The sequence below is a fragment of the Lepus europaeus genome, chromosome 5 (assembly GCF_033115175.1).
Source record: "Lepus europaeus isolate LE1 chromosome 5, mLepTim1.pri, whole genome shotgun sequence".
NCBI lineage: Eukaryota > Metazoa > Chordata > Mammalia > Lagomorpha > Leporidae > Lepus > Lepus europaeus.
In genome coordinates, this window is record NC_084831.1 from 85069347 (window position 1) to 85213525 (window position 144179).

Below are 144179 nucleotides of genomic sequence, written 5' to 3' on the forward strand. Positions count from 1 at the left end.
TTCTGTGTGCAGCACTTTCTTAAGCATCTTCTGCAGGGCTGGATGTGTGGTGTCAAATTTCTTCAGTTTCTGTTTGTCATGGAAGTTCTTTATTTCACCTTCATTCATAAATAAGGACTTTGCAGGGTATAGTATTCTGGGTTGACAGTTTTTTTCTCTTAAAACTTGAACTGTATCTCACCATTCTCTCCTAGACTGTAGGGTTTCTGATGAGAAGACTTCTGTGAGTCTAACTGGAGATCCTCCAAAAGTAATCTGGCATTTCTCTCCTGCACATTTTAGAACCTTTATATTTGACTGTGGAGAGTTTGATTACAATGTGTCATGGTGAAGATCTTTTCTGGTCATGTCTATTAGGAGTTCTATGTGCTTCTTGTACTTGGTTAACCCTTTCTTCCTCTAAACTGGGAATATCATCTTTTATTATTTCATTAAAAAGACCTTCTAATCCCTTCTCTTTTTCCACGCCTTCAGGAACTCCTAGAATCTGTATGTTGGGTCATTTGCTAGTATTCTCTAGATTCCCAAAAGTGTTATTTAGTTTTCTAATTTCCTCTTGTGTTTAGTCTGACTGTATAAGTTTCTGTGCTTTGACTTCTAAGTCAGATATTCTTTCTTCTGCTTCACCAATTCTGTTGTTGAGTTTCCACTGTACTTTTTATTTGTTCTATTGAATATTTCCATTTTGATTTTTCTTGAAGATCTCAATTTTGTGGGAAAAATTTTCTTTCATGTCATGTGTGGATTTCATCAGTTCATGCATTTGCTTCTGATTTCTTCTAAGTAACCCTATGTTCAATTTTTTGAATTCCATTTCTAGCATTTCTTCAATCTCATCATCGTCACAATTTAGTGTTGAGGTGTTGTGTTCTTTTTGGGGTGTCATGTTGTCTTCCTTGTTCTTGTTTCTTGGATTGGTGTATTTGTTATTTGCCATCTGTGGGGATACTCATTGGTTTCTTTGATTTTTCACTGTGGTTGCCTTTATCTTTGGGCCATATCTGGATTAGTGAAGTGTCTGCTTTCAGGGAATACCTAGAGGATGTGGTGGGAGTGGCCAGGGAGCTCTGTTCAGTGCTCCAGGGTGAAGGCATGTCTGAGGTGACACACCCAGGTTGTTGTAGTCAATCTTTATTTTTTTAATTAGAGGGTAGGTTTCTTGTCTGTTGGCATAGACTCAGCTGAGCCCCTCTCTTTGAAAGAGACCAGTGCCTGGGCACTAGCCCCAGTGAGTGTATTATTCATTTGCTCTGCCACGAGGAACACACAAAGGATCTGTGCAGTCCTCAGTATGAGCTCAGATTCCCCAGCAATGTCTCTTGCCAGGTAGCCCTGAGCATGTGGAGCCTCCCACATTGACTGCCCAATGTCCTAGCCACACCCTGAATCCTCCCATGCAGCCTCAGTGTTTTCACAGTCCCAGCACACAAGGCTCCAACAGTCACGAGCACCCAGCTCCCTGTCCATTCTCCCCACCATACTCAGGAATCTGCGCTTGGCTGGTTGCTGGATGAGGACATGAGCTGGTGCAGCTATTATCTATGTCCAAAATGCCACCTGTTCTCTGTCAGCTTATTACAGGACATTGCAGGATGATTGGGAAGAGAAAAAACATGCCCCCCCCTTTGCTTTTTTCTCCTCTAGTTTGGCAGGTACACTCTCCCCCATGAGACTCCAAGTGGATTCCCTCTAGGCTCTTCCTGCACCTTTTTCACCAGTGGCTTTGGCTGCTGCAGTCTGCTCTCACTTTGCTCTCCAGTGCTGGTGCAGAGGCTCTTGGCTGGTGGGGTCCTAAGTTGTGCACATCTTCACCCTCCACAAAGGTCCACTGTGTTCCTCCAATTTACATAGTTTCCTCTGCTGTTTTCTCCATTACTCTTCTCTGAGACTGAACTCTTTCCACTTTTTTTTTTAAACAATCTTCTCCTAGACTTGAGCAGTAAGCTCCCTTCCTACTCCGCCATCTTAATCTAATCTCAGAAGTAGTTTTAATTAAGGTATATACTTTTTTTTTAAAAAAAGATTTATTTATTTGAAAGGTGGAGTTATAGAGAGGCAGAGGCAAAGAGAGAGAGAGACCTTCCATTCACTGGTTCATTCCCTAAATGTTCGCATGGCTGGAGCTTTCCCAGTCTGAAGCCAGGAGCCAGGAGCTTCTTCTGGGTCTCCCATTGTGGGTACAGGGGCTCAGGGACTTGGGCCTTCTTCTATTGCTTTCCCAGGCCATAGCAGAGAGCTGGATCAGAAGTGGAGCAGCTGGGTCTTGAACTGGTGCCCGTATGGGATGCAGCACTTCAGATGGCGGCTTTACCCACTATCACAGTGCCAGTCCCGGTATATACTTCTTTAAAGATATAATGTTGTTGCATATCTAATAGACAATGATTTAGTGTAAATGTAACTTTTTTACACACTGGTAAACAAAAAAAATTTCTTGATTTATTGCAATATTTGCTTTATTACAATAGTCTGAAACTAAACCTGCAATATCTCTGAGGTATGGTTGTACTTTATTATATCTTAAGTAAGTTCCATGAGACTAGGAACAGTATTTACATCCTTTGCAGTACCAAATACAATACTTTTTACTTAGCAGATCTCAATAATTCATCTTGAATCAAATTTCTATTTTTTTAGTGTCCAAGTCTATGTATGCAAGATGAGCAGATTACAATGCATCAATTCTTCACTTTAATGATGTTTAAGAACATTAAAGTTGTAGTGTGATTAATTCAGATGCAGAAGCATACTAATTTAAAAAGGATTAAAATTATGTAACTTGTTGTCTTTACTTTTCAGCACAGAGACAATGCCTCTTAGTTCTGTTCTAAGCTTTTTATGTAAGTTTAATATATATGATACCTCGGGGCCGGCGCTGTGGTGCAGTGGGTTAAAGCCCTGGCCTGCAGCACCGGCATCCCATTTTGGCACCAGTTTGAGTCCTGGCTGCTCTACTTCCAATCCAGCTCTCTGCAACGGTCTGGGAAAGCAGTACAAGATGGCCTAAGTCCTTGGGCCCCAACACCCACGTGGTAGACCTGGAAGAAGCTCCTGGCCCTTGGCTTCAGATCAGCTCAGCACTGGCCATTGCAGTCATTTGGGGAGTGAACCAGCAGATGTAAGACCTCTCTCTCTCTCTGGCTCTACTTCTCTCTGTAACTCTGTCTTTCAAATAAATAAAAATAAATCTTTAAAATATATATATGATATCTCATAAATTTTTACTTATAGTAACAGTCATCTCATTTTGAAGTTTCTCTTCTCTCATTCTAAGTGTTTTACACTTAAAGAAAAATATTTTCTAAAATTTCTCGAGTGGGCTTCAACTTCATATAGGATCTATATGGTAAATAAATTAGAAATAAGCATTGCTTGGAATGTCTAATTATTTCCTATCAATAAGTAAATCTGAAATATAAATCACTGGAAATAATAAAAAAAGCTATAGTAAAGGTTAACAAAATTTTAGGATTCACAACATTGAATGACAAGCTAAATGATTATAATCCATACTGATGAATGTTCCATTTATTGTTGTTCAAATTTAAATAACAGTAGGTTCAAACAGCCATTGGATTCTTAAAGATCAAAGACAGTAAATAATATAACAAAAAACAATAACAATATTAGTGAATAATCCACGTAATGGATTCACTGACAACATTATTTTGCCTTCAGAGAATCCTTTCTTTTTGTTCGGAAAATATAAAACATGAAATTTTAAATTAATTCATCAAAATCCAATCAATATCAAATTAATTACCAAGCAATTATTTCTAAGAGCAACTTAGTTATCAGGTTATTGAAACAAAGCCACTGTAAAAGTACTTTTCAAGGTGTTGTAACATAATGGGAAAAGAAATCAGTTTGTATATTTTATTGCTAAAGTCAACAAAACTGATCAAATTCAAGTGAAAACCATCTGAAAAATTATAAGCTACTTTTCAAAAATAAAAAGTATGTTTTGTGATTAGTTGTCTTTATACTTCATCTTAATATAAGTAGTATTTTGTTTTTTGGTTTGTTCTAAAAAATACCATCAAATATTCCCAGAAGAGTCTTAATTTCATCAGCTTCATCATCAGGATGATTACTAGTAAAAAGAAAAAGCAAATGTAAAATCATTATTTTTGAACCATAATTTATTTTAAAATATGTATTTTTTGTCTGCTTTTCAAATAATAATAATAATAGTAATAGTAATAATAATAGGCATTTGGTTCAGTAGTTAGGATATTTTTTGGACATCCACATCCTATATCAGAGTGCCTGGATTAGAGTCCTGGCTCTGCTTCTGACCCAGCTTCCTGCTCATGTGTACCCTAGGAGGCAGCAAATGATTGCACAAGTACTTGGGTCCTTGTCACCCACAAGGGAGACCCAGATTGAGTTTCAGGCTCTTGGTTTCAGCCAGACCCAGCCCTAGCTATTGAGGGCATTTGGGGAGTGAACTTGCAGATGGGAAATCTCTATCCCTGTCTTTCAAATAAAATAAATTATATTTTTAAAAAGGCCTGTTCCATATGATTAAAACACACACTACATAGTATAATACCAAATACACTTGAAGATTTCTAGGAATTTAATGTATCAAATAAACGTCAATATTTATAACCTTATAGTAAATCTGGGGGGGTGGAAATTAGACTTTGTAAACTGTAAAAGGTAGGGATCAAGTGATCAAGTCTCTTTTACATATTTCTTTAAGCATATTGGAAAGTAATGTCATTTAAAAAAATTGTGACCAGGTCTGTAATCTTTGACTCTTCAAGGAGAGAGAAACTGCTACAGTTTCCCTTTCTAAAATGGCCAGTAGTTGGGACATCAATTAGATTTAATGAGTTTTTCATTTAACCTGCTGAATTGTGAAATAGTCCATTGACTTAAATACAACTTGAACTTTTGCAAATTTGCTGATGTCATTTATATTTTTCAAATGACTTTATACTTTATATAATCAATATACTATATTAAAATCAGTAAAAATAAGTTTATCAAAATATAAAATTTTATAATGAATTAATAGCATCAGTCTTTTTTTTTTTTTTTCAAAAAATTGAAATAGATGATGTTGTGAAACGTCTTAAGGAGCTCAGCTCACCAGGGGTCTAAAATTCCCATACCTTTAGTAAATAAAATTATTAGGCTTTGTTTTTTAAAATGAACCAAGGGAAAAGGAATGCTGAATCTATTTGTAAAAAGTTTTATTGGTATAACCTTGAGATGTCTTTAAAGAGTTGTTACCTGAAATCAATTTCCTTTTTACATTCATCATTTCTAAAAAAGAACTCCACATTCTTAAAATTTGAAGAATTTGATTTTGGAGAGGAATTAATAAAGCATAGCTTCTGAATCTCTGGTGACAGTCTTTGTTGTTTTCTTTCTTGTAAATGAACCTATATTTTGATGTAAAAAATAGCAATCATTGAAAGCTTAAGTATTCAGGAAAAATTTGGATGAAAAACAATGAAGTACTTCTGCTTACAAAACTTCCATTTCCAGCTTGTTGAGGTAATTGTGCCATCGAGGATGCACCAAACTTGGACAAAGCAGAATTTGATAAATAAATATCTGCCTTCTCATGTGATGAAACAAAACTAAAAATGAAAATTAATTATTTGTTAAAAGCAGCAAACAAGAAAAGCATGCCATTCTAATTTGCATCAGTAGTGATTCTTTGGAGAATATGATCAAAGTGAACTAAATTTATCTAAAAAAATGATGCAGTTTCTTGTACACATGTAAAACTTAGTATATTTCCTTTTCTTTAGACCAACCACAGTTTATATATTCTAAATTAGATAATACTACTATTTTAAAAGACTACATAAAGAATCATTTAACAATTTTAAAATTGAGTCATGCTTGTTACCTAGAAGTCTCTAAATCTTTTTTTTAATTCGACTTGCTTAATTTTTAATCTCCTTTCCCTCTTCTGTTCTTACCATAGACATCTCTAATTATCTTCTAACTGTATACTAGAATTCACCTTTAACCTTTTTTATTAAATTCATTCAAGAAAACATAAATATAATCTCAACACCGTATACCAGATACTGTGCTAGGAACTGGGTATAAAGTGACAAATCCTCAGGGAATTACCATCTACTACAGGAACAGACAACAAATAATAATATATACATAATTATAGATTCTTTTTTAAAAAGATTTATTTATTTGAAAGTCAGAATTACAGAGAGAAGGAGAGGCAGAGAGAGAGAGAGAGAGAGAGGTCTTCCATCCTCTGGTTCACTCCTCAATTGGCTGCAATGGCTGGAGCTGTGTTTATCCGAAGCCAGGAGCCAGGAGCTTCTTCTGAGTATCCCATGCGGGTGCAGGGGCCCCAGGACTTGGGCCATCTTCTACTGCTTTCCCAGGTCCTAGCAGAGAGCTGGGTTGGAAGTGGAGCAGCTGGGATCAAACTGCCACCCATATGGGATGCCGGCACTGCAGGAGGCAGCTTTACCCACTACACCACAGCACCAGCCCCAATTACAGATTCTGAAGTTATATGAAAGCAATGAACTAAGTAGTATCACGGTAATAACAGTGTGGAGGCATGTAGGCATTTTAAAAAGATGGTCATCAATGCATTTCTGAGGGGGTGACAATATAAGAAGACTCTTGAAGGTTAAAGTATCACGGCCATGTAATGAGCAATGAGCAGCAGGATGAGTTAGAGGAGAATCACAGACACTGATGGAATTGGAACTTTTTGTCTCTCATTAAAATACATATATGGAAGGAATTAAAATAAAGGAGTATAAAAGGAAAAGCAAGGTTCCTTTCCACCCCAGGCCCTTGCATCCCTCAAGCCTTCTTTCAGTGGCTTCTGTTAGAATCTTTTTTTTTTTTTTCTAAAAAACATATTTATCTTTTGTTGGTAACTTCCAAACTCTTCCAAAATTATTTGTAGTTTTTAAAATATGTGGTGCACAAAAACAATCTGTGCTTTTTTATCTTCCTTTTTGTGATTATCTGTCGTTTCTGTATACCCACAGCTTTATTCCACTTTGATGCTTATCTGTTTATTCTGTGTAACTCAGAATTAGAACCAATGCATGAAAATGATAAAAAGACAATTTTAAGGCCAATATTTTTTAATTAAATGATCTGAGAGATCCAACCAGGGAACAAGTGTTTTTGAAGTGAATGAGCTCCTGTCATTGGAGCCATCTTAGTTGACATGGCATGACTATTGCCAATAATGTTGAATAAGTCTTCAAGAATTCAGTGGTTGGGAGATGAAATGACACTTAAATTAAATCACCTTAGCTCTGAAATTCTTTGAAATCTATCATTCTGTGAAGCTGATGCTAATGATCAATAAAATGACTAAATAATAGCAAAAAATTCCAAAAGAGCATGAACAGTATTTTTTTAAAAGCAGAGAATCAAATAATCCTTAACTAGAAAACTGGACCCTGGGGGCAAGTGTTGTAGCACAACAGGTAAAGCTGCAGCCTGTGACACTGGCATCGCACATGGGGGCCAGCTTGAGTCCCAGCTGCTCTACTTCTGATCCAGCTCCCTGCTGATGCACCTAGAAAAGCAGTGGAAGATAGTTCAAGTGTTTGGGGCCCTTCATTCACATGGGAGACCCAGAAGAAGCTCCTGGCTTTGGCCTGGCCCAGCCCTGGCTGTCATGGCCATCTGGAGAGAGAACCAGCAGACAGAAGATCTCTCTGTCTCTCCCTGTTTCTCTGTAATTCTGACTTTCAAATAAATAATCTTTTTTATTTTTTTAAAAGAAAATTGGAGCCTGACTGGGAAAGTTTTGACTTTGAAAATAAAGTTTTCTCTTTATTTCTTATCAAGTCCAGAATTTCCAAATGCACTTTCCATTTCTACAAAGATACTTTACATTGAACATTTCTAAAATGGTCTTTCCCTTTCCAAATCACCTATGTTTCTTATATTCTCAGATAACATCTCTATCTACCCAGTTGCCACTTATTCTTCCCTCTATCTTAATTATCAAATCATATCTACTGAAAAACTGAATCTGCTTTAAACCCAACCTCTTTGTTTCCACAACCTCTGTTAGTCCCACCCTCTACAATTAACTCCATGTGCTGCTGCTAGAATGATTTTTTTTTCAGCTAAATTGTTTTCCTATCCTGAAATATGATGGATAATTCCTCACTATCTACCATAGACGTAAAAAAATGAGAGACCTCCTAAGGGTACATCTGGCCTACAGAATTATTTTTGTTATTTTCACAGGAGTGCTGAGAGTGTATCGCTTTTTAAAATTGTTAAAATTTAAAAATATGAGATGTCACATAAAATTTCAGAATCTTAGCTTTTCTTAGAAAAAATCAGAATACCTGACAACAATGTACTCACATTTTCTGCATAAAAAAAATTGGCTGGAGCCAAGCAGTGGTTGCTCCCTTTAGAAGAGACACTTTACAATTGGTCTTGACCCATCAAATTCTGAAGGCATCTGAGTTTGTGACCCGTGGCATACTGAATAGAGTAAGGTATCTATGCATGACATTCAACCTTAAGCCATGACCACACATCACACTTTGCTGATCCTTGACCACTGGAAATCTTTTCAAACCTTATTCCTTTACATATAATTCTTTATACCTGGAATGCCTATGTATTGCTTTTCTACTTGTCAAACTCCTATTCAGGAAGTGGGCACTGTGCTAAAGTGGGTTGAAAAGCTGCTTGGGTTACCCACATTCAATATAAGAGTGCCTGATTCGAGTCCTGGTGACTCTATTTTCAATCCAACTTCCTGCAAATGTGTATCCCAGGAGGCAGCAGATGATGGCTGAAGTCCCTGAGTATCTTCCACCAATGAGCGAGACCCAGATTGAATTCCAGGCTTTGGTTTTGGCCTGGACAAGTCCTTGCAGATGGAAGATTTCTCTCACTCACTGCTTTTCAAATGAATAAAAAATGAACAGTAAAAAATTTTAAAACTCTGCAATCTTCAAGGCTTGTGAAAAAGAAAGATTCCTGGGCTCCAGAGACCATGATTCTTTCTTTTTTTTTTTTTTTAAGATTTATTTATTTATTTGAAAGGCAGAGTAGCAGAGAGTGAGAGCAAGAGATCTTCCCATCAGTTGGTTCACTCCCCAATGGCCACAACAACCAAGGCTGTGCCAGGTGCCTGGAGCTTCTTCCCAGTCTCACATGTGGGTACAGGGGCCCAAGTACTTGGGCCATCCTCCAGTGCTTTCCCAGGAGCATTAGCAGAGAGCTGAATCAGAGGTGGAGCAGCCAGGACTTGAACTGGTGCCCATACGGGATGCTGGCACTGCAGATGGTGGCTTTACCCGCTACGCCACAGTGCTGGCTATTGAGACCATAATTCTTTAATGTAGAATTCAGAATGTACATTTTTTTAAAAAGGATTTTATTTATTTTGCCATTTTTTATTTTAATTAGTTTTTAACAGAAGCAAATGGTTTATAGATTCAGTTCTAAGAACATAATGATTTTGCCTTCCTCCCTCCCCCCTTCTCCCTCCCACCCTCCTTTCATATTCCTTTCTGAATTTTAGTTTTTGAGATAACATCTTTTAAATTTACACAATGTACAGTTTTAATATGCACCCAAGCATGGTTTTGGTGCAGGAGTTTGACAACAACCTCTAAGAAACATCCCTCTAGGGCTGGATTTGTGGCATAATGCCCATCTCCAATTATGTGTCTAGAGGATATAAAGTTCCAAATATTACAAACCAAAGTTTCAAAACTTGCCTGTTTGATATTTCTCTTTGGAATTTGCTCTTTGACTCCTGTAGAGGTAGCTCACTTCCTCTGATACTTGAACTCAAAGTGCTTCCAAATCCTATGTAAAGAGACAACATTTTGAAATAAAATGCCAGGAAACAGCTGAAGGAAGCTTTCACAAGTTCTACAAGGCAGGAAGGAATAATTCTTCTCAATAATCAAATTTAATTTGTATAGAGAAACAAAGGCAAAAAGTTATAGGATAAAAACTATAAAACATATAAGCAAGCCTATTAATCACTATGCTGAAAGGTCCTCAAACTATCATTTATATATTTATTTTAATTCATGTAAAAGATTAAGTCAAAATTGGTTCAATATTTTCAGTGGTCTTCATGTAATTATTTAAAATGCTATATACCTGGTGAAAAATGATATTTATTGAGACTAATTTTCTCAATGACAAAGCTATTCCCTTATAAGTTTAGGCCACTTTAAAAGATTGGTACACAGTATAATACAAAATGACAATAATTTTTTTTTAAGATTTTATTTATTTATTTGAGAGGTAGAGTTATAGACAGAGAGAGGCAGAGACACAGAGGTCTTCCATTTGCTGGCTCACTCCCTAGCTGGCTGCAACGCCGTAGCTGGACTGGTCCAAAGCCAGGAGCCAGGAGCCTCTCCTGGGTCTCCCGTATTGGTGCAGGGGCCCAAGTGCTTGGGCCACTTGTATTGCTTTCTCAGGCCACAGCAGAGAGCTGGGTCAGAAGAGGAACATCTTAGATTACAACTGGTGCCCGTATGGGATGCTGGCACTGCAGGTGGAGGATTAACTTACTACATCATAGCGCTGGTCCCAACACTTGAGATAGGGATCAGTAGTTGTCTAGTGATATAGGAAACTGTGCCTACTAACTCCAAATTATGGAGATTTTCCTGGCCTATTTTGTAAGGTGGTCAAATCCTGATCTTTTAGAGAAAAGTACTGGCTCTTGTGGCAGGCATCTGGCACAGTGGCTAACATGCCACTTGGAATGCCCATATCACATATCAAGGTACCTGGGTTTGAGTCCCAGCTCCACTCCCAATCCTTGCCTCCTGATAATGTGCACCCTGGGAGGTAGTAAGTGATAGCTCAATCACTTGGGTCCCTATCACCCATGTGAGTTCCAGGCTCCTGCCTTCATTTTAGCCCAGGCCAGCCCTGGCTGTTGCTGACTTTAGAGGAGTGTACCAATTGATGGGTAATCTCGCTTTATCTCTGTCTCTTTGCCTTTCTATATAATATATAAAGTTTTTTTTTTTTAAATCACTGTTTAGGTAATTATTGGACCCCTAAAACAATAAAATTTTAACTTCTAACTGCTTCCCATAGAAAGATTATTTTTTAAAAAGATGATTTATTTATTTGAAAGACAGAGTTAGAAAGAGAGGGAGACACAGAGAGAAATTTTCCACCCACTGGTTCACTCCCCAAATGGCTGCAATGGCCAGAGCTGGAACAGGCCAAAGCCAGGATTCAGAAGCTTCATCTGGTTTTCCCACATGGGTAGCAGAAGCCCAAACATTTGCGCATCCTCTGCTGCTTTCCCCAGGCTACTAGCTGGGAGCTAGATCAGAAGTGTAGCAGCTGAGACATAAACTGGTGCCTGTTTGGGATACTGGCATTTCAGGTGGCAGTTTTACTTGCTATGCTGTTATGCCAGCCCCAGTGAGATTTTTTTTTAAATAGCACATTGTGGGGTATGTTAAGAGACAACTATATTTATGGGAATAAGAGCCTATATTGAGAAGGCTTAGGGACTGATTTCCTTTTATTAGCTCTTATGGGGGAGAGTTTCTTTATTTGCTATCTTGTCATATACTATCCAAGATTTCCATTTCTCTGCTTAAGTGAAATACAGTAAATTTGCCTTTAACTCAAAACCCCATTCTCATTATTTTTAGGTTTTTATGACTTAAATTTCTAACATAGGAGAAATGAACCCTTTTTATTATGTATACCTGAAAAGACATTTTGACCAAAAATGTTACTTCTTTGCAAGCAGATGAATTTTTTTTTGACAGGCAGAGTGGACAGTGAGAGAGACAGAGAGAAAGGTCTTCCTTTGCCGTTGGTTCACCCCCCAATGGCCGCTGCAGCTGGCGCACTGTGGCCGGTGCATTGCGCTGATCCGAAGCCAGGAGCCAGGTGTTTCTCCTGGTCTCCCATGCGGGTGCAGGGCCCAAGCACTTGGGCCATCCTCCACTGCACTCCTGGGCCACAGCAGAGAGCTGGCCTGGAAGAGGAGCAACCAGGACAGAATCCGGTGCCCTGACTGGGACTAGAACTGGTGTGCCGGCGACGCAGGTGGAGGATTAGCCTAGTGAGCCGTGGCGCCGCCCTGCAGATGAATATTTTTAAAAAATGGAATACTTTTGTATGATCTTAAAAATGAAGAGTAAGAGGGGCCAAGGTTGTGGTGGAGACTAGAATGGAGTTCCTGCCTCCTGCCTCTTGGCTTTGACCTGGCCCAGCCTTGGCTGTTTTGGCATTTGGAGTGACTCAGCAGATGGAAGATTCATTCTCTCTCTCTCTCTCTCTCTCTCTCTCTCTCTCTCCCTGTTATTCTGAGTTTCAAATAAATAAATAAACAAATAAATAAATCCTTTAAAAAACAAAAAGAATTACAAGTAGGATAGTCTCTTTTATGGGGGAAAATTCAATCATCAATCAAAAATTGAGTAGAATTTTTGATAAGAAAGAAAAGCAACAGACTACAAAAACTTCCTTTGCTATATCATTATCATGGAATCTTGACCTCTGTTCTGAAGGGAAGAAACACTCTTTGTGGAAGGGTCATAATTTCAGTTTTGCTAAAAATTATAAATATTTAAGATTTATTTATTTATTTATTTGAAAATCAGAGTTACAGAGAATGCGGGAAACACACACACACACACAGAGAGAGAGAGAGAGAGAGAGAGAATGAATCTTCCATCTATAGTTTCACTCCTCAAGTGGCTGAAATGGCCAGGACTGGGCCAGGCTGAAACCAGGAGCCAGGAGCTTCAACCAGGTTTCTCACGTGAGTGGGGCTTTTCCTAGACCATTAGCAGGGGTCAGGACTGGAAGTGGAACACCTGGTATATCGTCCATATGGGATGCCAGTGTTGAAGGCAGTGGCTTTACCTGCTATGTTACAATGCTGGCCCCTTAAAATTAAAATCTCAAGAAACTAAATTTAATTAAGCAAGCACACACACAAAGGCAAGGAAAATTAGTGCCAGAATCCAAAATGAAAAATATTTGAAGAATTTCTAATGGAAGTTATTTCATGCTAAAATATAATTTTACCTGATGTCTTTGTCTTCTCATCATCTGAAAAGTTAGTAACTTCTATTAAATTTTCATCATCGAAATCATCCCAAACTTCATTTTCCAATTCCAAGTTCACATTCAAAACTTCCGAAAATGTAGAGTTGCTTTTATCTGCATCTGTCAAATTTTGGTTTCCAGACATGCTAAGATTTCTGTTGACCAGCATTGTTTGAAGAGCTCTCTCATTCCATCTAGAAAAATCTATTATGTATATATATAAAAGAGTATAGGTACTTTTTAAACTACAAGCATCATTTTATACTGACACAGCAAACAAATCTTTCAACTACTAAACAGTGTTCTTCCATAGTAATTTTCAAAAGCATTGTATCAACATTGTTGAGTATTGTGTTCAGCCAATTCTATTCTGTACTACATATACTGATAGTCACACTAAATTTAATTTTCAATAGATTCTTTCTTACACAATTAAATTTTCCTCTTGATTCCTATTTTAGAATAACTCCACTCCAAGATTGGATTGTGACAGCTTCTAAAATGGTCTTCCTTCTCCAGTTCATCTTCTGGAAAGTTAATTTTGAAAATGTTTGAACATACTGTCTAAAGCTTATCTGTATCTTTCTTCTGCTAGAAGATACTTGGTGTTACTTATTTTTTTTTAATATTTATTCATTTATTTGAGAGACAGACTTACAGATAGATGGTTAGACAGAGAGGTCTTCCATCCACTGGTTCACTCCCCAGGTAGTTACAACAGTCAATGCTGGGCCTATCCAAAGTCAGGAGTCAGGAGCCAGGAGCCTCTTCTGGGTCTCCCGTATGAGTGCAGGGGCCTAAGCACTTGGGCCACCTTCTACTGCTTTCCCAGGCCATTAGCAAGCAGGGAGTTGGATCAGCCCATATGGGATACCAGTGCTGCAGGCAGAGGCTTAACCTACTATGCCACAGCTCTGGCCCCTTCTTATTGTTTATAGTCAGAATTTAGAGCAGACTACCTGGGTGAAAATTCTACCTCCGTCATTTATTAGTTGTATATTCTTAAGTAATTCAAACTGCCTGATTCTAAATTTCTTCTCTGCAAAATGGGCATAATAATAGTACCTACTTCAAAACATTGTTATGGGGACAAAATGACTTGACTTGTACAGTTTTGCATAGTAGTATACTAACAAATGTTTAATAACTCTCTCTCTACATGCAAGTATTTTTTACTGAAATTTACTGACATAAAGAATTAATTTTACAAATAATATATATATATATAGCATGCTTAATTGTAAATTACATTTAACTAACTGATTTTCATTGAGTTTACCACTCTTATCTATAGTCAACCTCTGGTTGCAATTAATAAATAAGTTTAGTTTTTATATAAATATTGGTTGACATTTTTATTGACTTTAACAAGATGAAATTCACTTTAAGGGACATTCTTAAGTTCCTTAGAATTAGCAGTTTTCAAACACTAGAAGAATTTTTCCTCAATTTTCTGTGTTATTCACAATGTAATGGCTAAAGACACAGCACACTGTTGAATTTAACCTCTACTATTAACATGTTATTCATCATGGTTTTAAATCTAAACAGTGGCCGGCGCCATGGCTCAACAGGCTAATCCTCCGCCTAGCGGCGCTGGTACACCAGGTTCTAATCCCGGTCGGGGCACCGGATTCTGTCCCAGTTGCCCCTCTTCCAGTCCAGCTCTCTGCTATGGCCCGGGAGTGCAGTGGAGGATGGCCCAAGTGCTTGGGCCCTGCACCCCATGGGAGACCAGGTAAGTACCTGGCTCCTGCCTTCAGATCAGCGCAGTGCGCCGGCCACGGCAGCCATTGGAGGGTGAACCAACGGCAAAGGAAGACCTTTCTCTCTGTCTCTCTCTCTCTCACTGTCCACTCTGCCTGTCAAAAATAAAAAAAAAAATTTTAAAAAAATCTAAATAGTAAATCAATTCCTGATTGGTAGTATTTACTGATTTCCATGGTAAAAATACACTCTAATTAATTTCAAGCTACTAACGTGACATCACTGAATAAGAACTTGGGAATAAATGCACAGAACCATCCCTTTAATTCTCAAATAGCAGTATTTCCACCAAATTTATAAATAATCTCAGGAACACAGAAAACAAGTTAGATGTAATAGAATAATTAGAAAGTTATGGGATTTGAGTATTTCTTTTGGTTTGTTTTTAACATAATTTATTTAACTGAAAATTTGTATAATTGAAATTTTAGTAATAGCTGAGTTTCCTGAAAACTTAGCAATAAACTCTCGTAAGCCAGTGCAGGCTTGCTTTAGTACACCACAGTTTCCTTCACTGCAAATAAAATCCTCTTCTTTATCTGTCCAACTCCTACCTTATCTTTCAACCATGCCTACAACTGTAGTTCACACAGTTCTACTCTTGTACATTGTTAGGCACACACACACACACACACACATACACACAATATGATATGTACTAAAAATGGAAGCAGTTCAAAGTGCAAAGGGAACACAGAGGAAAGAGGACCTAAATCTGCATATAGAGTCAGATAGACTCTTGTAAGGTGATAATACATGCAGAAACAGTAGTAGAAATTGGAGGATGGTAGATCTGTGGTTGTAGAGCAGAATAAGGAGACATTCCATGAAGGGAGAATAGCATGTAAAAGACACAGCAGAATGAGAGACTGGGAACTGCAAATTTTTAGGATTTATGAAGCACAAAGTAGAGGAAAAAGACAAGACACACTGAGACTACACAGACACCTAAGTGACAAATCACATTGATACTTTTTTGCCATGTTAACAGGATTTTTTTCTTCTTATGGTCAAAAGGCAACTAGAAGACATTTTATCAACAGGTTTAAATGATCAGGTACACCTGTTAGATCCCTTGGAATAGGTACAGATTGAAAGATAATGAGACTGGAAGCAGAGAGAAAATAAAAAAGTTATTACAATAAATGAGAGACTAAATAAATGTCTAAGCTAGAATATCAATAGGAAGGTACAGAGGAAAGAATGTCTGTGAGAGATGTACTGGACAAAATAACTAAGATTTGGGAATTATTTGTGGAGTGAGATATTTAGAATAATCAGCTTTAGTAGCTTAGAAGAGGATACATTCACCTAGCTAAGGAAAAAAAGAAGGAGCAGAGTGACTTTAGGAAGATGGAAAGAAAGAGTTCAGTTGCTAACCTGTTGATTTTTGGGTGGATAGGTCCAGGAAAGTGATTATATGACTTGAAGTTAGAAAGAAAGACCTAGACAAGAAATACAAACCTAGAAATCATAAAAATATAGTCAACGACTTAAAGCATAGGCTTGACTTATATTTTCTAGGAAATGCTTTTGAAGTGAGAACAATCAAGAAGCAAGAAGTGGAAGCAAAAGTGGAAGAAAGAAGAGGAAGAAAAGGAAGAATCCTTTTGCAGCATCAACAGAAAGAAAATTCCAAGCAGCCTAAGAAGAAGCAAAAGAATCAACAGAATGGTTTAACTGAAGCCAAAGGAGATATTTCCAAAAGGAAGAAATACCAGAAGTATCAAATACCTCAGAAGTAAAAAAAAAATAAAAGTTGAGGGGCCACCGCTGTGGCACAGTGGGTCAACGCCCAGGCCTGAAGCGCTGGCATCCCATATGGCCACAAGTTCTAGTCCCAACTGCTCCTCTTCCAATCCAGCTCTGTGTTATGGCCTGGGAAAGCAGTAGAAGATGGCCCAAGTGCTTGGGCCCCTGCACCCACGTGGGAGATCTGGAAGAAGCTCCTGGCTCCTGGCACAGCTCCAGCCATTGCAGCCAACTGGGGAGTGAACCATCGGACGGAAGACCTCTCTCTCTCTCTCTGCCTCTCTTCTCTCTGTGTAACTCCGACTTTCAAATGAATAAATAAATCTTTAAAAAAAAAGTTGAAATAGTTCACTGAGTTCAATATTTAGAAGTTCACTAAATGAGCAAAAGCAGTTTTTAAGGGGTGATGGAGAAAGAAGCCAAACTTTAATTAAGGAAGACTGATTAAGATGTAAAAAAGTGATGTACCAAATACAAATTGCTTTCAAGAATTTTTGTTTGTTGAAACAGCAAAAGTGAGAGTGTGAAGAGACTTGAGGATTCTGGTTTATTTTTTCATCTGACATTCTTTCCTTTCTCTTAGTGAGAACAGCCCTCTTTTCCTTTGGGGAAACTGCCTCCACCATGCCATTTGATCCTAGTGAGGCCATAATTCATTATACTCTGGAGTCACATCACCCAGTTCTCAGGCTACTAGGCTTGATGAAAGATAATCACATGACTTAAATGAAGCCAGTTAGAATGAACTCCAGCCTACCAAAACTAACAGGGAAGATGAGTTTTTCCTACGGAGGCTGCTAAACCGGGAAGATAAGTTAGAAGGGACTTGACATGAAGAAAGCCTGTTTAACTAAGTCAGTCAGCAACAGGCACTGCTAGAAGATTCAGAGAAAGCCAAAGGCATATTGAGCTCAGTAGAGTGCCTGGATCTACCCAGATGCATGTCTTGACTTTTAGTTTGCATGAACAGTTACCTTTTTCATGCTTAAGTCACTTTGAGTAGAATTTCTACTACTTCTACACTATTTGATTATAAGTGTATAATCAAAAAGGCCCCAGCTAGCTAGATGGGGACATAGAGCTAAAGAAGGAAGACCTGAGCTTATTTATATGCTATCAAGAAAGAAACAACTGAGAGGACAGAATGAAATATAGGAAACAGGACAAGGCTAACTCGTCTCCTAAAGTTCAAGAGAAGGCAGAATTGGATAGGATTAAGAATATAGTGGAAGAGACAAACTTCAAACAGAAGAAAAGGCAACTTCTTCTTTCAAGACAAATAAAGGGCTATGGATGGGTTCAGAGACAGAGAAGTATATGGTTGGTATGTGAGAGAAGGTAAAAAATTGAAAGAGTTCATATATTATTGGTTTGATTTTCAGTTCTCCACTGATAACTAAAAGTCAATTCTGTTTTATAAAAATGGCACTGGACTAGGAATCAAGAGATATGGAAACTATTTCTGGTCCTGCTATTAACTAGATATGTGATTCTGGGCAAGTCACTTAATCTATCAGTCTTGACTTCTTTCACTATAAAATGAGAAATTGCACAAAAGTCCCTTTCAATTTAAATATATATATTTATTTATATATATATATATAATTTTGACATTTTTCTTCTTCTTTTTTCAAAATTAGAATACAGATGATAAAAAAATGCCAATGTTTTCTTAAGACACTCTCAAAAGCAGCTTTTGAATGAATTTAAAGTATGTTTTGCCAACAATGACTAATGCTTGGAAAAAATAATAAATATACTCAATTACTACTATTAATAATACTAGATAAAATTTTAAGACCTTTACAATTTATTTAATCCTAAAATCTCAAAATATAGCCAGATAAGGGAACTAAGAAAAGTAGTTAAATATACTATGAAATGTTCTACTAAATGGCAGAGCGAGGACTTGGACACAGACAGATAATTTTCAGATCCTGTGAGCTTAACTACCATTCTATATGGTTCCATTTAAAAAAAAAAAAAAGTGGCCCACTCAGTAAAATAGAATACTATTATTATTGGAGAGTTAAAGTACCCATATGGTATCTTTCTGTATCAAAATATAAGTCGTATTTTGGATAGTGGATTAGAAAGAAATAAAAGGATGGGGATGGCACTGTGGCTCAGTGGGTTAACACCCTGGCCTGAAGTGCTGGCATCCCATATGGACACAGGTTCGAGACCTGACTGCCCCACTTCCAATCCAGCTCTCTGCTAGGACCTGGGAAAGCAGTAGAAGATGGCCCAAGTGCTTGGGCCCCTATACCCACGTGGGAAACCTGGAAGAAGCTCCAGGCTCTTGGCTTTGGATCAGTGCAGCTCCAGCCATTGCAGCCAATTGGGGAGTGAACCATCGGATGGAAGACCCCCCCCACCCCGCCTCTCCTCTCTCTATGTAACTGTGCCTTTCAAATAAATAAATATTTTAAAAAAGAGAAATAAATAAAAGGAAAATTATGTAAATATCCATACACTATAAAAAGTAAGCAAATGGAAAGATAAACTGTTACAAAGAAGGGCAGGGAATAGAGCAGTAGTATAAGGAGAGAATAAGAAGTGGAAGGCAGATAAAAATAAAAGGTTTTACAATTTTATAACACATATCCATATTTTAATGACATTCAGGCTTTGAACAAATTGGATAAATTCTCAAATTGTTTAGGTGAGATTAGGAGGTTTTCATTAATCTCATATGGGGCCCAATGGCTGCCATGGTGTCATAAGAGGTGGTAGCTACTCCAGCCCTTGCCCTCTTTAGATTGTAAATTATGACTAAATGAAGATAAATGACAGCAAGAAGAAAAGAGTGGCAATAGAAGAAGCCAATGGCAAACACAGAAAATTACTTTCAGAAAATCCTAAGCTTACTATTTCATTTGCATTTATGTAGAGCCATTTGAGCAGACAGCTCACTGGCCAGGATTATTTCTCACACATTAAAAAAGACTGGCTATTAATAGCATGATTCAGGGAATTATGCTACTAATGACAGGATCTAGAGTAATGAATGACCAGGCACAGTGTTAAAGAATTAATAGTCTCATGTGACAGGTACAAACAAAAAAGCAAATCAAGATTGCATACCAGCTATACCCCCAAACCTACATTACAGTCTCATTATAGAAATCTTAACAATCATAGGTTTAAGCATTGGAGAGATACTAAAGGTCACCAATTTCAATCCCTTCACTTTGAAGGTAAGACTAAGGTCCAAAGAAGCCGAATAATTTGCTGAAGGTCACACAGCTATTTTGTACAATTATACTAATTCTATAAATAATTTAAAATTATTCTAAGGACATATGTAAGTAATAATTCAGCATTTTTACACTCTGTTAGACCAAGGATTCCTTATTTTTCTTAGTTTTTTCTCATATTATCTTTCATTAAAATAGCTAACACTATATAGAATTTTTTTTATTTTTAAATTTTATTTAAATTATACAAGTGTCATGTATTTCATATATACAGATTTAGGAACATAGTGAAACTTGTCCCTATCCCACTGTAAAATCTGTAAAACAATACCATCTGAAGTAACAAAATCAAGAGTTTGAAACTGGTTCACTAATCCTAGAGAAAAATGTTGTTAATCAAAATAATTTCAGATGTTGGTTTTTCAAAAACCTTATCTGTCAATCTGAAATAATGATAAGTCATATTCCCTCTCAAGTCAATAGCAATGATAATTTACCTTTGTCTTGATATTCTGATGGTTCCTGCTGAACTTTTCCACAGATTTTATGCTGATCCCATTGTTCCATTAGAGGCAATTCAGGTACATTTGAATATTCCAACCTTTATAAAGATAAATAAAATTATAAACATGTTAAAAGGAAATAAGAAAACAAATTTGGCTTATTCATATAAATTTTCAGAAATGTGGCTTATCTGCTCAATACTTCCATGAGAAACTGTACCAAGCTTGGGAAGTGACCAATACTCAGTCTCCTTACATGCTCCCAGTAGATATCTGCTATCTGTGTACAGTCTTTAAAAATCCATTGCTAACGTTTTTAATTAGATAACAAAAGCTGAGATCTCTAGAAGTTATTCTAGTATCAGGTATTCTGAGTGCTTAGTTCCCATTCTGTAATGGTTGTTACAAAATATTAGATGTCCTCTCTGCCTATAGAATGCCCTTGTCAGGATGGGAAATTATTCATATATTGTAGTCTTCTAGGCATCATGATACAGGAAAGGAATGCTCAGTTACCATCTAGGACCTTCTGCTTACTAATACGGAATATGAGCTTCAGCTTTCTCATCTATAAAGTGAGATAAAAATACTTTATTTTATGAGCTAGTTGTCAACAAAGTTGTGATTTTTAAATTATACCGCATTTTATAAATCTGAGGTTTTTTGTTTTTTTTTTGTTTGTTTGTTTTGTTTTGTTTTTATTTTGACAGGCAGAGTGGACAGTGCGAGAGAGAGAGAGACAGAGAGAAAGGTCTTCCTTTGCTGTTGGTTCACCCTTCAATGGCCGCTGCGGCTGGCGCACTGCGCTGATCCGAAGCCAGGAGCCAGGTGCTTCTCCTGGTCTCCCATGGGATGCAGGGCCCAAGCACTTGGGCCATCCTCCACTGCACTCCCGGGCCATAGCAGAGAGCTGGCCTGGAAGAGGGGCAACTGGGACAGAATCCGGTGCCCCGACTGAGACTAGAACCAGGTGTGCCGGCGCCGCAGGCGGAGGATTAGCCTAGTGAGCCGTGGCGCCGGCCTGAGGTGTTTTTTAATATAGAATGAGCATCTTAATAGAAAGGTCAGACTTTGTACGCTAACAAGATTTCCCTTTTTAAAGTATAGTAAATATACTCCTGTCACTTAGCTTAGAAAGAAGAGAGAACCTAAGGGAGTTGCATACAAGATAGGTTTCCTAGGAAAAAGATGATTTGATGAAGGCTACCTGTAGATGATTCAATGAATGTTAATGTATTCTATAACTGTACAGTTTTAAATAAATCTTAGGTATGAAAGATCATGAAATTCTAGTATCATTGCTTTATTACAGAACTAAATAATTACTGTGATTTTCTGCGTATAAATAATGACGTTTCCCTGAAAAGCAGGTATCTGATAGAACAAAGACTTCAAGATGAATATTTTATCTTAGACATTAACATTATATTTGTACCTTGATATACTGGGTAGGGAAGGTTTTGGAGTAAAACCAAACTTTGTAAGGCCCATGCTTTGAGGTTTATTCATCTGAATCTATTAATGAAAAAAAATACAAGTTCAACTATCAATTTCATATGAAGACCAAACATACCAAGAACAAAATCCTTGCTAGTTTACAAAATTCAGAAATCAATGAATTAGGAGAAACTGAGGGTAGTTCTCCAATCAATCTCTTTCTTAAATGTTGGCATTCTTCATAGTTCTTTACTAGGCCTTCTTTTTACATTCTATATGCTCTCAATGAAAAATCTGTGTACTCCCAGGACTTCTCTTCATGTGAATGACTCTCAAATCTGTATTTCTAGCTCAGCTGTCTCTACTGATTTTCACAGTTCTATCCAACTATCTGCAGGACATCTTTATGTAGACATTTGCAGGTCTCTAAACTCAGAATTTATGGAACTGAATTTATCCTAAGTCTGCTTCCCCAAATTTTCTTTTTCTCTAGAGTTACTACCCTAGTAAAGTCCAACTTTTCTTCCCATTCCTCAAGCCAGAAAGCTGGGCATCAATTTGACTACGCCTTTAATTTCACTCCTCACAATCAATGAGGGACCAAGGTAGTTGAGTCTACCCTGAAAAATATTTTAAACCCAGCCACTTCTTTCCATTGCTACTGACTCTTCTACTCTAGGCCATCATTTTGCTCAGATTATTGCAAAAAAATCACCTAATGAGTCCCTGTGTTTCTATTCTATCAACCCCTAATCCCTTCTCTACACCACAGCCAGTGTGAACTTTATAAAATACAATTCTGATCATTCACTGATTAAAGCCCTTCAGTGACTTCCCAATACTTTCAGGATAAAGTATAAATCCCTGAAATAGCAAAGGGGTCTGCATGATCTAGCTCCTACTTACCTCTTCAGCTTCATCTGTCTATGCTTTTCTACTTATTTTTTTTTAACTTTTATTTAATGAATATAAATTTCCAGTGTACAGCTTATGGATTACAATGGCTTCCCCCTCCCATAACTTCCCTCCCACCCGCAACCCTCCCCTATCCCGCTCCCTCTACCCTTCCATTTGCATCAAGATTCATTTTCAATTCTCTTTATATACAGAAGATCAATTTAGTATAAAGATTTCAACAGTTTGCACCCACATAGAAACACAAAGTGAAACATACTGTTTGAGTACTAGTTATAGCATTAAATCAAAATGTACAGCACATTAAGGACAGAGATCCCACATGAGGAGCAAGTGCACAGTGACTCCTGTTGTTGACCCAACAAATTGACACTCTAGTTTATGGCGCCAGTAATCACCCTAGGCTGTCGTCATGAGTTGCCAAGGCTATGGAAGCCTTCCAAGTTTGCCGACTCTGATCATATTTAGACAAGGTCATAAAAGACAGAGTGAGGATAGTAACCAATGATCCTAAGAGTGGCATTTACCAGGTTTGAACAATTATACAGCATTAGGTGGGGAAGAGGACCATCAGTACACACAGGTTGGGAGTAGAGCCATTGGTGGTAGAGTAGAGGTTATGAATACAAAGGAATGAGGCCCAAGTGCACTAGACAGGGTCTAGAACAAAGGACAGAGTCATTATTAGAGGAGCTAAGCAAGGTGCTGTCTAAGCTACAATTAAGTTTTCTGATTGAGAGGCAAATAGAACCTGATAGAAGGGGCTTGATAATAATCTGGTGGGCTTTAGGCCTTGTAAGTTAAGAGGCCCAGACCTATCTATCTCTTCACATGGGGTACATCCTAAGGGAGGTGTGAACCTCCTAGAGGAAGGCACTCTGTTGACTTTCATTACTTGGCTGGCCTGGGAGGAGAGCTGGTCAGGTAAAGGCAGGGGGCATCTCTAACAAGAAATTTACAGTTCTGCCTGCAATGTTGCTGACCCTACTTGACCATCCCCTCAGCTGCGGTGGTCACTTTGGAAGTTGGGCTGAGTGAAGGGCTTTTCAGCTTAGAGCCAATAAGATCTGTGGCTCTGACCTGGGCATCCTTCGACTCCAGGGCAGGTCCATTTCCAGTGATCCAACTCTTGGCAGAGCTGCCAGGGCTCTTCACAAGCTGACTTCTGCTGAAGCCCATGCTTACCACATTGAAAGCCACTGCAGTGGACTGGCCTGTTGGGTCTCCTTGAGGCAGATCACTGTACAGATCAGCCATTAATAGGCCTGCCACCCATTGCTTCTGATGCCTAGCTTTCTTTTCCTCCTGGTTTGTGTTAAAGCAGACCAGAGGATGCAAGTCAAGGGAGTGCCCGTGTCCCATCTCTAATCTTCGGTGGCCTGAACTACAAGTCTATAGTCACAGGCACATTCTGTAGTAGTTTTTCTAAGGTAGACAATGCCCATGAGGAAAATTATATTCTCACTTTAAAACTTTCTTTCCCTTTGGTCTGCTTTTCTACTTATAATTGAACTCAAAACATAATGTATTATTTCAGTTCCTTTAAAGATCTTTATCTGTCTCCTGCCCCAGAAACTCTGCATATTGTTTGTGTCTGGAATATTTTTCTATCTTTTCCCATCACCATTTTGATACTCTACCCTTCCATATTTGACTTATTGTGCAGTTCTCAATTCTCAGTTAGGAATCCTTCCTTAGCCCACCAAATTTGAATTGGAGTACACTTTCTATCTGAACGCAAGTATCTTATATTTCTGTCACAGACTCATATATCACACTATATTGAAAAGGCCTGTTTACTTTTTTGTATTCTTAATTCAGTTATTTATTCTATGAGGATTAGAAATAAAACTCTTACTCATCACTGTATTTTAGCACCCTGACATATTCTTGGTGCTCACTGAATATGGAAAGAAGGAATAATAGGGGGAAAAAAGGAAAGAGGGGAGGAGAGGGGAAGAGAAGCAGGAAGGAAAGAAAGAAGTAAAGAGGCAGGGAAGGAAGAAAAGAAGGAAAGAAAGTAGAAAAAGAAACTTATGCTACTAAAACATTCAGAAGGTGGTGACCATTTCAAACCTCACGCCTCTCTCTGTTTCCCAACATTCCCCTGTTTTAGCTTAATGACTCAGAATTTTCACTCTTTTTTTATTTTTTGACAGGCAGAGTGGACAGTGCGAGAGAGAGACAGAGAGAAAGGTCTTCCTTTGCCGTTGGTTCACCCTCCAATGGCCGCCGCGGTAGGCGCGCTGCAGCCGGCGCACCGATGGCAGGAGCCAGGTGCTTCTCCTGGTCTCCCATGGGGTGCAGGGCCCAAGCACTTGGGCCATCCTCCACTGCACTCCCTGGCCCAGCAGAGAGCTGGCCTGGAAGAGGGGCAACCGGGACAGGATCGGTGCCCCGACCGGGACTAGAACCCGGTGTGCCGGCGCCGCAAGGCAGAGGATTAGCCTAGTGAGCCACGGCGCCGGCCTAGAATTTTCACTCTTAAAAAAGTCTTAGAGGGCTGGTGCTCTGGCGCAGCAGGTTAATGCCCTGGCCTGAAGCATCAGCATCCCAAATAGGCCCAGGTTGGAGGCCTGGCTGTTCCACTTCCGATCCAGCTCCCTGCTGTGGCCTGGGAAAGCAGTAGAGGATGGCCCAAGTCCTTGGGGTCCGGCACCCTCATGGGAGACCTGGAAGAAGCTCCTGGCTCCTGGCTTTGGATCGGCACAGCTCCGGCTGTTGTGGCCAATTGGAGAGTGTGAACCATCAGATGGAAGACTTCTCTCTCTCCCTCTCTGCCTCTCCTCTCTCTGTGTAACTCTGACTTTCAAATAAATAAATTTTTTTTTGAAAAAGTCTTAGAAAAGGGATTTTCTGGGTTATGATGACAGGTTTAAGATAAGTCTGCCTTTGACTTAGCCTACCAAGCAGTAAAACCCTCATTCCTTCATCACTTGTTCAGTATACATATAGGTGCAAGAATCAAAATCAGGGGCCGGCACCATGGCTCACTTGGTTAATCCTCCACCTGCGGTGCTGGCATCCCATATGGGTGCCGGGTTCTAGTCCTGGTTGCTCCTCTTTCAGTCCAGCTCTCTGCTGTGGCCTGGGAGGGCAGTGGAGGATGGCCCAAGTGTTTGGGCTCCTGAACCCGCATGGGAGACCAGGAAGAAGCACCTGGCTCCCGGCCATTTGGAGAGTGAACCAACGGAAGGAAGACCTCTCTCTCTCTCTCTCTCTCTCTCTCTCTCTCTAACTCTAACTCTACCTGTCAAAAAAAAAACAAAACAAAACAAAACAAAAAACAAAAAAAGGAATCAAGAACCAATGGAAGGAAGACCTCTCTCTCTCTGGAAGACCCCTCCCCTCCTCTCTAACTCTACCTGTCAGATGTCCAAGCCAGATGGAGTCAGGAAAGGACAAGAATGCCCAGATTTAGTTCCTGAATACTTTCCCCTTTTCTCCCTTCTTGGAATAAGGGGAGAAAAAAGGGCTGATGAGGAATGGGTGGAATAAATATGTATCAAATGCAGATTTAAGTACTGATTTTCAATAACAGTAAATTTCCTAGTCAATCCCACAAGTAATTAGTTCAAAGTATACATTAGGTATCTACCTAATTGGTATTTAGAACAAAGAATATTGATATATAACCAATTACAGAACACAGGAATAAGTGTTATCAAAATTAACCTTGAGTCGTTTAACTGGAGGAAGAGATGAACAGGCATTCCTGTTTCTTAAATCAGATAAATATGAAGAAATTGGTGAGTCTCTAATTTCTGATTTCTGTGCAACTCCAGTTTTACCTATGAAAAGAAATTTTAGATTCTTCAGGTTGAAATTCAGGTACTGTTCATATAAAGCCAAATTTCTTCAAATTTTCAAATCTAATATTTATTTTTTAAAATGCTGTCCAAAAAAGAAAAATTCTTTGATAGCTATAAGTTGCATGATATAAGTATCATGCATAGATAATTAGGATGTCATTACTATTCATGAAAGATCCTTCAGTTTCTAATGCCTGAAATAAACTTGTTTAACGAAACTCACAGCAGTCATGTCCACATGTTTGTTTATTTTTACAAGGATGATTACATTCTCGGTTCCCAGGTTTTTTGCAAGTAGTCATTCCTAAATTAAGAAAAACAAACTCATTTATTACTTTATTATTATGAATTTAATATAATTTTTCCAGTCTCTTTTCTTTTAGTACAAAAAGATTATGATGTTCATATTTCCTCAACTGTTAGCCCATGTAATTTTTTTTAAAAGACGTATTTATTTATTTTTAGAGGCGGAGTTACTGAAGCAGAGAGGGGGATGGTCTTCTATCTTCTGGTTCATTCCCTAAATGGCTGCCATGGCCAGAGCTGGGCTAATCTGAAGCCAGGAACCTGAAGCTTCTTCCTAGTCTATCACATGGATGCAGGGACCCAAGGACTTGGGCCATCTTCTACTGCTTTCCTAGGCCATAGCAAGAGCTGAATCAGAAGTGGTGCAGCCAGGACTTGAACTGGCACCCATATGGGATGCCGGCACTGCAGGCTGTGGACTTTACCTGCTATGCCACAGTGCCGGCCTCAGCCCATGTAATTTTTGAAAGATATTTTTGGTAACAGCCCCTGTCTCACTATTAGCCCCATCCCCAGCTTTTTGTAAGAAAAATCTAGCCTCCTATAAACTTCTCTCAACCTCTCTGGTTTAAATAGAGCTAAATACAGAGAATATTAGTAACTTCTGCCCTGAATGGGGTAAGGACAAGAGTGGAGTTTTAAAACTTTTCTTTGTTTTATACTTAAGCCCGAGAACCCTGAAAGAAGCAAATTTCATGATACTTTGATGACACAACTGGCAACAGTTAGTAAATAGGGCGTCAAACATATTTAATAGATATTAGAAATAAATGCTTTAGGGAAATAAGAAATTTGCTCATGAAATCACAGAAAGATTTCTCCCAGCTTGACTATCTTCAGCTAAAATTAATACACTCAAATATATATTTCTTTTATTATATTTTAAATAGTTTTTTTGTTTGTTTGTTTTTGTATATTTGTTTTAGCTCTTGGTAGAAACAATAAAGAAAGGAGAGATTTGAATTGGTTAAGGAATTGATTAAGGAGGAATCAGAAGAAGATATTTTAGGTAGAGGACATTAATACTCAAAGGCAGCAAACCAAAGATTATAGGAACCAAAATCAGCTTATTTTTGCTGGAGCATAGATTTTCTGTGAACAAGAAATGTTGGAGTAAATGACCAAGCCTTTTTGGTCATTTACTCTCAATTTGCAGTGCCATTCTTCAATCAGCCTTTTCAAGTCACAGCACTTCTAGACAATGGATAATATTTGTGTGGTAGCCTGGAGTAAATGCATGAAACTGCTGAGCTGATAAGCAATAGTCTGGTTACTTTGAGGGCTGAGCAGACCAAAGTATTGGGTGCTGATAAAGTAACAAAAAAGTCCCTGGCAGTTGGAAGTTAGCTAAACCAGTGTTCCCAGTTGAATATAAACAACTATTTTTTTTTTTGAGGATATAAATAATGCTCAGACAAGGCCGCTCTGTGATAACAGTAGCAGAGACAAGACTATCATGCAGTTATTTCTTAAACTAGGGATAATACTCAAGAACCACAAAAATAAAGAAATATCCCCCTCTTCTGGCTAACACAGATGAGTGCTAGTTTTTAAATCTTCCCACTCCCAAATAAAATGTATCAAAATACCCCACTTCACTTTATGAGAGCACACTTTCTAAAACTGAACTCTGCTTTTCCTAAACTCTACAGAAAGAATCAGTCAGAAAAAGCTGAAATTCTATAATAAGCTCCTCTCAACTCTCTACGATGATACCTTGTTCTGTTGATGCACTCTCATTTGCTATAGTACAGAAATAAACCCAACTTTCCTGAAATAAAGGTGCTTTCCTAGTGTCTCTGGCTGAAAGGCTTTGGATATACTTAGATTATTTCCCTACTTAGAAATGTTAGCTATTTCCTACCACCAGCAAAATTAATTCCATATTTGAGGTCCTGCATAATCTAATTCTAGACTCTCTTTTCTAGCACCCATAATAAGCACAAATCCATCAAAAACATATTCAACTGTCATTCTTCAAATAATCCCATGCCTTTCTGTGACTGTGTCTTTGCTACTACCTTGGGAGACTTTCACCTATTTGTCTATCAGAAGTCTATTAATTTTCAAAGCAACTCAAACAGCACTTTTTTTTTTTTAAAGAGATTGATTGTGATCACTTATATGAAGTGATTTCTCTTTCCTTTGGGTCCATGTGCCATTTGTTTTGTGGCTCTCACTTACTTTGTACTGTTTTTTATTTAATATATTCACAGGAAAAATACAGTAGTAAAGTACAAGGCATAATAAAGATTTTTATATGGGCTTTCATCTGAAAACCAACAAAAAAAACCAGAATTAAAAATAATATTTGTTCTGTTTACCTCACAAACAAAAAGATAAAATGAAATTAAGTATAAAAGCATTTGTAAATCAAGTGATAAACTAACATATTAATGTGTCATATTTACTACCACATTACCTCAAGATGATACAAATAATATAAAGTTAGAATTGTTCTAAATGCTATAAAGGAGAGGTACACTGTACCTTGCGGGAACAGTGAGATTGTCTTGGTCAGGAGGGTTGGGCAGAAGACTGGAGGATGGTCCAAGTGCTTGGGCCCTGCACCCCATGGGAGACCAGGAGAAGCACCTGGCTCCTGCCATCGGAACAGCGCGGTGCGCCGGCCGCAGCACGCTACCGCGGCGGCCATTAGAGGGTGAACCAACGGCAAAGGAAGACCTTTCTCTCTGTCTCTCTCTCTCTCTCACTGTCCACTCTGCCTGTCAAAAATAAAAAAAAAAAAAAGAAGAAGAAGAAGAAAGGCAAAGAGGGGGCCAGTGCTGTGGCGTAGTAGGCTAAGCCTCCGCTTGCGATGCCAGCATCTCACACGTGCCCCAGTTTGTGTCCTGGCCGCCTCTCTTCTGATCCAGCTCTCTGTTATGGCCTGGGAAAGCAGTAGAAGATGGCCCAAGTATTTAGGCCCCTGAGTGGGAGACCTGGAAAAAGCTCCTGGCTCCTGGCTTTGGTTTGGCTTGGCTCCAGCCGTTGTAGCCATTTGGAGAGTGAACCAGCGGATGGAAGACCTTTCTGTCTGTCTCTCTCTCTGTGAAACTCTACCTCTTCAATAAATAAATTTTAAAAATCTTTAAAAAAAAAAAGCAAAGAGGTAGGAGAAAGTGTTTTAGGCAGATGGGATAGCATGTGTATATATGCTGAAGCTTTATGACAAGGGGAAGCACAGCACACTGGAGAAATTGAAAGAAGCTCAGTGTGACTGATACTCAGCAAGTAGGAGAGAACGCCTAAGATGAGATTGCAATTACAGAAAAGGCAGCCTCTGTTTATAGAACAGCTCCATCGTGGCACCCTGACAATTGCTTGTCTCCATATAGGCTTTGTTGGTAAGACTCAACTGTTGGCACAATGTCCTATGAGCCTCCTCATAACATGGAAAAATGGACAGTCTTGTGAGGAACTATCAAAGGCCATCTCTCATCTGACTCCTTAGCTTGCAAGAGGCTCCCTATCTTGGGTAAGGTTGCCATCGGGCAGTTGCTCATTGCCTTCTTTATCCCAAAGACATGGAATTCCGTCCCTTTCAAATATAGCTGAAGGCTATAAAACTGTCTAGCTGCAGCCTAGAGTTCATTCCTCAAAAACAAAGCGACTCACTGCTCATACTGTCTGTCATCTGACCCCTTTAATTCAGTGTAACTCTGTGGGGTGTGAAAAGTTGATGCCAACCTGATCTTGCTTTGCTGTCTATGTAAGTATTAAACTGTCTAAATCCATTTGGTTTCTTAGCAGCTGCCATTGCACTGCTGTGTAGGGGGACTTGACTATGTGACCATATGGAACTTTGTAGGGCATGTTAATGATTTAGATTCTAAATGCTAGTACTTAAACAAAGAGGAGGCATAATCAGATTTGCATTCTGAAAAAAAACCACCCTATGGAGTATAATATAGAAAAGAGATTTGAGATAGGCAAGAATGGATGCAAGAAAACAAGTTAAGAGGCTAGTATGGAAATCTAGATAAGAAAACAACAGTAACTGTCTCGAGGGGTGGTGATAGTAGAGTTGGAGAAGATGGAATTATTTGAGAGATGTGAAGAAAGCAAAAATATTTTAAATACAGAATCAAGCAGAGTGCTTTTGTTTCTTGAACAGCATATTGCTTTCCTTGGAATTTTGTCTTCCTTGTCTTCTACCTAATTTTTATCTTTTTTTTTTTTTTTTGTGACAGGCAGAGTGGACAGTGAGAGAGAGAGACAGAGAGAAAGGTCTTCCTTTTGCCGTTGGTTCACCCTCTAATGGCCGCCGCGGTAGCGCGCTGCGGCCGGCGCACCGCGCTGTTCCGATGGCAGGAGCCAGGTGCTTATCCTGGTCTCCCATGGGGTGCAGAGCCCAAACACTTGGGCCATCCTCCACTGCAATCCCTAGCCACAGCAGAGAGCTGGCCTGGAAGAGGGGCAACCGGGACAGGATCGGTGCCCCGACCGGGACTAGAACCCGGTGTGCCGGCGCCGCAAGGCGGAGGATTAGCCTGTTGAGCCACGGCGCCGGCTAATTTTTATCTTTTAGTATTTTTTAATTTTAATTTTTTCATTTTATTTGAAAGACAAAGACACACACACATACACAGACAGAAAGAGACAGAGATATTCAATCTGCTGGTTTACTTCCCAAATGCCCACAACAGCCTGGAACTCAATCCAGGTTTCCCATGAAGGTGGCAAGGACCCAATTATTTGAACCATATCCTGGTACCTCCCAGGGTATGCGTCAGTAGGAGGCTGGACTGGAAGTGAGGAGTAAGGATTCAAATCAGGCACTCTGATAGGGATGTGGGGATCCCACATAGTGTCTTACCTGCTGGCCAAATGCCTGACCCAACTCCACTGTTTCAAGAATAAAGACCAAAAAATGGAAACACCTCACTTATGCATTCCCTTCATAGATACCTCCTTCCTTAAGATCTTCACCCTCCTCCTGATGTTATTGAGGAATGTCCTACAGCTTCATCCTAGAGCTGTCTTTCATTTAACTCCTGAGATTAAGCTACTATATCCGGATTGATCTTTTTTCTTTCTTGATTAATTCCCTCTTTTTCTGTTGCCCATTCTCAAGCAACTGCCTAAGAACTGACTGTGAGAATTAAATTTTCTGAATCTTTGAATGTACTAAGGTATATCATACTTTCACATTTAATCCAGAATTTCACTGGGTATAGAATAGAGGTTAAAAATAATTTTCCCCTGGAATTTTAAATCCATTGTCCTCTAGTAACCAATGTTGCTGATAAAAGGACTACTGCAACTTTGATTTTTGTTCCCCAGAAACATGATATTCCATCTCTGATGGAATGTTACAATTATGCAGTTTATGGACCTTCTTTCATTCAGCCTAACTAGCATTAAGCTGTTAATTTATATCACACATCAAGTCTAGAACATTTTCTCTTTTTTTGGGGGGGGGGGGGGTGGGGGGGAGCTCTGAAAAGAGCCTTTGGGGTCAGACTGCAAGGGAGCACGAGGGGGATGTTATGTGCGCTCCCCGCGGATGCGGTGCGTGAGCTGGATGTCCTTGGGCATGATGGTGACGCACTTGGCGTGGATGGTGCAGAGGTTGGTGTCCTCAAAGAGCCCCATGAGTTAGGCCTCGCACGCCTCCTGCAGTGCCATGACGGCAGAGCTCTGGAAGCGCAGGTCCGTCTTGAAGTCCTGCGCGATCTTGCGCACCAGAAGCTGGAACAGCAGCTTGCGGATCAGCAGCTCGGTGGACTTCTGGTAGCGCCAGATCTCGCGCAGCGCCACTGTGCCGGGCCGGTAGCGGTGCGGCTTCTTCATGCCGCCCGTGGCCGGCGCGCTCTTGCGGGCCGCCTTGGTGGCCAGCTGCTCACGCGGCGAAGGCGCCCGTCGACTTGCGCGCCCTCTGTTTCGTGCGAGCCATGGCGTGTATCCCTGAGCAGTTGGGAGAATCTAGAACATTTTCTTAACTTATTTCTTTTGATTTGTTTGTTGTCTCTATTAAATATTAGACTCCTAGACTTCTCCCTTTGTCTCTTATATTCTGTTTTCTTGTCTTTTTGCTTTCATTTAAATTATACTAACTTTATATTCTAATCCTTTAGTTTTTTTTTTTGTTGTTGTTGTTAAATATTTATTTATTTATTTGAAAGTCAGAGTTATAGAGAGAGGAGAGGCAGAGAGAGAGAGAGGTCTTCCATCCGATGGTTCACTCCCCAATTGGCCACAATGGCCAGAGCTGGGCCCATCCAAAGCCAGGAGCCTCTTTCGTGTCTCTTACATGGATATAGGGGCCCAAGAACTAGGGCCATTCTCCACTGCTTCCCCAGGCTACAACAGAGGGCTGGATTGGAAGTGAGCAGCCAGGTCTAGAACCGGCACCCATTATGGGATGTCAGCACCACAGGCGGTGGCTTCACCACTATGCCACAACACCAGCCCCTCTAGTTTTTGTTGTGTGTGTGTTTTGTTTTTTGTTTTTGTTTTTAATTTGGAAAGAGTTACAGAGAAAAGGAGAGACAGAGAAACACTAGTTCACTCCCTAGGTGGCCACAAAAGTCTGCTCTGGGCCAGGCCAAAGTCTGGAACCAGAAGCTTCATCTTGGGCCATCTTCCACTTCTTTTCCCAGGCCAATATCAGGGAGTGGGGTTAGAAGTGGAGAAGCCAGGACACAAACTGGTGCCCATATGGGATGCAGTTGTAGCAGGCAGCAACTTTTCCTGCTAGGCCACAATCCTGGTTCTTTTTTTTTTTTTTTTTTTTTTGACAGGCAGAGTGGATAGTGAGAGAGAGAGACAGAGAGAAAGGTCTTCCTTTTTGCCGTTGGTTCACCCTCCAATGGCTGTTGCGGCCGGCGCATCGTGCTGATCCGAAGCCACGAGCCAGGTGCTTCTCCTGGTCTCCCATGGGGTGCAGGGCCCAAGCACTTGGGCCATCCTCCACTGCCTTCCCGGGCCATCCTGGTTCCTCTTTTTTTTTTTTTTTTTAACTTTTATTTAATGAATATAAATTTCCAGTGTACAGCTTATGGATTACAATGGCTTCCCCCTCCCATAACTTCCCTCCCACCCGCAACCCTCCCCTATCCCGCTCCCTCTCCCCTTCCATTTGCATCAAGATTCATTTTCAATTCTCTTTATATACAGAAGATCAATTTAGTATAAAGATTTCAACAGTTTGCACCCACATAGAAACACAAAGTGAAACATACTGTTTGAGTACTAGTTATAGCATTAAATCAAAATGTACAGCACATTAAGGACAGAGATCCCACATGAGGAGCAAGTGCACAGTGACTCCTGTTGTTGACCCAACAAATTGACACTCTAGTTTATGGCGCCAGTAACCACCCTAGGCTGTCGTCATGAGTTGCCAAGGCTATGGAAGCCTTCCAAGTTTGCCGACTCTGATCATATTTAGACAAGGTCATAAAAGACAGAGTGAGGATAGTAACCAATGATCCTAAGAGTGGCATTTACCAGGTTTGAACAATTATACAGCATTAGGTGGGGAAGAGGACCATCAGTACACACAGGTTGGGAGTAGAGCCATTGGTGGTAGAGGTTATGAATACAAAGGAATGAGGCCCAAGTGCGCTAGACAGGGTCTAGAACAAAGGACAGAGTCATTATTAGAGGAGCTAAGCAAGGTGCTGTCTAAGCTACAATTAAGTTTTCTGATTGAGAGGCAAGTAGAACCTGATAGAAGGGGCTTGATAATAATCTGGTAGGCTTTAGGCCTTGTAAGTTAAGAGGCCCAGACCTATCTATCTCTTCACATGGGGTACATCCTAAGGGAGGTGTGAACCTCCTAGAGGAAGGCACTCTGTTGACTTTCATTACTTGGCTGGCCTGGGAGGAGAGCTGGTCAGGTAAAGGCAGGGGGCATCTCTAACAAGAAATTTACAGTTCTGCCTGCAATGTTGCTGACCCTACTTGACCATCCCCTCAGCTGCGGTGGTCACTTTGGAAGTTGGGCTGAGTGAAGGGCTTTTCAGCTTAGAGCCAATAAGATCTGTGGCTCTGACCTGGGCATCCTTCGACTCCAGGGCAGGTCCATTTCCAGTGATCCAACTCTTGGCAGAGCTGCCAGGGCTCTTCACAAGCTGACTTCTGCTGAAGCCCAGGCTTACCCTGGTTCCTCTTAATCAATTTTTACTTCCCTGTGCTTGCTCTTGTTCTTTTTTATGGTATTCTATTCCATTTTTTGGTTGCAATTTAATTTTTAATTTCTATGAGATTACTAATTAAAGTTTTATGTTGTTTCATTACATTTCTAAAGTACCCTATTGCTCTTTCATGCACTTATTTTGGACTTTCACATGTTCTACATTGTCCTCAAATGTCTGATCATCCTTAGTTATCTGCCTATGAAGTATGACTATTGTATCTCTATTTCATATGTGAGAAAATGAATTCACAAAGAGGTTAATGACATGGAAAAGGCTGTACTGTTAATAACTAGCAAATTTGATTCTAGTTCAGGTAGTCTAATTCCAGAGCCTGATCTCTCAACCATTCGGATTCCCTTGTTATACTAGCTGCTTCAGTTTTCCCCAAAGGCTTCATTTATTTAAAAAAGGAACTATTGTTTAGTGGAATGAGATTACTAGCAGGAAATGCATTTCAAATTGTTTTTGCAATAACGGGTATGGAGCTCTAGGATGACAGCTGTAGGACATTCCTCAATAACATCGGGAGGAAGGTGACGAGCTCAAGGAAGGAGGTATCTATGAAGGGAATGAATGAGTGAGATGTTTCCATTTATTTGTCTTTATTCTTAATCCAATGATTTCTGAAAGGATGCATTTCTAAACATTACCACAAGATGGTGTATAATGACTACATACATATATTTGTTCCCAATACTGGAAACTAACCAAGATCTGTAAGTCTTAACAAGCTTCTGAGAGCTTCCCCAATTTTAAGGTATAGTTGGCAGGTCTTGTCAGGAATGAGACCTGTAAACAAGTTTGTTTAGAACACTAGCATATGGATATTACTTAAATGTTACAAAAACTTCTTGCTATATTTCTGTAATTAGAAGTGCTTCGGCCAGCGCCGTGGCTCAATAGACTAATCCTCTGCCTGCGGCGACAGCACACCGGGTTCTAGTCCCAGTCGGGGCGCCGGATTCTGTCCCGGTTGCCCCTCTTCCAGGCCAGCTCTCTGCTGTGGCCAGGGAGTGCAGTGGAGGATGGCCCAAGTGCTTGGGCCCTGCACCTGCATGGGAGACCAGGAGAAACACCTGGCTCCTGGCTTCGGATCAGCGCGATGCGCTGGCTGTGCCGGCTGCGCCGGCCATTGAAGGATGAACCAACGGCAAAGGAAGACCTTTCTCTCTGTCTCTCCCTCTCACTGTCCACTCTGTCAAAGAAAACAAAAACAAAAACAAACAAACAAAAAAAACAAAGTGCTTCCCTAATCCCTCCCTATATATCCCGAGAATTGTCTGAATTTGTCTTATTAACAAACACAAGCCTACAGAGATAGATGCTTAGAAAAATAAGATTCTCAGAGAAAAATTAACCTAAGTTGTATTTTTAGGTATATTCTAAAGTTAGCAATTCTAATACTTTACCACTATCAGAATGTAAGATCAATATAATTTCATAGTTTTGTCACTTATTATATTACAATTTTTAAAGCCCCCCGTTCCAAATACTTAAAGAAATTTATTAATGATATCAGATAAAAATGTATTGAAAAATATGCTTTCAAATGACTTTAATAGTGTCATAAAGGCTGTTGAAACAAGGGTCATTACTCAAAAGATCCTGAGAATATCAAGCATCTCTGTCACACTTAAACTCACATTCCAATTGTAAATTCAAATAATTTGGTCTTTGCGAAGCTAGGAATGAATTTTTTGTTGTTGTTGTTTTTCTTTGACAGGCAGAGTGGACAGTGAGAGAGAGAGAGAGACAGAGAGAAAGGGCTTCCTTTGCCGTTGGTTCACCCTCTAATGGCCGCCATGGCTGGCGCGCTGTGGCCAGCGCACCGCGCTGATCCAAAGGCAGGAGCCAGGTGCTTACCTGGTCTCCCATGGGGTGCAGGGCCCAAGCACTTGGGCCATCTTCTACTGCTTTCCCAGGCCATAGCAGAGAGCTGGATCTGAAGTGAGACAGCCAGGACTAGAACCAGTGCCCATATGGGATGCAGGCAGAGGAGTAACTTGCAACATTGTGCCAGTCCCCAAAACCTATATTTCTAATAATGCATTTAAAAGATAAGAAGTCTCAGCGCCTAAGCTAAACATTCTAAGAACTGGCCTAAACATCTTAATTTTTGTTTCTACAACTAGAAAACTACTTTTTTACTGTTGCATCTTAAAAATATCACAGATATTTTCCCTCAAATTCTACAAAAATTTTTCTCTTGAAACTTTAACCCTATGTGAATATGCAAGAAACTACCACTAAAGAATGTTTTTAAAACACTGTAGGGATGGCCTGCGCCGCGGCTCACTAGGCTAATCCTCCGCCTGTGGTGCCGGTAATCCGGGTTCTAGTCCCTATTGGGGCGCCGGTTCTTTCCCAGTTGCTCCTCTTCCAGTCCAGCTCTCTGCTGTGGCTCAGGAAGGCAGTGGAGGATGGCCCAAGTGCTTGGGCCCTGCACCTGCATGGGAGACCAGGAGGAAGCACCTGGCTCTTGGCTTCGGATCGGCGCAGCACGCCGGTTGTACCAGCTCTTAGGGGGGTGAACCAACGGAAGAAAGACCTTTCTCTCTGTCTAACTCTGCCTGTCCAAAAAAATAAAAAACACACTGTAGGAAGGGATAGGCATTATAGTGCAGTGGGTTAGGTCACTGCTTGGGATGTCCACATCCCATATATCTTGTATCAGAGTGCCAGTTAAAGTACCAACTGCTCTGTTTTCAATTCAGCTTCCTGCTAATGCTTCCTGGAAAGGCAGCAGATGATGATCCAAGTCCTTTGGTCCCTGCCATCCAGGTGGGAGACCCAGATGAAATTCTAGGCTCCTAGCTTTGGCCTGGCCCAAACTGACTGTTATAAGCATTTAGGCAGCAAATCTGCAAATGGAAGATCTCTCTCTCTCTCTTTCTCTCTGCCTTTCAAATAAACATTTTTTAAAAAGTTGTAGGAAGCATGAAAAGAATTTCCAATTATCTTATGTTCACTAAGGTGCACATTTTTGTTTTTACATACAGTCCTTTGTTTCAGTTACTGAGAAAGAAAATAAAAGTAGTATATGCACTTTTTCATAATATGCATTTTCCATGAACTTTTTGAAGACCTTCCATATGCATGGATTTTGAAATATTTGCACCAAAATACACTTAGCAGAATTCTACTTCTATAAATTTTTTGAAGCATCACTTTAAGTTATGATTAAGGTATCTTTATTTAGCGATATGTGAATTTGCATAGAAAAATCAAATTACTCAATCCAAGTGTACATAAATTCATAAGACTTGGGATGGGTGTTTATATAGAGGTACAAAAAAAATGTGTGTTTGGTAAAAGTTATTTGTCTGCTTTCCACAGGGTTGTGCAGCAAATGAAGGGAATTGTTGCCCTTATAAGAAGGTTCATGCTAGTAGAAAGTATAGCAGACATTCTAACTTTCATAGCAACTACAAGTTACAGAAACAATTCAAACTACTGTAAACAAAAAATGGTGGTGGATAGGCGAAATATATGAACAGGTATCTCACAGAATCCAAAAGTAGCCATGCAACTAGGCTTTAGGAGAGACTAGAATTAGGAAATGGAAAAGTCATGGGAATCCCAACTCTCGCATTCTCACTTCTCTTTGTAACTCTCATCCATAATCCTGCACATAATCCAGCCATGTGGTGGCTCTGAGTTTACATTATCTTAGTGCAGTCCTAATCCAAAATGGCCTTTCTTGAGCTGAAGTATTTCCTTCCTTCTGGAAATCTGAATTTGGGACTAAATGAAATAAGGTCACCCTGGTTCCTGATAATTTCTGCAGTCAGGAAAATAGTGACCAGAATGGAGATTTGAGGAGAATGTGGTATAAATAAGATAATTGGGGCCAGCGCTGTAGCATAGCAGGTAAAGCTGCCTCCTGCAGTGCCAGCATCTCATATGGGCGTTGCTCTACTTCTAATGCAGCTCTCTGCTATGGCCTGGGAAAGTAGTGGAATATGGGATGGCCCAAGTCCTTGGGCCCCTGTACCCATGTAGGAGACCCGGAAGAAGCTCCTGGCTCCTGGCTTCAGATCGGCCCAGCTCCAGCTGTTGTAGCCAATCGGGGAGTGAACCAGCGGATGGAGGATCTCTTTCTCTCTCTGCCTCTCCTTCTCTCTCTGTGTAACTCTTTCAAATAAATAATAATAATAATAATAAAAAGATAATCAGTCTACTTCTTTGATATGGGAGTCAGTTCTAAGAGGAAGAGGGTCATCAAAATCTAGGTAGAAACTCTTCTTTTTTCATATACAAATACATATACCATGAGATTTTTTTTAAGAAAAAAGAGAAGTACTTCTGTCAAAATAAAAAATAGTGTAGCATCAATAATGGGGACATTAAAAAGCATTTTATTGGTTTACAATATATTTTCATACACTTTTTTTCATTTGCTTATTAACACAATCATTTAAGTAGATATTCCTCCAAATTAATTCAACAGACACCTAGGGAAGGCCTACAATATAATACTTTCAAGATATATTTTGGAGACAAAATGATAGGATATGCTGATATATCAGATGTGGGGTTAAGGGAAAGAGAGTAATCAAGAATCCTAGTTCAGGGCATGAGCAACTTGTTGTATAGATAACCACTAGTTTATCTATATCTATATCTATAGAGAGAGGGAGAAAAGAGAGAGACAGAATACTTATAAATGCATGGCACAATGAATTCTCACATACTGAACACAAATTTGTAACTTAATACCTAGAAAATGTAACAATTATCAGCACCCTCAGATGCTATCCATCTGCTGCACTTCAATCACCTCTGCCAACTATAACCCTCATTCTGGTTTTTAAAAGCACAGATTAGCATATTAGTTTCCTGGGGCTGCCATACCACACACTGGGTGGCTTAAACCAACCAAAACTCATTCTCTCACTGTTCTGGAACCTAAGTCTGAAATCAAGGTGTGAGCACTTCTGAAATCTCCAGGGTAGGGATCCCTCCTTGCCTCTTCCAATTACAGATAGTCTGACATTTCTTGGATTCTGTCTTTGCATGGCTATCTGGGGAGTGAACCAGTGGATGGAAGATTTCCCTTTCTGTAACTGTGACTTTTGAATAAATAAATAAATAAATAAGAAGGAAGGAAGGAAGGAAGGAAGGAAGGAAGGAAGGAAGGAAGGAGGGAGGGAGGGAGGGAGGGAGGGAAGAAAGGAAGGAAGAAAGGGAGGAAGGGAGGGAGGGAGGGAGGGAGGGAGGGAGGGAGGGAGGGAGGAAGGAAGGAAGGAAGGAAGGAAGGAAGGAAGGAAGGAAGGAAGGAAGGAAGGAAGAGAGAGAGAGAGAAAGAAAAAAGAAAAGAAAAAGTTTGCTGCGGCTGGCATTGTGGTACTGTGGCTGATCTGGCGCTGGGCAATGTGGATTCAAGTTCTGATTGCTCTGATTCCAATCTAGCTTCCTGCTAATTCATGTGGGAAAACAGAAGATGGTCCAAGGAATTGGACTCTTCGTCTCCATCTGGGAGACCAAATGGAGTTTCAAGCTCCTAATTCTGGCCTAGCCCAGCTCTGACCATTTCAGGCATTTGGGGAAGAAACCAGCAGATGGAAGAGCGCTCTCTCGCTCTCTCTCTCTCTCTCTCTCTCTCTCCCTCTCCCTCTCTCTTGCTGTAATTCTGTTTTTCAAATAAATAAAAATAAATTTTTAAATAAAAGAAAAAGACCCTGTAGAATTCTGTTGGGTCATTATAACACATTTTTTTTTTTTTTTTGACAGGCAGAGTGGACAGTGTGAGAGAGAGACAGAAAGAAAGGTCTTCCTTTTGCCGTTGGTTCACCCTCCAATGGCCGCCGCGGCTGGCACATCACGCTGATCCGAAGCCAGGAGCCAGGTGCTTCTCCTGGTCTCCCATGCGGGTGCAGGGCCCAAGCACTTGGGCCATTCTCCACTGCACTCCTGGGCCATAGCAGAGAGCTGGCCTGGAAGAGGGGCAACCGAGACAGAATCCGGTGCCCCGACCGGGACTAGAACCCGGTGTGCTGGCACTGCAGGCGGAGGATTAGCCTATTGAGCCGAGGCACCAGCCTATAACACAGTTTATTCACCCACTAAACCACTGATGAGTTTTGGCTGGATTCTAGTTTAGGGCTCATACTAATAGCACTACTATTAGTAGTGCTACAGAGTATGTATTTTGGTGAACGTACATGCACCCTTTTGTCTGGTATGTACCCAAAAAGGGAACTGCTTTTTTTTTTTTTTAAGATTATTCATTTATTTGAAATAGTTACAGAGAGAGGGGACACACACACACACACACACACATATATGGGGAGGTGGGGAGAGGGGTAGAGATAGAGATAGATGGATAGAGAGAGAATTGATTTTTCTATCTGCTGATTCACTCTCAAAATGACTGCAATGGCCAGGGCTAACCCAGCCCAAAGCCAGCTGCCAGGACCTTCCTCCAGGTCTCCCATGTAGGTGGCAGGGGTCCAACTATTTGGGCCGCCTTCTGATGCTTTTCCCAGGCCACTAGCAGGGAGCTGGATCAGAAGTGGAGAAGCTAGGACACAAACTGGCACCCATATGGGATGCTGGCATCATAGGTGTCACAGGCAGCAGCTCTACCTGCTATGCTACAACAACTGCCTCAGGAAACTGCTTTATCATAGAATATGCATGTTAAGCTTAATGAATATTGATAATTTTCCAAAGTGGTTCCATCAATACTCACATTAGTGATGAGAGTAATTGCTATTACACATCCTTATCAATACTTGGTGTTTTTCATTTATGCTCTTTTGATGATTGCATAGTGGTATCTCATTATAGATTAATTTTTACTCCCCCATTGTCTAATGAAGTTAAATATCCTTTCACATGTTCTTGACTTTCTGGATATCCAATTTTGTGCCCCTTTTCCTAATAATTTTTTTCTTATATGAATTCTTTGTGTATTATTATGTACAATAGTTCTTCGCCAGTGTATTCATTTGCTGAGACTGCCATAAAAGTGCCATAGATTGACTGACTTTAACAACAGGAATTTTATTTTCTCACAATTTTGGGAGCTACAGATCCAAGATAGTTATTGACAAGGTTGGTGTATTAGTCAACTTTTTGTTAACACTTTTCATTTCTATGACAAAAAACCAGAGGAAGGATAACTTTATAAGGAAAAGAGGTTTATTTTTGGCTCAAGATTATAGTGTACAAGGTTTAAGAGCTCCATTTGGCAATGACTTTCCTGCTGGCAGAGCCCTGAGGTGGTATAGAGCATCACATAGCAAGAAAGAAGGGGCACACATATCTGTGTCTACGTGATCTATTACAAAGCCATCAGTATTCAGTCATATGGGCTCTAACCTGACAACCTAATCCAATCTAATCACATCTAAAAAGCCCTACTCTCAAACACCATAATCAAATTAAGTTTCTATCTTTTTAGTACCACTAACATAAGATCTTATGGATGAAATGCCTGAGTCCAAGGGATAAATATTGAAGCCATAGCAGTTTGCTTCTTCTGAGGCATCTCCCCTTGGCTTATGAATAGCTCTTTCTCTCTCTCTCTCTCTGAGTCTTCAAATAGCTTTCCCTCCACATGCATCTGTTTCCCAATTTGTTCTTGTTTTAAAAAAGTTATTACTTGAGGGACATAAAAACAGAAAGAGACAGACATAGGAGCTCCCATCTGCTGTTTCACTCCTAAATGTGCACAACAGCTAAGGCTGGGTCAGACTTAAGCCAGGACCCAGCTCAATTGCGGGTGGCAGAAACCTAATTACTTGTACCATCACCTACTGCCTTTTTTGGTGCACATTAGTAGGAAACTATAATCAGCAGCAGAGCCAGGATTCAAACTCAGACACTCTGATATAGGATGTGGGCTTCTCAAGAAGAGTTCTAACTGCTGCCACAAATACTCATCCCTGATATTCTTTATGTTATTATAAAAAATATTTTAAAAATCATGGTTTCTCTTTTTTTTTACTGTTATGTAGTAACACAATTGATTAATGAAATTTTAATTGAATTATAATTCCTACCAAACCATTTGTCCTTTAAAAATGTACAATTTAGTGGATTTTTAGTGTTTAGTGGATTTAATAATTTAGTGGATTTTCATTGCCCAAGGCTGGGCAATGGTCAACATTATCTAATTCCAGAACATTATCATTATCATATATACAAATCTCCAGGTATTTCTTAGTAGTCACTCCCTATTTTTTCCAACCCCCAACCCCTGGCAACCATGAAAGTACTTTCTGTCCCTATGGATTTACCTAGTCTAAACATTTCATATAAATTGAATCATTTCTGGCCTTTTATAACCGGTTTCTATCATTTAATATATGTTTATAAGATTCCTCAATGCTCTAACAAGTATCAGTAATTTTTCTTCTTCTTTTTCCAAAGATTTATTTATTTATTTGAAAGGCATAGTTCCAGAGTGGCAGAGGCAGAGAGAGAGACAGAGAGGTCTTCCATCTGCTGATTCACTCCCCAGATGGCCACAATGGCCAGAGCTGTGCCAGTCCGAAGCCAGGAGCTTCTTTCAGGTCTTCCACACGGGTGCAGAGGCCTAAGTACTTGGCCCATCTTCTACTGCTTTCCCAGGCCATGGTAGAGAGTTAGATAAGAAGTGGAGCAGCTGGGACTCGAACTGGCACCATATGGGATGCCAGCACTGCAGGCGGCGGCTTTAACCGCTACACCACAGCACCACTGGTTCACTCCCCGAATGGCTGCAACAGCTAGGGCTGGGCCAGGCCAAAGCCAAGAGCCAGGAGCCAGAAGCCAGGAGTTTCAACCAGGTCTCCCATGAGGGTTCAGGAGCCCAAACACTTGGGCCATCTGCTGCTTCTTTTTTCCAGGCCATTAGCAGGAGCTGGATCAGAAGTGGAAAAGCCATAAAACAAACTGGCACCCATATGGGATGCTGGTGTCTCAAGCGGTGGCTTTATCTACTATGCCACAATGCTGGCCTCTTGATTATTATTTTATATAGTCAATTTATACTCAGACATGTACTTATTCTTTCTAATGTTTTTCACTTCCTTTTGCACATCTATGTTTTCATCTGTAACCATTTTCCTCTAAGACATTCCCTTTAGTGTTTATTTCAATGCAAGATGATAAACTTAGTAATAGTGATGAATTTATTTATTTTCCTTTCTATGTATCTACTTTCATTTTGAAGGATACTTCCGATGGGCATAGAAATCTAAGCTGGCAGCATGATGTTTTCCAGATTCATCCATTGTGTTGCAAATGACTGGATTTCTTTTTTTGTTTTTGTTGCTTTTATCACTGTGTAGTGTCCCAAAGAGTACATATCCCATAATTTCCTCCGTTGACTAACATTTAGGTTGATTCCATGTCTTAGCTATTGTGAATTGAGCTGCAATAAACATGGAGGTATAGATAGCTCTTTTATTTGCCAATTTAAATTCCTTTGGTTAAATTCCCAGGAGTGGAATGGCTGGGTTGCATGGTAGAACTATATTCAGATTGCAGAGTATCTCCAAACTATGTTCCATAGTGGCTTTACCAGTTTGCATCCCCATCAACAGTGGATTAGAGTACCTTTTTCCCTACATCCTCACCAGCATTTGTTGTTTATTTCTATATGAAAACCATTCTAACTGGTGAAATATCATTGTGGTTTTGATTTGCATTTCCCTGATGGCTAGTGATCCTGAACACTTTTTCATGTGTTTGTTGGCCATTTGGATTTTCTCTTTTGAAAAATGTCTGTTTAGGTCGGCGCCACAGCTCACTTGGTTAATCCTCCCTCTGCGGAGCTGGTATTCCAGGTTCTAGTCCCGGTTGGAGCATCGGATTCTGTCCCGGTTGCTCCTCTTCCAGTCCAGCTCTCTGCTGTGGCTCAGGAAGGCAGTGGAGGATGGCCCAAGTGCTTGGGCCCTGCACCTGCATGGGAGACCAGGAGGAAGCACCTGGCTCTTGGCTTCGGATCGGCACAGCGCGCCAGTTGTACCAGCTATTTGGGGGGTGAACCAATGGAAGGAAGACCTTTATCTCTGTCTCTCTGTCTCTCTGTCTCTCTCTCACTGTCTAAATCTGCATGCTGCATGTCAAAAAAAAAAAAAAAAAAAGGAAAGAAAAAAAGGTCTGTTTAAGTCCTTGGCCCATCTTTTAAGTGGGTTGTTTGTTTTGTTGTTGTGGAGTTTCTTGATCTCTTTGTAGATTCTGGATATTAATCCTTTATCAATTGCATAGTTTATAAATAATTTCTCCCATTCTGTTGGTTGCCTCTTCACGTTCCTGTTTCTTTTGCTGTACATAAACTTCTCAATTCGATGTAATCCCAGTTGTTAATTTTGGCTTTGGCTGCTTGTGCCTCTAGGGTCTTTTCTAAGAAATCTTTGCCTGTGCCAATATCTTGCAGGGTTTCTCTGATGTTCTCTAATAATTTGATGGTATCAGGTTGTAGATTTAGGTATTTAATCCACTTTGAATGGATTTTTGTGTAAGGTGTAAGGTAGGGGTCTTGCTTCACACTTCTGCATGTGGAATAGACTGCACCATTTGTTGAATAGACTGACCTTTCTCCAGAGATTGGATTTAGCTCCTTGATCAAATATAAGTTGGTTGTAGATGTTTGGATTGATTTCTGGTGTTTCTATTCTGTTTCATTGGTCTGTCCACCTGTTTTTGTATACCAGTACCAGGCTGTTTTGATTATAACTGCCCTGTAGTATGTCTTGAAATCTGGTATTGTGATGCCTCCAGCTTTGTTTTTGTTGTATAAGATTACTTTAGCTATTTGAGGTCTCCTGTGCCTCCATATGAATTTCAGCATCATTTTTTCTAGATCTGAGAAGAATATCTTTGGAATTTTGATTGGTATCACATTGAATCTGTAGATTGCTTTTAGAAGAATGGACATTTTGATGATACTGATTCTTCCAATCCATGAATATGGAAGATTTTTCCATTTTTTTGTATCTTCTTCTATTTCTTTCTTTAATGTTTTGTAATTCTCATCATAGAGATCTTTAACAAACTTGGTTAAGTTTATTCCAAGGCATTTGGGTTTTTTTTTTTTGTAGCTATCATGAATGGGATTGATCTCAGAAGCTCTTTCTCAGCCATGGCATTGTCTGTGTATACAACAGAAAGACCATTTAAATGTCTGTATAGATTTTAATTTTCTGGTGAAATTTTTAATCCTCTCATATATTTATTTTCCAGAAAAAAATCAATCATAATTTTACATTCTTTAAATGGTATCTCAACTATTGAATCATCTACAAATCTGACTCACTGTCTTTAAATAGTTGATTATCATTTCTTTTCCAAGAGAACCCAAATGGTAGATGATGCCAGTGCAGCAGAAAGGTCCAAAGGCCCTGGGATGGAAGGCCATAGTGGCTTCTATGGAGGCTTTGGCAGTAGCATCACAGGCCACAGTTACAGTTGTGGTTGGGGCTGGAGCTGAGGTCAAGGAGCTTGCATTGGAAAAATTACTAAGGACAAGAAGTGGCTTCATAACAACAGGAGTCACTGTGCACTTACTCCTCATGTAGGATCTCTGTCCTTAACATGTTGTACAATGTGAATTAATGCTATAACTAGTACTCAAACAGTACTTTACACTTTGTGTTTTGGTGTGGGTGCAAGCTGTTGAAATCTTTACTTAATTTATACTAAATTGATCTTCTGTATATAAAGAGAATTGAAAATGAATCTTGATGCGAATGGAATGGGAGAGGGAGTGGGAGATGGGAGGGTTGCGGTGGGAGGGAAGTTATGGGGGAGGAAGCCATTGTAATCCATAAACTGTATTTTGGAAATTTATATTTATTAAATAAAAGTTAAAAAAAAGAAGAAGTGGCTTCATGTCACCAAGCTGGGCCGCCTGGTTAAGGACATGAAGATTAAGTCCCTGGAGCAGATCTACCTCTTTTCCCTACCCATAAAGGAGTCTGAGATCATCGATATTTTCCTGGGAGCATCCCTCAAGGATAGGTTTTGAAGATTATGCCAGTGTAGAAGCAGATGTGAACTAGACAGTGGACCAAGTTCAAGGAATTTCTTGCCATCAGGAACTACAATAGTCATATTGGCTTGGGTGTCAAGTACTCCAAAGAGGTGGCCAATACCATCCCAAGGGCCATCGTCCTTGTAAAGCTCTCCATTGTGCCCATGAGGAGAGGCTACTGGGGGAACAAAAGCAGCAAACCCCACACTGGGCCTTGCAAAGTAATCAGATGCTGTGGCTCTGTGCTGGTACCTCATTGCTGCTCCCAGAGGCACTGGCACCATCTCAGCCCTGTGCCCAAGAAGCTGCTGCTGATGGCTGGCATTAAGGACTGCCACACCCCAGCCAGGGACTGCACTGCCACCCTGGGCAACTTCGCCAAGGCCATCTTTGCTATCTCCAAGACACACAGCTATCTGATCCTCAGCCTCTGGAAAGACATTGTGTTCACCAAGTCTGCCTATCAGGAATTCACTATCTTGTAAAGACTCACACCAGAGGGTATGTGCAGAGGACCCAGGCTTCAACTGTGGCTACAGGATGGGTTTTTACACAAGAAAAATAAAGTGAATTAAGCCTGTTTTAAAAAATAGTTGATAATCAGTGATATAATGTTGCCTCTTTGCAGGCCTCATAATTTTTTAGCATAAGGTAGACATTCTTTCTGTAGGTTCCAGATGGGATTTCTCTTTTCTTCTGTCAAGCAACATGGTTTACAGCTGATCACCTTTTTTTCTGCCAAAGGCCATTTGGATATTTAGAATATCATTTGTGGGCCATACAAAATCACCAACTTAAAATTAGCCTGCTATAGATTTACTAAATTTCAAGTCTCATCTGTGGTTGCTTTGGCAGGGCCAGACCAAATGACTTCTTGGGCCTTATAAGGCCTATGCACCAGATATTCCCAATCTCTGTTACAGGGCATGGCTTATCTAGACTTTTAATTAAGAACTTGTGGGTCAAGGCCAGTGTTGTACTGGAGTGGGTTAAGCTGCTGCTGGTGATGCCAGCATCCCATGTTACAACACCTATTGGAGTCCCCCTCCTCTGCTTGGGAAGGCAGCAGAAGATGACCCAAGTCCTTGGGCCTTTGCCACCCATGTGGGAGACCTAAATGGCATTCCAAGCTCCTAGCTTCAGCCTGGCCCAATCCCAGCTGTTGTGGCCATTTGGGGAGTGAAAACAGCAGATGAAAGATTCTCTCTCTCTCTCTCTCTCTCTCTCTCTCTCTCTTTCTCTCTCCCACTGTGTGTGTGTGTCTCCCTTTTTCTCTGCTGCCCTGCCTTTCAAATAAATAAATATTTTTAAAAATCTATGGGTTATGGGCAGGCATTGTGGTGCAGCAGGTTTAGTCTCTGCTTAGGATGCCTGTATCCCATATCGGAGTGCCTATCTGAGTCTCGGCTCCTTTGCTCCAGATCCAGCTCCCTGTCAATACATCTCGGAAGACAGCAGATGATGGTCCAAGTGTTTGGGTCTCTGCTACCACATGGCTGACCCAGATGGAATTCCAAGCTCCTGGCTTTTGCACAGCCCAGCCCTGGTTGTTGTGGGTACCTGGGAAGTGAACCAGCATAATGGAAGACCTCCTCTCTTTCTCTCTTTATCCCTTTCTCTGTGTGTCACTCTGCCTTTTATGTATGTATGTATGTATGTATGTGTATGTGTATGTGTGTATATATATATGTGTGTGTGTGTGTGTGTGTATTTCTTTTTTAAACTTATGGCTCAGGGCCAGTGCTGTGGCATAGTGGGTTAAGCTGTCATCAGTAGTGCTGGCATCCCATGTGGCTGCCATTTCAAGTCCCAGCTGCTGCACTTCCAATTCAGATCCCTGCTAATGTGCTTGGAAAAGCAGTAGAAGATGGCCCAAGTCATTGGGCCATTGCACCTACTCGGGAGAAGTGGATTGCACCCACATAGGAGACCTGGATGAAGTTCTTGGCCTGGCTCAGCTCTAGTCATTGCAGCCATTTGGAGGAGTGAACCAGCAGACGGAAGATCTCTCTCTCTCTCTTTCTGTAACTCTGACCTTCAAATAAATAAATAAATAAATAAATAAATCTTGACACCCCCCCCCCTTTAAAAAAAAAAAAAAACCAACTCATGGGTCTTTTACTCTTTAGCCCTTACTGGAATGCTTTCCCCTCTGTAGAATTTCAGTTCCTTTACTTATTGTTTCCACAGATCTCTGATGTCCTAAAAATTCTCATTTTTTAAAACTTAAATGGATTTTTATAGTTGCTGCTGTAGGAGTATTAGTTTATCACAAATTACTACATCTTGTCCAGTAAAAGAAGCTCTTCTGTGTTCTTTAAAGACGAAGGAGATGAGTACTCATGGGCTCACAGTATAATTCTAAAGGTGCTTTCTGCCACCAGTCTCTGCAGTTACTGTCTATCATAATAACTACCAACACTATTCAGACAGCATAACTATTGAGGATACCTTGAGAGCTGATACTCTCACATTCCCTAGTACTGTTAATTGCTTCACATACTGGGCCAAAGTGGTGAAAACAGAACCAAGTGAATGAGGAAGAGCTGTATGGTAGACTTCCTATGACTTAAATGTTAACAATGTTTATTGTTTTTTTTTTCTTTTTAGGTTTGTCTATGGAACCATGTAAATATTTCACATTATTATAAAAAAAGAATTTTAAAAAAGCTACTTATAACAATATAATTAAAATAATATAAACATACAATATAAAATAAACAATACAATATACTTATAAAAATATAAAATATATAGCATAGCCATATACAAAGGATCTATTCCAAGTGATTTAATACACATTAGCTATACATACCTAGTGAAATATATTCTCAGAAGAAAAACATCTGCAAAAAATCTTCAATCTTAATAATTATAATAAGAGTGATGGTTTGGTATTGCTATTCCCACACTGTTTACTGTATGTATAATGTGCATAATGATAGAAAGGAGATATAGATAATTGACTTTAAGGATAAATCTTACACATTTGAATTTGATCTGTACATATAAGTATGAATTACATGAGAGGTTTTAAAAAATTAATAGAAAGTGCACATTATTTTCCAATTGCACTTTTCATGAACTTTTTGAAGTACTCTTATAAGTATAAATATAGTAATTTTTTTTAAAGATTTTTTTTTGACAGGCAGAGTTAGAGAGAAAGGTCTTCTTTTTCCATTGATTCACCCCACAAACGGCTGCTGTGGCTGGCACGCTGCGCCGATCCAAAGCCAGGAGCCAGGTGCTTCCTCCTGGTCTCCCATGCGTGTGCAGGGCCCAAGCACTTGGGCCATCCTCCACTGCCTTCCCGGGCCACAGCAGAGAGCTGGACTGGAAGAGGAGCAACTGGGACAGAATCCAGCACCCCAACCAGGACTAGAACCCAGGGTGCCAGCGCCACAGGCTGAGGATTAGCCAAGTGAGCCACAGCCCTTAAAGATTTTATTTATTTATTTGAGAGGTAGAGTTACAGAGGGACAGAGAGAGACAGAAAGGTCTTCCATCTGCTGGTTCATTTCCCCAAATGGCCACAAGGGTGAGCTAGGCTGATCGGAAGCCAGGAGCCAGGGGCTTCCTCCAGGTCTCACACGTGGGTACAGGGGCTCAAGGACTTGGGCCATCTTCTGCTTTCTTAGGCCACAAGCAGAGAACTGGATTGGAGGAGGAGCAGCTGGGACTCGAACTGGCACCAAATGGGATGCTGGCACTGCAGGTAGAGGCTTAGCCTACTACGCCACAGGGCTGGCCCTAGTACAGTGTATTTTATCTTTAAAAAACAATCACATATTTCCTAACTCTTGTATGGAAAAAAATCTAAGAGATAATGATCACTCAATGATAATGAGCTCCTTTAAGACAAAGAATGTGGTTTCAGGAAACTATTATAATTAAAATATACCAAGGCTCCTTAGAGGAAAAGCTTATTTGGGGTCAGAAGCTAGACCTAGACAAGATGAGCCTGGAAAAACATAACACTTTGTATAGCAAGGAAGCCGAAAAAACTACCAGAGACATGTCAAAAGGATTCAGGAACCAATGTGGTGTAACTAAATCGTATCAAGATTATATATTCTAGTACCGGTTGGGGCACCAGGTACTAGTCCCAGTTGCTCCTCTTCCAGTCCAGCTCTCTTCTGCGGCCTGGGAGGGCAGTGGAGGATGGCCCAAGTGCTTGGATCCCTGCACCTGCATGGGAGTCTGGGAGGAAGTACCTGGCTCCTGGCTTTGGATTGGCGCAGCACCTTCAAGAGCGGCCATTAGGGGAGTGAACCAACGGAAGGAAGACCTTTCTCTCTGTCTCTCTCTCACTGTCTATAACTCTGTCTCTCTCTCACTGTCTAACTCTGCCTGGCAAAAAATAAAAAAAATAAATTAATTAAATTAAATTAAAAAAAGACTAGCTATTTCTGGGCTGGTGCTGTGGCGCAGTAGGTTAATCCTCCGCCTGCAGTGCCGGCATCCCATATGGGTGCCAATTCTAGTCCCAGCTGCTCCTTTTCCAATCCAGCTCTCTGCTGTGGCCTGGGAAAGCAGTAGAAGTTGCCCTAAGTCCTTGGGCCCCTTCACCCACATGGGAGACCGGCAAGAAGCACCTGGCTCCTGGCTTCAGATCAGCGCAGCTCTGGCCGTGTGGCCCCTGGGGAGTGAACTAACAGACGGAAGACCTTTCCCTCTGTCTCTCCATCTCACTGTCTGTAACTCTACCTCCCAAATAAATAAATAAAAAATCTTTAAAAAAAAAAAGATGATATATCTGCATTTATGGGACATGAAGTTAGACACTGACTCAGTACTGGGTGACAGTAAATAGGTTGTTTTATATATAAAAACAATATAGGCCGGCGCCGCGGCTCACTAGGCTAATCCTCCGCCTTGCGGCGCCGGCACACCGGGTTCTAGTCCCGGTCGGGGCACCGGTCCTGTCCCGGATGCCCCTCTTCCAGGCCAGCTCTCTGCTGTGGCCAGGGAGTGCAGTGGAGGACGGCCCAAGTACTTGGGTCCTGCACCCTATGGGAGACCAGGAGAAGCACCTGGCTCCTGCCATCGGATCAGCGCGGTGCGCCGGCCGCAGCGCGCCAACCGCGGCAGCCATTGGAGGGTGAACCAACGGCCAAGGAAGACCTTTCTCTCTGTCTCTCTCTCTCACTGTCCACTCTGCCTGTCAAAAAAAAAAAAAAAAAAAAAAACAAAAAAACAATATAGTTACTTTTAAAAATCCTTACCATTTACAAATACACACTAAAACATTTACAGATGAAATATACATTATGTGAAGTTTCAAAATGTGGAAGGGGAAATTAAAGAGAAGTATAGATAAAACAATATTAGCCATTAATTGATCATTGCTTAAGGTAAGTAATGAATACCTGAGGATTCATAATACATGTTTGTCTACTTTTGTGTATTTTTGAAAATTCCCATAACAAAAAAATTTATTTTCATCCTAGTTTGTTTCATCAAATCTGCAGATTCTTGTACATCATTTGCTCTCCCCCACTGACAATGGCTGTGAGAGTGGAGTAGGTATTGTGAAGGGAAAATGGGGGCTTGTGTTGTGGCATACTGGGCCTAGTTTCCTGTCAACAGTGATGCCAGCATCCCATATGGGTGCCAGCTGCTGCATTTCCAAAGCAGCTCTGTGCTAATGGCCTGGGAAATGCAGCAGAAAATGGTCTAAGTACTTGGGCCCCTGCCATGCATGTGGGAGACCCGGAAGAAGCTCCTGGCTCCTGGCTTCAGCCTGCCGCAGCCCTGGCCATTGCAGCCATCTCAATAATATACCAGTGGATAGAGGATTCCTCCATCCTTTTCTGTCTCTGTCTCTTCCTCTCTCTATGTAACTATGACTTTCAAATAATTTTTTTTAAATGGAAAATGTGTATCAAAAGAGTAACCAAATAACTTATGCCCCAAGTATCACCCCAGTTTGACAAATACTGATTATGAGACGGAATTTCTACTATACATTATTAATGCAATTATTATAAAGCCTAAACATCTAATTCCACAGTATCTATAATCTGAGTGAAGCAGTACTATAACACTGATTCTCCTCCCCAGCCATATTGGTACTTTAATATAAAATAGGAATTAATAGAGCTATTTACCTTTATTAGGTCCTGCTATAGTAGATCTATCTGACTGCTTGGAATGGGAAACCTCTGTTTCTGATTTTCTTCCCATAATTATTTGATTTTCAGATCTCTTGGGTTTTAAGTAAAAGACCGAAAATTTCTGCTGAATATCAAGTCCAACTGGAAAAATAAGAAAAGTATACAAATGCTTATATTAGACCACTCAATTACTTTCATATCTCTTATTATTAAAACTTCTAGGATTAAATAGTTCAAAATATTAAAAGGATTTTAAAAAGGCTAAAACATGTGGCGAATTGGGTCAACACTGTAGTGTAGTAGGCTAAGCTTCTGCCTTTGGTGTCAGCATTCCACATGGGCACCATGTCATGGCTGCTCCTTTTCCAATCCAGCTCTGTTTATGGCCCGAGAAAGCAGTATAAGATGGCCCAAGTGTTTGGGTCCCTGCACCTGAGTGGAAAACCTGGAAGAAGCTCCTGGCTCCTAGCTTCAGATCAGTTCAGCTCCAGCCCTTGTGGCCATTTGGGGAGTGAACCAGTGGATGAAAGATCTTTCTCTCCATCTTTCCCTCTCTCTGTCTGTAACCCTACCTCTCAAATAAATAAATAAATCTTAAAAAATAAATTTAAATTTAAAAATGTGACAAATGAAAATTTATAAATCATCATCATAAAAATAAAAATCAAGAGCCTGTGTTGTGGTGCAGCAGGTTAAGCCACCACCTGTTTGAGTCCTGATTGTTCCAATTCTGATCCAGTTCCTTGTTAATGGGCCTGGGAAATCAGCAAAAAATGGCCCAAATGTTGGCCCTTGCCATCCATATGAGAAAGCCAAATGAAGCTTCTGGCTCCTGGCTTCAGCCTGGCCCAGTCCTGGCCATTGCGGCCATTTGGGGAGTCAATCAGAACATGGAAGTTTTATCTCTGTTTCTCTCTGTAACTCTGGCCTTCAAATAAATAAATCTTTTTAAAAAATAAAAAGTAAAAATTAATGTTCCTACAATAACTGAAATGTAACTATTTAGGAAGATTAAAATACCTATAAGCAGATAAATTTCAATTATACTGTCCTGGTTCATGCTATTTATTATATATCTAAATACTTAAACTTCTTTTAAAGTTCATTAATGTTATCTAAATATATTATTTTTATATAATATCAGTTTTGTTATTTTTATGTTTGAGCATAAAGGAAATAATTTTAAGTGATATCATATACATTGATGTCCTCATTACTTCAATTAACTTACCAAAATCAGAACTAATTAGATTTATGCTAAGATCTTCAGATTTAAGAGCTCTCTTCACATCAATCTTTTTAGTCCAATTTCCAGTTTTTAGCAAAACAGAATCCCTGAAAAACAGTAATGTAAAATTCATTGAACCAAATATAAAATGAAGTAATATATTAATTTTCAAGGTCTAATTGCTCCTCTCTCATAGTAAACTATTCCAACTACAATTTTCATAACTATAAGGGAACTTCAAAAGATTTGTGGTGAGGTGGACATTGTGGTACAGTGGGTTAGGCCACTGCTTGGCATGCCTACATCCCATATCAGAGTGCTGATTCAAGTCCTAGATACTCTGCTTCCAATTCAGCTTCCTGCTAACATATCCTGGGAGGCAGGAGATGATAACTCAAGTGTTTGGGTCCCTGCCACCCTTGTGGGAGACCCAGATGGAGTTCCAGGCTTTTGACTTCAGCCTGGCTCAGCCCTTGCTGTTTTGGGCATTTAAAGAGTAAACCAGCGGATGTAGGATTTCTTTCTCCCTCCGCCATCCCCTTTTCTCTCTGTTGTTCTGCCTTTTGAGTGGGTGAAAAGAAACTTTTTTAAAAAGTTCATGAAAAAATAGAATCAAAAGATAAGTTTATTTTAGTGAAGTATTTTAATCCATGCATAATATTTTCATAATATTCATTTTCCATAAACATTTTGAAGATCGCTCATGTTGCAGATTACAAGTTACATTAACTCATTTAAAGTTCACCTGGCATATATAGATGGTATAAAGAAAACACATGAGCTTGTTCATAAATTCACTACTTCTGTAAACTCACTATACATAAGTTACAATAACTGGAGAGAACTATTTCAATAGTATCTTTTAAATTGATTTGAAATCATTTGTACCCAATAACATCACACAAACTAGCAACCAATTTTATGACTGAACTTATTTTAAATCGCCTCATATATTCAGGGCTATCATGAGATTTGGGATTTGGCAGTCACAGACACCAAAGATACATACAATGCATATTCTCTAGTTATTGGAGTGCAGTTACCAGTGAAACTGGTATGCCATTAATCACTGTAGTAACATTAGGAACCACGCATGAAGGTATCCTCTAGTCTATTGACAACAATAAAAGATTCCCATTTCAGAGTCACTGTCATTTCTCAACTTTAAGTATAGTAATTTGGTTAGAAGCACAGGCCTCTGAAGTTGAAGTGCTTGGATTAAAATCTAACTAGCTACATGACCTTGGCCAAAGTGATAATGTTCTCTCTTTCTCAATTACCTCCTCTACAAAGTGTGGATGATGATAGGCCCTGTCTCATATAAATATTAAATGATTTAATATTTGATTCCTACTAAGTGTTCAAAAGCTATAGCTGATAATTGTAGAATTTTCTTATGGCATCCTAGAAGAAAATCATATTTGGAAAAAAAGTTTAAGTAAAAATGAGAGAACAGCATGTTAGAGAACTAGGTGTAACAGAGGATATTTCCTTTATATATATGATCTGGTTGCATGGATCCTACAATGGAGCTATGGTGGCCTGTTGGAATTTTATTTGGAAATAAAGATACACGTTGAGATGAGTAGGAGGAAGACTGTCCAAAGGGTAGTAAAACCATGATTGACTGGAGAACATCAGCAAAAAGGCCTCCTAATAGTTATTTATTCACTTGTTTCAGACTTTAACAACAGACTTCATATTTTATTAATTTGAACATTAACATAACAATCTAAACAACAGACCCAATGTTAATACCTTTATTAATAAACACAGGAACTGTCCCAATATAGTCCCAGGAAAATATAGTTACATTGATACCAAAGTGGTCTTATTACTCTTTTTTTTCAGTGGAAATTTTCTTTTACAGCATATGCTTATAAATAAAATAAAATATCAGAACTTCCATACTTACATAATTTTGTACTTAAAAACTACTTGATTATCTGCATCACCTATGATCAAGGTAGCAGAGTGAGAATCTGGTGCTGTTCTTTTAGTTTGCAGCTGTTCAAAGTTTCTTAATATGATGGTCACTAATATTTCCGCAATGGTATCATCATACCTTGCAATCTTCAAAAAAGAAGAGGAATAACAAGTGTTAAAAATTAACCATATTACTCACACTCAGCTCTAACCCTAGTTATGAAAAGACACTCAAAATATTTAGGAAACAAAAATATTTACCTGCTTCACTTCAAGTTCATATTTTGGTAAATACATTACAGTTTCTTTTATCTGAGTTCCAAATGGAGGATGTCTATTTAAAACCTAAACACAATTACATCATTAGATTTGTACAACACTTAGGATTATTTTAGTAATAGGTTTTTAAATAAATAGCTTTAATATAATATTTATCACCTAAAACTTTGGTAAGATAAAATACTTATGACTATGAAAAGGGAAATAATTTTAGTAGAAATAAAAATAAAAAAGTTAGGAATTTAGATAGAATTCAAGTAACATCAGGAATAAGTGAATATTAAATACCAGTTCAAGTTCTCTTGCATCTGTTTCTTCTATTTTTTTAAAGGAAGTCAAACCTGCATTTACCATGACATTTGACAGTGTTATACCTATGGAAAAGTAATCAACCAATAATTTTTAAAACAATCTACTTTAAATAAAATCTATACTTATTTAATAACTTTAATAAAAAAGATAAAGATTCAATCAAATAACTACTTTGGCTTGGATGTGGTCTGAATGTGTGCCAGAGGCTGGGTGCTCAGTGTAGTGGTGTTTATGTGGTGTAACATTTTAAGAGGTAGGACCTAGTGGAAGGTAATTGTGTCATTGAAGGCTCCACACTCATAAATAGATTAACACTGGTCTTGAGAAATAGGCTGGTCTGACAATAGTTCCTAAGAGAATGGGTTGTTAAAAAAGCATTTCTTTCTTACCATGTCAACTCTACCACAAGTGATCCCACAATTGTCATGCCATTGCTATAAGGCACACACCACAGAGAATGCTGATGCTAAGCTCTTAAATCTCCATAACTGTGAGCTAGGTCAACTTTTCTTTATAATATGCCAAGCTTCAGGTGTGTTGGTTTAGCAACACAAACAGATTTATTTTGAGTTGTGACATCATTCACCTATTTGTATTTATTTTTTTAAATTGAAATAAGATGCATACTTTATAAAAGAAAGAGGAATTCTATGGACCACTGGATGACTCAATCCTTATAGTTTTACTATAAGAGGAAACTTCAAAAACTTTACAGAAAATGAGATTAAAAATATATTTTGGTGCAAAAAAATCTGAAATGCATGATTGTTTTTTCATAATATACATTTCCATAAACTCTCTGAAGACTCTTTGTATGCTTGAGTTCCAAAATTTTTACATCAAGATAAACTTTTTTTTTTTTTAATTGTTATTTGAGAGACAGAGAGCAAACATCCCCACCTGCTGGGTCACTACTCGAATGCCTAAAATTGCCAGAGTTGGGCCAGAGCCAAAATCAGGAGTTGGCAACCCAATCCAGGTCTCCTTATATGGATGGTAGGAACTCAACTACTGAAGCCATCACTGCTACTTCCCAGGGTCTGCATTAGCAGGAAGCTGGAATCAGGAGCTGAAGCTGGGTACTCTGATGTGGGATGTGTGTCCTAACTGGGATCTTTACCACTAGCCAAAAACACACCTCAAAATAAATTTATCTTTTAGTTCCATTTTTTCATAAACATTCTGAAGTACTCTTGTATGTTTTCCATAGGGTGAGCACCAAGAGATGTGTACTTTTATATTTAACGTTTGAGAGAAAGACCACATATTTCACAGATGGGAATATTATTCATGAAGCTATGACTCTGTGCGTTTGTTTTAGAAATATAGTTCTGGGGGCCAGCACTGTGGCACAGTGGGTAAAGCCACTGCCTGCAGTGCTCGCATCCCTTATGGATGCTGGTTTGAGTCCACACTGCTTCAATTCCAATCCAGCTCTCTGCTATGGCCTGGGAAAGCAGTAGAAGATGACCCAAGTCCTTGGGCCCCTGCACCAGCACAGGAGACCCAGAAGAAGTCCCTGGCTCCTGGCTTTGGATCAGCACAGCTCCGGCCATTGCGGCCCTCTGGAGAGTAAACTAGTGGATGGGAGACCTCTTTCTCCCTCTCTGCCTCTAACTCTCTGTAATTCTGCCTTTGAAATAAATAAGTAAATCTTTAAAAAATATAGTTCTGTTTCTGAACTGAATCATATAATTTTATTTTTATTGTCTAAAACTTTCAATATTTTTCCATTGCATTTAGAGGAATGTGATAATTCCATTACTAGGGATAAATTTCCTTGCCTATAATGACTTGTCCTTAGCCTATCTCTTCCACCTAATTTCCTACTACTTCCTCCTGTTGACTGATTTTATATTGTTCTTTAAATATACCAAGTTTATTTACATATTTAGATCTTTTCTGTTTTCCTTATGCTTCACAAGATAGAATTTAAAATTTGTATACTCTTATGAAAAAATTTATCAAAATCCTGCAATAGAAGATAGTGTCAAGAATACAAAATTCCATCTGTCTAAGGCACATGTATTAATGGTGAAGATATGATATCTTTGTTTCCATATTCACATCTATAACTATTCTTGAGAATTTCTCTTACTCATTCTTGACATAGCTTCTGGTTGCACATTTCAAGTTTCTCTCAAAATTTTGCTCTTTCGAATCTTTTAAATTATAGTCACTGTTCAAAATCAATTTGCATTCATTATTTTTTAATGAAAGTCAATAAAAACTTGCTTTTTTTGTTTGGACTTTCATACTTTTCTATTATGTAATGTTTTCTGGGCAATATTTGCTTTTTTCTGTTTAGCTGTACTGTACTGAATATGTATAAAAACAGGTTAGTGTTTGCTAATCTGGAAGAGACGAAATGCAATGGATGCCTAAACCGACATAGTTTAGGAAGTCAGAAAGACTATCCTTTTCTTTTTTTTTTTTTTTTATTTGACATGTAGAATTATAGACAGTGAGAGAGAGACACGGAGAAACGTCTTCCTTCCATTGGTTCACTCCCCAAATGGCCACTACGGCTGGCGCTGCACCGATCTGAAGCCAGGAGCCAGGTGTTTCTTGCTGGTCTCCCATGTGGGTACAGGGGCCCAAGCACTTGGTCCATCCCCCACTGCCCTCCTGGGCCACAACAGAGAGCTGGACTGAAAGAGGAGCAACCAGGACTAGAACCCGGCACCCATATGGGATGCCGGCGCCGCAGACTGAGGATTAACCAAGTGAGCCATGGTGCCGGCCCCGAATAGCCTTTACAATAATAATGACATGGATTTGTAATCATTTAACCTAATTTCAAGATTTTCTGTAAGTTGCTATTTTCTTAACTATTGTATGAAACCACCTTGCCAAATCAAAAGTCTTGCTTCCTACCAGCTATTTGGTGGGGTCTAACACCCCACTGATTTCAAATTTCATGGAAATAAAAAGTACAACTTCCTCTAAAAACCATTAAGAGATACATGTGCAAAAGAATAACCAGACAATTTCTAAAGATTCATTATATAATTTTTAATGCATGTTGGGGAACATGCATATAAATAGTAAAACTAACAAGGCTGTCAATCATGGAATAATAGGCCTGTTTTAGAACTCTAACTATCTAAGATGGAGGAGAGTCACAAAGTCAGGAGTACCAAACTGCAAACTGTCGGTGTCCTTTAGTCAGATCCCAGTCTTTGCAAATGATACCCAATAGTTTTTCAGTGCATACCCAACAGGCAAGAAGTCATCAAGCAATCTCTTATCTACAGAATCTTTACGAAGATCAGTTTTCATATCCTACTGTTATTGAAAATAGAGTAAGGGTAATGATACAAATAAGTGATATAATTTTCTGAAATTAATTAAGATTGGTCAGACTGCTAGCTCTGGACTGTGTCATTGAGATCAGTCATAAAAGTAGAAGAGAGGGGCTGAAATTTGACCTGTTGGTTAAGATGTTCATATCCCATATTGAAGGGCCTGTGTTCATTCAAGTTCATTCTAGCTCCTGATTCCACTCTCTGTTAATGCAGCAGATAATTGTTCAAACAGCTAGGTCCTTGTCACCCACATGGGAGACCTGGATCGTGTTTCTGACTCCCAGCTTCAGTCCCATCCTAGTCTGTTATTGCAGGCATTGGAGGATTGAACTAGCAGCTGGAAGTGTACTCTCTCTTTCCCCCTCAAATAAAGTAAAAGTGAAACACAATATCACAGTTAACTAATTACTATAATAAAATTTCACCCTTGGAGCTGGTGCTGTGGCATAATGTGTAAAGCCACTACCTGTGATACTGGCATCCCATATGAGTGCCCATTCATCCAGCTGCTCCACTTCTGATGCAGCTCCTTGCTTATGGCCTGGGAAAAGCAGTAGAAGATGGCCCAAGTATTTGGGCCAGCTCACCCACATGAGAGACCAGGATGAGGCTCCTGGCTCCTGGCTTCAGGCTGGCCCAGTCCTGGCCATTATGGCCATCTGGGGAGTCAACCAGCTGATGAAAGATCTCTCTCTGTCTCTCCCTCTCTCTCTCTCTCTAACTCTGACTTTCAAAATAAAAAAATACTTTTTAAAAATTTCACCCTTGGTATTGAGAACAAATTTTAAAATGAGGGCATTAATTATTATTAATTTTCTCATGCACTATTCAGTTGATTTCAAATGGAATTCTTTAAACAGGAGCAAATGAAAGATTTTCAGAAGTAAAGTACAAATATCATTTAGGCCTAGAAATGTGTGTTTTTCTTAGAGGTCTATAATCACCATAGAGTAATGTTCCTAACAGTGAAATACGAAATATATTTCAAGACATTGCCAAGCTTCCTGCCCATATTCAGTACCTACCAATTTTATCCAGCTGTTTGGAAACATGCAGAGAGTTTTCCCAAAGTTTACACCGAAAACATTTAGCTAAAATTAAACTATTCAGTAGGATGGTAAACTTGTTTTCCTGAGCAGCCACAAAATCGGATAACCCTAAAAAGAAAAAGTTTCCAAAATTAAAATCAACATAACAGTTTACTAGAAAAGTATTGAAAATATACTATCCCTGTTAACATACATCTTGTAATTCGTGAGCCAGTTCTGAAAATTTTCGCTGTATCTTGTGTCAAAGCAAAATCTTGAAAGGGAATGCATCCTAGTTGAGCCTGAATAAGACTAGAGAAAAGACAAATTTCATTATTTTCTGTTAAAAGTTATTATCTCACAATATTTGACATCACTGTTGGAAGTATTCTTTCTTAAAATTCCTCTCGGTCTTGATTTCTGAGATACTCCATCATGCATATGTTGCATTATCGTTGATATTTTCCCCCAGCCTTAAAAATTCAGTCCTTTTCCTATTTTTCTTTATTCACTCAATTTTCCTCCCCCAAATCTCATTTTCTCCCTCAGAACTTACTTATACTGTTACTTTAATCTCAATACATCTAAAATTACCATATTCTCCTCCAATACACATCTGCCTTTCAGCTCTACTGTTTCTTTCCAAGGCATTATAGGAAAATAATACAATTTGCATTATTAATATTTATTAAGTGCCTACTAAATATGTATTAAGCTACCTGCTGGTTATCTGTTTAATAAAGTAGGCCAGTCATAGAGTTCAGTGCTGAATATTTTGTTCAATATATGAAAGATGGTATTAGTTTGTTCTCTGAAACTAGCACTTGCTTGACTATAAAATTTGGGAGAGTGTTGTAAGAGGGGTGCAAAGGTCCTATTATGCCTACTATAGCCTAGGTTCTTTGTTATCTGTCTCTACTATTTACTTAATCTAACCATATATTGATATGAAAATTACCCATGGTTCTAACTAAAATTACTGGATATATGTTACTCTCTTGGGTAAGAGACATCTCTTGGTAAGACAAAAACTAGTCAGGTGTTCAAACAGATATAATACAATAGTTACATCTAATGGTTTAGTTTTAGAAGAGGATATATAAAAATAGAAAAAAGCAATCAAAATGTGTTTAAAGCTGCATGGTTTATTAATAAAGATAAAACTGATGGGAAAATGTCGATGAGATACTTTTAGATAATGGGTAAATAAAACTTGTGAAGCACAAATGTGGGTTATACACAAAGTTTCTGGAGTAAGACTTTTGAACTAATATATCTAACAGTAATATTTCTTTTTTTAAAGATTTCATTTATTTGAAAGTCAGAGTTACAGAGACAGGTAGAAACAGAGAGAGAGGTCTTCCATCCACTGGTTCACTCCCCAGATGGCTGCAATGGCTGGAGCTGAGCCTATCCAAAGGCCAGGAGCCAGGAGCTTCCTCTAGGTCTCCCACGTGGGTGCAGGGGCTCAAGGACGTGGGCCATCTTGTACTGCTTTCTCAGGCCATAGCAGAGAGCTGGATAGGAATAGGAGCAGCCTGAACTAGAACTGGAGCCCATATGGGATGCTGGTGCTTTAGGCCAGGGCTTTAACTCACTGCTCCACAGCACCGGCCCCTCAGTAATATTTCTTTTAATAAATAGGACTCTTTTCAACATCATATTTCCTGTCAGAAGCCTTATTATAAAATGCAGAAATAAAAAGGGATGAGAAGGAAAATGGGAATGTATTTCAGTAGGTACAGAACCAGAGCAGGGCTTTCTGTTTCTTTCCACCACCAAGATAAGGTGAGCATTGATGTCCTGTAATCTTACCTTCTTGAGCCTGTCCTCAGCAGAAATAGAAGCTTCACAGCCTCAGGTGAGGTTGAGCACTCCTGTCATCTCAACTAATGGGGCAGAATTATTTGGCAGTTAAGTAACAACTAAGTCATTATTGTAAGGATTAATGAGATAGGTATTGATTCAGTGGCGATTAGTTTCAACAATGATCAGATTATCTTGGTTTAAACAAAAAGGTTAGATTTTTGAGTTAAGCAGGCAAAGGCTTGGTATCATGACTGTATTTCACATTCTATGAGCTCTATGAAAAAAACCAGTTAAAGAAAGCAGAACTAGTGCTGAAAAGGGAAGGCATAAGGGTTAAAAGCATAAAAAGTGGCCGGCACTGTGGTGTAGTGGGTAAAGCTGCAGCCTGCAGTGCCGGTATTCCATATGGGCACCAGTTCGAGTCCCAGCTGCTTCACTTCCGATCCAGCTCTCTGCTATGGCCTGGGAAAGCAGTAGAAGATGGCCCAAGCTCTTGGGTACCTGTACCCGTGTGGGAGACCCGGAAGAAGCTCCTGGCTCCTGGCTTTGGATAAATACAGCTCTGGCCATTGAGGCCATCTGGGGAGTGAACCAGCGGTTGGAAGACCTCTCTCTCTCTCACTGCCTCTCCTTCTCTCTGTGTAACTCTGACTTTCAAGTAAATAAATCTTAAAAAAAAAAAAAACAAAATTTTTTTAAGTCTTAAATTGAAAGAACAGAAACTTGGACAATTTAAAATTTTTTTAAATATGATTACCATCTACTTGAATAACAGACCTAAAATTCTGCAAAGCAACAGGGATATGAGAAAGCCATGAAAGTGGCAACTATGAGCCATCATCACCTTGGAACAACTGAAAACATATTTGTATTAATAAAAATCCCCTTCCCTCCAATTACATACTTTTTCTCTCTGTTTTTGGCTAAGCTTAAATAACATGCACAAAAGTGGGAAATGATAATGGCAATCTAAATTATGATATGTATGAAGCCATTAATTTTTAAATGTGACAGCCTCAATCAGAAGAATGTATTTTCCAATTTAAGGCAAAGTAATGGAAGCATTGAAATTGTAAAGAAAGTATTCCCAAAAGATTATCTTGATTTAAATTGACTCAATAACGAAGAAACAGAGTATACTGCAAAAAAAATTGAGAGAATCAAGAACTCCAGGTTCTAGTTTTAGCTCAGTTGCCCATATAGTAATATCTGGTCATCACTCACTTAATTTGTGAAATGAAAACACTGGGCTATAAGAAATTTCCTATGCTCCCTGGGGATATTCAAGTTTCTGAGAAATACAGTTAAGGAACAGAATATTAACTTCTGTGATACAGGCTATAGATTCACCAGACAAATTACATACAACAGTGTGAAGGTATTAGGGATATAAAATTCAATGAGACGTTAGGAAGGATCCCAAAGAAAGAATGACTTCCTCTAGCTAAGGAGGAAAAAATTATTTGGCTAACATGTTTTACTGAGCAATATAAAACTATTATTTCATCATAACTTGGAACACTTAAATCAAAAGGTTCTATTAGAAGCTAAGTACTCAGAAAACCAAGCACTTAGTAGAATAGAAAAGAATATCATTGTATTTGTAATTGCAAACTGGGTAAAAGTCACAGGTTTCAGAATAATTTTAGTTTACTCATCCAATTACTACTCCTCTGTACACACTTCCCAGTCTTGGCAGAAGAGTCATTCACAATATATACATTATACACATTCCTTCACTCATGTTTTTGCTTACACTATTTGTCTTTTCCAGAATGCTATCACCATACAGTAGACATTCACTATATGTGTTTTCATTATTTTTATATGCATGGTTCTCACTCAGGGTAACTTGAACTATCCTGATGATGAGAAGCATAAGAAGCAGATCATCTTGCCTCAATAGAATACACTTTCAACAAATGTTTGTTGATTAAAAAAAAAAAAGTACTCACAATTTACCAATTTTAATTTAAAATCTGAGATTTCTTAGAAATTAATTTCACAGAGGCCAGTGTTGTGGCATAGTAGGTTAAGATCCTGCCTGTGCTGCGAGCATCCCATAAGGGCACTGGTTTGCATCCCGGCTGCTCCAATTCCAAGACAGCTCCCTACTGATGGCTTGGGAAAGCAGTGGAAGATGGCCCAAGTTCTTGGGTCCCTGCACTCTGGGAGACTGGGAAGAAGCTCCTGGCTCCTGGCTTCGGATGGGCCCAGCTTTGGCCGTTGCGGCCATTTGGGGAGTGAACCAGCAGTTGGAGGAAATCTCTCTCTTGTTCTACCTCTGCGTCTCTGTAACTCTGACTTTCAAATAAATAAATAAATAAATGTTTTTTTAAAATTTAATTTCACACCTACATTCTGACTCCATTTACATGAATATGTTATTGTTGTATTAAATATAAAAAATTCTGGGCTGATGCTGCAATGCAGCAGGTAAAAGCTCCAGCCTGTAGCACCGGGATCCCTAATGGGCACTGGTTCGAGTCCCAGATGCTCCATTTCCAATCCCTGCTAATGTGCCTGGGAAAGCAGCATGGGATGGCCCAAGTCCTTGGGTCCTTGTACCCACATGGGAGACCTGGAGAAAGCTCCTGGCTCTTGGCTTCAGATCAGTCCTGCTCCGGCCATTGCGGTCATTTGGGGAGTGAACCAGCAGATGGAAGATCTCTCTCTCTCTCTCTTTTTCTCTCTCTTTCTCTCTAACTCTCTCTATAACTCAGCTTTCAAATAAATAAAGTAAAAAAATTTTTAAAATTTAAAGTGTTTTAAAACTAAAAAAGAAAAACATAAATATGAATCATGATCCAATATTTAGTATTTTAAAACATTTAAAAATTTTCTTTACCAGTTTACTTTCATTTCTCTGGTTTTAATCCTTCCTTCCATTGGAAATCTGTAAACAGAAACATAGGACAAAAGCTTTAGCATTATTTAACTAAATAAAACATCTTAAAATTATTTAAAACATACATAATTTCTGTACCTGATAGTTATCCGATTTGGATCTTTGTTCAAAGTATTCAGTGTTTTCTTTTCACTTATTCTTAACTGTATATCTAGAAATTCCTTGCAGCTGGCTATCATTGTGACCTATAAAATTTCAGCATTTATTCATTTAATGAAAAGTACATTTTTTACTTCTTTCTTGTCATTCTCTTTCTTTGAAAATATTTTTTGTGCTGCCTTGGGCCATCATAGTTTTATTAATTAACCTAACAGAGTTAAAATCTTACACATTTTGTATGTTTAAAGATTCATTTATTCACTGACAAATGTCAGATAACTGTGACATATAATGTGGTTAGATACTAGGGCTATACCAATAAGACTGTAAAGATTAACAAGACAAAATTTAAAGTAGTCCAGTGCCTACTGCACAGTAATAAGCACTCAATAAATAATTGTTCTTGTTGATTCTGTTATTCATCCTGCTATAGTTTCCAAATGATTATCCCAATTGAGGCTTATTTAGTAATGGAAAGAATGCTTTAGACATTAATAAACTTGCATTCTAGAGCCTTGTTGTGCTGGTAGCTGGACATGGCACTTTGTACTTTTGTTTCCCACATCTGTAAAATGGAACTAACAGTTGCTCTAATTGTCACATACTTGCTGAAGTCAAGATGTGATGTATTAAAGTTTGTATTACTTATTTCAGGCTCTTAACTTATTCTTAAGCATAATATTTATATGAAAATAGAAACTTTCAGCTTTTCATCAATTTTTGCTCACATGACTCCTTAATAACTGGAATTCTATTGTGCAGTTTTAGGTATAATAATCTTATCTCAATATTTTCCACAAAAATGAATGGTTAAAATTTCAGAACAAATATTTTCTTTTATAAATATATTGTTTCATATTCATGTCTCCAAGAAAAGGAGAAAGGATCAATGCAGTTACCAGGCATCAACAATATGCATCTGATCTGTCCATTACTGCAGTCACAAAGTTGTTCCTACTATTCTCCATTTCTCTATTATCAGCTCTTTTTTCTGGGTTACTATCAATACTATTCTATTTCCACTGCTATTGATATTTGGATGCAAAAGACTTAGAATTACTGCCAATATATGGCACATATGCTGCAAGTCCTTGTCCTTCACTGATGGCAGATATCCTAATCTATCAAGTCACATTGTCTGGGATCTTTTGCACATATTACACTGCCAAGATAATCAGCATTATTGTGTATGTTGTAAGGTAGTTGCCATAGCTACTTTGGGTATGTATGTAAATTTTCTTAGCTATGATGAAATAGAACTGAAAATATAATATTTTCAGAGGTATACTAGGGAAGATATAAGTATTATAATAATGCTTTCCTTTCTGCTCATTCTTAAATTATATGAGATATAATATTGTTGTTTCACCAATATTATTTTATACTATGTCTTTACTTATTTTCTAGTGAAAATTAATTTACCAGATCTGATAAAGTTTCTCTTCCATTGATTTTATGAAATTTCTTCACTGTGTCAAATGTAATATAATACCAAGCCATCAATCTTCCTGCCTCTATGAGAATAAAAACATTCCTTCCATTAGCTGAAAGAAGTTGTTTTTTAATCAGTTTAACAAACACTTCCTTAATATCTACTTCATGTCTTTAATGATACCAGGCACAAAAAACGCACCAAAAAAAAATGTAGAAGACACAATCTTCAGAATTTATAAATTGGTTAGAGAGATAACCACATGGGAAATCATTAACAAAATCCAGTGAATGGTAACATTTACATATAAACTTAAGTAGGGAGGAAACTGGTCAGACTTGGTTAGAATTCTTGTTTCTTCATTTATCATGTTAGTAGATGATCACATACAAATTATTTTACCAATTTCTTAAGGCAATGTGAAGTTTTTTTTGAAGAAGATTAAATGCAATTCAAAAATACATATATAGTACTTGGCATAGTGCCCAGTGTTTAATAAATGTTGTCTACTTTTATTACTAAAACCTGACAGAGACATGACAGGGTCTTGAAATGCTATTTAAAAAGGTTTAGGGGCCGGTGTTGTGACTTAACAGATTAAACCTCTACCTGCAATGCCGGCATCTCATATGGGCACTGGTTGGAGTCCCAGCTGCTCCACTTCCAATCCAGCTCCCTGCTAATACACCTGAAAAAGCAACTGAGGATGGTCCAAGTCCAGCCCAGAAGAAGCTGCTCCTGGTTCAGCCTGGGCCAGCCCAGGCCTTGTGGCCATCTGAGGAGTGAACCAATAGATGGAAAATGTCCCTTTCTCTTTCTCTTTCTTTCTTTCTTTCTCTTTTCTCTGTAACTCTGCCTTTCAAATAAATAAAATAAATCTTTTTTTTTTTTTTTAAAAGAAGTTTAGACTTTGGAACCGACTTCTAAAATGAGAGAGGACCACTTAAGATTCTTGAGCAATATTTTAATTAAACTTGCTTGAAAATAAACTGTTTCTGAATATAGTAGCAGATTGGTTGGGGATGGGAGATGGGTGGAGTGGAGGAGAGTAATTGATGGAATGGAATTCATGTAAGACATTACTGGATTCAACTATAAGTTATCTAGAAACATTCCAAAGAATTTTAAGCCCTGTGAGCATACACAGAAAACAGCTGTGAGAGGAAAGTGGCATATCATTCCTCAAGGAAAGGGCTAACATTTATGTATGTGTCAACATCTATGGCATTCCAACTGAGTACTAGAAATCAAGGACATGGTACAACAGATAGACCTAGCCATCAGAAAGTAAAAAGGAGATACGCCAGCTGTAAGGCTACTTTCTTAATCAGGAGCCTGTTGAATATATATATATATATATATATATATTATATAATATATTATATTATATAATATAATATAATATATATTATATATATATTATATATAATATATATAATATATATATTATTATATATTATAATTATGAGTAAAATGGTGAGTCATAAAAAGGAGTTTCTGAGAAAAGTATGTGAGATGTTAGGGAACTAGCATGCCTTTAGGGTATTTTTTTTGAAAGATTTATTTATTTATTTATTCAATAAGGCAGAGGGAGAGATAGAGAGGTCTTCCATCTGCTGGTTCACTCCCCAAATTGCCAAAACAATCCAAAGCCAGGAGCCACAAGCTTCTTCCAGGTCTCCCATGCAGGTGCAGGGACCCAAGCACTTGAGCCATCTTCTACTGCTTTCCCAGGCCTTAGTAGAGAGCTGGATCGGAAGAGGAGCAGCCAGGATTTGAACCAGAGCCCATATGCAGGCAGTGGCTTTACCTGCTGTGTCACAGTGCCACCCCATACGTTTAGAGTATTTTTTTTTTTGACAGGCAGAGTGGACAGTGAGAGAGAGAGAGAGAGACAGCGAGAAAGGTCTTCCTTTGCCGTTGGTTCACCCTCCAATGGCCACTGCAGCTGACGTGCTGCGGCCGGCACATCGCGCTGATCCGAAGGCAGGAGCCGGGTGCTTCTCCTGGTCTCCCATGCGGGTGCAGGGCCCAAGCACTTGGGTCATCCTCCACTGCACTCCCTGGCCACAGCAGAGAGCTGGCCTGGAAGAGGGGCAACCGGGACAGAATCTGGTGCCCCGACCGGGACTAGAACCCGGTGTGCCGACGCCACAGGCGGAGGATTAGCCTATTGAGCCGCGGCACCGGCCACGTTTAGAGTATTTTTAAGGATGGCCTTCAAACTCTACATATTTATGAATTAACATAATGAAAATGAAAGGTTTTAAGATAATATCTGACACTTGCTGGCTTACTAGCAAGGATGAAGTTTTCTTAGGTAAGTTTAAAAAAATAAGCTAGGAAGGAAACCATGAATAAAATTAATCAAAGCAGGAGAATGGAAATAAATAAAAAAAGATTTGCAACTAAAGAGAGGAAATAAAGAGTTAACTTACTATCAATATGTTGAATGTTACATATTCTCATAGTAACAAATTCAGGATATTTCAAAGTAAAGGCTATAAAGTTGAGTTGTGGAGAGAGTACATGGAGGCCATGAAAATATATTTCTCATTTGGTGACTTACTGCCCCAGCTGTTGTGCTCTGAATCCATCACTATGGAATTCCAAACAAGATCACAATTTCATGAGATGCTCCCAATCAATGGCTGTGCATGGCAGGGATACTAAGCTTGACCTATTAGATAAAGTAGTTGCCTGGCAGGTAATTTTGGTTTGAAGATTTTCAGTCAGCTTTGCCAAATCTTCTTATGATTGCACTGTTCACTAAGATTTACCTTCTTTCCTTCCATTTTTCTTCCCTCCCCACCTTCCCTCTCTCCCTTTCACTCACAGATCTATATCCCAATTTAACCACTCTCCCAGAGTCTTGCAGTTATTATCTATTTTAAGGACGGTAATCTTTCTTAAATTTACAACAAGCCTTGGTCTTTTGAGCCCTTCTCCCAACACACATTACCAGAAAGAATTAAAAACCTTGATATGAACTGATGAAAAAAATCTAGATATACAAGTATTATGGACCACAAACCAGAAAACAAAAATTGTATTAAGCAGAATTATTGGAATATACAAAGGATTTCAATGTAAAAACAAAAATCAAAGGGATAAATATTAGTAACATAAAGAAACAGTAAGTCATAAAAAAGAATTCATTGGAAATACTATGTAAGAAACTTCCACCTACATTAATGGTAAGCGAAGTAATTATGAAACAATCCTTCTGCTGAAGGCAACAAAAAAAAAACTAAATGAAATACAAATATCTTCTATAAAGTATCAAGAACTGATGCAATATTTATATGAGAGGGCTTGAATGCAAAGGGATTAAAAATAAAAATTTTCAGGTTTTACTTCTAAAAATTGAGGTTTGCAGATCTAGAATGGGATTAATTGTATTTTAAGATTTATTTATTTGAAAGACAGAGTGACAGAGAGAAGGAAAGAAAAAGAGAGAAAGAGAGGAAAGGAGAGAGAGAGAGAATCTTTTATCCACTGGTTCACTCCCCAAATGGCCACGATGACCTCGGCTGGTTCAAGTCAAAGCCATGAGCCTGAAATTCCATCCTAGTCTCCATATGTGGTGGGGCCCAAGTACTTGGGCGATAATTCTCTGCTTTCCCAGACACATTACTAGGGAGCTGGAGAAGAAAGGAAGCAGCTAGGACTTGAACGGCATCAGATATGGGGTGCAGGTGTCACAAACGGTGATTTAACCTGCTGCATCACAATGCCAGCCCCATCATTTAACTGTATTTTTAACATAACAGTACTCTCAATTGATTTTGACAGCAAGTAGTCAACTCTAAGAATCATCATCCTAGTATGTGACAAGAAATATTTTTAGCTTAATATCAGACTGTCCTTTTGGTATCTGATGATTGCCTAGATATGGAATGACTAAAAATGAAAGAGAAACCAAGAATATCAAGTATTTTATGATCATCTTAGGCTTAGCAAAAATGCTAATGAGAAAAACAGGCAAATAAAGGAAATTTTCATAGCCTTGGATAAAAATAGCAACAATAACTGTTACAGTAAAATTCTTTAAATTCATTATTCCATTTGATCATAACAATACAAGGAGGTAAATAGGACACCTAATATGTTCTTGTTTTTCAGATGAAAAAACTAAGGTAAACTTAGCATAAAGGTCACATGTATCAACTAGTAGAACTGGGACTGAAATCCAGGTATTTGGGATCCAGATTCTATTGTCACTCCACTTTACAGTATCCCAGGCCAAATTAACATGATTCTGGGTATCAAGTTTCATATCGTATATCTAAGTAAAGATCTGTAATAAAAAATTTTGCAGGAAATGCAGGAGACCAGTGTCAAAACTACAATTTTGAATTCATTTACATATAGCTACACCTGTGAAGGTAAATTGTTTTTCCAAAGAAGGAGCATAAATTTGGGATAAAGTTTCCTACATGTGAAACTTCAAGAAGCCCATAGTAAGTGAAACAGGTCAATAGGAGGATTGATTCAAAAAACTGAAGAACCAAAATAGTAGAGTGCTAAAGAGAAAAATCAATCAGGTAGCATTCACTGATGACTGACAAAGAAGAAAACACACATATAGATCATTTGTTAGGTATGTTTGAAGACAGAAGGAGGGATGAGTAATGTGGCACAGTGGATTAAGCTGCTGGTTGGGATGCTGGCATCCCATACTGGAGTCTCTGGGATCAAGTCCTGCCTCCATTTCTGATCTAGCTTTCCAATAATACACATTCTGGGAGGGCAGCAGGTGATGGCTTAAGTGCTTGAATCTCTGACACCCGCATGAGAGACCTGGACGGAGTTCCTGGCTCCTGGCTTCAGCCTAGCCCCCTTAGCTGTGTGGGCATCTGGAGAGTGAACCAGCAAACAGGTTTCATTTCCTCCCTTCCTCCCTTCCTTCCTTCTTTTTCCTTCCTTCCTTCCTTCCTTCCTTCCTTCCTTCCTCCCTCCCTCCCTCCCTCCCTCCCTCCCTCCCTTCCTTCTTCTTCTTATTCTCTCTCCCCCCTCCCTCCCCTAGCAAACAGAAGACTCTCTCTCTCTCCCTCTCTTTCTCCCTCCCTCCCTCCCTCTCTCTCCTCTCCTCCCCCTCTCCCCCAATCCCCCTACCTTTCAAGTATACAAAAATAAATAAACTTCTTTAAAAAGCAGAAAGAATGGTATCAGTGGATTCAAAAAGTATCACAGGGGAAAAAAATGATAGTGGATACAAGATTCTTGATGAAAGTGAAAGTACCCAAGAACAGAGGAAGAAGGTATATTAGTGATTCTCATGCCTTCTCTAGTGAGACATCCTAGAATACATAGGAGGCAATTCTCACAAATAACATTAGGGTTATCAGAGTAATAATCAGAAAAGTAGGGGGAAATGTTATTGATATATGGGCTGAGAGTCTGGGCAGTAAATTGCTTTCAAATTTTTAAAAAACCTTATATCCAGTAGAAATAAAAATCATGACCCCAAATCATACATATCTATAGTATGGTTGAAAGTATACAAAAAATACGTTAAATATTGAAGGATTCATGCTAAAAGTTTAATAGATTCTGAATTTCAAAAACACTTTTCTATATTTCCCAACTTTAACTTGATAAAGTACCTTTTTTTTATAAAGTACCTTTTTAAAAGGATTAATTGAAAGAATTAAGTCAGCATCTTTCTGAAAAACATTTCTAATCATTAGTGCTAAAAACTACAAAACATTATTCCCTTCATTTAGTATACTCAATTAAAATGGCAGGGGTGGAGAGAGAAAGAGAGAAAAGAGAAAAGGAGTGGCAAGGTTCAGGAAACTTTACTCCAAAATACTGCATTTTGACATAAATATTTTGAGCTGAAGGAATTTGAGAACTGTCATGTTTAAGAAGGACTATCTGATCTTCCCCTGGGAGTAGGTCATAAAATCTCCCCTAAATCTGGAAGAAAACTCTATCATTATCTCCAAAGACAAAGGACACAGACAGGAATCTGAATGAGATTTAGCTTGCTAAGTTTCCCTCAGTTTGTTACACTTAGCTCACATCTCTTTGTCCCATATTCCTGACTTGCCACCCTCCATCAAACTTAATGATAAAACAACCATAATTAACCACTTCTTTGGGTCTTTATTTTGAAAGATCTCATGTCATTAGATAAATTGCTATGCTTAATCTTGTTAGTTTTTTGTTAAAGAGACCCAGCTAATGGGTCTAAAATGAGTAGGAGGGAAATTTATATTTCTTCCCCTACAGGAGCCTAAGTAACCATCCAGATATCCAATGTTTGAATATTTAAGAATTAACAAAAAGATACCTATTAATTACAACAGGTATAAAGCAACCCAAGATTCAAGCATTTCAATCCTCTGCTAAAAATCACCAGAATCAATGAAGACAAATTTTGTGACTGTCAAAAATAAGCTCCATACTTTTCATATACAGAACTCAAGTAAATGTATTATGCCTTGCAGCTAAACATGATGACACCTTCTTTAGAGTGGAATTACAATTTAGTTTTACCATCATTAAAATTTTATCATCAAAATTGTAGAACATATTTTTAATTTATTCTTCAGTAAGCAATCATTAAATTTGCTAATAATTATAGAAAAATTACCAGTTGGTTTGAAATTAACATCTTCATCCATCTTTATCAAGTCCAGCGATGATAAATCATTCAGATTCTTCAAACATAATTCTGTTCAATTATAGAAAATACATTTTAATTCTAGTAAGATAAGAAAGCAAGGAAGAATAAATTTATTATTAAATATGCTAATGTGTTTCTTTATAATTGTTCTAGAAAGAACCACAATCCCTACTTAAGTGATAAGAAAAAAAATTCATTAAAAGGCCAACTAATATGCTAAAAAGATTTTCTAATAGTAACAACAACATCAGTATTAAAAATTATATTCAATAAGTAATGAAAGTAACTTGGAACATTTTAAATGATATTTCATGTAATATCTTATTTAATCCTCAAAGTAACACAATAAGATCGACATTAATATTTTCATATATAGGTCAGTAAACTAAGTAACTTGCTCCAGGTCTAAGTAACTGCTTTGCTGACTGTCTTTCATTATGATAACAGTTTGCTTTTTCTTTAAATTTCTATCTGAGAGATAAATGCATAAACTATGACAAGCCAAATAGGCTTTTAAGAGTGTCCCAAAAAACATTAGTTTCTTCCCTCTTCCTCATTTGCCACTTTCTGGAGGCAATCACTTAAAACTGTTTCGGCTGATGTTTAATATTTACTTCCGTCTCTCTGAGTATGCCACCATTGGTACCTGGAAGGAACTTCTGAATAGAATCACTAATTGATGAAGATCACAGAAATTGTAGTCTGATGCTTATAGTTCTCCCTCTATCCCATGCTACAGCCTAGGAGATGTGAGGTACTTCACAGCAGCCAGTGGGAATACAACCTGTTCAATACTAAACATTTGCTTACAAAAAGATCCTAAGATAGGTGTTTGTTGCAGTGTTTACATAACCACTTGGGAAGGTTCACTCCCACATCAGAGTGCCTGGCTCTGAGTCCTGACTACTCTGCTTCTGATCTAGCTTCTTGATAACACATACCCTGGGAGACAGTAAATGCAGGCCCAAGTACTTAGATCCCTGCCACCCATGTGGAAGACCCAGACTGAGTTCTGGCCTCCAGACTTCAGCCTGATCTTGCCCTGGTTGTTTTGTAAATTTTGGGAGTGAACCAGTGGATGGAAGTGCACTCTCTCTTGTGCTCGCTCGCTCTCTCTCTCTCCCCCCCCCCCCCCGTGCTTTCAAATAAAACAAAAATAAATTTTAAAAAATTTAAACCCATAGAAGGCAGGGTCCTTTCAGAAATACTTTAGCTTAATGAACTAGTTTTTCTCTGATTTTTTTAGTTACCCACTGTTAAGTCAGTTCAACAGCTACTATTCTGTCAGCTGATCCATCAATGATGAATACTTACTATATTTCATGTTGAACATTAAACTCTAGGTTTATAGCAGTGAATCATAAAAGATTCTTATTCTATGGAAACTATATTTTACTAAAAAAGCAATCAGATCACAAATATAAAATTTTTATTCAAAGGTACTAGGAAAAAAATAAACCTAAGAAAAACCCCTAGAGAATGATGGGGTAGGTTTTTAAGCTTTTAACTAAATATAATAATTATTTTTGATCTATGCTACCTTTATAATATAAAGTATGTTTTTTCCAATTTTTAAGATTTTATTTATTTATTTGACAGGTAGAGTTACAAACAGTGAGAGAGACAGAAAGAAAGGTCTTCCTTCCGTTGGTTCACTCCCCAAATGACCATAATGGCCAGAGCTGCGCTGATTCAAAGCCAGGAGCCAGGTGCTTCTTCCTGGTCTCCCATGTTGGTGCAGGGGCCCAAGCAATTAGGCCACCTTTTACTGCTATCCCAGGCCACAGCAGAGAGCTGGACTGGAAGAGGAGCATCGGGACTAGAACCGGCACCCATATGGGATGCCGGCACCACAGGCGGAGGATTAACCTACTGTGCCACAGCACTGGCCCCAACTTTTTCCAATTTTTAAAGTAAAGACATGACTTTTTCTAAACAAGGAAAACAGTAACAGTACAATAGAAACAAATTTGTCTTCCTCTTGGTAAAAGTGAATTTAAATAAGATAGTATATGAACTCTGAACAGAGACCTGAATGAAATGAAGGTGCTAGCCATGCAAGAGATTTAAAAAGCTTTCCAACAATAAGGAACAGAGAAGTGGGAAAAAGCTTGGTACATTTAAAGAGGAGCAAGATAGCAAATCTGGTGAGAGCCAAGTAAAAGAGGGGGAAAGTAACAAGAGAATTTCACTGTTGCATCCTTATCTCTGTATTTTTATTTTTCTATAAATATGTAAGAATATATTAAAAGTGCCTGCATATTTTTAGTTCATCATTTTTTCTTTTACTGGAAGATAATCTCAACACAAGAAAGAGGTAGCAATTTCTAATCTTAATAAATGTTTAACAATATGTTGTTACTTTAAGACAGGTAAATCTAAGTCATTAACGGAATAAGAAGTCTATAAGCTAGGCTTATATTTTTAATTAAAATTAAACTAGAAAAGAAAAATAAAGAATTTGCACCAATAGGCAACAGTTTCAAAGACCAAAATCATTTTTTTTAAAAAGATTTATTTTATTTATTTGAAAGACAGAGTTACAGAGAGAGGTAGAGACAGAGAGGTCTTCCATCCGCTGGTTCACTCCCCAGATGGCCGCAACAGCCAGAGCTGCACTGATCTGAAGCCAGGAGCCAGAAGCTTCTTCCAGGTGTCCCACGTGGGTGCAGGGGCCCAAGGACTTGGGCCATCTTCTACTGCTCTCCCAGGCCATAGAAGAGAGCTGGATTAAAAGTGAAGCAGCCAGGACCAGAACTGGCGCCCATATGGGATGCCAGTGCATCAGGCCAGAGCTTTAACCCACTGTGCCACAGTGCTGGCCCTAAAGACCAAGATCATTTTAAAAAGAAAAAGCAGAGGTAGGCACTTGCCCTAGCAGTTGACACTTATTAAGATGCCCACACCCAAATAGGAGTAACTAGGTTCAAGTCCTGACTCTGGCCCCAGATTTCAGCTTCTTGCCAATGAGCACCCAGGGGAGGCAACAGGTAATAGCTCGAATAGTTGGGTCCCTGCCACACACATGCTCCTAGCTTCTGCCTAGCCCAGCCATGGGTATTGTGGGTATATAAGGAGTAAAACAGTGAATGGGAACTTTCTGTCTCTGTCTGTTGAATAAGTAGATAAAAACAAAAAGCAAATAAATAGTTAAGACGTTAACCAAAGGAAAATATTCTGATAGATTACATCAGAAAAATTCATATGACAAGCTTTATGTTTGAAAAAGAAAATTCACACTTTTTTTCTGTAGACAAGTTTCCTTTTTAAAAAATAAAAGAGACTTATTTTTATTTTCATAACAGCTGGCCTTTTTCATTGATTTTTTTTAGAAGGAAATGCATCTAACCTTGTAATTTTTCTTCAATTCCATCTTTATTCAATCCAGATGTAAAACCTGTATAAGTCATGAAAATGTATAAAAAATAAATAGAATGGATTTAATTTATTTTTATGGGCTAAGTTCACACAACAGTTAAAAAGAGAAGAATAACTAATTAAATCTCATTTAGGAAAAAAATAGCTTGTTGAGTTAAAGCAAGGCTTAAGTAGCTATATAGAAAACAATCACTGTTTTAAAATCCTTTAATAGCATCTGGCTATCTTTTGCTTGTTTTATTGTGTAACAGTGACCAGGAATACTATAGTTTAACAAGAATTGTCTGAAGTAAATTCCTAATATTTTTGCATCATAAATTTTTGTCAAGTTATTAACATTTTCTAATGTACTTTCATTGTAAGATAGATGCTCCTATGAATACTAAAAGGCATTTGGTAATATAACCATTTTGAAAAACCATGCTATTTTCTAAAGTTGAAACTATACATACCCTATAACAATTATTTTTCACTCTTGGCATATACTCACAGATACATACATACGTGTGTATAGAAGGACATATATAAAAAAGTTTATACAAGCATTGTTTAAAATTAAAAACTTCCTTTCATAAAAAATTCCTTAAGAAAGTAAAAACTCAAGCCACAGACTGAGAAGAGATTTGGATACATCTATATACTTGACAAAAGATTCTTATCCAGAATATATAAAAAACTTCTATATACTATTGGCTAAAAAGAAATAACATAATTTAAAAATGTATAAAAGACATCAAGGAACACTTAACAAAACTTCCAAATGGCCGGAAAACATATGAAAAGATCCTTAATGTTAATGCTCATCAGAGTAATACCAAATGAAATAACAAAGAAATCACTATACACACACATACACACACACATATACACAAAACAATGGCTGAAATTAAAGACTGACAAAGAAATCAACCATTGGCAAGAATATATATAACGACTGGGGCCAGTGTTGTGGTATAGTGGGTAAAGCCACCTCCTGCACTGCCAGCATCCCATATGGGTGCCGGTTCAAGTCCCATATACCCTGCTTCTGATCCAGCTCCCTGCTAATGTGGCAGGGAAAAGGTTCAAGTACTTGGGTCTCTGCCACTCATGTGGCAGAAAGGGTGGCAGACAAGGACGGAGTTCCTGGTTCCTGGCCCAGCCCTGACTATTGTGGTTATTTGGAGAATGAACCAGCAGATGGACTCTCTGTCTCTCTCCCGCTTTTTTTTCTCTCTCTCTTTCAAATAAATATTTTAAAAATAAACATAGTATGACATAATTTATGTTTAAAAAATAGAAAAATAACATTAAATTTTCTTATTTGCAAAAACAGTGGAAGATTATACCAAAAAGGGCATACCAGGTTAGAGACCTGGGAGAAAGTAGAGATGAGAACCATGTAACTGTGTGGATGGAAGAGATTTAATATATAGTACATATTTTTACACATCATACTCCTTTAACTAAATAAATATATTGCCTAGTCAAAAGATAATTGTTAAATGATATGGACATTTATATAGATATTCTTTTTTTAAAAAAAGATTTATTTATTTTACTTGAAAGTCAGAGTTACACAGAAAGAGGAGAGGCAGAGAGAGAGACAGAGAGAGGTCTTCCATCCTTTGGTTCACTCTCCAATTGGCCGCAATGGCCAGAGCAGCACCGATCCAAAGCCAGGAGCCTCCTCCAGGTCTCCCATGTGGGTGCAGGGGCCCAAGGACTTGAGTCATCTTCTTGTGCCTTCCCATGCCACAGTAGAGAGCCGGACAGGAAGTAGAGCAGCTGGGTCTCAAACTGACACCCATATGGGATGCCAGCGCTTCAGGCTAGGGCATTAACCTGCTGCGCCACAGCACCGGCCCCTAGATATTCTTTTTAATAAAGGCTAATATTATCCTTGGAGATCTGAAAGTTGTAAACTTATATGTATTAGAATAATATTGTAAGGAGTCAGTTTTAATGTCCAGCAATCCCAAGAATTCTGATTTTATAACTTATACCACATGGAAAAACCCTCTATAGGCAACAGATGTGTGTTAACTTTAGAACCAGAAGCAAATGTAGTACTATATATTTTGATTTCTTATAAACTAAAAAATGAACAGTCACAAATCAGAATAAGAAAATAGCTAAACACCAAGTGCAGACAAAATTCAAGATTTTTAAAAACTTTAACATATTTTAAGTGACTTCAGGTTTTTTGTTATTTTTAGTGCACTTGAATTTTTTTCTACCAGGTCTATTTTTAATGGTGCAAGACTAGACATAAAAAGGATAAAGATTTCTCACTTGGCCGGCACCGCGGCTCACTAGGCTAATCCTCTGCCTTGCGGCACCGGCACAGTGGGTTCTAGTCCCGGTCAGGGTGCCAGATTCTGTCCCGGTTGCCCCTCTTCCAAGTCAGCTCTCTGCTGTGGCCAGGGAGTGCAGTGGAGGATGGCCCAAGTGCTTGGGCCCTGCACCTCATGGGAGACCAGGATAAGCACCTGGCTCCTGCCATCGGATCAGCGCGGTGCGCCGGTCGCAGCGCGCCAGCCGCGGCGGCCATTGGAGGGTGAACCAACAGCAAAGGAAGACCTTTCTCTCTGTCTCTCTCTCTCACTGTCCACTCTATCTGTCAATAAATAAATAAATAAATAAATAAATAAATAAATAGATTTCTCACTTATATCTACTCTTGCCTCTAAATGTATTTGTGACTATTACCATTTTTTCTGTTACCTATTTGTTCCTATTTCCTACTCTGTAACCTACTAATATAAATTTGGGCCCAGCTGGCTTGAAAAAGTTCTCCTTTCCCAAGTCAAAGTAACAAACCATAATGAGATGGATTTTTCAAGGCTCTGATATAAAGCAAGGTTGATCGTATCCATTCCAAAGCAATATTCACATCTGTGATGGTGTGTAATACTATCTCAGCATTTAAATGTTCAATGAGATGTCTGTGCAAACTAATGGGGAAAAAAAAAACTTTGTATTACTAATATGCACTTCAATGCCATAATTCTTATTTATTAACTTTAACAATATATAATATATTCATTGCTATTTTAAAAATTCATGAAAAATAATAATTTCCAAAAATATAACAGAAAACTTTAAAAACTCAACTCAACTTTGCTTTTTTAATTTGAGATTTATCTACTTCATTGGTCCAGAAGACAGATTATTGCTTAAGAAAGGCTGGAGAGTAAACTATATCCTATTTTCTCCAAGAGAAAATACATCAAATTTTTCAGTAAAAGGTCACAGACTGCCTTTCTATTAGTAAACAAATTTTAAAGATGTGAAAAGATATGAAAGTTATATTTCTTCCTATAACAAACTAGTGACTTCAAATTTACAAGATTTCATACCTAATTATAATATAATATTTAATAAGGACTTATTAGAAATTAGGCCTTTTTGAACAAAGCTACATGCTACTACACTCTAAGAAACACTAGTAAATAAAACTACTCTGATTTTTTTTGAAAAAAGAACAATTATATTCCTTAAAAGGACACAAACTTCTTAAATCGTTAAAAAATATCAAGAAAATAACCTAGAAAATCCCCAAATTTCTTTCTAAAATAAAAGTGGAGAAAGTAGATTATATTAGCATTATCTTTTAGAAATTTTTCTGTATTACCTGCTTTCTACAGTGTCATTACAAGCTAACATTTCAATGTACTTGTCTCTTGTACTTAATCGAGTCATAATAACTGCCGTAGCTGTAGTGTCAAACTGAAAAAAAGAAACACATAGAAAACTATTAAAGAAGAGCACATTTTGGCACTAGTCTTACTCAATAATGCAAGACTTTCATTACAACAAATAGTCCCTTTGCCTTAAATAATAGGTCAAAAGGCCCAGAAAATGCTTCTGCCTTTGAATTTAACTGAAAACTTAATTTAAAAAACTGAATATACTTATAAAATCACCATGGCTTCAATGTACATAATTTTGGCAATGTCAAAACTGAAATAAACCTTGTAATTGGATAAAGTTGTAAGATTTGGTGTAATTGACATGTGAGATTTATTCTTAAAACTATAAATTTGTATAAAATAATATTTTCGCATTCTTTGAAAAGATGTTCTTCCTGAATGTTCCCTTAGCATTTTTATAAATGACTTCCTAATTCAAGAATTTGTCAGAGTATGGTTTTGTAATTTACAAGTATATAGGCTGACTTCTAATTGTCACAATGCCCAGGGATTATTGTAATTTTGTGCTAGGATTCAAAGAAGTAACATGTTATATGATACACAAGACACTCCTACACAATGAAAGACTTTCCATCCAAAATGCCAAGAGAAACCCTATTAAGAATAAAAGATGGGGCCGACGCTGTGGCACAGCAGGTTAACGCCCTGGCCTGAAGCGCTGGTATCCCATATGGGTGCCAGTTTGAGACCCAGCTGCTCTACTTCCTGTCCAGCTCTCTACTGTGGCTTGGGAAGGTACAAGAAGATGACTCAAGTCCTTGGGCCCCTGCACCCACATGGGAGACCTGGAGGAGGCTCCTGGCTTTGGATCGGTGCTGCTCTGGCCGTTGCAGCTAATTGGAGAGTGAACCAAAGGATGGAAGACCTCTCTCTGTCTCTCTCTCTGCCTCTCCTCTCTCTGTGTAACTCTGACTTTCAAGTAAAATAAATAAATCTTTAAAAAAAAAAAAAAAAGAATAAAAGACAAGGGACCGGTGCTGTGGCATAGGGGGTAAAACCACCAGCTGCAGTGCCAGCATCACATATGGGTGCCAGTTCGAGTCCCTGCTGCTCCACTAGTCTAAGTATAAAACACAAATTTTAAGCATACATTTTTTTATTTTTACCAAATCTTATAAAATAAGTTACAAAAAGTAAAGTTACTGTCACTTACTTGAGGTCGACCAGCTCTACCAATCATCTGCAGAATATCTGTTTCACTATATTCTTCAAACATTCCTCCAGCATAATGCATTGTAGATTTTATAACAACTAGGTGAGCAGGCAAATTTACTCCCATGGCTAAAGTACTGGTAGTAACTGCATTAAGGAATATTAATACAAACCCATATAACTTTATTATTTCAGAAAGACATTTTCTTATAAAAGACATATTCCTAAATGCAATAAAAACTCATATATGAGAAATTAAGAAAAGAAAAAGAGAACATTATTATCTAAAATAATAAAATATCTTAGAACCAAAAAAACTGTTAATTTATTACTTTTCTTTTTTTTCTTTTGAAAAAGTTTATTAACATTTCATGAGGCATTTGCTTTGAAGACTAAGTTTTGAAAGCCATGTAAACCAATCAAACATGAGTAAAGTTTTGTAATGAAAATCTCAAATAAATCATTTTAATACCTTTTTCTCATGGGATGACAACAGCATTATAACACTTTCTTATTTTTATTAAAATTAGCTCTTTTCAGATTAGTACTAGCAAGTTTTGATTTTTAGTACAGGTTGTGCATCTCTTATTTGAAATACTTGGGACCAGAAGTATTTTGGGTTCCAGGTTTTTCTGAATTTTCTAGTAGTTGCACAAGCATAATGAGATATCACAGGGATGGGAACCAAGCCTAAATATGAACTTCATTTAGGTTTTATCAAACTTTATAGGATGTGTAACAACAGTGTCACGATGTCCTACTTGAGACACTATGTTGGCACTGACAAGGCTTCATATTTTGCAGTGTTTAGGATTTCAGGGATGCTCAAACTGTACTGTACTAATGCAAGAGAGAAACATAATAATTTCTATTTATTTTTAAATTTCCTATGAACTATTTTCTAGTAAAAAACTGTTTGGTATTGTGTTTTTATGCTCAAACTCTAAAAGTAACCTTAGCCCTCAGCTGAACTTTGTGCTCCCAGGCGTTTATATCTTAGGGACATTCACACAGTAAACGTCATTTCAGTCACTGAGCTCTTCCTCATCACTGAAATATGTGCTTTTCTTTATCCTCGGCTGTCTTGAGTCATCTGATGTGGAGGGACCCCTGAATGGGGTCTCTATTTTCTTTGTTCTTCAATTTTGGCTTGCTGGAAGGCAATGGCCTGGCTGAGGCTGTCCAGACCAGGCTCTTCCCTTTCATCTTCACTTTCTTCTACTTCCTCAATTTCTTCTTCTGGTTCAGGAACTTTATTTATTTATTTTTTCTTCTTTTCCTTCTTCTTTGGAGGTTCACATTCTCCAACATATTTTTAGGACAGACATAACTTAAGTGTCCACTTTCCCCACATTCCTAGCACTTGGATTTATCAAAGTAGTTTCGTTTTCGGATGAATTCAGCTGCTCTTCCATTGGGAATGCTTGCTTTTATCACTCTACCAAATAACCGTTGTTTATCGCCCTGGTGCAGTTTTGGGCTGAGTCTTTACCCAAAAACAAAATGAATGCAACCCCTTTACTCTTCCTGCTATTTTTAATCTTTCATTATAGTAACTTTTACAACTTTGCCATATTTGGAAAACATCCTGTATAGGTCATTGTTCGTCAGGGAAAAGGGCAGGTTGGACACATACACTGTGCTTTTACTTGGGGCCAATCCACCACTCATTTCTTCAGATGGGAGGCGGCACGCGAGCCACCGGCCCAGCCGGCTCACCCGCGACTCCTGCTGCAGCTTTGCCGCGACCCGGCCATTGCGGGTGCCAGGCAGGAGCAGGCGCCGAGAAACAGACCCAAGTGGCCAAGGGCTCCAATTTATTACTTTTCAAATCACATTATCTTAAACTAGCATGAGAGAGCTAAACCATGCCAATGAATTTACTATGGCCCATACATACATGGGAAATTACATAATTTTAGATTTCTGGAAGAAAAGCAAAAACAAGTAAATCCTTGAGATTTTCTGTTTTCTGTTAAAATTATTTTTCAAAATATTTCATAATACCCATAAGAAATATGCTTTGCTTACAAAGAACTGGTAGATCTCCAATAGTAAAAATTTCTTCAACTACTTTTCTATCTGACAGCTCCATACCAGCATGATGATAAGCAACACCATGTATTAAGATATCTGTAATAAAACATATCACTTGTTAATTCATATCAATATATACCAGTAACAGATTCATTTTATCTATATCTGAAAAAGCTGTTTAACAGTCACTAAACCTACCTTTCAGTTTCAAATCTCTTACGGAATATGCATACTTCTGTAACCTATATAAAAATACCATAAAATTATTGAGAGTTCTTTAGTAACATCAAAAAAACTCTGAAGCAATTTATTATTTTGAAACTTACAGGTATCAAAAGATTTTTTTTTTTACAACATCATTACTTGAAAACTAACTTCAATATTAAAAAGTCTCTATCAGTTATAACATTAAAACTCACTTTTGAGAAAAATTCTTTTTTTTTTAAGATTGATTGATTATTTAAAAGAGTCACACAAAGAGGAGAGACAGAGGGAGAGAAAAAGATCTTCCATCTACTGGTTTCCTCCCCAAATGGCCACAACAGCCAGGGCTGTGCCAGGCTAAAGCTAGGAGCCAGGAGCTTCATCCAGTTCTCTCACTTGGGTACAGGGACCCAAGCACTTGAGCCATACTTGCTGCATTCCCAAGCACATTAGCAGGGAGCTAGATTGGAAGTGGTGCAGCCATGAATATAACCAGCACCCATATGGGATGCCATCATTGCAGATGGCAGCTTAACCCACTACGCCACAGCACCAGTCCCTAAAACTCTTTTAAACTAAGAATTTAAAAAAGTCATTCTCCCACAGGAAAAAAAAAAAAACATTATAAATGGTGATTATGTTCATGGGTCAGAATAAGAAAACTTACTCCTATAATTTGCATGAAAATATTTGTAAGGAATAATTTTTAAAATTCTACTATATAATTAATTAACCCCAAAAGATTGAAATAAAAAATAGCTATTGATTGTGCTCTGAGATATGGCACATAAAGAAAATGGTTAAGTTTAAAAAGAAGGGAAGGTTTAAAAAGTTTCTTAATAATTTGAAAAAGATATTCTTGGTACTTTCAAAGATTTTGTTAGTTGGCAGGTTCTTAAGTATGTCAAAGAACTCCAAATTTGTGCATTTCCATTTCTTTGTTGCAAATAAGACACTTGGAGGCATTATTTTAAAACACTCATGATTTTAAGGATTTAGAATGGAATGAAGAGAAGGCTAAAGGAAAGGACACATTACAATTAAGCATAAACAGCTATGCATCATAAAGTATCTAAGAAATATTATCTTATTAAATTACCACAATAAATAACATTCATATTTCCATCTCTGACTAAGAAATTGAAGCTGAGAGAGACAATGTGCTCAGTGGCACACCACTAGTAAGAACGGAAGCACTATAATTCAAATCTGAGTCTCTAATTTCATGCTGTTTCTAAAACTAGCATTTTATCCCTGAACAAGCAGGAATAAAAAAGGAGATAAAGATAGAAAAAAAAAGAGGAGCACAGTTAAGGAAGAAGTGAGTTAAAGGAAAGAGAAATTTTCCTTGAGTTACTAGCTACAAGTGGGAAATGAGAAAAGGAATTTAGATCTTATGTATGCTTCTGTGCAAGAAAATAATTATCTAAAACAAAATTACCTCATTTGTGTGCAACAGAGAACAGGAGAAAAGTGAGAGGATGAAATGTAAATTAATGTTAAGGGAATTAATAGCCTATGCATTTCAGTTTCCTACTCATATGGTAAGTTGAGCTTAAAAATGTTAATTATTACATACTCAACATAGGAGGCCACATAGTTATTCTATGTGAATGATCTACCATTGCACAGAGAATTCTGTAAGTCTTTCAAAATTTCTTTTAGAGTTAGTTTGTGAGCAAGAAAGTAAACCTCAAGTAACAGTCAAGTTTCTGAATAAAAGTGACACAGCACAACTTGACCACCCAGTTTATTCTCAATAAACAGAAAGTTCCACATTATGTATACCTTTTTACTGCTTCTACCCTATAACTATACTTTCTTTAATTCCAGTTGTATCTTTACTCTATTATAATTATCAATATTTTTGAAACCTCACCTTTGTTAAAAATTTTAGAAAATTAATAATAAAAATGTTATAAAACCAAGTGCAGCTAATATTGAAAACTATTAATCATGATTTGATACAGAAAAGGTTTTTGCCAGCAAAATAACCTAGTGGATGTATACATTCTTCCAATATTCTTTGATCATTAGCCATAAATAACCAAGAAGTCCTTTTGATTAAAGCCAGACATAGCAGATATTCTCAATATAAGAATACTACCAATTAAATTCCTTAAGTTAATTGAGAAATTTCAAAATACAGATATATTTTGTTATTTAAATATATAATTCAGAAGAAAAATATTTAATAAAAAGTTAAAAAGAATTAGAGTACAGAAAAGTTGTCATGTTAGGCGGTTTAGAAACCTTAGTAACAGTATCTAGCCAAAAAGAAGTCTTGTGGGAGTGGATAAAGGGGAAGTATCATGAGTAACAGTCAGTCTTCCTTCCTAGTCTACACCCACCCAAAATGGCAAGCCATTCCTTTTCACATATGCTTTTTCTTGGAATGAAACAAAAGCAGAACTTACAAGATAGATGAATGAGATTCCATTCAATTGGTAACTGTTCCTAATAAAAACCTGTGATCTGTGATCTTATGTGTATAAAGTTAACTGAAAATAGATATTAGTAAAAAATAAGAATGGCAATAGGAGAGGGAGGAGGAAGAAAGGTGATGGTACAGGTGGGAGGGAGGGTAGGGTGGGAAGAATCACTGTGTAACTAAGTTTATACATATGAAATGCATGAAGCTTGTATATCTTAAATAAAAGGTTTCTAGGTTAAAAAAAATAACTAAATGCCAAAATTAAAAAGAAAGGAGGTTTATTTTGTCTCATAGTTCTGGAAGTCCAAGAACATGGTGCTAGCCACGGTTTACCTTCTGGTGATATGTATGATGGGAAAGTGGAAGGGAAGTAGTATATGTTTGTGTGAGGCAAGAAAGGCTGAACTACTTGAAACAACCTACTTTTGTAGTAACAAATCCAACCCCACAAAACTTAGTCCTGAGAGCTCTAATCCAGTCTCAAGGGAATAAACTCATAAGGGTGGTGCTCCTGTGACCAACTCCCCTCCCACTAGACCCAGCCTTTTAAAGGTCCCAGCACTTCTCAATAACAATACATTGGAGATCAAGCTTCCAGCACATGAACCTTTGGGGGAAAAACCATATCCAAAACAAACCAGGTAGGAAGAAAAACCTATGCTACTGTTACCATGTTAGGATTATTTTCACTTTCTTCCTGTCTACCTCTCAGACCTCATCTACTTTTTGACAATAAGATCTTTGTTGGTTTCTCTGACTCTTTCTCTTCTATATCTTATTCCTCAATCTTGCTTTGTAAATGTACATAATAAAAACATTACTCCACATGCTTCATATTCTAGAAGTTTTTTCATGTGGTAGTAACCAAGTGAATTGGGTTATAAAATTGAAGTGGACGTAGAAGTATGAAAATAGTATCTAGGGTATGGATAGGTGTCTATAGAAATCCATCCTTTTTAGTGGCAAGAAAGTATCAAAGAATTTCCAGAAAACTACAGTGGTATCTTCTAGGCTTGGTACATGCCTTTGGTTAACAACTGATCACAGGTGGTGGCAAAAGAACAGATTGGTAATTTTGAGACAAAATAGAAACAGATCTACAGGACTCACTAAATCAAGTTCTCCAAATTTGATGTGTATCTACCTGCTGACCTAACTATGTATCCATTTCCCGCTCCATATCAATCAGAAGAAAAACATATCCATACCCTAACTGCAAAATATCCCCAGTCCCCTCCTGGTCCTGTTACACATGCTCAGAGTAGCCCAGCACAACTGGGCAGAGTGGCAGTAGTGAGCAACACCACCATTTTGAATGTGTTGTATGCAACTGTGCCTATACAAAACACCAAACTGAGGGAAAACTGAAATGCTGAGTGCCCAGGGAGACAAGTCAAAACTCTGAGCTGAATGCACATTGAACTGCTATGTGCTGAGAGAGAACTGCCACACCTCCCCACCAGTTCCCTCACTGAGCCTGTTGGCAGAATTTCTTCTCCCCATGTTGTTTCCCTTGTGCTCAGCATAAGCCTCCAATAAATTTTGCCCTGGTTGCACATTGGACCCTTATCAATTTCTATTGCAAGGAAGTCAAAAAACCTCAAATCAGTGTCAATTTGAAGGATGCACTCAAGCAAAGCAGACAAAAGTGTATCCTTCCATATAAGATTAGTCAGAAAAATCAGTATCTACTCATCTTCACATGCTGTTAATCAAACGAAGTTTAATTGAGATCTACCACTAAATATATTTACCAATTCCCCAAAGTTGTTATAAATAACAAGTTAATGTCCATTAAGTGGTAACCACAGTTAGCTCTCTGTTGAGATTGCTAAGATTGAGCAGTAAATAAGATGAACATAAGTCTCCCTTTCCTCCTGAAGTCTGTAATCTAATGAATAGGATATTAAAACTGAATATTATTCAACTATAACCAGAATGAAATTCCATCATTTGCATCAAAATGGTTGGAACTACAGGACATCATATTGAATGAAACAAGCCAGACACTGAAAGACAAACATTGCATGTCCTCCTTTATAGATGGAAGGTAAAATTAGAAAACAAAAAAAAGAGAAATGCCTGAGTGTATCAGTTTTGCTGTAAATATGATGTTTTTTTAATCTCTGTCAAACAGATTTTTAAGAATTATATACTACTTCAGTTTTGATGATTTTTGTGATTATTTTAAAATCTACTTTTTTGAGTGAAGTAGAACATCTTTTCATTTTAAAAAATAACAAACAAAAGGATGTTTACTACAATTATAGTAAGTTCTATACCAGTAAATAAAGGGAAACTGAGAATCATGGGAAACTGATATTAAAAGTAAGCCTTGAAAGATGAAAAGGAGTTAGGTGAAAATCATTCCAGGTAAAGAAAACATGATGTAGAACAACTATGAACAAGGTAGCAGTTCAGCACATTCACAGAACAGAGAGGTCAATATGGTTTGACAGTAGTGGGTAAAGGAGGAGCATGGTCAAGAATGGAAAATTAGCTGGATAACACAGTACACTGGATATTGCAGGCCACACTAATGATTTAGAATGTTAGCCTAATAACAGTAAATAAAATTTTAAGCTAGGCAGGAAACTGACTTTTCAATTTGCAGTTTTAACCAACCATTCTGCTGTGTAGAAAACAAAGTGTGTGTGGTCAACAGGTAAAAGGATATGACACAGGCAAGAGATTAATAGTGACTTGAATTAGGGATGTAGGAGTGCTGATGGAGACAAAATGACATATTTGAGATAAATTAGAAGTAAAAATAAACAGAACTTGGCAATCAATTACCTACCTACAGGAAGGAAGATGAGGGAGATATCAAAGATGGGTTTCTACCATGAACAAACAGGGAGATGATGTATAGGTAAGATGTGGAACAATGGAAGAAGAGGCAGTTTGAGACAATATGTCTATTTTGGACATAATGAGCTTGAGACACCTGTAAGATAAGCAACTGGATGTCAGTTAGACAGATGGACTATAAGCCTACAGTTCAGAAGGGAAGTCTGAGCTGGAGGTATAAAGGTAGAAATTCATAGAGTTGAATAAAAAAATGAAAGGAAGATTGAGAATGAATCATCTGCAAAGTTGAAGGAAAACTGTTACAAGATAATGGAAGCATAAGAGTCCGGAGTGTTTCAATAAAGTAGAAATAATCAAATATGTTAGAGGCTCATGGGAGACTAAATAGCAAGATAAATTTTAGTGAAAGATTACAACAGATGCTAGATTCAAAGTCGGTAAAAAAAAAAAATGAAGATAGCATTATATGGATAATCTTTAGCTTTCATTAAATCTGGTTATGAAATAAAGATCACAGCTGCACCAAGACTCAATATTTCATTTAATTACTATTACCCTTATTTTACAGATGAGAAAACTAAGGCTTGGAGATATCAAATAGTTTGCTTAAAGTTAAGGAACAAACCCAGTATTCTTATCTCAGTTAGATGATCTCTGAAAATCCTTCTATTTCTAAGAAAAAAGGAAATAATATACCTCTGTTTCTGTTCCATAGTCAAAACAAATTTAGCATCTTTCACAAAAACAGAAGCAGCCTGTTGCACACCTTTCCTTGTTGCACAAAACTGAAAATGAATTAGCAATTTCTGTATTAATCAAACTAAAAACATAATGAACATTACATTTAAAAATAAGAAACATAATTCATACCACAAGTGAGGGTTTCTGATCAGAATATGTTTGTATAACACTGGCAATTTTGTAGTTGAGGGATAAGTCAAACTTAAATTCAGTTTGGTTACTATTGCAAGGAAATCCAAGGACCACTTTCTTAAGTTTCACAGGTCTATGGCTCTCATCCATTTTCAGACACACAGCAGGTCTTTCATCATTCGAAAGCCATTCTGCAATCTTTAAAAAAAAAAAAAAAAGAATCAAATCATCAATTTTTTTCTAGTAAGGTTCTATGGCTGAAAATAATACAACTATAGAGCACTTTGAAATCAAGGAATAAAAGTATTTAAATAGTCTTTGTCAACATTATATATTCCATTGATACTCCTCTACTGATACATTATTAATATTACTGATAGTAGACTTCAAAAATTATATCTACTTTTCACAATGGTAAACTTCTAATTAACTAGTATTATTTTGTCTTAGTTTCTTTCATAAAAATCCAAAGTAAAATTAAAATTGAGGGCTGGTGCTATGGTGCAGCAGCGGGTAAAGCTGCCACCTCCATTGCCGGCATCCCATGTGGGCACCAGCTCGAGTCCCAGCTGCTCCACTTCCAGTCCAGTTCTCTGCTATGGCCTGGGAAAGCAGTAGAAAATGTCCCAATTGCTTGGGTCCCTGTACCCATGTGGGAGACTCAGAAAAAGCTCCTGGCTCCTGGCTTCAGATTGGCGCAGCTCTGGCTGTTGTGGCCAACTGGGGAGTGAACCAGAGGATGGAAGACCTCTCTCTCTGCCTCTTCTCTCTCTATGTAACTCTGACTTTCAATAAAGAAATAAACCTTTTAAAAAATTAAAATTTCTGGCCGGCGCCGTGGCTTAACAGGCTAATCCTCCACCTTGCGGTGCTGGCACACCGGGTTCTAGTCCCGGTTGGGACGCCAGATTCTGTCCCAGTTGTTCCTCTTCCAGGCCAGCTCTCTGCTGTGGCCCGGGAGTGCAGTGGAGGATGGCCCAAGTGCTTGGGCCCTGCACCCCATGGGAGACCAGGAGAAGCACCTGGCTCCTGGCTTCGGATCAGCGAGATGCGCCGGCTGCGGCGGCCATTGGAGGGTGAACCAACGGCAAAGGAAGACCTTTCTCTCTGTCTCTCTCTCACTATCCACTCTGCCTATCAAAAAAATAAATAAATAAATAAAATTTCTCACTAGCACTATTTAGCTTCTTTGCTATTTTTCAGTATTATACCTGTAAATGACTGTACTTGTGTGTTGTCTTAAATTAGTATTTAATAAGTAGCAAAAGAAATAGATAACTTAGTTTGACAAAAGTTGACTATTTTTAGCGGAAGAGCAAATAAACACCTGAGAGATGACAGTGTCAAAAGCACATTCCAGACTCAGTGTTAAGAGTCACTAGCTAGCATCTTAAGCTGTGGTAAGCAATCCTTACCTTCAACAAGTCTGGTTAGTAATCAGGCTTGATGCCCTGTTATGAAATTGACCACTGATTTACAGGAAGAAGACAGATTAATGAATTTTTGTTGCCCTGGAAAGAAATACTAAGATATTTTCTCTAGATTATCATCGTTAAGGGTAAGATCACACAAGAAATTACAGTTCAAGGGGCTGGTGTTGTGGTGCAGTAGATTAAGCCAATGCTTGCAATGACAGCATGCCATAATGCCAGAAGTCCCAGCTGCTCCACTTCCAATCCAACTCCGTGCTTATGCAGCTGGGAAAGCAGCAGAAAATGGCCCAAATGCTTGGGTCCCTGCCACCCACATGGGAGATCAAAAGGGAGTTCTAGCCCCTTGGCTCTGATCTGGTACAGCCCTGGCCATTGCGGTCATCACCAGCAGATGAAAAATCTCTGTCTCTCCTTTCTCTCTCTATAACTTGGTCTTTCAAATAAATAAATAAATCTTTAAAAAAAAAATAGAAGTAGCTGGGGGAAAAGCCACATTACAGTGGTTGAGACATAAACAGGAGTGAAAAAGTAGAGTAAGAATGTACTATTTTTGAAGAAATTTGCCTAAAAACTGAAGAAAAACTAACATATATTAATTATGGAAAGTGTAAAAAATGTATACAATTATTTCTTTACATGTTCATGCACCCATTAATCATATCCTCCTCAAAGACAAGGTTCATAATTTTAATTTTTTTAAAGATTTATTCATTTATTTGAAAGGCAGAGTTACAGAGAGGCAGAGGCAGAGACAGAGAGACAGAGAGAGAGGTCTTCCATCCACTGGTTCACTCCCTAGATGGCTGCAATAGCCAGAGTCGCACCAGTCAGGAGCCAGGAGCCAGAGCTTCTTCTGGGTCTCCCATATGGGTGCAGGGGCCCAAGGACTTGGACCATCTTCCACTACTTTCCCAGGCCATAGCAGAAAGCCAATCAGAAGCAGAGCAGCTGAGACTCGAACCAGTACCCATATGAGATGCCAGCACTGTAGGCAGCAACTTTACCCACTATGCCACAGCACCAGCCCCCATACTTTTAATTTTTCCATCAACCATTAGTGCTTATTAACAATGCCAGGCACATAGAATTGGCAATTATCTCAGCAAGTACTTTCATTCTCCACCATACTTTGCTATATAACTAGAGTCATATAGTTACAACTACCATAACATACTATTAGACAAGTTATTATGAAGCATATGAAATCCATGGAACAAAAACTTTTAGATACTAGCAAAAAACAGAATTCTAGCAAAAATGTTTTATTAAACCTTTGATCAACCAAATTTTATCATCTCAAAAACTGTCATACTGATGAGACCTTACTAAACTTTCTACAACATTCTTTCCTATTTACTAGGTGATTGACCAAAAAAAAAAAAAACACTTTATTTTTCTCCAAGATCAAAATGACTAATCATTTCATAAATCATAAAAAATCTGACAGACTAAAATTTTAACTTACATCCTCAGCATTTGGAATTGTTGCAGATACAGCTACAAATCTCATTGGAATAATAGCGCTGGTATTTTCTGAAATCTGGGATGAAGATTGTACAGTTTTCATTCTGCTGACTACAACTTCAAGAGTTGGACCACGATTTTCATCTTTTATAACATGTACCTAAGCAACCAATCATGAAAGAATCATTAACTACAAAATAAAAGTATATTTAATCAACTACAGTGTACAATAATATTAACATTCTTCCTTAAGAAAATGAACATTTTCCATTTGAAGAGATAAAACAAACATGTATCTTGGTTGAAACTGTCTTACTTTTTTCCACCCATACTACTCATCTTTTTATGCTTATCTCTGAAACTGAATTATGTGTTCTCTACCTCATCAATGAGAAACAGTCGAACCAACTGGACCAAAGAGTTGTCTCTCCATTTCCTAGTCATGCTATCCCATTTTTCCTAGAAAAAAAAATAGTTTAATGTTGTAAGAAATTGTAGCAAATATTTAATATATAAGTAAAAATTTTCATAACATATTACAAATGGAGGCAATGTTTTGGTTGATGCCTTTCAAGCATCCTGAAAAATATTTAAAGATTGAAATTTAAAGGGTTTAAAGTTTTACAGGTGTTTAAAAAAACTGAGCTCTCAATTGTTTTTTAGTTAACAGCCAAATATCTAAAGTCACAGTTTTATTGATATTTTTAAGCCAAAGTCTTCCCTCTACAATACATAATAATTGAGTTAAGGAATATAAACAAATATAATTAGAAATTATCCACAATAACAAATTGCCTATTCTTTGTCTATCCTATTTAGTCATTTATCTTTTAATTACTGATTTGTAACTATTCTTTTTGTATTCTGAATACAAGTATATTCTATGTTGTTTACATTGCAAACATATGCTGCTTCTAATTTGTGTTTCATTTTAACTTCTTTTCTTGATAAAGAGAACTATAAACTAAGGAAATAATGAAGTATAAATAACACCTACTGGAGTTGTCATAATAATATGAGCATGCTGAATCTCAAATAGGTCATCCATTGCCGTATCTCCAGTGAGTTCTTTACAATTCAAACCTAATGGTCCGAATTTTTCCTTCCAATCATCAAAACGCTGACTACATAGGGCTTTTATTGGTGCCACTAAAACAACATATCATTTTGAATGTTAGTGCAATTTTAAAATGATTTTTACAAATTTTGGTTGGTAAGGTTAGCCTTAAAAATACATATTTATATACTGCCTAATACTGATAAGTTAAAAGTTAGCAATATAGGCATATTATTTACAGATATACAGCTTATCACCAAAAACAGCCAGAAATAGAAAGGGCTGCTCAGGGAAGTATAACTAAGGGTGGACAGAGGTAGGGCAAGAGATCACTGCTTTTTCATTATAAGCACTTCTTTTATATATTTTAACTATGTGTATATTCTTGGATGGAAATTTTAAAGAAAAAATACACATCTAAGAAAGGAGAGAAATTATTATGGAAATTTCTGTAATTGCAAAAATACTTAATTTATTCATATTGCCTTTTCAAAAACAAGCACAAAATTTCAATTGTTTTAATTTATATATATATTTTTTTACAGGCAGAGTGGACAGTGAGAAAGAGAGACAGAGAGAAAGGTCTTCCTTTTCTGTTGGTTCACCCACAACGGCTGCTGCAGCCAGGGCGCTGCGCTGATCCGAAGCCAGGAACCAGGTGCTTCTCCTGGTCTCCCATGGGGTGCAGGGCCCAAGCACTTGGGCCATCCTCCACTGCACTCCCAGGCCACAGCAGAGAGCTGGCCTGGAAGAGGAGCAACCGGGACAGAATCTGGTGCCCTGACCGGGACTAGAACCCGGTGTGCCAGCGCTGCAAGCGGAGGATTAGCCTAGTGAGCCGCGGTGCCGGCCTGTTTTAATTTATATATTACTTTTTATTTATAACTCTGGGAAAATGTCTGTGATTTGTCTTCATTAAAAACATATGGGATGGAGGCCGGCGCCGTGGCTTAACAGGCTAATCCTCCGCCTTGCAGTACCGGCACACCGGGTTCTAGTCCCGGTTGGGGCACCGGATTCTGTCCCGGTTGCCCCTCTTCCAGGCCAGCTCTCTGCTATGGCCCGGGAAGGCAGTGGAGGATGGCCCAAGTGCTTGGGCTCTGCACCCCATGGGAGACCAGGAGAAGCACCTGGCTCCTGGCTTCGGATCAGCGCAGTGCGCCGGCCACAGCGGCCATTGGAGGGTGAACCAACGGCAAAGGAAGACCTTTCTCTCTGTCTCTCTCTCACTATACACTCTGCCTGTCAAGAAAAAAAAAAAAACCATATGGGATGGGGCTGGCACTGTGGCACAGTGGGTTAATGCCCTGGCCTGAAGCGCCGGCATCCCATATGGGCACAGGTTTGAGACCCAGCCGCTCCTCTTCTGATCCAGCTCTCTGCTATGGCCTGGGAAAGTAGTGTAAGATGGCCCAGGTGCTTGGGCCCCTGCACCCACATGGGAGACCCAGAGGAGGCTCCTGGCTCCTGGCTTCAGACCAGCGTAGCTCCAGTCATTGTGGCCAATTGGGGAGTGAACTAGCAGATGGAAAACCTTCTCTCTCTCTCTCTCTCTCTCTGCCTTTCAAATAAAATAAATAAATCTTAAAAAACAGGGGCCATGCCATAAACAAGAGTGTCAATTTATTTTTTTGTTTTTGTTTTTTTTTTAACTTTTATTTAATGAATATAAATTTCCAAAGTACAGCTTATGGATTACAATGGCTTCCCCCCACCCCATAACTTCCCTCCCACCTGCAACCCTCGCCTTTCCCACTCCCTCTCCCCTTCCATTCACATCAAGATTCATTTTCAATTCTCTTTATATACAGAAGATCAGTTTAGTATATATTAAGTAAAGATTTCAACAGTTTGCCCCCACATAGCAACACAAAGTGAAAAAATACTGTTTTAGTACTAGCTATAGCATCACTTCACATTAGACAACACATTAAAGACAGATCCCACATGAGATGTAAGTACACAGTGACTCCTGTTGTTGACTTAACAATTTGACACTCTTGCTAATGGCGTCAGTAATCTCCCTAGGCTCTAGTCATGAGTTGCCGAGGCTATGGAAGCCTTTAGGGTTTGCCGACTTTGATCTTATTCCGACAGGGTCATAGTCAAAGTGGAAGTTCTCTCCTCCCTTCAGAGAAAGGTACTTCCTTCTTTGATGGCCCCGTTCTTTCCACTGGGATCTCACTCACAGAGATCTTTCATTTAGGTCTTTTTTGTTTTTCCCAGGGTGTCTTGGCTTTCCATGCCTACAATACTCTCATGGGCTCTTCAGCCAGATCCGAATGCCTTAAGGGCTGATTCTGAGGCCAGAGTGCTATTTAGGACATCTGCCATTGAAGAGTGTCAATTTGTTAAGTCAACAACAGGAGTCACTGTGCACTTACTCCTCATGTAGGATCTCTGTCCTTAATGTGCTGTACATTGTTATTTAATGCTATAACTAGTACTCCAACAGTATTTCTTCACTTTGTGTTGCTATGTGGGGGCAAACTGTTGAAATCTTTACTTAATATATACTAAATTGATCTTCTGTATATAAAGAGAATTGAAAATGAATCTTGATGTGAATGGAAGGGGAGAAGGAGCGAGAAAGGGGAGGGTTGCGGGTGGGAGGGAAGTTGTGGGGTGGGGGGAGAAAGCCATTGTAATCCATAAGCTGTACTTTGGAAATTTATATTCATTAAATAAAAGTTAAAAAAAAAAAAAAAAAAAACAGGGGCCAGTGCTGTGGCACAGCGGGTTAAAGCCCTGGCCTGCAGTGCTGGCATCCCATATGGGCGCTGGTTCTAGTCCCGGCTGCTCCACTTTTGATCCAGCTCTCTACTATGGCCTGGGAAAGCAGTAGAAGACAGCCCCTGCACACATGTGGAAGACCCGGAAGAAGCTCCTAGCTCCTGGCTTTGTATCTGCGCAGTTCCGGCCATTGCAGCCAGCCGGGGAGTGAACCAACAGATGGAAGACCTCTCTCTCTCTCTCTGTCTCTACCTCTCGCTGTAAATAAAATAAATCTTAAAAAAATAAAAATAATAAATCTTTAAAAAAATGGGAAACCAAATAATAGTTTCTAGGTTTGACCAAGTTTACACTTTCATTTTTGTTTAAAATGTTTTTCATTATTTTAATTATCATTACTCTTACAAAATATACTTACTGTAAACAATTTTAATGTTCAACCATGGTAATGGTACTTCCATTAACAATCTTGTGATAGCTAGTTCAAATATTACCGTTTTCCCAGAACCAGTTGGAGCACAAATCACAAAGTTCCTATCTGTATAAAGAAGCTAAAAGATAAAATTTAATTAATCATATAATTTACAGAATTTTTGACACACATTCTTCTTAAATTTGCTAGAAAATATGCCTTAGGAAGACTCTCAAGGAATAATAGTTTAAGCTGTTTACCTATAAATAATTCAAATTCTAACCTTCTTCCAGACCCTCTATTATCAAATAACTATTAATATTTTATCATGCTGTTTTATTTGTTAAGGTAGTACACAAGATTTAGAAGAAAATAATTCCTTTAGCTTCCAAATTCTTATGAATCCATTAAATACAACCCAGTCCACCTATGAAAACCATATCTATTAATTTAACATTTTTCTGAGTTGCTATAATGTACTAGTCACTGAGTGTAGCACTGGTAATATAAAGATGTGATCTAGGGCTGGCACCGTGGCTCAATAGGCTAACGCCGGCACACCAGGTTCTAGTCCCAGTCAGGGCACCGGATTCTGTCCCGGTTGCTCCTCTTCCAGGCCAGCTCTCTGCTATGGCCCGGGAAGGCAGTGGAGGATGGCCCAAGTGCTTGGGCCCTGCACCCGCATGGGAGACCAGGAGAAGCACCTGGCTCCTGGCTTCGGATCAGCGTGGTGTGCCAGCTGCAGCGCCCCAGCCGCAGCAGCCATTGTGTGGTGAACCAACGGAAAAGGAAGACCTTTCTCTCTGTCTCTCTCTCTCACTGTCTAACTCTGCCTGTCAAAAAAAAAAAAAAAAAAAAAAAAGATGCAATCTAGTCCCTCAGAGAGCACACAATTTAGTGAGAAGAGAATACTAAAAAAATAATTTTGATAAAATACTTACATCATCAAAGGCTTTTGACTGTATATAGTTAAAATACGGAAATTCTTTAAAAATACTTCTATATTTTGTCGCTTAAGATAATATTAAGGAATAAAATAAATGAAAAGTTTAAAAATTGGTTACTTTTAAAATTCAGTTAAATTAATATTGGAAATGAAAAAAAAAAACCTGGTGTTAAATCGGAAATGGCATAGAAAATTAATTAATTTTTAAAAAAATATTATGTAGGATCTCTGTCTTTAATGTGCTGTACACTCTTATTCAATGCTATAACTACTACTCCAACAGTATTTTTTTTTCACTTTGTATTGCTATATGGGGGCAAACTGTTGAAATCGTTACCTAATATATACTAAACTGATTTTTTGTATATAAAGAGAATTGAAAATGAATCATGATGTGATTGGAAGGGGAGAGGGAGCGGGAAAGGGGAGGGTTGTGGGTGGGAGGGAAGTTTTGGGAGGGGGAAGCCATGCAACCCATAAAACAGAGGATGACAGGTGTCTCTTCCTCCCTCTCTGTGCTTTTCAAATAAATTTTAAAAATACAGTGGAACAGATGCAAGTATGTATAGATAAGCATATTATAACTAGCTTCTAGTTTATATTGCAGACAAATGCTTTTTATGTTATTCACCTTGACTAGGCTTTCATCTCTTCTTCAATCTTTCAAATTTTATTTATTTACTGTTGATTAGTGACTGTGCTTCAGTATTTGATGTGCGTTTCTGGTCACCAAACCCTGAATTCCTTTGTTTTTTAATAATTTAGCTGTGTTAAGTAGTAGGCTTAATCGTAATTATGAGCATACTGTTTCAACAGAAAGAACTTAAATCACCTTTCCCCTGTAAGAAAGTCCAAAAATACTAATAGATAGGAGAATAAACTGCACTCTTCCTAAGGTGAGGGTCTATTGCCAGCCCGGGAAAACTTTTATTTACACAGTATTCTTACTCTGAGTCACAATCTGTCAACTACAAATGTTAAACCCTTTATGCAGAGTACATTACCAGATTTAGAAAACTATAGAAAGCTGAAAATAAGAAAATGAATTCCTACAATTGAGGCTTTTGTATCTAGTAGAAGATATGGCACATAATTTATATATCTGAAAATCAAAGACAATTATTTAAGAAATTGTGTTTTTTTAATTTTATTTATTTATTTGAGAAGTAGAGTTACAGAGAGAGGGAGAGACAGAGAGAAAGGCCTTCTATTAGCTGATTCACTCCCCAAATGGCCACATGGCTGAAGCTGAGCTGATCTGAAGTGAGGAGTCAGGAGCTTCTTCCAGGTCTCCCATGTAGGTGCAGGGGCCCAAACACTTGGGCCATCTTCCACTGCTTTCCCAGGTCATTGCAGGATTGGCAAAGCAGCAGCTGGGACATGAACTGGCATCCATATGGGATGTTGACACCACAGATGTAAGCTTAGCCTACTATGCGACAGCACCAGCCCCAGAAATTGTATTTTTATTAAGACATTCATGGAGCCAGCACTGTGGTGTAGTTGGTAAAGCTGCTGCCTGCAATGCCAGCATCCCAGGTGGGCCTGGTGTGTCTCCCAACTGCTCCACTTACGATGCAGCTCCCTGCTGATGCACCTGGGAAGGAAAGCAGAGTGTGGCCCAAAGGTTTGGGCCCCTGCTACCCACGTGGGAGACCAGGAGAGGCTCCTGGCTCCTGGCTTTGTTGTGGCTCAGCCCTGGTCGTCTGGGGAGTGAACCAGCAGATGGAAGATCTCCCTCCCTGCCTCCCTCCCTCCCTCCCTCCATCTCTCTCTCTCTCTCTTTCTCTCTCTCTCTCCTTCTCTCTCTGCAGCTCTTTCAAATAAATAAATTTTAAAAAGGCATACAACTATTGATGAACTGCCATTCTCAGCTCAAACTCCATTTTTCTCAAAGTATACAGTTACAAGGCCCTTCATGATCTTATCTCCAGACAACTACTATGCATTCACCCACTGCAACCCCGGCATTTATCTTACTGACCTCAAGAACTAGTATTTTTCCTCCTGACTCATTTCCTCTGATTATACTGGACTCTGCTGTTCTTCAAAAACATCAGCTATGTTTCTGCTGTGAAGCCTTCTCATTGCCTAGGTTGTTCTTCCCTCCATGTTTCCTTGGCTCTTTCGCTTCCTTTAATGATTTCAATCTCACTATCTCCAGAAGGCCTATCCTAACTATTCTATTTAATTCCATATCCTGATCCCTCAATCCCAGCAGTCCCAATTTAATTTTGTTTTACCCTGCTCTACATTTTTTTCCCATAGTACTCATCACCTTCTAAAATACTGACTTATTTATAAACTGTTAACAGTTGTTCAGATGTATCATCTTCCCTACTCTCATCACAAGAATATTAACTCTAAGGGCAAAGATTCACTATTTCTTAGCTGACATATTACAATATTACATATTTAGTACAGTTCCTGATACATAGTGAACACTCAGTTAATATATTTGTATTTATTAAATCAATAGTTGATTTATAAATCATCATTTTATTTGTGCCAAAACAAAAATGTAATTTTGAGTTTGTCATTCCAACAGCTTTTGAAGGAATCTCATTTTTCCTTCAAGATATGTCTCTTCTTATAAAATATGTATTTGTAACAAGCCCACAAGTGGGTTATCATGCTGGTTTTTCTCTCATTAGATAGTTCTATATCAATTTATATTCACAAAGATGAATCTTTGATTCAGAGTAGATGTAGAATCAGTTTCCAGCACCTGAGAAAACTCAACTACCAATATCATTTATCATCACCATCAACACTTGAAATAGAAATTTTCCTTTTGTTCAAAAAATTCTCAGCAGTGTCACAGCAAATTATTTGTTATAATGGGGAAAAATGACTGCAGAACTGAAAATGACAAGAGTTCTGTGGCAAAATCTACCTGACAAAACTTCTATTGTCCTGAGGATTCAAATACACTAAAATATTGGAAAAGAATCTGAAAATAAATTGTGCCCAAGTAATCCACAAGCTCTCAAGTACCATAACTAATATGCAGTATTGCACTTTAAATACACACTTAGAAGTAAAGTATTCAAGCTCAAGTGAGTTTGACAGCAAATTAAATTTTTGACAATAATTCAATATACAGTACAGGCTATAGTAATCTTAACAGAGACACTTAAACAACAGAACCACTTCAATTGTGTTAATATGACAGGAAAAATCTAAGTCTCTTCAAAAGGTTGTGTCATATGGAAAAGCTTCCAGCAAAGGAAAAGAACATCCTGTCATACAGATAATTAAACGATCTGCTTAAACTGTTTGCTGCTGATCTATTTCTTACACTGTCACACTACTTAAGAAGGGAGTATAGCAGAATTAAGACACTATGCTAAACAAAAATGTGAAAGACTGGCAATGTCTAAAGTTATTAGATCAACATGTTTTAACTCAATTCAGTTACCTGCACTGGAGACAAGTTTTCCTACACTGTCAAGCAAATATTTTATAACCATACTTTGGAATTATCTCAAATAATTCCGAGAGTACCAAGAATTAGAGCCACTGTTAGGTCTCTCTAGTTTGCCTGCTCAATATTTAGAAATCACTTTCTGGCCGGCGCCGTGGCTTAACAGGCTAATCCTCTGCCTTGCGGCGCCGGCACACCCGGTTCTAGTCCCGGTCGGGGCGCCAGATTCTGTCCCGGTTGCCCCTCTTCCAGGCCAGCTCTCTGCTATGGCCCGGGAAGGCAGTGGAGGATGGCCCAAGTCCTTGGGCCCTGAACCCGCATGGGAGACCAGGAGAGGCACCTGGCTCCTGGCTTCAGATCAGCGTGATGCGCCGGCCGCAGTGGCCATTGGAGGGTGAACCAACGGCAAAAAGGAAGACCTTTCTCTCTGTCTCTCTCTCTCACTATCCACTCTGCCTGTCAAAAAAAAAAAAAAAAAAAAAGAAATCACTTTCTGCTTTGCTAAGTACACCATAGTTTTGTGGATTCTAGAGCATTCTCTGGCTTTGACTTACTAATTCCATACTCATAAAGCAAAGTTTTGACAAGGTGACTTGCTCAAAAAATTACATGGTTTTTCCTTGTTGCTTAATAAATATATTAAAAATAAAAACAAGACACTGAGAGATCTTAAGTAGTGTCTTATAAAAAAAAGGTAACTATGTAAGGTGATGGATATTTAAGTTGATTGCAGTAATTTTACACTGAATACAAATAAAATATTACATCATGTACACTAAATATATACAATTTTTACCTGTCCATTACACCTTATTAAAGTTGAGGTATAAATGAAATAAAAATAAAATCCATTGACCTTGTTATTCATGGCATTAAAATATGTGATCCTTAAAATACATATCCTATCATTTCCTATTATTCATTTAACCATATTCTTCATTTTAGACAACTTGGAATGTTTGTTCTTTCCAAATATACATCACACTTTCTAAAAAAGATTTATTTGAAAATCAGAGTTACGAGAGAAAGAGAGAGACAGAGATAGAGAGAGAGAGAGAGAGAGAGAGAGAGAGATTTTCTATCTGTTTACTCCCCCCAGATGGCTGCAACACCTGGGGCTGGGCCAGGCAGAAGCCAGAAGCCAGGAGCTTCATCTGAGTCTCCCACTTGGGTAGCAGGTCCCAAGCATTTGGCCATCCTTCACTGCTTTCCCAGGCCATTAGCAGGAAGCTAGATCAGAATTGGAGCAGCTGGGACTCGTACTGGTCCCTGTAAGGAATGCCAGGGTCGCAGGAGGTGGGTTTACCTGCTACACCACAATGCTGGCCCCATCACACTTTTTTACCCTCACCCTTGATCATGGCTATTTTTCTGCTAGAACAACCTCCTTACTTTACGTGCCTTACTTCATCTGCCTTTCAATGTATTTGGAGGCAGAAAGTCAAATAAGGCATAGTCTTTACTTTCAAAAAGTTCTGAGGTTATGGGAAAATAGTCACAAAAATAGCTGATGATTATAGTAAGTCTATGCTTGCATAGAGTTTTTAAAGAAGCAGAAAGGAGGGACCAGCACTGTGGCGTAGCGGGTAAAGCCACTGCCTGCAGTGCTGGCATCCCATATGGGTGCTGGATCATGTCCCAACTGCTCCACTTCCAATCCAGCTCTCTGTTATGGCCTGGGAAAGCAGTGGAGGATGGCCCAAGTCCTTGGGCCGTGCACTTGCAGGGGAAGACCGGGAAGAGGCTCTTGGCTTCAGATTGGCATAGCTCCGGCCATTGTGGCTAATTGGAGAGTGAGCCAGTGCATGGAGGACCCCCCCCCCTCTCTCTCTGCCTCTCCTCTCTCTGTGTGTAACTCTTTCAAATAAATAAATAAATCTTTTTTTTTTTTAAAAAAAAAAAAAAGCAGAAAGGAGGTTACTTCCAGAACATATATATATACTCAAAATATTTATAATACAAATGCCCAAATAAGTTGAATTATATGTACAAACTCTAAATTAGGTTCTTTCAAAATATTAATTTGCTAAGATGTCCCCAATCCATAAAATGATTCATTCTCATCCATTTCCTCTACCTAATTTATTGTTGTCCTTACTCAAAATAGAAGAAATTACTATGTAAGTGATTTGTAAGTAAACATGCTCAGTTTTCTGCCAATAATACAAATTTGATTTCTGCTTTTATTTTGCTATATATTGGTAACAACAAAGAGCTCACCTATTGGCACCAGTTTACAGACCACACTTGGAGTAGCAATTATTATCATACACATGTGTCTCTTCTATGACTCAGAGATTCACTTACCACTTGTTTTCTTTGTCAACTAAATAAACAGGAACAAACTGAAACAAAATGTTTTAAAATTATGATTTCACAAACATAAAGCAGCTGTTATAATTTAAAGGATACGGATTTCTGTGACAGCCTTCAAGGAACCTAAACCGTCTTCTGCTCCCCCTTTAAAAAAAAAAACTAAATAATCATATGGATATTTTTTAAGCTTTTTCATAAAAACCGCTCCAATAAAACTCACATAACTTTTTGAAAGCACAATTAAAAATATTAGAGTACAACAAATAACATAAAGAAATGCAGAAATCATAGAGAGAGCTAAAATACTCAAATTTACCTCATTTCTGTATCCTTCCCTGTTCTAAGAAATGCAAATTAGTTTGTGCTTTCATAAAACCAACTAAAAAAAGCAAAGAATTACTTTGAATGTCATGAGGCTGGGATGAAAGTGAAAGAGTTGATACTTTGAACATACCTTTTCCAATTTCAGAAGCCGAAAAAGCATTATTTGCAATGAACATATTTGCAGAATATTGAAGTTTTTGATTACTATTGCTTGACCATGACTTTCCTTTGTTCATATCTGTTTGGACAATTTTCACTGAGGTAACATGAGAGTTCAAGCTTGCACTGTCATTACAATAAACACTTCCTTGCACATTGTCAGATAATTTAAATAATCTGGAGGAGGAAAAAACATGTTTTTAACTTGTAATAGTTGCTTAGAATGTGAAAAATCAGCAGACTTGTTCCTTTTAAAAATATCCATACATTATGGTTTATTCAAAGAGAAAATATAGTCATTCTTATAAAATATGACTTCCTAAGTTTATTATTGAATTAGGTCTTTTCACTTTCCTAAAACTCTGATCAATCCATTTGTGGTAATTACTAGGTTTAAAAAACTCGGAGTTCTTGCCTTCATAACCCCTGGAAGAAGGAGATGGAGACTGACCTCAACAGAGACAGGTTGCCTTATTGAAGCAAACAGGTGGTAACAGCCTTCAAAGAGACTGTGTGCAGGATACGAGTAGGATTGGGCTTTTAACTGGTTGCTGAGGGAACTTGCCTTGGCAGGGGAAGGGAACTTGGTGCCAAGGGCTCTCCAAAAGCCTTGGAGGCCTTTTGCTTATTTTGTTTCGCACTGCGTAAGTACAAACATGTGACTTTCAAAGTAGAGAAATTGTCCTTTCTACATGGTCTGTCAAAATCACAGAAACTCTCACACAATGCTCTAGAGAGGCTCAAGAGAACAGCTATTGAAGCCTTTTATATGATGAAGATGCTCAAGTAATCCTTTGGAGAGGTAGTGAGATCACTTGTCAACAACCAGCACCAACGTGTAAGCCAAGGTGAGTGAGCCACCTTGAAAACAGATCCTTAGCCACTGTCAAGCTTTCAGATGATGTAAGCCTGCCTAATATTCTTATTGTAGCCCTGTTAGAGTCCCCAAGCATCTTTACCCACTCTTAAGAGAGACCTTGAGATAAAACTACCAATTAAGTTACTAAATTCCTTTCTCACAGAAATTGTGAGAGATAAAAATGCTTATTGGGTTTTTTTAAAAGATTTATTTTATTTGAAAGTCAGAGTTACACAGAAAGAGAATGAGAGACAGAGAGAGAGAAAGAGAGGTCTTCCATCCACTAATTCACTCCCCAATTTTACAACAGTCAGAGCTGCGCCGATCTGAAGCCAGGAGCCTGGAGCTTCTTCCTAGTCTCCCACGTGGTGCAGGGGCCTAAGGACTTGGGCCATCTTCTACTGCTTTCCCAGGCCAGAGCAGAGAGCTGGGTCGGAAATGGAGCAGCCGCGTCTCAAACCAGCTTCTCAAACTGGCACCCATATGGGTTGCCAGTGCTGCAGGCGGTGGCTTTACCCATGATGCCACAGCGCTGGCCACTACTGTTGTTTTAAACCATCAAGTTTTGGGGTAATTTGTTACACAACAGTACATAACTAATGTGCATTTTAAAGTCAATAAAATGCTAAGGAGAAAAGACAAAAAGCCATTATATACAGTCATCTAACACTAAAGTGAATGGAAATGATTCAAGTTATAGAAATACATTAAAATGCTTATATTAAATTTATAGGAATGAGGGGCCAGCGCTGTGGCACAGTGGGTTAACGCCCTGCCCTGAAGTGCCGGCATCCCATGTGGGTGCCGCTGGTTCAAGACCTGGCTGCTCTACTTCTTGTCCAGCTCTCTGCTATGGCCCGGGAAGGAAAGCAGAAGATGGCCCAAGTCCTTGGGCACCTGCACCCACGTGGGAGACCAGGAAGAAACTCCTAGCTCACGACTTTGGATTGGCGCAGCTCCGGCCGTTGCGGCCAATTGGGAGTGAACCATTGATGGAAGACACCTCTCTCTCTCTTTCTCTCTGCCTCTTCTCTCTCTGTGATACTCTGACTTTCAAATAAATAAATCTTTAAAAAAAATTTATAGGAATGAATCAGCATACTTGTTACAAATTAAAAGTTGTCAGCAACTCTATTTGGCTCTACAGAAGCTACCAGATAATACAACAGCATTTTTCACCAATCAAATCTGGGTTGTATGTCCTCCACCCATCCCACCCCACCAACACACTCTGCAAAAAAAGAAATAAATTAAGTATACTAGCAGATCAAATCATAAATCATACTATATACTATAAAATAAGCATTTCAGTATAAAAAGTACTTGTTGATAAAGTTCTTGAAAACAAGATGCTCTTTATGATTGTATTATATTCTACTGATCAAAAGATAATCAGTCGATCCAATGTGGTCACAATATTCATAAGGAAAACTAACCATAAAGATCCCTAACACAACAATCACATAGACTGAGTAATGGAGATGACAGAAGGTATCAATCTTACAGAATTCTGTGAGGAATGAACCTAAACAAACACTGAAGAAAGTTACATAAATTGTTTTGAAACAGTTATCTGTGGCTAGCGTTAATAAAAAGAGTGGTCAGTCAGTCCAATATCAAACAGGAGGTAATTGCTGGCAGACATCTTCACAGAAGTGTTCATTGTGTATAGTTGTGGTAGCTTTTGTGCAAGGTTGTGGTTTTCAGGGAATTCTTTCAATAATTTTTATCATAGTCATGGATACATGAGAGCCATCATTTTTGGCCTTCTGACTCCATTTTATTAGAATTTAGGAAAGTGATCCATTTTTAGACTGGTAACTTTCAACTCCTTTATATAAACTTCTATTATACTTAAGATTTCCTTAATCTAAATAAATCAATTCACTTTTTAAAAGATAAGCACAAACAGTGAAATGCTACTAGAAAAAAGGCACAGATTTTTGGTAAATGAGTAATACTGAAACACAGTCTGGGCTGGCATTATGCCACAGGGAGTTAAGCCGCCATCTGCAGTGCCAGCATACCATTTGGGCACCAGTTCAAGTCCTGGCTGCTCTACTTCCAATCCAGCTCCCTGGTAACACTCCCAGGAAAGCAGCAGATGATGGCCCAAATACTTATGCCTTTGCCACACATGTGGGGGACCCCAGTGGAGGTCCAGGATCCTGGTTTCCATCTGGCCCAGACCTGGTCATTGTGATCATTTAGGGAGTGAACCAGCAGATGGAAGGTTTCTCTCTCTGCTTCTGCCTCTGCCTCTCCCTCTCCCTCTCTGTGACTCTGCCTTTCAAATAAATAAGTAAATCTTTAAAATAATTCTTAAAAAAAACTCTAAAAAAGAAATTAAGAAAAAAATCCATTTATAATAGCATCAAAAAAGAGTAAACCACTTAGGAATAAATTTAGCAAAATGAGTATTAGACTTGTCTACTGAAAACAATAAAACATCATTAAAAGAAATTAAAGAAATAAGTGGAAATATATCCCATGTTCATAGATTGAAATGTTTAATATTGTTAGGATGGCAATACTACTTAATTTGATCTACAAATTCAACACAATTCCTATTAACATCCAACTTGGCTTCTTTGCAGGAATTGATAAGTTTATGCTAAAATTCATACGGAAATGCAAAGGATCCAGAATAGCTAGAACAACATTGGGAGGAAAAAAAAGGTGAACAGGAACGCAGCAGGTTAAGCCACTGCCTATGACATCAGCTTCCCATATGAGCACCGATTCAACTGCTTCACTTCCCATCCAGCTCCCTGTTAATGCACCTGGGAAAGCAACAGGAGATGCCCCAAGTGCTTGGTCCCTGTCACCCACACAGGAGACCTGGATGGAGTTCCTGGCTCTCGGCTTCAGCCTCACCCAGCCCTGGTCATTGTGGCCATTTGGGGAGTGAACTAGTAGATGGAAGATTCTCTCTCTTTCTCTCTCTCTGTCTCTGTGTCTTTCCCTGTCTCTTTCTCTCTATAATTGTTTTTCAAATAAATAAATAATTTTTTTAAATAAGAACAAAATTGGAAGACAAGCTTCCCAATTTGAAAACCTACTACAAAGCTCCAGTGCAGAATGACATATTGGACAATGGAGTAGAGAATAAAGAGCCCAAAAATAAACCCTTATGTGGATATATATATACACACTTTATTTCCAGTTCCTGGCACAGAATTCTTATAACTTTGCATTTACTGAATGATAGGAGTGAGAGAAGAATCTTTCAATTCATAATAACTCTCTTTTCAAACCAGAATAGAATTTATGCTAAAAGGATGCTAGTGGAATTGTAAAATGATATAGATGCTTTGGAAAGTAATTTGGTAGTTTCTCAAAAAAGTTATATAAAGAGCTACCATTATGACTAAGTAATTCCACTTCTAGGTATATAGATATCAAAAGGAACTGAAAGCATATATTCCCACAAAGTTTTGGAACCTCTTCTCTAACCATATACTTTATCAAAATAATTATCATATTGCAAAGCATTTTATCAATTATTTTTAGTTACTTACTTCTATCTTCCCCCACTAAATTGTAAGACCTTCAAAGGCAAGAATCTATGATTGGAATCCCAGAACTAACAGAAATGATTAGTACATAATAGACTATATTTGTTGTGACTATTTTTTATTCAGATTCCTTCATATTTAGTACTTTGGATGTGGATGTATTAAACTTTGTTGATGAAATATTATTTCAATTATATAATTACCTTTTCCGGAATGCTGATGTGCTCACTCCTTTATCTTCTGTAAAATTAACTAATTTTGTATCAGCAGGAACATTTTTCTCAGGTGCTACTGCAGAGCCAATGTGATTTTTATACTTCTGAGAGCAATATGTCAGCTTCCCAGCAACATGTGGCAAATCATTGCTATCTGTCACTCCTAAATTTTGATCTTCTTGCTCATATGTAGAAGGGTGGAAGGCAAACTGGAAATTTTGTGTTGGGGTAACATAATCTTCATTAGTAACCTTTAAATTTGATGTTAACATTTTTGGCCTCTTTTCCTGACCTACAAAAAAAGATATATTTATCATTACATGTTCTCCATGAAAACAAATTTTCAAGATGATGATGGATAAATTTTCAAAAGAATTGACTAGCTAAATATGAAAGCTGAAAGAAAAGTATTAGAAGAATAGCAAAATAATCTATACCATATATAGTTTTGAAATACAGGTAGTTATTACTCTTATGGTATATTACATCATTGAAGGGAGCTCTGAAATTAATTCTAAATAACTGAAATTAAATTTGAAATTTATATAAAACTCTATTATAAAATTGGTTTCATCCTGACCCATAAAAATAACTATAAGTATGATGTTTAATTATTTTAGTTACTATAAATTATATAAGTATATAATAATAAAGATTTTAAAATATATATGAATAATATACACAAAGAAATACAATGATCAGTAATAAAAACCATTACTGAATATGACCCAGTATTAAAATATATGACTCAATGCTTTTAACTTTTTAAGCTGGGTTCTAAAACCAGGATAAAGAAATGTTTTCATAAAAGTGACAGAATTGGGGCTGGTGCTATGGCATAGTGGGTTAAGCCACTGTCTACAGTGCCAACATCCCACATGGGTGCTGGTTCAAGTCCTGGCTGCTCCACTTCCAATCCAGCTTCCTGCTAATGCTACTGGGAAAGCAGTGGAGGATGGTGGAGTACTTGGGCCCATGCATTCATGTGGGAGCCCTGGATGAAGCTACTGGCTCCTGGCTTTGGCATGGCCCAGCCCTGACTGTTACAGCCATTTGGGTAGTGAACCAGCGCATGGAAGACCTCTCTCTCTCTGTCTGCCCCTACTTCTCCCTCTCTCTAACTCTGACTTGCAAAACAAAACAAAAAAAGTTTAATAAGGTGTATATGTATGAACCACCTACACAATTTGAAAATTGAAATTCTACCAATAATATTAAATTGGCTCACATACAATTTGAGTGTGCTTGCTTTTGGCCTTTATATAAATGGAATCAAACTACATAAAATCTTCTACCTCCTGCTTTTTTCACTCAATATATTTCACGGATCCAGTTACCAGAGGATCTTACATTTAATAAAGGATGGCATGGGGCTGGCACTGTGGTGTAGCAGGTAAAGCTACTGCCTGCAGTGCCAGCATCTTTTATGGGTGCCAGTTCAAGTCCTGGCTGCTCCACTTCCGCTCTAGCTCTCTGCTATGGCCTGGGAAAGTTCAGAGGATGGTCAAAGTCCTTGGGCCCTGCACCCACGTGGGAGACCCAGAAGAAGCTCCTGGCTCCTGGCTTCGGATCGGCCCAGCTCAGGCCATTGCAGCATTTGGGGAGTGAACCAGCAGATGGAAGACCTCTCTCTCACCTTTCAAATAAATAAATAAACCTTTAAAAAAATAAACATACTTCAAAAAAAAAATGATGGTATAAAAATTGAACAACAGTGACAAAAATTTTAAAAAGAAAAAATCTTCACAGAACAACAATCACAACAAACGTATGCAATAGTATATTATATATACATATACATATATGTATGGATGTTATGAAGAAGAAAAATATTTTAGATTTTAAGATTTGAGGAGAACTGTTTTGAATGAGACGTTCATGACTTTCATTTTATCCCATTAAAGTTAAGTAGTTCAATATTTTAAAGTATTTAAATGTAACATTCTAATGTGTTAACTAGATTTTATATTGATATGCATAGGTTTGATTTCATGACAAATGTGATAATTTACCTATAAGATTATGACTTTCTATTTCTTCTTCTAACTCTTCAGTATCTGGAATTTCTGAAATCAATGGCACGGATGGGAGAAACCAATCCAGTGACTTTTCATTGTCTGAATAGCTACATAAAATATAAAATTGTGTATATATGTTAAAGATATAACCACAGAAACTATCCATTTATTAAATGTTACTCAGTTACTTACTATCTTATATAAACATTCTATAAACTAACTTTATGTGACAACTTTGATTTATTCCTAAACAGCAGTATATGGGCAAACATTTTCTTACTTGTGTGTCATAGGATTAATGGTACTGCTTATGTGAGATATTTTACCTAAATAATAGCCATAACTCCATCCTGTTTTCTCCAATTTAAATACTAGTGTCAGGAAGCTTAAATGTACTCCAATATAAAAAAAAAAAAGTTGTAGGGCGCTGGGTTCTAGTCCCGGTTGCTCCTCTTCCAGGCCAGCTCTCTGCTGTGGCCCAAGAGGGCAGTGGAGGATGGCCCAAGTGCTTGGGCCCCTGCAACCCCATGGGAGACCAGGAGGAAGCACCTGGCTCCAGGCTTCGGATCAGTGCAGTGCTGGCTGTAGAGGCCATTTGGGGGGTGAACCAATGGAAGAAAGACCTTTCACTCTGTATCTCTCTCTCACTGTCTATAACTCTACCTGTCAAATTAAAAAAAAAGTGGTAAAACATTCTCAAACTTTGGTATTTTAACTATTAAAAGTAAATTCATTATTATGTGTAGTGGAATGAGAAGGCCATGCCAAGGTGGCCACTGGCAAGCGAGCATCAGTTACTCAGGAATGGCTTTGAAACCCACCTGGCAACGGAAGCCTGCCTGGCAACAGGCTGTGATTGGATGGCTTTGGAAACTGCCTGGCAACAGGCTGTGATTGGATGGATTTGAAACTGCCTGGCGACAGGCTGTGATTGGATGGCTTTGGAAACTGCCTGGCAACAGGCTGTGATTGGTTGGGGCATAGACCGCCCCTTGACCAGATTGGCTGGTCTTTTTATTTTATTTTATTTTTTTTTATTTTTGACAGGCAGAGTGGACAGTGAGAGAGAGAGAGAGAGACAGAGAGAAAGGTCTTCCTTTGCCGTTGGTTCACCCTCTAATGGCCGCCGCGGTAGCGTGCTGCGGCCGGCGCACCGCGCTGTTCCGATGGCAGGAGCCAGGTACTTCTCCTGGTCTCCCATGGGGTGCAGAGCCCAAACACTTGGGCCATCCTCCACTGCACTCCCTGGCCACAGCAGAGAGCTGGCCTGGAAGAGGGGCAACCGGGACAGGATCGGTGCCCCGACCGGGACTAGAACCCGGTGTGCCGGCGCCGCAAGGCGGAGGATTAGCCTGTTGAGCCACGGCGCCGGCCCAGATTGGCTGGTCTTGGCTATATAAGCTGTTATACCAACTGTAATAAGTCTGCGGGCTGCTTGCCTCAAGCCTGCTTTCACCCGACTCCTGGGGTCTGTGTGTTGACTCCGCGCCTCTTGCCCCCACCACGCTGCTCCTCTCAGAAACGAACCCACTGCAACATTGTTGAGAAATCAACGGCAACATCTGGTGCCCAACTTGGGGCCAGGAAAGAAATCAGCTAATACATCTGGCGCGCCAACGTGACTGAGAAAGAGACAGTGTGTCGGACTGGGCGAGGTCCCCCCTGGATTTCGGCAAGTAGGCCCCTCGGTGTTTGGTGTGCTGTTCGGTTCTGTGAGGGTGAGCACAGAACCCCCTCCTACGCCCCTTTCCTTGTCCTTGTCCTCGGTCTAAGAGACCCCAGGTTAGCACACACCGCCCAGAAGCGTACGTCGCTTCTCGGCTCCTCCTTTTACTTTCGGTTCGCCCAGCGAATTCACATAAGGGACTGATCATCCCAGAATTCGGAACCAAGTCATCTTCCCTCACTCGAGAGAGGTGACGCTCCGGGGACACTGTGTGGGCATACGGCCTTGACCTAACGAATCAAGGAAGTCCCTCACTAAGCACTGGGGTCTCTTAGACCGAGGACAAGGACAAGGAAAGGGGCGTAGGAGGGGGTTCTGTGCTCACCCTCACAGAACCGAACAGCACACCAAACACCGAGGGGCCTACTTGCCGAAATCCAGGGGGGACCTCGCCCAGTCCGACACACTGTCTCTTTCTCAGTCACGTTGGCGCGCCAGATGTATTAGCTGATTTCTTTCCTGGCCCCACGTTGGGCACCAGATGTTGCCGTTGATTTCTCAACAATGTTGCAGTGGGTTCGTTTCTGAGAGGAGCAGCGTGGTGGGGGCAAGAGGCGCGGAGTCAACACACAGACCCCAGGAGTCGGGTGAAAGCAGGCTTGAGGCAAGCAGCCCGCAGACTCGTTTATTTCAGTTGGTACAACATCTTATATAGCCAAGACCAGCCAATCTGGTCAAGGGGCGGTCTATGCCCCAACCAATCACAGCCTGTTGCCAGGCAGTTTCCAAAGCCATCCAATCACAGCCTGTTGCCAGGCAGGCTCCGTTGCCAGGTGGGTTTCAAAGCCATTCCTGAGTAACTGATGCTCGCTTGCCAGTGGCCACCTTGGCATGGCCTTCTCATTCCACTACAATTATGTACCTCACAACTTATTATGGATAATCAAAAAATAACACTATTACTGATAGTCTTAAATATTTCTAAAGCATTATTACAAATTCTTTTTTTTTTTTTTTTTTGACAAGCAGAGTTAGACAGTGAGAGAGACACAGAGAGAAAGGTCTTCCTTCCATTGGTTCACTCCCCAAATGGCCGCTACGGCCGGTGCACTGCGCCAATCCAAAGCCAGGAGCCAGGTGCTTCTCCTGGTCTCCCATGCGGTTGCAGGACCCAAGCACTTGGGCCATCCTCCACTGCCCTCCCGGGCCACAGCAGAAAGCTGGAATGGAAGAGGAGCAACCGGGACAGAACCAGCGCCCCAACCAGGACTAGAATCCAGGGTGCCGGCACAGCAGGCAGAGGATTAGCCTAGTGAGCTGCGGCGCTGGCTGCGTTATTACAAATTAATGCACTAATTCAAACTCTTAAGCTCCTGAACCATTTGTAAAACCACAGAAAATCAAGATGTCAGTTGAAATCAACAATCTTTTTATAAATCTACATAACTGATTTTGCCACCCTATTAGCATCTTTATCCCTCCTCATCTTTCAGCTTGGATACAGGTAACTGATACTGCTTTAATGTTTCATTTTCAATTAAAGTTGAAATAAAGAGGTAAATGGTAGGTTTCAGGAAATAAAGTTGAAAAGAGTACCATTATACTGTTATACCAAGCCCCAGGGATTTCATGATTTTTCTAATCTCTTCACATATGATATTACACCCTCTGAAAAACAGACTTACTTTTCTACCTCTCACAGCACCTAAAACAAAGCTACTGCAGCCATATTTTCCAAATCAAAAATCTACAACACATTATTTGACAATGGTCTAACAGAATGAAAACGGCCAGAGCATTTAAAATTTAGGTCTATATCAGAAGATCCCCATGATCATACCCAGTTCAATGGTTCCCTAGGATAAGGTGCAGGACTCATCATACAGTCCTAGTCACAAGTGAGAGGCAAAGTCTGAGAGAAACCAGGCAAAAGCTTCCAAGAGTCCTCTCCCAGTACAGTCGCAGGGGACACATACAATTCTCTCATTAATGAGTTATAGCAACATATGAGAAATGTTGCCAACAAGGGAAGTTCATTAGGGACTCAATGTTCAGGATTTTTATTGGAAGCTAATCACGTAAGCATCTCTTGTCAGGAACATACCTAAATTCCACAACCCCAGAAGAAAAGTAGGTGTTCAGTATAAATCATATTATTTGTACAGTTTATACACAATAAAACCACAATATCAGTTACAGTAGGAACCTTCCTGAAATATAAGGTCTCAGAATCTAGCCAAAGGCCAACCATCCAAGCAGGCATTTCATGGAGAGCAATTTGGTCCTGCTGTCTTAACTCATTTTTGTAAAGGGACTACTCCAGAAAATCCAATTAAGGGGATAGTAAGATATAAGAAACACACATTTTCTCTCATAAAATTAAATATTCCTTATGATTTTCTTATTTTTGTCCAGAAGTTTCATCATTCTCCTACCCACCTAGAATCCTAACCAAAGTAAAATCTCTCTTACTCATTATATGCACATTCATATCAGGTCTTATTACATCTTCCTTAAAATACTTTTCAAATTCATCATTTTCTTTGTATTGCCACTGTCACTATCATAATCAAGGCTCTACTTAGTCTATCCTGATTAAAAACAATGGTATCTTAATCTACTCTCACTGTCTCCAGGCCTTCTCTCTATTTTATACATTCCTACTACATTAATTTGGTATTGTTTTCATTATATTGCTCCACTCAAAATCCTTCAGCAGGGGCAGGTGTTGTGGCACAGTGGGTCAAGCCACCACCTGGGACGGGACACCTTCATTCCACTTCAGAGTGCAGGTTCCAGTTGAAGCTACACCACTTCTGAACCAGTTTCATTTAATGCATCCTGGGAGGCAGTAGATGATGACTCAAGTGTTTGAGATCCTGCCACTCACATGGGAGACTGGCCCGGCCTTGGCCATAGGGGACATTTGGGGAATGAACCAGAGAATGGAAGCTAGCTCGCTCACTCTCTCTCTTTCTCTTTGCTTTTCAAGTAGGTGAAAATAAATAAATAAAACATTTAAAAATTCCTTCAGTGGCTCCCAAACACTGCCAAATTTTCTAATGGCTTTAGACCATCTTATAAGAGAGTTTTAGCTCTCCTACACATACATTATAGTCAAGTCAAACTGAGCTACTTGTTGTATACCAAATAAATAATACATTGTTTCTCTCATCTTTGATCAAAGATATTCCTTTACTCAGCTTCCTCCTGTGCCCTGCTCCATTGTCATATCCATGGATAGAAGTTTTACTATTTAATTCATTCTTTAATATACTCAACAATTCCTTACTGAGTACTATATGTCAAGCACTATTCTAGATATTAGAACTTGTATTCAGGGCCGGTGCCACGGTTCACTTGGTTAATCCTCTGCCTGCGGTGCCAGCATCCCATATGGGTGCTGAGTTCTAGTCCCGGTTGCTCCTCTTCCAGTCCAGCTCTCTGCTGTGGCCCGGGAGGGCAGTGGAGGATGGCCCAGGAGCTTGTGTCAGTATCATTAATCTGTGTGTCTGTGTGTGTGTGTGTGTACAGAGAGAGATAATAAATGGATAAACAGAAATAGATAGACAGAGGCCAGCACTGTGGTGCAGCGGGTTAGAGCCCTGGCCTGCAGCACCAGTATCCCATATGGGCGCTGGTTTGAGTCCCGGCTGCTCCACTTCCAATCCAGCTCTTTGCTATGGCCTAGGAAAGCAGAAGATGGCCCAAGTTCTTGGACCCCAGCACCCATGTGGGAGACCTGGAGGAAGCTCCTGGCTTCAGATCAGCTCAGGTCTGGCCACTGCAGCCATTTGGGGAATGAACTAGCAGATGGAAGACCTCTCTCTCTCTCTGACTCTACCTCTCTCTCTGTAACTCTATCAAATAAATAAAACAAATCTTTAAAAAAATATATAGACAGATAGATCTGATACCCATCCATTTATATCAGCAATGTTTAACACAATGATTTATAAAATTAAGTATACCATGCGATAAATGTTTGTTGATTTAATTCCATGGCTTTTAACACATACAGAACTGTGTCCAAGATCCTTATTCCAGCATTTGACAATCACCACAAGTACCATAAACTTATTTTCCTAATTTTGCATTCCTCTGTTTCTCCTTTATGAATTGTCTTCTCAGGAAACTTCATACATTATCCCCTAAGAGTACCATGAGTTGTCCTATCTTCATTTTTCTCTCCTGCTGTAACACTCTGCCTTCAAATTTCTACAACCCTTCTGGCTACAAAAATTACTAAATCCTTTAAAAAGCCCTAAAGCCCTTCCCCGCTACCATAAAGTTTGACTTGATCATCTGGATCAGGATAACCTTGCTTTCAAATGTGAAATTGCATTGAATGACTACTCATATATACTTACCATTTGCTTTGCAAATATTTTTTATTTTGTATTGTTAAGATGACCCATATGTTCCAAAATTTGCCTAGGCCAGTTCTGATTAATCCCTGTTACCCACTCTTTCATTCTTTCACTCTCAAAAGCATCCCCATCTGAATGATGAATTAAGTCACATTATTTATTAATGATCTTTCCATATGTATATCTAATTTAACTAGATCTTAAGAATGTTTTAAAGCAAAGTCTGGTCTTTCTTAATATCCTCTCATCATTCAATCAATACTTGTGTGAATGAATGAATGAAAGAATAAATGAAGCAATACATGTCATCAAAATAGTTAATATATTAGAATACATAGAAAATTTAGAATTAAGACTAATTCACATGTGAAAACTCATAAATCTAGTAATTAACATACTACCTATTCTCTATTCTTGTTGCCCTTTGTCTCACATCTTTATCTCCACCTGTTACTGCCTGCCTATACTGAATTTGACTATCACATTTGGCCTTTGGTACATTGTCCCTTCTGTTTCCAGAGGGTCTCATCATTTCTTGTCCTGAATTATTCTTTGGTCATTACTTCTAGTCTTTACCTTGGCCAAAAATAATTCAAATAAATCAGGAATGCAAATAAATGAAAGCCAAATATACAAAAACCTATTAAGTTTTCCAAATTGTAATATTTGAGATGTTAAACTTCAATTACTATCTTATATCTAAATTCCCTGTTCACAAAATATACCACTGAAATATCATTCTGCTGCTTCCTCATTTTTTATATTTATGTTTACCAGAGAGAAAATTAAAATTCCCTAAAATTCTAAAAACCCTAAGATCTTACACTATATTATCATTCTTTAAGGCAAACTTACTTTTCAACTTCATCTTGTTTTTTGAAAAACAAATTTTCCACAGGAAACAAGCAATCATTTGATTTAAGCATTGTTGAAAGCTGGACTTTGTCATAAATCTACAAAATATAAAAAAAAAATAGTTCATACTTTATTTACAAAGGTGTTGAAAAAATATTTCTGAATATACAGTATATTAATTTTCCAGAATGTCTTATAAATTATAACTACAGACTAACTTTCCAGCTTCATCTTCCACAACTTCTCCAAAGTGCCTTAATATCCAAATACATTATTCTATGTTCTCCACTCATTCATGCATTTTTACATTTCAGTCCCTCTCTCATACTGCCTGAAAGCTTAGAATGTATTTCCTTTTGTTTTCCATGTGGTAAATTCCTACCCATACTTCAAGGTATAGGTCAAGAGTCATTTCTTCTTCAAAGACTTTTCTGAATTTCTCTGTTTCCCCAAGGCAGAAGTAATTGCTCCTTTTGGACTCTTTTTTTTTTTTTTTTTTTTTTTTTTTTTTTGACAGGCAGAGTGGACAGTGAGAGAGAGAGACAGAAGAAAGGTCTTCCTTTGCCATTGGTTCACCCTCCAATGGCCGCCGCGGCTGGCACACTGCGGCCGGCACACCACACTGATCCGATGGCAGGAGCCAGGTGCTTCTCCTGGGGTGCAGGGCCCAAGTACTTGAGCCATCCTCCACTGCACTCCCTGGCCACAGCAGAGAGCTGGCCTGGAAGAGGGGCAACCGGGATAGAATCCGGTGCCCTGACCAGGACTAGAACCCGGTGTGCTGGTGCCGCAGGCAGAGGATTAGCCTAGTGAGCCGTGGCGCCGGCCTCCTTTTGGACTCTTAATACTTTGTTCACACTATTAGTTTTGAGTTAGGCTAGAACATTTTATTGTGGATATGTATACCTTTAACAATAAAAGTATGTATATATACAGAGATCTGCTTCAAAATAAAGAGGTAGAGTAAGAGGAATTATCATTGAAACCATATTAGTAATGAGTTGATAATTACTAACGCAATGTAAAAGGTATGTGGAGAGTCATTAGGACAGTGTTTATTTTTGTATGTTTGAACTTTTTCAAAATATTTATACATATATAGTAATAACATATATTTATACATATATAGTAATAACATGTAACATGAGTATATACATATAAATTCTACATTCCTTTATAAAATATATTTTTTTTATTTTCAGATATATTATCTAGGAGCAGGTGCTTGGTGCAGTGGTTAAGACATTGCTTGGGATGCCCATATCCCGTATCAGAAGCCCTGGGTTCAAGTCCAAATTCTGCTTCTCATTCCAGCTTCCTGCTAAAGCACAATCTAGGAAGCAGCAGATGATGGCTCGAATACTTAGGTCCCTGCTACCCACATGAGAAAACCAGATTGTGTTCTCAGCTCCTGGCTTCAGAATGGCCCAGTTCCAGCTGTTGCAGAAATTTAGGGATTGAACCAGCAACCCAGCTGCCTTTCAAATAAAATGTAATAAATAAGTTAGAGAAAATCACTGTTTTAAAAAAGAAGTATTTTCTTTTCTTTAAAAAAAAAAAAAGATTTATTTTATTTATTTGACAGGCAGAGTTACAGAGAGAGGTAGAGACAGAGAGAGAAGTCTTCCATCCGATGGTTCACTCCCCAGATGGCCACAACCGCCAGAGCAGGACAGATCCGAAGGCAGGAGCCAGGCGCTTCCTCCAGGTTTCCCACACAGGCACAAGGGCCCAAGGACCTAGGCCATCCTCCACTACTATCCTAGGCCATAGCAGAGAGCTGGATTGGAAGAGGAGCAGCCAGGACTAGAACCAGTGCCCATTTGTGATGACGGTGCTTCAGGCCAGGGTGTTAACCCACTGAGCCACAGCGCGGGCCCCAAAAAAGAAGTATTTTCTAAATATAGACACAAATGTTCAGCATTGGCCACCTGGAAATACACAAAATCTAGGACTGAACAATGATTTAAATGTCATAGGGAGATAGTGGCACCATTTCTGCAGGTACACATTGCTCCCTTCACATTTCAATTACTTTTCTCTACACATCAACACTACGTCTCATTTTTTTTTCTAAATTCTGAAACATAATAGAACATTCTGCATGACAAAACATGAAATCAGATGCACAAATCATAAAACATAAATCACGTTTCTACCACTGCAAATTTGTCTTCAGGATAGAAATGAAAATCAAAGGAACTATACGAGGGACATCTTGTGGAGAAATCATCATTACCAAGTCAGATTTTGTCTCCACTTTTTGAGTCCTCCCTGGGGTAGGCATAAGCTGTAAGTGAGATGTTGGGGAGGAAACAATGTTTCTATGTGTTTCTATTTAAACTCCTTGACACAATGATACTGATAACTGGGCTAAACTTACATATATATTTTAGAACTATTCTTACTGATTCAGAGATTTTTCATTATTTTAGTAATTGGGTTTTTCCCCTCCTACCTGTTTAATTACTGTCTTCATTTTCCCCAATTTTTAAACCATTCAGTCATCAAAAAAAGATATAGTAGAAAAATGAAATTAGTTAGTATGATTTTATAAATGTCTGAAAGCATGAATAACAAGGCATGAGGCAGAAGGGAGTCATTCAGAAACATGCTAACAGAATCTTTCACATTTTCATTTAAGTAAAAAAAAAAACTCAGAAAGCAATAATCTGAAAATAAATGAAAATGCTAATCATGTTTTATATTGTCCAAAGAATAACAAACTGCTTCCTTTCTAGTTTCAGAAGAACTATTTAAACAGCAATAAAAAAATTTCCAAATTAAAACTCACCAGGCACTGTCATATGCTTTGTTAATCTCAAAATCTAAGCAGAAAGTCTTAAGGTTAACATTTATACACTTGGAGTTGGCACTGTGGCGCACGCAGTGGGTTAACGCCCTGGTCTGAAGCATCAGCATCCCAAATGGGCGCCAGTTCAAGACCTGGCTGCTCCACTTCCGATGGCCTCTCTACTATGGCCTGGGAAAGCAGTGGAGGATTGCCCAAGTCCTTGAGCCCCTGCACCACATGGGAGACCTGAAAGAAGCTCCTGGCTCCAGCTGTTGCGCCAATTGGGAAGAGAACCAGTGGATGGAAGACCTCCCTCCCTCACTCTCTCTCCGCCTCTCCTTCTCTCTGTGTAACTCTAACTTTCAAATAAACAAATAATTCTTTTAAAAAAAAGTATACACTTAAATTGCTTATTCTAAAAAAAAGAAAGAAAAACACCTGAAAAATAAGACAATAAGACTATAAATCAGAAACACTTGCTTTGGAAAAAGTTTCATAAACTATTCAAAAATTTCCCAGATAAACAACGAATACTATCAAAAAAAACCTTTTGATTTCTAGCTCTGGTATAAGAGAATATAATGCGTTTTGGGTCAAAACAAAAACTTTTCATAGACATTTTAGTTCTGATATACCCATACGGAATAAAAAATTCCCGTATCTTTATGCTGTATTACCTGTCCTTACAACACTAACTGCCATTGTATATGTTGTTGTTTATTCTCTTTCTCCCCCTAGGAGCAGGGACGTTTTGTTCACTAATGTGTTCTAATAACCCAGCCCAGAGTCTGTCACCTAAAAGATGGATCATGAAAATTCACTATGGAATAAATGTATTAGCGATGATCAGTTTATAAAAATAATGTAAAAAATTTTTCCATTAACTCTGAAACTCAAAAATTTAACTTCCCCCTAAATATTTAATGTTCAGTTTTCAAGACGTGAATTTTTTCTAGCTCAGGATTCATGTAATCCTATCATGAAGGTTCTAAAAGGTGATGGATTTGGTATTTTCATTATGTAAATTGTTTCTAAAAATATCGGCCTTAAAAAAGACCTTGTTACATTTCATGAGATTGTAAGCAGATGCTGAATTTTTAATTAAAGTTCTACGTTTAGATTCAGATTTTCTTAAATTTTTGTGCTAGATTATTACAAAGTTTTCATTTTAGCATGTGATACAAAATTATACTGCAGAACGCAGTATCATCCCAAATATTATTTTGTAATGTCTGCTCCGCCGTAACTAAACACGGTTATAATATTTAAACTTTCTAACTACATACATGGTCGCCTGTGGCCGGTGACATGCAGCTTTCTGTTATCGTGAGAACTCCGCATTTTCTTATCTTACGTATCCTTCCTTAACTGTGTAAAATCTACAATCTTTCCTCTTGGAAATATATTCCTTCCTTTGTAAGTGCAGAAACTCAAATCTAAACAATTGATTTGCTAGATACTGTCAGCGAAGAAGCCAACGTGCACTGGAATAAGCCACACAAGCGACTGCAGGGAATCTGACAAGGGAACGGAACACACAGGGGGACCCCAGGACCCCGCGTCCGAGCCCGGGTGGGAGCCCCAGGCCGCCGCCCTCCCCGGGCACGGACGGAGCGGGAAAGCTCCGGCCCAAGCCGAGTCAGCGCCGAAAGCAAAATCAGGGCCGGCGGGTTTCCTGGGGACGACCCTAAATCCCAACCAGCCCACCCCAAGGCAGAAAGAAGCCTCGGCCCCGCGGAGCCGCCCTCCCACCGGCGCCCGGCCGCTCGGCCCCGGGGCCTTCCCTCCCCTCCACAGTAAAACAAGGCGGCTGAAACCCGCGCTCCGCCCCGCCAGCCCTCACTCGGGGGACTACACCCAGACCCAAACCCCAAGGACTCCGTCAGCCCCCACAGCGAACGGCGAGGCCGCCCAGCCGGCCCGACCCGAGCGGGGATGGGCCCGCCTCGCGGGGAGCGCCTCGGGCCTCGCCGCCTCTGACTGGACCCCGGCTGAGGAGCCGCGAGGCCGGCATGGCCTTGGGGCCCTCGGGCCACCAACTCCTCGCCCACAGTGGCTGCGGCACCGGAGGCTGACCTCTGCCGGGGCCGGGGGACCCCGTCCTTATCCACCCCCAGGCGTCCAGCCCCCGGCCCCACCTTCCCCGGGGGACGTGCCGGCCGCCAGTCCTCAACGGCTCGCGGGCCGCTGGGAGGCCGAGCGCCGATTCAGCAGTCCCGGGAGGACCCCAGCCTGGCTAAGCCGAGCTCCAAGCAATGGATCTCCTGGGCCCCCAACCCCTCCCGCCGTGCCTCTCACCTTTTCTCCCAAACTGTGATGAACTTTGAACCCTCTCTCACAGGGTACTCTTTTCTAGTAAAATAAGCCTCTCAATCCTGGGTGTTAGGGACCTGCCAAGTTTACTTCTTCCCTGTCCTAGTCTGTCTTTCTAACCCTTAGAACTCCTACCCAGTCTGCCCTTTTAATGCGACCTAGCCAGGCCCAAGCTCTACGACTTCCGTTTTGTTACCTAAAATGTGTTTCGCCTGTCTTAAAATACCTCAGTCATCCATGCGCTCGATATTTCTCTTTATAAACTTATTTCGGGCATTAAATTTCAAAATGGTTTGAAAAACACAATGACTATACAAACGTTTTAAAAACACAATGACAAATCTTCAATACTTTTAACAAAAACATGCATTTACTAAAACAGTGATATGTTCTTTTTTTCTTTTAAAGATTTATTTGTTTGAAAGCCAGAGTTACACAGAGAAGGAGAGGCAGAGAGAGAGAGAGGTCTTCCATCTGGTGGTTCACTCCCCAGTCGGCCACAATGCGGAGCCAGGAGCTGCTGAGTCTCCCACAAGGGTGCGGGGGCCAGGTCTTGGGCCATCTTCTACTGCTTTCCCAGGCCATAGCGGAGAGCTGGATCGAAGGGGAACAGCCGAGTCTCGAACTGGCGCCCATATGGGTTGTCAGCACTAGCAGCCACAACTTTTTCCTGCTACACCACAGTGTTGGCCCCAGATAATATGTTCTTATCCTGTACATGTGAACAACTATGAAAGTAAGCTCTACTCTTAAGTGTCTTTAACAAAATTGTTTACAGAAGGTTGGCAAGGAATGTTTCTCACAGGAAAACTTTTGTAGATGGTAGATAGCAATGAATGATGCCTTCCTGGCAAAAATACTTACCCTGTCGCTTGGAATTCCCCACCTCTGACATCTAGGGCCCCCTGTTGTCTGCCCAATTCCTATTAGTTCTTTCCTTTGTAGCTCTACTGTTGATTAGCTGTATGACCTTGTTCTTTTTTAAAAAAAGGGAAAAAACCCTTTTTTCTTCATTTTTCATCCTTAGTGAAACTAATAATCCTTAACTCACAGATTGTGTTACGAAGATTAAATAATATTTGTGATAGTCCTAGTACACAGAAAATGCTCAGTAATATTAATTTCTTTCGCATTTGCTAGGATGTAAACTTATTCCAATAATATGATAAACCAATTATTTATTTTTTTTTTTTAATTTCACTTAGAGGCTGACATTGTGGCACAATGGGTCGGGATGCAACTTGGAATGCCTGCATCCTATATTGAAGTGTCAGTTTAAGTTCTGGATACCCTGCTTCTGATCCATCTTCTCTAGTGCACTGGGATGCTGCAGGTGATGGCTCAGTTGCTCCGGCCCCTTCCACCTCATGGGAGAGCTGATGGATCTGGCTACTGGTTTGGGCCTGGTCTACCCCTGGCTGTTGAAGGCTTTTGGGGAATGAACCAGGGCATGGAAGATCTCTCACTGTGTGTGTGTGTGTGTGTCTGTCTGTCTTTCTGTCTGTCTTTCTGCCTTTCAAGGACATGAAAATAAACACTTAAATTTATTTATTTGACAAGCAGAGAAACCAACACAGAAAGAGAGGCACTCCCACCCACTGGTTCACTCAAATGCCTGCAATGCCTTGCGCTGGAGTAGAAGACAGGAGCAGGAAAGCAATCTAGGTCTCACACAAGGGAGACAGGAACCATTGCCACTGCCTCCCTTGGTCTGACTTTCAGGAAGCTGGAGTCAGGAACTGGAACCCAGAATCAGCTATATTGTAGCATGTATCAGAAATTCATTCTTTTTAAGGCAGAATAATTTTCCATTGTGTGTATGTACTATATTTTGTTTATACATTTGCTATTCTGATCCATGGGCAATTGGGTTATTTCTATTCTTTGGCTAATTTAAATAATGCTATTATGAGCACTGATCTATAAATATCTGACACACTGTTTTGAGGGGTTTTTTTGGAAATATATTTAGGAATGGTATTGCTGATCACATAGAATTTCCATGTTTAATATTTTGAAAAATCACTGAACTGATTTCCATAGCAGTTTCACTATTTTCATTCCTACTGACAAAGTATCTAATTTCTCCACATCCTGACCAATACTTATTTTCCATTTTTAACATTACAGTCATCCTAGTAGGTATGAAATGGTATCTCATAGTGGTTTCAGTTTGCATATCCCTAATGACTAATGACATTGAGTATCTTTTCCTGTGCTTAATGGTGATTTGAATATCTTCTTTAGAGAAATGCTTTACAACTCCTTTGCCAATTTGAGGGAGTTATTCATCCTTTTGTTTTTGAGTTTTAGGACTTTGTTATCTTTGGACATTAATCTCTTACCAGATATATGATTTGCAAATATTTGCTGCTCTTCAACAGATTGTCTTTTGCTTTCTTGCTATTATACTTTGATGCACAGAAGTTCTTAATTTTGATGAAGTCCAATTTATCTATTTCTCTTTTATTCCATGTGTGTGTGTGTGTGTGTGTGATATACATGAAGTCATTGCCAAATACAATATCATGAAGATTTTATCTGTTGTTTACTTCTAAGAGTTTTAGAGTTTTTGTTCTTATGTTTAGGTCTTTCATCTATTTGGAACTCATCCTGGACCAACAAGTTATTCAGTGTAGAATAGGGTTAAAGGCATGTCCCATTTGAAATGAAAAACAGAGGAGGATGTAGTTTCCAAGAATTTTGGGAGAGCTTAAAAGACAAATAATGGGTGTTCAACCTATGAGCAAGACAGGGTTCTCTCGATACATCTGACACCATAAGTTCTAGCTCATCTATTCAACTTAAACTTTTCTCTACCTTGAACCTTCCACTCCTTTTAAACTCTGATTATTCAGGAGAAAATGTTGAAAAATCAGTGTTAATGGCTCTAAAAAGGCAGGAAGCAAGAAATGTTGAGATTTCAGGGCTATTTTTCTGTTGATGACAGCCAAAGACATGTATTTATTGTTAGATTGGGATAAGAATAAGTAATTTGGGAAGAATCTGAGAATTATAGATGCCTGAATTAATGTCTGAGAAAAAAAAAGAAATAAATCTTGTTTGGTATGAAGGGATTCTTAAGAACAAAGACAAATTCAGGAAGTTGTATACAACTCTTTGTGGAAAAGTCCAGTGCTTTCTAAGTATTCAGTGGCAAAATGATAGTTGAATTAAACACAAATCAAATAATTATTCTTTAGAGAAAAATTTAATAAGTATTTATGTAATCAGGGAAATAATAGGCTTAAATTGACTAGAAATGAATCCTTTGAGTCCCAGTTGCAAACAAGGACATTAAATGGTGCTGCACAAGATGCAGTATATGCTAGTACCCATATTTTCAGGTGATCTGGTTTTTATTTTTTTCTTCAAGCAGTTTAATCCTCTCACCAAATGAACTTGAATTATCATCTGTTCTCCAAATGAGACTGCCAAACATTGTGTTCCAATTAGACACAGAACCAAAGCATCCCACAGCTACAGTCAGCCAAAGTATGTTACACGGAATCCATATATTCCATAGAAATCAGTTGATAAAGATCCAGCATTCTATGGCTATTCTTTGTATTTAATTATGTAACTAGAGTCCAAAATGTGGTAACACAAATCCTGAAGAAGTAAACATCTCCACAAAGAAACTTGGGGACAACGAGCAATATTCCATACTGGAATAGAATTATTTCTGTTAAAAATTAATACTATTTCCTTCAAGAGGAGTAGGTGGAAATGTAACCAGTACAGTAACTTGTATTTAGGTTCATGTAGTAATCTGTACACACTTTTCACTGCAGATTATACTAGTTTGAGTCATTCTTAGTAAATTCTTTTGCCATTATAAGTTCCACAGATAAGTAGGTATTAATACTTCCTTAAGATGTTAGTGTCTGACTGAGACAGACCATTCCTGCATGTTATAGTCAAGAGTCTGGCATCTGAAATCTTATGTAATCTTAAATAAAATTGTCTTAATGAAACATAAATACATTATAGCTGCAAAAAGATTATCTGAGGAACTTCTAAAAGCTATTCACAGACATGGCTAAAGATAAGTAAATGTCAGGATTCCGAGTATGAAACAGACTTTATTTTTTTTAAGATTTATTTATTTATTTGAAAGAGTTACAGAGAGAGAGAGGAGAGGCAGAGAGAGAGGTCTTCCATCCAATGGTTCACTCCTCAATTGGTCACAATGGCCGGAGCTGCGCCCATCCGAAGCCAGGAGCTTCTTCCGGGTCTCCCATGTGGGTGCAGGGGCCCAAGGACTTGGGCCATCTTCTACTGCTTTCCCAGGCCACAGCAGAGAGCTAGATCGGAAGTGGAGCAGCTGGGACTAGAACTGACACCCATATGGGATGCCAGTGCTTCAGGCCAGGGCGTTAACCCGCTGCGCCACAGCGCTGGCCCTGAAATAGACTTTAAAACAGGCATTTTACAAGAGCCCATGAGAGTATTTTAGGCATGGAAAGCCAAGACACTCTGGAAAAAAAAAAAAAAAAAAGAAGACCTAAATAAAAGATCTCTGCGAGTGAGATCCCAGTGGAAAGAACGGGGCCATCAAAGAAGGAAGTACCTTTCTCTGAAGGGAGGAGAGAACTCCCACTTTAACTATGACCCTGTCGGAATAAGATCGAAGTCAGCAAACCCTAAAGGCTTCCATAGCCTCGGCAACTCATGACTAGAGCCTAGGGAGATCACTGATGCCATAAACAAGACAGTCAAATTGTTAAGTCAGCAACAGGAGTCACTGTGTACTTACATCTCATGTGGGATCTGTCCTTAATGTGTTGTCTAATGTGAAGTGATGCTATAACTAGTACTGAAACAGTATTTTTACACCTTGTGTTTCTGTGTGGGTGCAAACTGATGAAATCTTTACTTAGTATATACTGAATCGATCTTCGGTATATAAAGATAATTGAAAATGAAAAAAAAAACTTGGTGTTAAATTGGAAATTGCATAGAAAATTAATCAATTCTTAAAAAAATATCATGTAGGATCTCTGTCCTTAATGTGCTGTACATTGTGATTTAATGCTATAACTAGTACTCCAACAGTATTTTTCACTTGGTGTTGTTATGTGAGGGCAAACTGTTGAAATCCTTACTTAATATATACTAAACTGATTTTCTGTATATAAAGAGAATTGAAAATGAATCTTGAAGTGAATGGAAGGGGAGAGGGAGCGGGAAAGGGGAGGGTTGCGGGTGGGAGGGATGTTATGGGGGGGAAGCCATTGTAATCCATAAGCTATACTTTGGAAATTTATATTCATTAAATAGCAGTTTTTAAAAAAACTATAAAAATAAATAAAATAAAACAGGCATTTAAAAAATCTCAGGACAAAATGGAAAAAAATTGACAGAATCTTGCAGTCATATAATCAAAGATTGATTAACATTGTATATATGTTGTTTAAGGTAGTTTCTAGAAGTGATATAATTTTGTAGTTAACTAAAAGACCTTGCAATATTATAAACAACCAGCTAAGATACTGCACAGACTGGAAAAGGGACAGAATAATGGGAACAAGAAACACCATGAAGAAGCAGCAATAATGCATTTGCTTAGACTCCTTTCCTGGAAGAGGGAGAGGGTGGTGTGAGATGCTGTTGCAACTGGCAGCTGATTATTCGTTTGTGCTGTATGTTGAGCTACGGTGCATTTAAGCACGGGTGACCTCATGTTTAAATATGCCAAAGCATTGCAAAAGCACAGTGCACACAGAAGTACACAAGAATATTTTAGCATTTGGGGCAATCCTTGGAACACAATGGGGAGTGCTGTCTCCATTTCTTCTCAGAGTGTCCAACAGCCCTGAAGGGAAACAGATACATCAGTTTTCCCACAACAGCTGCCACCAGCAGTAATCACCAGACAAAGGAAGGAGCAGGGAGCTATGTCTGAAGATGTGCTCTAGAAATTCTGGTCTTTCCGGTCTCCTGCCAGTTCTGAGAACACCAGATAGCTTTCTGGAGGGAGAGTGCAGGAGGAATAAAAGCGGTTCAGTGCTGAGGTTAGGGCCCCCTTTGCCACAGTACTAGACCCTGCAAGGAAAATGCATTCAGGTCCAGGCCGCAGCAGACAGAGGGAGCACACAACAGCAGAGAGGCCAGGGCTACTGGAAGAGAGGCAGTGGAGCAATGCCCAGGACTAATCCCTGGGTCTGGTCCTGCTGAGCCTTCTACAGTCGAGGGTCCCGCTGTGCGAGAGATCTGCTAGTGGCGAACAACGCGTTGCCGAGTCACAGGCTGTGACACAGGCAGTAGAAGTGTCATGGTGGCTGCGCGGGCAGCTCGAGAACTAAAAGCTGTGAAATCCACCAGGAAAGTAAGTCCTGCTTATGAAGCACACGTGCTGTCTATGGTGGTTCATAGGACTGATTGCGGAAGCCAGGCCTCTTGCCTTCATTGTCAGCTGGGAAACAGGAGGGCTTGTTGGGTGGGGAGTGTCAGAGAAACTAGATTTCCAAAATTTAGCGGGGTGTGGTCTCAGAGTATTCATTTGTTTCTCTGCCTTTGGTGGGGAAAGAGTTACCTGCATTGTTACAAATCCAGGTGAAATATCCTGGCCAGGAACACACACTAAAAGGTGAAGGCTGAGGGATTTAAGAAAATCCATGGAGACTGGGTAGGAAATAGAAACCCTGTAAGCCCAGGAAGCAACAAATAAGAGAATGATTACCATAAAGCTGAAATAATTTAATATGCATTATTAGAAAAATTTCAGGTACCTGTAGAGTAAAAGATCTATCAAGCATAAGATGTCATTGAACCTTAGGAACTTGATTCACATACTGTATGTGTTTCTTAATGAACAGAACACTTAAAACATGTTACCCTAAAACAATATCACAGCATTAACCCTGAAAAGACGTCCTATCATACCTGTCTCAACCTGCTTCATGCTCCTATTCCCTGCAATGCCTAGAGAGGAGCAAGTTGCCAGTAGGAAACTTCTTTTCCCAGTAGAACACTGTATCCTGAGTAGGTCGGGAAATTTTGACTAAGTTATTTTGTAGCTACTAGCTATAACAATGGAGGTCTAAACATTTTTCAGCTTGATAAAAAAATAGAGGATCTAGCTGAATTTTAACCCCAAATGAGGAAAAATCCTAGATGAAAATATTTGATAGCTGATATAGTAACTTTGTCTGAATTTCCCTATACCTGGTCCCCAGCTTTTTCTGCAACAAACTGTTTCCCCTGAACAGCGATTGACAGTGATTTTTATTGCTTAACTATTGCAATTAGAAAAGTATGTTTTTAACATCTCTAGCTTTGAACAAATTCCCATTTTATTTGCAACATCTGCTGTTATCTGGAGTGGACTTAAAGTACAGAGAAGGTTTTTTCTTTTGACTTCACTCCCAAGTGGCATCTTTCCCAACATATTCATATACACAAACCACATAAAAAATACATATAGCAAAGCATCTTCTAAACAGCTCTGAAATTTTTTAATATTTTATTTCCCCCAACCTAACATCTGAGCTGCCATATGTTTTGAATTTTTCCAACTCATGGAGATTGCACAGCAAGTCACAAATCTGCATGGTCTACAGCACATGACTGAAAAATCTCTAACATCAGAAGCTCAGGGTTATTGATACACATGCAAATGGAAAAATGTCTGCCTATCTACCTTCCAAATGCAAGCCTTTCAAAAACAAAGCCAAACAATTCTTTTCAAGTCACAAGCAAAAAAAAAAAAAAATATTAAGGCTTAGTCACTTATAAACAACATGTCTCAGTTGATTTATATTTCCTAATTGAGAGACCCTCTTAGAAGTACCTTACCTGAACCTTCATATCTACATGCTAAAAATGAATAAATCTTGGGCAAAAAAAAAAGAAAATCCCACTCCCACCTTCTACTGAGAAATCTAGAGTGAGTGATATGATGTGCTTGATGCAAAAAAGTAGTCACTTGCAGAGCCAGAGAACTCCATTTCCTATTCTGGTCCCCTGCTCTTTCTGCTAACCATACTACCTCTCATGAACAAGACTAAGCAGTTAACTAGGGTATGCATTCCGTTTAGGATGATGTGCTTTATATGGCTTGTTGACAGACTAAAGAGTGTTCAAAGGGGTGAGAAAACAAAGGTTAAAGAGCCTAGGACTTAAAAAAAAAATTAGGGGGTTGGGGAGGGGTAGTATATAATATGAAGAAAAGATTAAAAGGAAATAACTGGCTCTTATCAAATATTTAGTAAACAATTGTAGGGAAGTAAATATTCTTTGTTCATGCTTTTGTAGGCGTGATTGCAGAAGGCAGAACCAGGACCACTAAATCAGGGTTCTTACTGTGTGAGAAATAGATTTCAGGTATAAGCAATAATATATATGAAAAAGGCCTTCGAATTTTTTTATAAGCTTTATTGATAAGTAATTTATGACCCATGAACTACATCCATTTAAAATAAACAATTCAATAAGTTATGGGACTTGTATATAACTGTGAAATCACCACCTTGATAAAAAAAAATTACAGAAAATTTCCAGGACACCCAAGATTTCTCCTTTCCTTTATAGTCTGCCCTTGGTCCCAAGCAATTGCCAAGCTGCTTTTTATCACAGTGAAGTTTGCATTTCCATAAATGGAATTGTATGTCATGTCTTCTTTGAGTCTGGTTTCTTTCACTCAGACTAATGATTTTCAGATTCATCCCTATTGGTTTGTATATCAGTTGTCTATTCCATTTGCTGAAAATTGTGCAAAAGAGTTCAGTACCATTGCTGAAGAGAACTCTTACGGATACACATTTTTGTTTATCCATTTGCTAGTTGATGGACACTTGGGTTATTTCCATTTTGGGATTGTTGTGAATAAAGCTGTGATAAATAATGCTTTTATATAGTCAAATATTTCATTTCTCTTGGGTATATATGTAGGAGTAGGCTGAATAGATTTTTTGGTAGTGTATTTTTGACTTCTTAAGAAAGTTCATTATTGTTTCCCAAAGCGGTTGTACCATTTTAAATTTCTGCCAGCAGTGTAAGAGTTACAGTTAGTCTTCCACCATTGTCAACACTTGTTATTGTCAGTCTTTTCATTTTATCCTTTCTGTGATTTTAATGATTTCTTGTTATGGTTTTTATTTGCATTTCCCTGATGAATAATAAGTTGAATGTCTTTTCATGTACTCAAGTTAATTTTATGAGATGTTACTGAGTTGTTTTAGTGTTGAGTTGAGGGTCTTTTTTTTTTTTAATTTTTTTATTTGACAGGTAGAGTTATAGACATTGAGAGAGAGAGACAGAGAGAAAGATCTTCCTTCCATTGGTTCACTCCCCAAATGGCCGCTACGGTTGGCTCTGCGCCAATCCGAAGCCAGGAGCCAGGTGCTTCCTCCCAGTCTCCCATGCAGGTGCAGAGCCCAAGTACCTGGGCCATCCTCCAGTGCCCTCTCGGGCCACAGCAGAGAGCTGGACTGGAAGAGGAGCCACCGGGATTAGAACCTGGCGCCCATATGGGATGCCGGCACCACAGGCAGAGGATTAACCAAGTGAGCTATGGTGCCAGCCCCAAGTTGAGGTCTTTATCTATTCTGAATACCAGTCAGTCCTACATCAGATATATGATAGAGAATATCTTCTCCCATTCTGTGGCTTGTCTTTTCATTCTTTTAATAGTGCCTTTCAAAGAGAAAATATTTCATATTGATAAAGTCTGATTTATAATTTTTTTTCTTTTATGATTCATGCGTTTTGTGTCCTAAGAAATCTTTGCCTCCCTTAAATTGGCAAAGATTTTATGCAACTTTACTTTCTAGTAATTTTAGTTTTAACTTTTATCTTTCATTCTGTTACATATTTGAGTTAATTTCATTTGGTGTGAAGTAAGAGTGGTCATTCTTTTCTTTGTTGTTCCCCTATGAATATCCAATTTTTCCAGCAGTGTTTGTTGAATTTCCTTTCCCCACTGAATTCCCTTGACAACTTTGTTGAAAATCAATTGCCCACATTGTGTTTCAATTTCTGGACTTGAAAACCATCAGTGTTCATATCTATATGTTTATCTCATCGATATATTTATATTTGAAGTACATGTTCATCTTTAAAGTTTGTCTCTCATAGTTAGCAGAGGATTAGGTTTTTTTCACTTATTGTAATAATGTTTGTTAATTTATTGGACTGTTTGGTCTCTTTACACTTAATGTAACTATTAAATGTTTAGATTCAGGTCTATTTTAGTAAATTTTTATTTGTTGCCTGATTTTTTTGTTTCTCTTTCCTCCTGTTCTTGCCTTCTTTTAGGTTATTTAAGCTTTTCTTAGATTTTAGTTTTATTTGTCTCACAGCCTGTAATTATACTTCTTCACATTTTTTAGTGGTTGCTTTAGGTATTACAATATGCATGCTTAAATTTTTCCTAGCCCACTGGGAGTTAGTATGATAGGTACAGCTCTCCAGGTCCTTTTACACCCTTCCTACCAGTCTTTGTTGTGTAGATTTTCCATATACTACTTTTACATATGTTTTAAACCCTTAAGGACAATGCTGTATCTTTTCTTCTGAAAATCAATGTATATTTTACAGGGATTTACATAAAAATGGGTTTTCCACATGTATCTATATAGTTAACATTTCCTATGCTCCTCGTTTCTTCCTAAAGGTCAAATTTCTCTCTGGAATCATTTCCTCCTAGTATGGAGCACTTCCTTTAGGATTTTTTGTGTTATGGTTTCTTTATCTAAAAAAATCTTTGGTCTAACCTATTCTTGAATAAAATTTCCATTGGATATAGAATTTCTGGGATGACAAGTTTTTCTTTTAGCACTTGGAAGATGGGATTCCATTGTATTATGCCCGTTATGGTTTCTGGTAAGAAATTTGTGATCATCTGAATCATTGTTGCCTGTGATTTAATGTGTCCTTTTTCTCTGTCTTAAGACTTTCTCTTATTTTGTGTTTTCAACATTTGGGTTTTTAAAATTAGCTAGCTTATTTGAAAGACAGTGTCAAAGATAGAGGAAAGAAAGAGATCTTCCATTGGCTGTTTGACTCCCGAAATGGCTACAACAGCTGGGCTGGATCAGACTGAAGCCAGGAACCAGGAACTCATCCAGGTCTCCCACAAAGGTGGTAAGGGCCCAAACACTTGCCATCATCCACTGCCATCATCCAGGTCTCCAACAAGGGTAGTAAGGGCCCAAACACTTGCCATCATCCACTGCCTTCCAAGGCCCATTAGCAGGAAGCTGGGTTGGAAGCAGAGCAGCTGGGGTTCCAGTTGTCACTTTGGTAAGGGATGCCAGCCAGTGTCTCAAGTGGCGGCTTAACTCACTATGTCACAACACAGGCTCAACTTAGATTTCTTCAAATTTATTATGTTTAGGATCCACCAAGCTTCTTTAATCTGTAAGATTGTTTCTTCAATTTGAGCTTTCAATCCTTATTTTTTCAAACATATTTCTCTGCCTCATTTTTTCCCTCCTTTATTTCTGGACCCCAATTAATGGAAGTTAGATCTGTTTCGTCCCATGGGTCCCAGAGATTCTGTTAATTATTTTTCAATTTTCCCTTTTCAGATTTAATAATTTATATGGATCTTACAGACTCTGTCATCTCTATATTCTTTTTATGTTCAATTAAAATTTGCCTCAGAGATTTTATTTATAAAATTTCCATTTTGGGGCAGATTTCTACTTCCAGGAAGATGCAATACTCATACTATTCATTATTTCTCTCACTAAGGACAACTAAAATATTTGATGCTATGAATAAAATAAGCATAAGTGGGTTCTGAAAGGTGGAGAGAAGGCTGACCAGTTTAGAACCTTAGGACCCAAGGAAAGACCCAGTGGTGAATTTCTGGGTTTCTTTTTCACTCATCTATCCCAAACACGTTGCTGAAGAAACCAGCAACCCAGAAGCACCAATAGGCACATAACCTCCAGAAAAACAGACCAATGAAAGCCTGCTTTCTCAAGCCAAAGACCAGGAAAGGGTCAGATTAGCAAGACAGAAAACGTTTAGACAATAACCAAGTCCACCCTAGCCAAATACCATAGGAATAATTTTGGCCTTACTGCCATGCACACCAGGAAACGCTGAGTGGGTAGCCTGCATTTTCACTTTTGCCAGGTGATAACTCAGTGCTCCCCTGTCCCCACAGTGGTTCAGAGGTATCCAAGCAGGGGCCCAGGACTTTCATATTCTCCAGGTGGTAATCAGTCCTCCAATTCCCTCCTCCTTGTTGTCTCAATGAAGACCAAGTTCACCCCTTGGATATTCACCCCCAAATGGCAGTAAAGACGTGTTCAGCCTCTTCCTCTTGTAATGGTGTTTGAGGACAGAGGACACCTTACAGGCAGCCAGAACTTCCACTATCACCTTATCATGAGACTCCCCTCCTCCCCATATTGACCGGGGAAGCCACACAGGGAGTGGTAATAAGGCTCTCTTAGCCCTCCCAGTAAGGGAAGTGTGAGGGGCAGCCCATTAGGCAGCTGGAAACCCATCTTCATCCAGCAGTAAGGAGCTCTCCCACTTCAGGTGTCAGCAGACACTAAGTGGGAACCGAGACTTCTGCCTTACTGAGGCAGCAGCACGCCTTCTTCCAGCAGAACCATGTCAGAGAAAGCCAGCTAAAATAGTTAACGTAAGATCCAGAATCCCGTGATACCCTAATGTCCAGGTTTAGATAGAAAATCACTCTGTATCAAGAACCAGAAAGATGTCACATGAATGGAAAAATTACAGTCAATCAATACCAATAACTGAAATGACAGAGTTTTTAGAATTATCTGACAGGGGCTGGTGCTGCTGCACAGTGGGTAAAGCTGCCCACTATGCCACACTCTCTCTCTCTCTCTCTCTCCCTCCCTCCCTTCCTCTCTGTAACTCCACCTTTCAAATAAATAAACAAATCTTTTTTTTTTTTTTTTTTGACAGAGTGGACAGTGAGAGGGAGAGACAGAGAGAAAGGTCTTCCTTTTGCCGTTGGTTCACCCTCCAATGGCCGCCGCGGTAGCGCGCTGCGGCCGGCACACCACGCTGATCCGATGGCAGGAGCCAGGCGCTTCCTCCTGGTCTCCCATGGGGTGCAGTGCCCAAGTACTTGGGCCATCCTCCACTGCACTCCCTGGTCACAGCAGAGAGCTGGCCTGGAAGAGGGGCAACCGGGACAGAATCCGGTGCCCCGACCGGGACTAGAACCCGCTGTGCCGGCGCTGCAAGGCGGAGGATTAGCCTAGTGAGCCGCGGCGCCGGCCTAAACAAATCTTTTAAAAAAGAATTATCTGACAAAGATTTTAAGAAACCATAAAAAAAGTGTCAGCAAGAAAATGGAAAGTCTCAGCCGGCGCTGTGGCTCAACAGGCTAATCCTCCACCTTGCGGCGCCGGCACACCGGGTTCTAGTCCCGGTCGGGGCACCGATCCTGTCCCGGTTGCCCCTCTTCCAGGCCAGCTCTCTGCTGTGGCCAGGGAGTGCAGTGGAGGATGGCCCAAGTCTTTGGGCCCTGCACCCCATGGGAGACCAGGAGAAGCGCCTGGCTCCTGCCATCGGATCGGCGCGGTGCGCCAGGCCGCAGCGCGCCTACCACGGCGGCCATTGGAGGGTGAACCAACAGCCAAGGAAGACCTTTATCTCTGTCTCTCTCTCACTGTCCACTCTGCCTGTCAAAAATAAAAAAATAAAAATAAAAAATAAAAAAAATAAAAAAAAAAACAATAGAGAAAAAATAATTCTTGAAAGCAGCCAGCAAGAAGTAACACATAATTGGCCTGCGCCGCAGCTCACTAGGCTAATCCTCCTCCTGCGGCGCCGGTACCCCGGGGTTCTAGTCCCAGTTGGGGTGCCGGTTTTGTCCCGGTTGCCCCTCTTCCGGGCCAGCTCTCTGCTATGGGCCGGGAAGGCAGTGGAGGATGGCCCAAGTGCTTGGGCCCTGCACCCGCATGGGAGACCAGGAGGAAGCACCTGGCTCCTGGCTTCGGATCAGCACAGCGCGCCAGCTGTAGCTGCCACTTGGGGGATGAACCAACGGCAAAAGGAAGACCTTTCTCTCTGTCTGTCTCTCTCACTGTCTAACTTTGCCTGTCAAAAGAAAGAAAGAAAGAAAGAAAGAAAGAAAGAAAGAAAGAAAGAAAGAAAGAAAGAAAGAAAGAAAGAAAGAAAGAAAGAAAGAAAGAAAGAAAGAAAGAAAGAAAGAAAGAAAGAAAGAAAGAAAGAAAGAAAGAAAGAAAGAAAGAAAGAAAGAAAGAAAGAAAGAAAGAAAGAAAGAAAGAAAGAAAGAAAGAAAGAAAGAAAGAAAGAAAGAAAGAACACATAATCTATAGGTGGAAAATAGTTTGAATGATAGCCAGTTTCTCATCAAAAATCATGCAAGCCAGAAATAAGGGGCATAACATTTTTAAAGTACTGAATAAAAGAACTATAAAGCAATAATTCTGCATCCAGTGAGAATATCCTTAAATTAACAGGAAGTATGGTAGGGGGTGCAAGATGTAGCAATGTGTCTGAAAGGCGAATTCTCATGGCCCTGACACCACTTATTCTATTGCAGCCCCAGTAGCCTGAGAATCTTCCCTGAGTCCTCTAGCCAGCAATGTGGCATGCTTTCCAGAGAAGTTTTAGCTGCCTCCATGCCACTTGCCCCCACCGTTGCTGCAGCAGACTTCCAGGGGACAAGACCTCCCCCCCAAATGGGAAATTGATTCTGGATGCATGTTGCAAGTTTACCTCTAAAATCTGCCTCTGGTCAGTCTCCAGAATGCTCAGGTATGAAAACACTTCAATAAGTTCATGGGAGAATGAAATAAATTTATTTTAGTGCAAAAATTTTTGAAACCTATGTGTAGCTTTTTTTCACACATGTTTTTCATAAAATGGAAAGAGTCTATGTATGCACAGATTTCAAATATTATCTGCACCAAAATAAGGCTATTTCTAACTCCATCTGTTGTGAACTCCTTGAAGAACCCTCATAATTGTGGTTTTTTCCCTGTATTCTTTTCAGGGTTTTATAGTTGTTGTTTGTGGGAAGATCGGTTTGTTAACACTTGCTTCTCCATACCAGAAGCAAATCAAGACTTATCATTTTTTTATTTTATTTGTTTGTGAGACAGAGATAGAGACAGAGAAAAGTTTCCTTCCACTGGTTCACTCTCCAAATGGCCACAACTGCTGGAGCTGAGCCGATCCGAAGCCAGGAGCCAGGAGCTTCTTCTGGGCCTCCCATGAGGGTGTAAGGGCCCAAGGACCTGGGCCATCTTCCACTGCTTTCCCAAGCCAAGTGGACTAGAACCGGTGCCCATATGGAATGCCAGCACTGCAGGTGGATGATTAACCTACTGCACAACAGCACAGGCCCCAAGACTTCTCATTTTAAATCTTGTATTTTGCTAAGATATTGAGCCCAGATGGGTGATTTTCTTGCATATACCAAGATTTGTCTAAAAATTTATGATTATAGTCAGTGGCAACCTAAAACCAGAATGTAAGAATATAATAGTTGCTCTACACACAAAATCTCATAAGAGAGGATTCTCAAACACTTCATGGGAAATGTGTCTTATGAAAAAACTATGTATGGATTTCAAAAATTTCTGGTCCTGAGGGCTGGTGCTGTGGCATAGTAGGCTGAGTCCACCGGGGGTGCTGGCATCCCACATGAGTGCCAGTTCATGTCCTGGCTGCTCCTCTTCTGATCCAGCTCTTTTTCTTTTTTTTTTTTTCTTTCTTTCTTTCTTTTTTTTTTTTTTGACAGGCAGAGTTAGATAGTGAGAGAGAGAGACAGAGAGAAAGGTCTTCTTTTTCCGTTGGTTCACCCCCCAAATGGCTGCCACAGCCAGCGCGCTGCAGTCGGCTCCGCCGATCCGAAGCCAGGAGCCAGGTGCCTCCTCCCAGTCTCCCATGCGGGTGCAGGGCCCAAACACTTGGGCCATCCTCCACTCCAGCTCTTTTCTTACAGCCTGAGAATGCAGCAGAAGATGTCCCAAGTGCTTGGGCTCCTGTACCTATGTGGGAGACCCTGGCTTTGGATCAGCCCAGCTCCTGCAGTTGTGGCCATTTGGGGAGTGAACCAGCAAATGGAAGACCCTTCTCTCTGTCTCCCCTTTTCTCTGTCTGTAACTCTGCCTCTCAAATAAATAAACAAAATCTTTTTAAAAAATTTTTCTAGACCCCCCAAATAAACATTTTTAAATTTTATGTTCCAGGATACTTTTGAAGTTCTCTTGTATTCTGTACTAACACAACTATACTTTCAATGTGTTATTATGAACTTTCAAAACAGAATGACTGCCTTATAGGTTTACTATAAAAAGGAACTTCATTTTCTTTATAGCAACTACTCCATCTCTTCCAACATTCAAAGTGTTTAATTATTTATCTTTAGCAACTTGACAGAAAAGGAGGGGATAGAAAATCTTAAATATATGGATTTAGGAATCTTGAGTATTTTTAATAAAGAGAATTATTAAATAAATTATGACTTTAAATAAGTCAGAATTGGGAACAAGCATTCTCTGCAAACTCTGAAACTGTAGTGTACATTGGTAATTTCAAAAATTATAGTTTTCAGATTGTTTTACAACAAAAGCTGCATGCAATTCTGGCATGAATGAAGTTCACTAACATGTTGCTTCAATAATGTATGCAAAATAATTCTAACAAGTTTGTTTTTTTAAAATTTTTATTTGAAAGAGTTACAGACAGGCAGAGGCAGACAAAAAGAGAGATCTTCCATCCTCTGGTTCACTCCCCAAATGGCCACAATGGCCGGAGCTGGGCTGATCTGAAGCCAGGAGCCAGGAGCTTCTTCCAGATGTCCCACGGGAGTGCAGGGCCCAAGGACCTGGGCCATCTTCTGCTGCTACACCACAGCACTGGCTCCCTAATGATTCTGTTTTACTTCCTGTACTTTCCATGGATAGATACTGTAAGTTACCTACCAAAATTGATTTTTACCATCTTTCTTGTTAACTAAGTTATAACTAAGCTTATCTCACTAGGAACAGCATTTGTATGACTCCCACTTGCAATTAAATATATCCACATGACTGAGTTCCTGCCAATCAAATGTGACATAAGTGAAATGTGTTACTCTAGACTCAGACTTTAAGAAACACTATTTGCTACCAGCTAGGACCCACAGTGATCTGTCTTGTCCATGCAGATAGAAGCAATGTCCCAGGTATGCAACATGTACAGACTATAGATCCCTACATGATCATCAGAAGGGCTGTCAGCCAGCTTGAAACACTCACAGCAGACTATTACATGAGAGATGATTAAGCATTTACCTTCTGTAGAAAAGAAAATTAATGTTAGGTGTCTTTGTTTCAACAGGTTTGCTTTACCCTAATTAAAGCTCGCTGGGTTTGCCCTCAGCTCATCCAGGTGATAAAGGGAGAACTGTCTGAAATGCTGCAATTGCTCTGAACTCCTGCCCTCTCACACAGGACACCAGAGGATGAGCACTTGTTATTCCTAGTATAGGATTCTTTCCAGGCAGTTATGTCAGTTGATTAGGAAGCAGGACAATGTAGATATATGTTATTGTCTATAGTAACTTTGATGAAGGTTGACATAACAAATAACAGATACGCTTCATTTCCATGAGCTCTGTTAAACCAGAGGACCAGAATTAACCATTTTAAAGTAACTCGCGTTCTTCACCTCCTGGCCTCATTCTTTGTCTCAAAGTGCAACTAAGAGGCTCAGGAACACCATTCTGAACCAGTCCAGAAGGCGCCATTCACATCAGAGTCGAATTATCTTCTCTTACACACAGTTTCCTATATTATAATATTACTGCCATTCAGTCTGGATCCCACTGCCATGGACACTGGGGCGCGACTATAAATTCAGCTTTTTCTATGAGAATTCAACTCTTGTTGGAAATACGTAATAAGTTCTTGGTTTACTTTAGTCTTGAGGACAAAAGAATGCAAAGCATTCCATGAGCCTGCTTGCTTTGTTCATCTCTTCTTAAAGTCTCACTGATCTATATAATAATATCTCAAGAATTCACTAACCTCCCATACTCTATTTCAAATATTTAACCTTAATACATTCCTTCCTTCAATACAACAGAGTCTTCATTGCAATTTTTCTTCTAATTAATATCTCCCTCACAAAAGCTTCTTTGCCTGAAATCACGAAAGGACATTTCCTTTTCCAATTTCTTTTTGTGGTTTTGTAGGACTCCCGGTGTCTCTTTCCATTAGAATTCCCTTTCTGTGGCAGCTTATTAAGCACTCCTGTAGAGATCTCTGGTCTGTCTTGGATTCCAGATGTGTCCCAAGATGTCTTCAGACGGGGTGTGTTTACTCTTCCTCATCACAGCACTCTTTAGATTTCCCAGCCCTACTGCATTTTACAGGCGTCTCAGCACCTTTTCATATTTTTGGATATTTTGGATATTATGAAATGCCTATCTCAGTTTTACCCCCTTTCTTCTCTTACTGATCTGTTGACATATTCCAGACAAGAGTCTTTTTGGCCGGCGCCGTGGCTCAACAGGTTAATCCTCCGCCTTGGGGCGCCGGCACACCGGGTTCTAATCCCAGTTGGGGCGCCGGATTCTGTCCCGGTTGCCCCTCTTCCAGGCCAGCTCTCTGCTGTGGCCCGGGAGTGCAGTGGAGGATGGCCCAAGTGCTGGGGCCCTGCGCCCGCATGGGAGACCAGGAGAAGCACCTGGCTCCTGGCTTTGGATCAGCGTGATGAGCCGGCCGCAGCAGCCATTGGAGGGTGAACCAACGGCAAAAAAGAAGACCTTTTTCTCTGTCTCTCTCTCACTATCCACTCTGCCTGTCAAAAAAAAAAAAAAAGAGTTTTTAAATTGTTTAAATTTACTTGTGGGGGGGAAACAGGGAGAAAATTCCCATCTCACTCCTCTAATACCCCCAATGACAGGGCTGAGCTGCAGCAGGAGCCAGGACAGTCCGTGCCTTCCATGTGGATGGCAGGAACCCAATCACTTGAATCATCACACTGGATCCCAGGGTGTGCATTGACAGGAGTCAGCAACGAGAGACAGCCAGACTCAGGAATCAAACTCAGGCACTCCAATGTAAGCACCTTGACTGTTAGGCTAAGTACAGGCTCCATAACTGATTTTGGTGTACTGATTATCTGTATCAATATTCAACTGATCTGGCACTGTTTATTGAAAAGACAGCCCTTTTACCCACTGAATTGTGTGGCACCTTTGTCATATATCAAAAGTGAGTTTATTTCTGAACCCTGCTCATTTCATAGGTCTACTTCTCTGTCCTTATGCCAATACCACACTGTTTAAATTAGCACTGTAGAATAAATATTGGTAATTGGGCAATGAAAGTTTTCTTTCTTCTTTTTCTTTAAGATTTTCTTTCTATATGTGTTTTCACGCAAATTTTAGAATTGTTTTTTCAAATTCTGTAATAAATAATGCTTGGATTTTCATTAATATAGCATGGACTGTCAATAGACTGATTTGGAGAGAAGAGAAATCTTACACTATAGTTATGATTATATGATTTCTTGTTTATTTATTTTTAATTTTGTTGGTCTTCTAAACTGGAATATAAACTCCAGATGAATTTAAGTGCTAAAAAAGAGAAATGTGGAAGCCAGTGTTGTGACTCAGCAGGTTAAGCCCTGGCCTGCAATGCCACTGTCCCACGTGAAGCACCAGTTCACGTTCCCGCTTCCCTGCTTCCAATCCAGCTCCCTGCTGCCTCCAGGGTCTGTGTTAACAGGAAGCTGGAGTCAGAAACACAGCTGGGAATCAAACCCTGGCACTCAGATACGGGCTTCAGGCATCCTAACCAGCATCTTAAGCACCAGATCAAATTTATTACCTACTTCTCTACCCGCTTGGTGTCTGGCCTGGTACCATATATAGGAGAGGTGTCATAAATACTATTAAATTTCTAAAAGAAGCCTGGACTCCCTCTGCCATTTCTTAAAAATAGAAAAATGTTTTGTTGTTGTTTTTAATTTTAGTTCCCACATATGAAGGAGAACATGTGGTATTTATCTTATGTGTTTGGCTTATTTCATTCAATGTATGCCCTCCAGTTCCATCCATTTTGCCACAGTTGACAGGATTTCACTCCTTTTTATGGCTGAATAATATTCTATTGTATATCTTTACCCATTCTTCTGATGATGGACACGTTGGTTGATCCCATGTTTTTGGCTGTTGTAAATAGTGTTGTGATAAACACACTTGGGCAAGTATCTTTGATTCAATGATGTCATGTCCTTTGGATGTACATCCAGTAGTAGGATTGCTGGATCACATAGCAGTTTATTGCTAGTTTTTTGCTACCCTAGCCTCGAAAATCTCTCTGGATGTTTTCTGCTGCTTTTATTCTCTGGATTATTTGATGGACATTTGCTATCAGATTTCCTGAGGTCCTTAATGGTCCCCAACATAGATTGGTTGAATCAGAAGACTCAGTTCTAACTTTAAGTTCCTACATTGAGACTAGGTTTTGAAAAACTGGGTTGCTGATAAGCTCGGAAAGTGTTGCCCAAGCAAACTTGGAACCCACTCCTTTGGATTTACATTCATGACATCGCTGCTTTATCTCTGCACTCTGTAATTCTTGTAGCACTGCTCTGTGCCCAGTTTCTCTCAACAGCCCTGCCCAAGTAGTGTTCTGCTTTTGCTGTCAAGGCTGCATTTTTTTCTTTGGACACTTGCCTTCCAAAGACAGCTGGAAGGCTACCCTGGCTGCCCAGCTGAAGACCTCATTACTCTCATCTTTATCTTGGTCACGCTGACCACCCCAGCTACAGGGGCCACACATTGTCCCAACTCTCTGATC

At 39.1% G+C, this 144179-nt stretch overlaps 1 protein-coding gene and 2 pseudogenes across 1 annotated transcript; 1 reads left to right on the top strand and 2 right to left on the bottom strand.

The window, feature by feature from the left end:
• Nucleotides 1-4015: 4015 nt before the first annotated feature.
• HFM1 (helicase for meiosis 1) lies at nt 4016-118372 on the bottom strand. Its single transcript, XM_062193435.1, has 39 exons — nt 118302-118372; nt 111405-111517; nt 109381-109684; nt 104718-104977; nt 104414-104461; nt 98570-98640; nt 97635-97767; nt 94424-94575; nt 93808-93885; nt 93428-93586; nt 90527-90727; nt 90353-90441; nt 84406-84449; nt 84202-84303; nt 82172-82317; nt 80940-81034; nt 80126-80259; nt 77295-77342; nt 73913-73993; nt 67299-67390; nt 65856-65962; nt 65718-65765; nt 61275-61372; nt 61058-61189; nt 56701-56786; nt 56395-56478; nt 56123-56280; nt 54211-54314; nt 52974-53120; nt 26666-26746; nt 26306-26421; nt 21714-21793; nt 20273-20376; nt 13871-13873; nt 13036-13143; nt 9723-9813; nt 5486-5597; nt 5245-5396; nt 4016-4093 (listed from the first exon to the last, which is right to left on the bottom strand). Exons 1-39 carry the CDS (start codon nt 118370-118372, stop codon nt 4027-4029), a joined length of 4299 nt encoding a protein of 1432 aa, XP_062049419.1. The 3' UTR covers nt 4016-4026.
• Nucleotides 46753-47428, top strand: LOC133760495 (small ribosomal subunit protein uS5-like; annotated as a pseudogene).
• LOC133760844 (zinc finger CCHC-type and RNA-binding motif-containing protein 1-like) lies at nt 83196-83841 on the bottom strand (annotated as a pseudogene).
• Nucleotides 118373-144179: the final 25807 nt, after the last annotated feature.

What these genes read in the sequence shown, in the direction of transcription:
- HFM1 (XM_062193435.1), bottom strand. Translation starts at nt 118,372, where the DNA reads ATGCTTAAATCAAATGATTGCTTGTTTCCTGTGGAAAATTTGTTTTTC. An exon ending in TGGCTCACGAATTACAAGAT is followed by an intron (nt 61,190 to 61,274) that starts GTATGTTAACAG and finishes TTTTCTTTTTAG; the next exon opens with GGTTATCCGATTTTGTGGCT. An exon ending in CTCCAGTTAAACGACTCAAG is followed by an intron (nt 21,794 to 26,305) that starts GTTAATTTTGAT and finishes TTTCATTAATAG; the next exon opens with ATTCAGATGAATAAACCTCA.